The 126,247-nt window shown below is 34.9% G+C and overlaps 1 protein-coding gene, 1 long non-coding RNA gene and 1 other non-coding gene across 6 annotated transcripts; 2 read left to right on the top strand and 1 right to left on the bottom strand.

The window, feature by feature from the left end:
• The first annotated feature begins 16,139 nt into the window (after positions 1–16,139).
• LOC116423355 lies at positions 16,140–89,786 on the top strand. Of its 4 annotated transcripts, none has more exons than XR_004233940.1 (5): positions 16,140–16,382; positions 19,038–19,136; positions 31,936–32,064; positions 33,956–34,059; positions 88,788–89,786. It is a non-coding gene; the product is annotated as an uncharacterized LOC116423355 (long non-coding RNA). The 4 variants fall into 4 exon arrangements; XR_004233941.1 differs by lacking the exon at positions 88,788–89,786 and adding an exon at positions 17,104–17,243 and having other exon boundaries at positions 16,144–16,382; positions 33,956–35,308; XR_004233939.1 differs by lacking the exon at positions 88,788–89,786 and adding an exon at positions 17,093–17,243 and having other exon boundaries at positions 16,144–16,382; positions 33,956–35,308.
• TRNAR-UCU lies at positions 32,111–32,184 on the top strand. Its single transcript has one exon. It is a non-coding gene; the product is annotated as a tRNA-Arg (tRNA).
• On the bottom strand, positions 45,000–107,805 carry AIM2 (absent in melanoma 2). Its single transcript, XM_012548018.3, has 7 exons — positions 107,566–107,805; positions 77,764–78,038; positions 61,149–61,315; positions 59,719–59,787; positions 54,720–55,124; positions 50,221–50,409; positions 45,000–45,529 (listed from the first exon to the last, which is right to left on the bottom strand). Exons 1-7 carry the CDS (start codon positions 107,574–107,576, stop codon positions 45,440–45,442), a joined length of 1,206 nt encoding a protein of 401 aa, XP_012403472.1. The 5' UTR covers positions 107,577–107,805; the 3' UTR covers positions 45,000–45,439.
• Positions 107,806–126,247: the final 18,442 nt, after the last annotated feature.

The raw sequence follows: 126,247 nt of genomic DNA, 5'->3' as shown, positions 1-126,247 counted from the left end.
GGAAGATCATGATTTGCTAAAGATTACACAACTAGTTAGGTGATTTAACAATGTTCTTTCCCTTATAGTAAAGAATGTAATTTCTCTCTATGACAGTGACAACATTCAATGATTTTGTGAAGATGTGTGAATATCTCAGTAATCTTCTAGTATCTCTGATAGATTTTCTTTGTGTCTCTGTAATTAAGTGCTTTTGGCTCTTATTACCTGTTTTCTCAGGCTATCTGGTCCTTCACTGTCTCTGTGATGTTTATTCTTAAAGCACTGAAAGATATTAGATATTGAGAGGTACTTCCATTGTGTTTCTCTAACTTTGGCATAGTTATTTAATTTCTTATTATTCTTTGTATCTCTGTTCAATCTGTTCAAACTTGAAAGTCCCTTAAAAACCACCTTTGCATGGTTTGGCAGAACTTCCTCCATGGGATTTCTGAGCCACTGATCAGTCTCTAGGTTGATGAGGGTGGCAAGATACCTGGATATGTGTATATACTTACATTTCCATTGACATGGAAGTTCTTGGTGCTTCAAATCCCCCCCACCCCCATTTCTGCCTCTTTTTTTACGGGGATTCTTTGATGGTCAGACATTTCTAAAATTTCTGATATTTGGATGGGTGAGAGGATTCAGCTAAATGAAGGGGAGGGGCTTGTGAGATCAGGTGGGAGGGGCCAGATATGTGGCAGAGGAGGGATTGGACTGCAGTGGATACGGAGAAGAAAAAAGCCGACCTACGTGAAGAAGAATGGGCCAGGCTGGGGTGGAGTCAGCTATAAATTTAGAAGAAGAGTATAAGGAAAAGGGGGTTGTTCTTTCAGGGGGAAGGCATAGAGCTTCATGTGGGGTAGGAACATGACTGCCAAAAGGGGAGGGCCTACCTGGATGAGGAGGCATATTTTAAGTCTTCTAATTTTTGATCTGGCAAAATACTTGGGCACCATCTTTTCTGAACTATGAAAAGGAAAAGGAAGACCAGTCTGTACAAGGGAGGATGTGTAGAAACTGGGTTTGAGGGGGTGAGGGGTGGGGAAGGGGATGTATGTGTGGGGAAAGCATGTAACAACCATTTCCCAGACTCTTGTATTACTAATTAGTTCTTCCATTTGCTGTCGCACCCTTATCTCTGTCTGTCAATTCCCGTATAGTTTGTGCTGGGTCTGCCCTTCTCCAAATTCCTTCCTCCCCCATAATATTAACTGCATAAGAGATTAAGACCATAGGATTTAGAGCTGTAATGGACACTTGGGATCTCCTTTCTTCCCATTTTAAAGGTCAGAGATCTGGGAATTTTGGAGGATCAATAACTTGTAATGATATAGCGAGTGGAAATGCTGAGTTTTGAATTCAGGACTTTGGACTCAGGACTTTCTTTCCAAGTCCCGATGCTGCCTTGAGGGGTTGAGAGAATGAAATTCTGAAAAGGCATCATCCTATTTCCTGCTCTGTTTTCTCTGTCTTTTCCATACATACTCTACTGAAAGATAGATTCATTTAAAGAGCCAATAGAAATTTCTCATGGTACTGCTTATCCTTGGAGCTGAGGGGTAAGGGATAGGTATCTTTGATAGTTATCTTTCCATTGCCTATATTAGAACCAATAGGGAGTATTTCCTATCTGAAGAGGGCTTGTTTCCCATACTCTATTTGTTTATCTTTTTGTTCTCTAAGTTCTGAGATCATTAGAACTAAAAGCTAGAAGTTTCTTTCCTCATTTCCTTCAAGATCCTACCTATACTTTATCACCTTTGATTAGATATTTATGGATTGACCTAGACAAAGAAAGCCAGCTTTTTTTACTCTGCCCATAAAGGTGGCATCCATTTATGGATCTAGTGGATCTATAAGATCTAGTGGAAAGAATACTGAACTTGGAATCAGAAGTCCTGGGTCAGACACTAGTGAATGGGTCTTGGGTAAGTTTTTTATTTTCCTGAAGCTTCAGTTTTTTCATCTGTGAACTGGGGGGAAATAACATTTGTCCTCATCCCACAAGATTTTTGTGAAGGGAGCCTTCTGTTAACTGAAGTGCTATGTTTGATTATTGAATTATTATTCATGCTGAGTCAAATAATCTCTAAGGGCCTTTCCTAGCTCAAACAAACAAACAAACAAACCCTATAATCTGCATACTTTCCAGAGGGGAAATCTAGGGATGGGATCTAGATCAGGCTGTCCTGTGAGACTGCAATACATAGGATGTTACAGTAGGAGAAAGGAAAAGGTAGACTTTGGGCTCTTTGATCCCCCTTATCCACTGAGCACCAGCCAGGATAGCTGGGGGGGGGGTGGAATGTGGTATTGGTGCTGGTTCAATGCCAGTCACTGCTGTGTAGGCGCTGGGCATTCCTTCCCCACGCTGCCCAGCAGGGAGAGGGAGAGATCTTAGGTGGAGTGGGAAGGAATAATAATAATAGCTTTCATTTTTATAACATTTTATAGTTACCAAGTATTACATAAACGATCTCATTTAGTATACACAACAATTTTATGAGGCAGGTAACAAAAGTATTGTCACATTCATCTTAAAAATTGGGAAACGAAGTTCAGAGAGAATGAAATGACTTGCCAGAATATATCTGGAATGGGGTAGAAATAGAATTTGAATCCAGACCTTTTGACTTTAATCTGGCATTCATTGGATAGTGCCATACTAGGGATAATTGATACTTATATTTTGTTTACTTGACAGGGTTGTTGTAATGAAAGTGCTCTGCAAACTTTAAAGCATCATCTGACCATAAACTATTGTTATTATTAAACCCTTATGGTTAGGGGTAATGCCCTTTTCTTATTTATCTACCATCACTCCAATGACCTTTGTTAACTGACTCCCTCAAAGGATAGACATGGGCAGCTGTTCACACACAAAAGGCTTCTTCTGGACATCAAATTCAACTTGCATATTTTATAAGGGCAGAGAGCAAATAAATGCTCTCTTCCCTTACCATAGCCTAAAAGGTTGGTCAGGCCCCAGCTTAGTTCCAGGGGTGTAAGACTAGTCTAGGAGATCCTCAGAAGTTCAGTTCCCTTGACTGTTTATTTATTTATCCATTTGTTTGTTTGTTAATTCATTTCTTCATTTGTTCATTTACTTATTTACTTATTTATTCACCTGCTTGTTTATTTATTTGTTTAGCTATCTATTGATTGATTTATTCATTGATTTATTTTTACAGGAGAAGACCCTAAGGTCTAAAGTGTTGAAGTGTCCTGCTTCGGATCACATGGCTAATAATATTATGGATGGGATTTGATTCCATATTTTCTGAAGTACAGTTCTAGATAGCTTTTACCTAGTATTTTATGTCCACCCTTCTGCCTCTACAACTCCTAAATGAAACAGAATTGAAGTGGTAATGTAAGGACTTTAAGACAAAAAATTAATCCATATGGGACAGCTAGGTGATACAGTGGATAGAATACCAGACCTGAAATCATAAAGACTTACCTTCCAGAGTTCAAATCTGACCTCAGACATTAACTCTGTGATCCTGGGAAATCCTGTTTCCCCAGTTTTCTCACCTGTAAAATGAACTAGAGAAGCAAAAGACAAACTATTCTATCATCTTTGCCAAGAAAATCCCAAATGGGGTCACAAAGAGTGGGACGTGATTGAATAATGGGAACAATAATGGTACATATATACAAAATATAACATTTAGATGTGGGAAGGGACTCTAAGAATCCAGCTCCTTAATTTTACAAATAAGACTTACAAATGTGGTAGCTTACAGAAGATAATTTTCATTCAGAATCATAAGACAAATAAATCTTTTGATTAAAATCATTGGGGGTGGGATGGGGACTGGGCAGCTTTTTGGTGGAGTGGATAGAGCATCAGCCCTGAAGTCAGGAGGAACTGAGTTCAAATTTGACCTCAGACACTTAATACTTCCTAGCTGTGTGACCCTAGGGAAGTCATTTAACCCCAATTGCCTCAGTAAAAAAATAAAAACAACCAAGCAAACAAAATCACTGGGGAGGGGGAATTTGGCACAATAGCCCAGCTGCTTCTCACAGAACAGATATATTCAGATTGATAGTCTGGAATATGATAATGCACAAACATACATATAAATATGCATTCTTATCTGGCTAGAAAACCTACATAATTATTTCCATGCAGTTATAGAAATTGACAGTTACTTAATATACCTATATATGCATGTACACATATGTATGTATATGCGTTTAAATACATAGGCAAATTTATAAACACAAAACCCATGAAGATTTATAAACAGATGTGTATTTTGTTATGTGTTTGTATGTACATGTGTATATATATATATATATATATATATATATATATATATATATATATATATATATATATATATATATACCTCACACATCAACATAGGACACTTCCTACCCCCAAGATATACACATCTTGCATAGATATGATTAGAAAAATAGGGTGACTGATTTTTAAAAGGAATGTGATTTTAAAAAAAATACCTGAATTAACGTATCTTCCTGGGGGAAAGGAGTGTTGTCCTTTTCACAGTCATCATCTTGAAAAATTATATTCTTATTTCAAACATTTCTATTTCTCAGGGAGCATTTAGGAAACTGTTCTAAGAATTGACATTAAAATTTCCATACACTCCTTTAAAATACCCTCCCTGCAAGCAAATCTTCAATCTCTGAAAGTGCATTTCACTTTTTTTTGGAAACAGCCAAAAGAACCAAAAGACATGCCAGGGCATTTGATCTTAGATGTTAAAGGGAGAAAAATACCTAAAGCTTGACATCAGGATACCTATACTTAAATGCCTGATCTTTCATTTAGTATCTCTGAAAAGTCACACCAATCTAACAGAGCTTCTGTTTCCTTGGGCAAACCACAACAGGCCTCAGTTTCTGCATTTATAAAATAAGGATATTTGATTAGATAATCCATCCAGCTTTACATTCTGATTTTAAGTGCTAGTCCATTTTGTTAGGGCAACTAGGTGGCTCAGAGAATAGAGTTTTGGATCTGGCATAAAAAAAAAATTCAAATCTAGTTTCAGATTTTTTCTACCTGTATGACCATAGGCAAATCACTTAACATTGTTTTCCTCAATTTTCCCATCTGTAAAATAAGTTGGAGGAAGAAATGAAAACCACTCCAGTATTTTTGCCAAGAAAACCCCAAATGGAGTCATGAAAATTGGATGCACCTGAGCAGCAACATCATTTTGTGGAAAAGTACAAACACACTCCTGGCCTCACCTTGTGCACCCCAGCACACACATTTGTGAGACTGGATATGGACACATGCATACACATGACTGATGCATACAGGCAAAAACTCATCCTTATGTTATCTGCACATACAGACCACAATATTGAATGAGGGCCCAGAGAGTGCATGTATTGTCTCACATCCTATGGGGAATATAGAGATAACATTCAAAACATAGCTATAGAGCCCGGGCTTATGATACCAAACCCCACAGTAGAGATGAAAGAACACAATGCAGATGTTGCTATGGGATTCAGAAAGACCTCAAACCACATTTCTTGCTTATATCCCCAGCTGGGAATCACATACCTTCTTTTTAGGAGATAAGCCTGACCTTCTGAGAAAGGGATCTGAAGCTGTAGGCCCAAGAGTCAAGGTCCTTAATTTCCCACAACTATCCCCTTTCAGGGGGTTCATAAGGGGCAAGGCCTTTTCTTGTTAGAGCATCCTCCTGTCAGTGGCACCTGTTACCCAGAATATCTCTATGGCAACTGGCAGGGGGGTCAACTCCAGGGCAGGCAGAAGGGGGAAAGGAACAGGGATGTAAGTGAGCATATTTGGTGGGGAACAGACCGGTTGAGGCTTTGGAGGAGAGGGATGAGAAAAGAAAAGAGTGGCAGAGTTCAGAGCCTTGTTTTGGCTTGGGTCTATAGGTTTTGGGTGCTCTCTGCTGGTGCTAGGGAGCATTGTAGGCACAGACCCTGAAGCATCTCACAGTATTAGTGGTTCTCAAAACCAAGACATCTGGACAAGTAGTTCACCTTACCATTTCTTCTGTCCCTAGCTAGACCATATATCATGAAACTCAGAGAAACATGTTCATGAATGAAGCTGTGGTAAAGTGTAAGGAATACTGTCATCAAAAGATCTGGGTTAGAGTTCCTATTTTGACACTTTAAATTCCAAAGAATATTGAATATTAAGTCAGCAACATGAAATAACTATGTTGGATAATGAGAATAAAAAGTGAAAATGAAACAGTTCTTTGTATGAAACAGTTTACATTTTAGAGGACATGAAGAGTGTGATGGAAAGAAAGGTATCTGGTACGTGTGTATAGAGATGTAAATTTAAGATAATTTGAGGTCGAGACCAAGAAGAAGAGAATAAAAAGATTTCATGGAAAATCTTCATGGAAGATTTAAAAAAGATAAGAATTTTGAAGGGGCAATGATGTATAGGGAGTTGATTTGGGGGACAGCTTGGACAAATGTCTAAGAAATGGAATGTTGAGGTTTTTTGGATATTATTTTTGGATAGTATAATTTGTTAGAAAGGTTTTAACCAAAAAGCCTAAATCTGCCTTTACAACTCTTCTCTGGGGCCAAGAAGAACAAGTTCTATTTCTCTTTTTAATGACAAATCCTTTTGATTCAAGATGGTTTTCCTATTGTCACTCTCCATGCCAAAGCTTCTCTTCTTCAGGTTAAATTCACTCAGTTCCTTCACATATTCCTTATATGGCATGCATAACTATATTGCTCCCTCCACTTTGGGGACAGGCTGAAACCAGCTTGTGAGAGAAGGCATTGGAGAGGAGCTTATTGTTAATATTTCAGTGCAAGAATTTATATATTAGAAAATGGCAAAGGCTATTAAACATGGCTTGGCTTATCATTTAGTTGATTATTTAGATTTAATAAAGTGATGGAAAAAATGTCAATAATGCAGATTAAATTTAAACTTTTTTGGAGTTAATATTGTTATACCTTTATCAGCATATTCCTGTTCCAATTTGTCTCTTTGCAGTCACTTCTCAATTCTTTGCCATCTGTGCTTCTGACCTCATATTAAGGCAGCTAGATGGCACAGTGGATACAGTGCCAGGCCTGCAGTCAGGATGACTCATCTTCTGGAGTTCAGATCTGATCTCAGATGCTTACTAGTTATGTGATCCTAGACACTGAACCTTGTTTTCCTCATCTATAAAATGGGCTGGAGAAGAAAATGACAAACTTTTCCAGTATCTTTGCCAAATCTCAAATCGGATCGTAAAGAATCAAATTGAAGAATGATTGAACAGCAATATCAAAAGTCTGACCTCATTTTTTTAACTGAAAGTACTCCTTCCAGAGTTATCATTTAACAAAGCTGATGGCCCTTCTCTCTTATTTTTCTTTCCTTTCCCCCTCATACTTTATTACCACTCCATTTTATTTAATATGGTTGGTCCTTTCCTCCTAAATACTCTTTTTCTTTGTGTTTTTATTACACTGATCTTTATTATCATAGATTTCACCCTCCTTCCCCAACTGCCGATATTTCCAAGACTCTTTCCTGGGTTCTCTTTTCATTTCTTTTAAAAAAAATCTATTTTTGGTCATTTCATGTTCCTCTGTAACTCAGAGATTTATATATCATTCTATGGGTTCTCTCTTGAACTTCTATACTACAATATCCACAACCTATTGTAATTGCAAACTAAATGTCTTAGAGACATCTTAAACTTGACATGCCAAAACCAGAATTCATTGTCTCTATCCTCAAATCCAATCCTCCACCAGACTTCCCTATTTCTATTGCAGGAAGTATCATTCTTCCAATCTCCAAAGCTTATAAATCCAGAATTATCCTCACTCCTTCATTCTACTTAATCATTTGGTTTTCAAATCTTAATGTTTCTGTTGCCACAATATTTCTCTACTTGCAAAGCCACCACCTTGGTTCAAGTTTATAGCACTTCTTTCTCATCTAGACTATTCCAATGGCCTTCCAATTAGGTTCCCTGCCCCAAGGCTTTCCCTATATAGCTTCCCATAACACCCCCACTCAATAAATGTCAGTAGTTCTCTGTCACCTCTTAAGTAAAATATAAACTCCTCTAGTTGCACAGCCTGGCCCCAACCTTTCTTTCCCCTATCATTATGCATTATTCAGCTTCCTGTACTCTATAGATCATTTAAATAGATCTTCCCTCTATTCCCTAACATACAAAACCCCATCTCTTATCCCCATGTTGCTGCCTGACTCCTATGCCTGGAATGCAGGATACCACCCATGAAAACAGGAAATACTTTTAGCAAGCCCATTTAATAAATTATACAGCTTCCAGAGAAGGACAATCAAAAATGATGAAGGCTCTCAAGATTATCAATTAACCAATCAATCAACAAGAATTTTTTAAGCCTCTACTATATGTCAAGTACTGTGCTGGGTTCCAAGGATAGAAAAACAGAAAAAGAAACAATTACTCCTTTCATGAAGCTTATATTCTATTGGGGGGAGACATGATAAACAATCATTAGTGTGTATAGAATGAATATAAACAAAATAAAAATAAGATGGTTACTCTGAGGTAGTTATAGTGAGGATACTAGCAGTTGGTGGAAATCAGGAAAGGTTTTGTTTAGAAGATGGTGCTTGAATTGTGTCTTAAGGAAATAAAGGATTCCATAAGATGGAATTTTAGATGTAAGAAAAACATATAAGCCTTTACTAGGCCATATTCTGTTGGATGTGTAGAATTTGAAATGCCTATGGAAAACATAGTTGGAAATGTTATTGCTGTGCTCAAGAGTGAAAATGGAATAGAATCTGAAGTTCTGTGAATCTCTATTATGCACTGAGATGATAAAAGCACAGAAACTGATGAGTTCACTAAGACAGTATATAGAAGAGGGAGGGAAGAGAACCCAGAACAGGGACTTGGGGTATACCCATAGTTAGGGGAACAGTATATAGGAGTATAGAAGAGTCAGCATAACTTATATAAAGAGCACTTAGTTTGGATACAGGAAGACCATATCAGACAGTTACTATCTAACCCACTGTAAGTTATTTTGAATCTTTGTGGCTTAACATCATTTATAAAATTGGAGGGAGATTGGGCTCAATGGTTTCCAAGGTCCTTACCCAACTCTAAAGTTATGATCCCATGATCCTATGAAGCTAAAAAGAACCAGTGAGACAGGAGAGAAAAGAATTAAGAGAAAGTAGTTTCATGAAATTCAGAGAATATATAAGGCATTTAAGGAGAAAGGATGGTCAGTATAGTCAAAAGCTTTGGAGAAGTCAAGAAGGATGGGGACTGAAAAAAGGCCATAAAATTTGGCAATTAGAGATCATTTCCATCTTTGAGAATGGAAGTTTTATTTGAAAAATGAAATTAAATCCAGAATGAGAGGAGTTGAAAAAGGAAAAGAGACGAATTGGAAGCAATTCTACTTTTTGTAGAAGTTTTGCTTTGAGATGTAGGAATGATATAAAAGGTAGCTTGAGGATATAGGAGGGTAAAAACAAAGTTTTTTTTAAGGATATGTGAGACTTGGGAATGTTTGCCAGCAATAGGGAAAGAACCAGTATATGATATAGATTGTAGATTCAAAACATGGGAGATGATTGCAGGTAGTAGTGATCATTCAAAAGAGACTGGAAATGAGATTGAAGGAACAAGTAGAAATGTTGACCTTGGAGAGGAGAAGAATCATTTCTTCATCAGAGACTTGAGTAAAGGAGAAAAAAATAGAGGAGACATCACAAGTTTTTAAAGATATATAGTAAAGTGAAGGGAGAGCTTATAGAAAATTGCCTCTATTTTCTCAGTAAAGTGTGAGCTGACTTACTTTGCTGAGAGGGAAGGAAGTGGGGTTGGTGTGGGAAGTTTGAGAGAAGAGGTTTGGATTAGTTGATTGGGGAATATGATAGTGAGTCAATAATGTTTATAAAGTACTTCATAAACTTTAAAGTACTACATAAATGTCATATATTATTATTACCATTATAAATAGTAAATGTTTCAATATTTCAGTACTTCAGAGATTAGTAATCTTATTGATGTGGATATTTTCTTTAGTAAAATAGATGGAAATCCCCCCTACTTGAGCAGATCTTAATATTTTTGTGGATGGTTTTTGAGAGTTGCTGGAGCCAAAATATCCATTGCCCTTTGGCCAATCTGATGATGAGCCACTCTTAATTTAGCCAAGCAGGCTTTTGGACAATAAATACCATTTATTATCATCTGGTCTATCAGTTTCATCATTGGAAAATTCTTCCTTAAGTCTCAACAAAGCCACTTGATGCAGTTTAATGTTGTTTCCTCTTGTGCAGCCCTCAGTTGTAATAGAGGACAGCTATTTATCAGCCTCTGTGTAATAATCCTCTAGAGACTTGAAGACTGTCATTAAGTTGCCCCTCAATCTTCTGTTGTTCAGGCAAAACAATCGCAGTTCCTTAACCTTCCTCCAACCTTTTCACCATTTCTGTGGCTCTTCTCTGAACCTTTTCTCTTAGGTGGCTGAGCCCAGAATAGCTCACATTTTTATAGTCATTTACAGTCTATAGAGTACTATACTCACAACAAAACAACACTGAGAAATAGTTAACAGAGTGTTGTTATTTATGTTTATAGATGAGGAAGCCAAGTCTCAGAGAAGTTATGTGGCTTACCAAAGTTTAGTAGTGGATGGTATTAGAACTCAAAACCAGATCTGTTAACTTCAGAACTTTTTCAACCATGCTACTTTGAATCCAGAATAGACCCCGGGAACTAGACATACCAGGGCTCAAACCTGAAGACTATATGCCCAATACGAAGCTAGGTAGCAGACTGAATGGAATATTGGACTTGGAGTCAAGCGAGCCTTAGTTGAAACCAAACTTCATACACTTGGTAGCTGTGTGACTCTGAGCAGGTCACTTAATTTCCGTCTGCCTCACTTTCCTTTTGGATAAGATGGAGATAATAAAAGATTTACTTTCCAAGGTTATGCCGTGAAAATGAAATGAGATAATATTTGTAAAGTGCTTTGCAAATCTTAAAACAGACTCTATAAAAATGAGCTACTATTATTGTTATTGTCTCTTCATATCATTACACCATTATGCCCCATATATAATTTGCTTGTGATTGCTATGATCCTCAAATCCCACCCCCTCCTCCCCTTTCAGGCTTGTCATATCACAGCCTAATACCTTTTTAGAACTTTCTTCTTTTAAGAGTACCACCTGATGCTTGTCCCAAAAGAGCACGATAATTTTGTCAGACATTAAGCCAAAGCTGTGTCTAGACAAGAGTTTATGGTCCTCCCTTCCCCTACTGATGTTTGATGTTGCCTTCCCCATGGTCAAGTTATAGATAAGTTTTTAGGGCTTTTGATGATCCTTTTCTAAAGAACTATATCTAGCTTCAGTGCCTGACTATGAAGGTTTATTGATTATGTACCATGTCCTGAAGTGCACTTCCTGTGTCTATTTACAGCTTAAAAACAGTTCTGTACCTACATAAGGATTCTATCCCTGCTAATCTTCTGGATGGCTTGTGGAGCCTAGCTCTGTGCCCATTTATAAGATGTCAGGATATCTCTACAGACCAAGATTTTCTGTCCCATTGTTCCTTTTTGTCAATATCTACCACACTTCATACCTTCTCAGTTCTTTACTACCTGTGCCACCAGCAGGGGCAGAAACCGTTCTCTGCTGCCCCCATGTGGTCACTCTCAACCCATCCTCACTCCTGATGCTCTGCTCCCCCAATGTGGCCACTATATCGTAATGCAATCTATTTCCAGACTAGGTTGGTGGCAGTCCCCCCCACCCCCACCCCACCCCTCCCTGCTTCTTCATTCTTGGATTTTGTAGATTCACAGTAGGTATAAAGTCTGTGAGAAATCAGTAGTCCATCTCTTACCTTATCCCAAGCCTGATGATAGAAAAACCTATCCTTCTTTTCTTATGTTGCATTTTTCTCTGAAGGAGGACCAGATATTTAGAGCTGGGAGAGAGACCTTAGAGGTCATATAGCTCAAACCCTTCACTTTACAAATGAGGAAACTGAGGTTCTGCAAGTTAAGAAACCTGAATAGTATCATCCAGGTAGGAAGTAGCAGAGTTGGAATTTAAACCTACTATTCTCTAACTCCAAATTCAGCACTCTTTCCTATGTACCACTCAGTCTTTTTTCATCAAGATTAAATAATTCCAATATCTCTAACCTTTCTTCAAAGGTCTTATTTTCTTACATTCATCATCATCTGTCAGACTTGTTATTGAAGTGATTTCTCACTGAGTGGAAAGTTGTATTATCTAGATGACCTCTAAATTCCCATCTGACTCTAAATTCTATGCTTTCTGGGTCTTTCCCCAAATTCTTCCTGCCTCACTGAGGTTGGAAGGCCTAGCATTAGGTCCTCCCCCCCTTTTACCTAGACAAAGACAGACCTCCTCCTATAATGGGAACCATATCTCCATCAGTTTATAGGGCATGATTCTACATTGTGGCTTTAAATAATTCTTCCTCCTCCAGCGGACACTTGGCCTTGTGCCCAAGATATAATCACAGAACCATAGACTCTCAGAGTTGGAAGAGGCAAACTAGTCAGAAGAAGTCATCTAGCTCAATACATCTCTGAATGAGAAATCCCTTTGTCAGAGCTCCAACAGATGATCATTTATCTACCTTTTGCCTAAAGACCCCCTAGAAAAGGCAGAAACCGCTGCTTTTAGTGACATTCTTTTCCACTTTTGGATAGCTCCCAAAGGAAGATTGTGTGGCTTTTGCTCATGGACAAGGAATATTTTTTTCTTCCCTACTCAAACTCTGGCAGAAGAGGGAAAACTGGCATGAACTACAGTAGGAAAATGTAAAATTTATTTGTGGGTTATTTTGACTTCCTATCTGATGACAGACATAAAGAAAACAGATATACAAAGGAGAAGATAGCTGAAGGCAAGGTTAACTATCTATATACTTTATAATCATAAAGGCAATGATATTGTCATCATCATCATCATCATTATCATTATCATCATCAACAGCAGCAGCAGCAGCAGCAACAATAGCAATAGCAATACTATTTGAGCACTCACTGCAGTGAGTTCTAGTTTTATAGTGAGTATTAGGCACTGTTCTAAGCTCCAAGGATACAAAGATATGCAAGGCATGATCTCCTTCTGTAAGGACCTCATATTCTAATGGGGAAAACAATGTGCAAATAATCTTATAAATACAAGATGTATTTTAGAATATAAATAGGAAATAATATCAGAGTGAAGTCTTTTTTTAATTTCTTTTTTTCCTTGTCAAATAATTAGAGTTAATTGATTTTCCCACGATCACACAAACTGAGTTGGATTAAGTTCCTGGGATAGGATTTGAATTTAGGTCCTCCTGACTCCAAGGCATGAGCTTTATCCAAAGTGCCATTTAGCTGCCCTTGTGAAGTTGTTAGGAGTGGGAGAAAGCAAAGGGGAGATGGAAAGTTATCTTGTAGAATGGAAGATTTAGACTGATTCTTGAAGGAGGCTAAGGAAACCAGGAATCAGAAGTGAAGAGGGGAAAAATTCAAGGAATGGATGACAACCATTTAAAAGGCAGGAGTCGGAATGTCATGTGCAAGAAACAGTCCCTGGATCATAAGCTACGTGGAGGTGAGTGAAATAAAAACAAAACAAAACTAACAAAAAATCTGGAAAGGTTGGAAGGGTCCAGGCTGTGAAGGGATTTTATATTTGATAGTGGACATAACAGGGAGTCATTGAAGTTGAATGAGTAAGGGTAGGAAGATCACTTTGGTACCTGAGGGGAGATTGGACAGAAAAATGACTTAAGGTAAAAGACCAACTAGAAGGATATATATAAGAGGTTACTGAAGAAGGCCTCCACCAATGATGGCTGTACATGTAAAGAGAAGGGGACATAAGTAATGTTGTAAAGGTAGAAACAGTAAGGCATAGAAACAGATTGGCTGTCTGGTGAATATGAATGAAGAGTTAAGAATGACACTGATGATGCAAGCCTGAATGAAGGGAAGGATGGTGGTGCTGTGTGATTAAAAAAGATGAAAGTGGGGAAAGTTTGGGAGGAAGGAAAATTATTTCTATTTTATTCATGTTGAGTTTGAGATACGTATGGGACATCCTGTTTGTGATATCCAATAGGCAATCGGTGATAAGATAGTAGAAGTCAAAACAGAGTGCAGGATAGGTAGGAGTACATGGGACAGTGGGATTTAAGAAATGACAGTCAGTGAAGGTTTTGGCAAAAAGAAAGGGCAAGAAATATGCCATTTCTGGTGATGACTGGGGAATGCTTTATACAAGGTTTGGAGGCAAGAATGAGAAGGGTAGGCAACACAATAGGGTTTTGAGTATGGGAAAAATATCAATAAAAGAATAAGTCACTGAAGTTTAGACTTTAAGAAAGCTCATCCCTAATACTATAATTGCTGTTTTAAAAGTACTTATCCTTCTTTTGTCCTTTTGATAGACACAATGTCCCACTATCATGCTACTGTACACTGGCTCTACAGCTTGTGTCTCTTCACCTGACTCTCAGCTTCAGCTGTTTCCTCTAAAAGTGTGCCATCTTTAGGCCACTGCACTTCTGCTTTTTCTGCCTTTCTATTCTTCTATTCTGACCCCTCTTCAGGTTCTGAATATGTCCTTTAAGACAGATAGACTTTTGGGCAGTTGGACTAAACTTGTATATGGACAAATTATAGCACCAATAATAGTCATGTATATTTTTACAAGGGTTTTGTTTTTATTCTATTCATTGGGCCAGTAAGGGAGAAAACAAAGTGCTTGTTAAAGAGAAATAAGTAATAAAAATAAGAGCTAGCATTTGTATGGTTCTTTAAAGTTTACAAAATATTTTATTTTTAAAAAATATTTTATTTTAAATTTATGGAGTAAAACAAACATTTACATAAAACAATACAATAAGAAAGATGATGGCACATGAAACTGCAAATCTACTATGTACAAGTTGATATTCTTTTCAAACATACTTTTCTTCCCTATTCTCCCCCATCATGGCCACCATTAGTTGCAAATAGGTACACATGTACACCCAAATACACACATGTATATGTGTATATATTTATATCTGTATACATCTTTATATGTAAAATTATTATATATATATATCAGTTTTTTTCTGGATGCAAATAACATCTTTCTTCATAATGTCTTTTATATTTAATTTGGATACATATAATAATCAAAATAACTTATTTACTCAAAGTCATTTTTAAAACAACATCGCTGTTACTGTATACAATGTTCTCTTGGTTCTGCTCATTTTGTAGTAAGATCAGATATGAAACAAGGGTACTTATTGTTACCAATATAATTCAACATTGTTTTGGAAATCCTAGCAATAGTAAGAAGAAAATAGAAATAGAAAGAATCAGAATATGGATTAAGGTAACAAAACATTCTCTCTGTCTCTGTCTCTCTTGTCTTTATGTGTGTGTACCTCCCTATTTCTGTCTCTCTCTTCTTAACAAAGTACTTTAAGTAGGTTATTTTTTTGTCCTCACAAAAGCCTTGTGAGGGTGCTATTATTATCCCTACTTTACAGATGGTAAGACCGAGTTAAATGACTTGCCCTTAAACACAAGGTAAGTGTTTGGAATAGGATTTGAAGTCCGAGTTTCCTAACTCAGAGCCTAGTCCACTGTACCACCAAACTGCTTCTTCCCTTTCTAAAAGATTGACCCTTCCTTGGCTACAGATAGATTGTTCATCTCTAGGATTTATAGACTAATTCTATATAAAGACAGATTGACTCTGTTTAAAAACAAAGTGACGCTGGGTAGGGAAAACACAGCCTTTTGTTTGGAATGACTGACACTTGTGTAAGGGCAGATTGACCTTGCATAAAGACAGAGTGATCCCTTTCCCTGAGTGCCTCCTATAATGCTTGCTTTATTTACTCTTTTCAACCATCTCAGGACATCAGATAAAATAGAAACTTGGCTTAAGGTGATAAAGATGGTAAAGAAAGTCACATTTGCAGAATTGTCCATTTTAAGTAAGTTCCTAACTTTCCAACCCCATGGTTTCTGGCCCTTTAAGGCCTGGGGGTGGGGGTGAGGTGGGGGGAACCCACTGTGGATCAGTGAAGATTAAAGAGCCAGGTTACCAGCCTGTCCCCATGGTAACTTGATGCCATGGGGACTGCTTGGGCCCCATGTGGGGCCTCTTGTTCCTGCAGCCAGGGGAACACAAAGTCCCAGCTGAAGAAAAATACAAGGAAGTGAAGTGAGAAGTAAAGTTAGAAAAAGTATAGGCTGTCCAGTAGATGAGCTGAAGGAAGGACTAGACCAGAACCATGGAAATAAATGAAGCAAGGGAAAGAAGATTCTAGACAACAAGTGTTACAGGAACAGGGAAAAAAGGGGGGTCCAGAGAACAAGGGAAAATGGTGAGTGAAATAGACAAGGTGATGCTCTTAAAGCTTTTTTTTTCCCTTTTAGGTGGAGGCAAAAGGAAATCAACTGCCCTAAGGAATTGGAAATTAATGAGAAACTATATGAAGGATTGAAAGGGCCTAAGGGAGGAGAGGACTTTTAGGGTCTAGATTGCTTAGATATCCAAGGGGATGATGACTGAAGGGACAAGGACAGAAAAAATAGTAGGGGTTGGTAGTCTGTGGATATTGGGAACCAAGAAGGAAAATTGGATAGATTCCAATTTCCAAGGAATTGGGAATAGATAGGAATAGGGTCTAAGATCGTTGTAGACCAAGAAGGGTAGAAAATAGATGGGGAATTAGGGCTGAACAAGCTCCAGAATAGTTTGAAGAATATAAAGGAGAGAAAAAATGAAAGAAGATAAGAGCAGAAGAGAAAAGGACTTTGGGGGTATAATTATACTGATCAAGGGAGATGGAAATTTAGGAGGAAGCAAAGAAATAAAGAGACAGATAGAGGGAGAAAAAGTAACAAGATAGGACTGAAGATCTATAAATGAATGCATCAAAAGGGATGTGTGTTATATTTAGGAGCTGTAGTTTAGAGGGGCCCAGATCTCTGATGACAGAAAGAGAAGGACTGAGAGGAACAGGTATGAATTAGGAGATTGAAGATAGAATGTGATTTTGCTGTTTGTGGACCTGATGATACTGGGAAAAAGTTTTCTTCCAGATTACTTCATAGAACTGTGGGAATTGACAGTGAACTTCACTTTCCTTCTGGAGCCATTTTTAATTTTAGAAGGTCAGGTTCTCATTCTACAATTGAAGTTAATCCAGCCTACTCCTTAAGGAAATTCTCAGAGGACTGAGGTGAGAGCTGTTAGCAATCCACTGTGGGAAACTATGGGTAGCTTTTACAGGGAGAGAAATGATTTGAGTTGGAGATTGCATCCTTTCTTCTTCTTTCAAAGCTGGAGGGGTTATACCAAACTACCCCAAGGACAACAGACATTTTGGGCTCCATTGGGTTTATACTTGTCCCAGGAGGTTCAGTTCTTCAGCCCATGGCTGATGGATCTGGGTATGCTTGCAGGGAGGTTTGGGGACAGCTAAAAAGAATCAAGTAGGACTGAAATAAATCTAAAGTGACTTCTAGAGGAGAGGGAAGGTCAAGGTACCATTAACTATATATCAGTTGTAGGATAAAGTATATTCAGTTGATTTATCCTTTCCCATTCTGTCAGTTTCTTCTCAGCTCCTGCTCATTAATAAACCAATATATCTGGTGGAGCATGTCCTGAACATTGATGGGACTCATAGTCATGGTGTTCGTTGAGTAGTCAAATGAAGGCATTGTTTTGTTTTCTGTTTGCCTACAAAAAACTTATTGGGAATTAGGGTACATATTTGAAGCATTATTTTATGGAAGATCAATTAGTCATACCATGGTTGGTACCAGAGGGCAGATGTAAGCTCAATGCATAGGAATGTGCCTCAGAAGGGTTTCATACTTTGGGTAAGATTTGGTCTAGACAACATTTAATGTCCCTTCAAATCTAGAATTATATTATATCATTATATCTTTATAGAGAAAATTGAGATATGTCAAGTAGATAGTATATCAGTGAATTTGGAATTGATTATGTAACTAAACTCTCACAGATTGTTGTTAACCTGGAGTGGCTTGGTAATATTCTTGGTAATATACTATATAACATTTTACTTAAAAAGTTGAATGAAGGCAATGACATGCTAATTAGTAAACCAACAGACAGTTATTAAGCTCTTTCGATATATTGGACTCTATGTTAAATGCTAGAAATGCAAGCAAAGGTAAAAACATTGGCCATGTCCTGAAGAAGCTCACATTCTAATCAAATTTGCAGGTGATGTACAACTAAAGAGATCATTACTATTATGAATATTGTGAGGTTCAAATGAAATAATAGATGAAACTCATTTTGTAAACCTTAAAATGCAATATAAATGGCAGCTGCTATTATTATTATCCTATAGTAATGACTTCATTCCCTGAATTTTCTATGACCCTCATGTTCAAACAACATTTATAGAATAATAGAGGAGTATGCTGGTTAATTATGAACAGTCAGTCTTGGAGAAATAATGTAGACATACTTTTAAATTTAGCTTGTTTGATTAATATCTCTTAAGTCTATACAAAAAACAAAATAATAAATCAAGCACTGATTTATAGCAGCTATAAGTTTGGGGGTATAAATGCTTATATTCAGTATTTAACAATTGGCTTTTGCAAACTGGTTATAGCTGACTCTAGCATACCCCTTGTTAACATATTGTATGACACTGAAAAAGACCTTGAGAGGTTAGAATTGTGGGCCATATCTACTGTAATAAGATGAAATTTAAAAGAATAAATATAAAGGTTATAGCTGGATTCAGGAAAAAAATAGACAAACAACTTCGTAAGAAGAGGATGAGAGGAGGTCCAGCTAGATATATAGTTAAGGTAAAAAATGATATGGGAATTTCAGTGGACTACTGGCCCAATTTGAGCAGTATGACAACCAAAACAACAAAACTGACAGGAGTGTCTGAAATGAAAGAGGTGATAATTCTGCCAAAACACTTTCTTGACCAGACCCCTTCTTGGGTATTATGTCTGTTTTGGATGCCACACTTTAGGAGATACATTTACAGACTGGGACAAATCCAGTGAACAGAGAACAGAATGTTAAGAAGATTGAAGACCATCTGATATGGAGGTCATAGGAACCAAGAAAGGTAAGTCAGAAGTATAGGTTGGAGAGGACTGGGAGTATGAGAATTATCTTCATATATTTGAAGAACTGTCAGATTTATTTGTTGTGTCCTTAAAAAAAACCCCAACCCTTTCTTCTGGCTAAGTTTTATGACCAAGGGTTTCACAGGAGCCTTATACTCAACTTATAGTAATATATAAGTATTATATTATATACTTATATATTATATATTATATATGGAGCCTTATACTATATATATAGCCCTGGGATGAGAAAACTGGACATCATTTGGGAAAGGTAGACCATGGGACACTCCAACTACTGAGATTATTGACATCCCTGAGATATGGGGGGAGGGAGGGGTCTCTGTCAGAATATAATTCCTTTCTCCAGGCAACAACAAGGCAAAAATCAGCAAACAGAAGCTACAGAGAAGTCATTTTGTATTTGATATGTAAAAGTTTTCTAACAAATATGGCACTCTTAAAGTAAGAATGGAATGCCTTAGAATATTGTGATTTACTCTTTGCTGGACATCTTCCAATGGAAGCTAGATGACAACTTGTCAGAAATATACAGAATGTTTCTTTTTAGCATAGGCTGGATTAGATGACCCCAGAGTGGGAAGTTATTATATTGTCTCAGATATATGAAAGCTATATGGTATAATGGGAAAGGCACTGGATTGGTTGTCAATGGACCTGAATCCACATCCTGTCTTTGATACTCACTACTTTTCTGACATTTGGAAGAAAAAGAAGAAAAAAAAAGTACAGTTTATTAGGTACCTATTATGTGTCAGACCCTTTGTTAAGCAATTTACAAATATTTTATTTAATCCTGGAAGTAAGGTGTTATTACTTCCACTTTAGAGTTTAGGAAATTGAAACAGAGATTAAGTGACTTATTCTGGTAACATAGCAGTAAGCATCTAAAGCTGTATTTGAACTCAGGTCTTCCAGATCCAAGACTCAGTTTTCTATCTATTGTGTCATCTAGTTGCATTAAGTAAGTCATTTCACTTTTATGTTCATATTTTTTTAATTGAAGGTTTTTATTTTCAAAACATATGCAAGAATAATTTTTTGACACTAACTCTTGCAAAACCTTGTATTCTGATTTTTTCCCCTTCCCCTCACTCCCTGCCGTAGATGGCAAGTAATCCAATATATGTTAAATACAGTAAAATATATGTTAAATCCAATATAAGCACAGATTTATACATTGCACAAGAAAAATCAAATCAAAAAGGAAAAAAAAATGAGAAAGGAAAAAAGGAAGAAATGAGAAAGAAAATAAAATTCAAGCAAACCACAGGTGAAAATATGTTGTGATCCACCCTCAGTTCCCACAGTTTTCTCTTTGAGTGTAGATGACTCTCATCATCACAAGATCTTTGGAACTGACCTGAATCATCTCATTGTTGAAAAGAGCCACATCCATCAGGATTGATTATCACATAATCTTGTTGTTGCCATATACAATGATGTCCTGATTCTGCTCTTTTCACTTAGCATTAGTTCATGTAAGTTTCTCCAGGCCTCTCTGAAATCATCGTGCTGATCATTTCTTATAGAACAACAATATTCCATAACATTCATATACAATAACTTATTTAGCCATTCTTCAACTGATGGGCATCTACTCAGTTTCCAGTTTCTTGCTACTATAAAAAGGGTTGCCATAAACATTTTTGCACATGTGGGTCCCTGTCTCTCCTTTAAGATCTCTTTGGGATATAAATGCAGTAGAAACACTGGATCAAAAGGTATGCACAGTTTGATAACCCTTTGGGCCTAGTTCCAAATTGCTTTCCAGAATGGCTGGATCCATTCACAATTTCATCAACAATTTATTAGTGTCCTAGTTTTCCCATATCCCCTCCAACATTCATCATTATCTTTTCCTGTCATTTTATGCAATCTGAGAAATATGTAGTAATACCTCAGAGTTGTTCTAATTTGCATTTCTCTGATCAGTAATGATTTGGAGCACCTTTTCATATGACTACAAATAGTTTCAGTTTCTTTATCTGAAAATTGTCTTCATATGATTTGAATTGCAGAATGGCTTGAATTCTATTTTTTTAAATAGCTTTTTATTTATAAGTTATATGTATGGGTAATTTTACAGCATTAACAATTGCCAAACCTTTTGTTCCAATTTTTCCCCTCTTTCTCCCCACCCCTTCCCCTAGATGGCAGGATGACCAGTAGATGCTAAATATGTTAAAGTATAAATTAGATACACAATAAGTATACATGTTCAAACCGTTATTTTGCTGTACAAAAAGAATCGGACTCTGAAATATTGTACAATTAGCCTGTGAAGGAAATCCAAATTGCAGGCAGGCAAAAATATAGGGATTGGGAATTCAGTGTAATGGTTTTTAGTCATCTCCCAGAGTTCTTTTGCTGGGTATAGCTGGTTCAGTTCATTACTGCTCCATTAGAACTGATTTGGTTCATCTCATTGCTGAAGATGGCCAGGTCCATCAGAATTGATCATCATATAGTATTGTTGTTAAAGTATATAATGATCTCCTGGTCCTGCTCATTTCACTCAGCATCATTTCATGTAAGTCTCTCCAGGCCTTTCTGGAATCATCCTGCTGATCATTTCTTACAGAACAATAATATTCCATAATATTCATATACCACAATTTATTCAGCCATTCTCCAATTGATGGGCATCTACTCAGTTTCCAGTTTCTGGCCACTACAAAAAAGGCTGCCACAAACATTCGTGAACATACAGATCCCTTTCCCTTCTTTATGATCTCTTTGGGATATAAGCCCAGTAGTAACACTGTTGGATCAAAGGGTATGCACAGTTTGATAACTTTTTGAGCATAGTTCCAAATTGCTCTCCAGAATGGATGGATGTATTTACAATTCCACCAACGATGTATTAGTTTCCCAGTTTTCCCGCATCCCCTCCAACATTCTGCATTATCTTTCCCTGTCATTCTAGCCAGTCTGACAGGTGTGTAGTGGTATCTCAGAGTTGTCTTAATTTGCATTTCTCTGATTAATAATGACTTGGAGCATCTTTTCATATGGCTAGAAATAGTTTCAATTTCTTTGTCTGAGAATTGTCTGTTCATATCCTTTGGCCATTTTTCAATTAGAGAATGGCTTGATGTCTTATAAATTAAAGTCAATTCTCTATATATTTTGTAAATGAGTCCTTTATCAGAACCTTTGACTGTAAAAATATTTTCCCAGTTTATTGCTTCCCTTCTAATCTTGTCTGCATTAGTTTTGTTTGTATAAAAACTTTTCAACTTGATATAATCAAAATTTTCTATTTTGTGATCAGTAATGATCTCTAGTTCTTCTTTGGTCATAAATTCCTTCCTCTTCCACAGGTCTGAGAGGTAAACTATCCTGTGTTCCTCTAATTTATTTATAATCTCATTCTTTATGTCTAGGTCATGAACCCATTTTGACCTTATCTTGGTGTACAGTGTTAATGGCTTGAATTCTTATAAATTTGAGTCAATTATATATTTTAGAAATGAGGCCTTTATTAAAATCCTTGAATGTAAAAATGTTTTCCCAGTTTATTGCTTTCATTCTAGACTTGTCTGCATTAGTTTTATTTGTACAAAAACTTTTTAATTTAATATGATCAAAATTATCTTTTTTTTGTGTTCAGTAATGAACTCTAGTTCTTCTTTGGTCACAAATTCCTTCCTTTTCCACATATCTGAAAGGTAAGCTATCTTATGTTCTTCTGATTTGCTTATAATATCACTCTTTATGTATAAATCACAAAACTGTTTTGACCTTCTCTTGATTTATGGTGTTAGGTGAGGTTTAATGCCTAGTTTCTGCTTTACGAGTTTCCAATTTTCCCACAGTTTTTGTCAAATAGTGAGTTCTTGTCCTAAAGGTTGAGGTCATTGAATTTGTCAAACTCTAGATTGCTATAGTCATTGATTATTTTGTCCTGTAAACCTAACCTACTCCACTGATTGACTACTCTATTTCTCAGCCAGTACCAAATGGTTTTAATGCCTGCTGTTTTATAATATAGTTTTAGGTCTGGCACAGTTAGGGCATCTTCATTTGCATTTTTTCATTAATCCCCTTGAAATTCTTGACCTTTTATTCTTCCACGTGAACTTTGTTATTATTTTTTTCTAGATCTGTAAAGTTACTTCTTAGGAATTTGATTGGTATGGCACTAAATAAGTAGATTAATTTTGATAGTATTGTCATTTTTATTACATTTGCTCAGCCTACCCATGAGCACTTGACATTTTTTCCAACTGATTAGATCCAACTATTTGTGTGGAAAGTGTTTTGTAGTTGTGTTTATATAATCCTTGACTTTGCCTTGACAGATAGACTCCCAAATATTTTATATTGTCAATAGTTATTTTAAATGGAATTTCTCTTGATATATTTTGCTGCTGGACTTAGTTGGTAATATATAAAAATGCTGATGATTTTTGTGGATTTATTTTGTATTCTGCAACTTTGCTAAAATTGTGAATTGTTTCTAGTAGTTTTTTAGTTGATTCTCTAGGGTCCTCTAAGTATGCCATTATATTACCTTCAAAGAGTGATAATTTGGTTTCCTCATTACCTAGTCTAATTTCTTTAATCTCTTTTTCTTCTCTTATTGTCAAAGCTAACATTTCTAATACAATATTGAATAATAATGGTGATAGTGGACAACATTGTTTCATCCCTGATCTTCTTGGGAATAGTTTTAGTTTGTCCCCATAACATATGATGCTTGCTGATGGTTTTAAATAGATGCTACTGATCATTTTAAGGAAAATTCCATTGTTCTCTTACTCTTTAGTGTTTTTTTTAAATAGGAATGGGTGTTGGATTTTATCAAATCCTTTTTCTGTATCTATTGAGATAATCATAAGATTTTTGTCAGTTGGGTTACTTACATTTTCAATTACTCTAACAGTTTTCCTAATATTGAACTAGCCCTAAATTCCTGATATAAATCCTATTTGGTCATGATATACCTAATTTTCTTCAAGTATAAAGTGAGAGGATTGTATTACATTATCGAAGATACTTTCTAGTTCTGAATTTTTGATCTTATAATTTGGAGTGATCCAAAAATGTGCAACTATCACTTTTCTTTGTTTTTAGGGGACGGGAAAGGGAAGGGGATAGGCAACCCTATTCCCTGTTATGTAAAGGACCTTAGACAGAGGGAAAAAGAGAATTGAACAAGAAGAATTTATTAAATGCCAATTATGTGTCAGGTACTAGGTTACGTATTGGAGATATAAAAACAAAGAATGAACTATTCTCAAAAAACTTACATTCTAATGAGAGATGGTTAGAAAAAGGAATATAGATATGTGTTTATATATATATATATGTACACATATATATGTAGCCTATATATATATATATATATATATAGCCTCAATGACAAAATAACCTGTAAAATACTTTATACTTTTTGCCATTATGCTGGCAGATAGTTGCAGTGACTTAAGCAGCTAAAAATTATACCTTGTGTCCTGTCACTTTGGAGTTGGCACATTAGATACACAGTCCAACAATTAAAGGGCAGTAAGGTGGCACAGTGGATGCACTGATGGGCTTGGAATCAAGAAGACCAGAGTCCAAATCGTGTCTTAGACAATTACTAAGTTTATGATCCTGGGCACAAGTCACTTAATCGCTGCTTGTCTCTATTGTAAAATGGAGAAAGTAATAGCAACCACCTCATAGGGTTGTTGTAAGGATCAAATGAGATATATTTGTAAAGTCTTTATCATAGTGCTTGACACATAGTAAGTGCTTTGTATACAGCATTTATACACATATTTTTACATGTGTGTATGTAGATATATATGCATGTATATAAAACATATACTCACACATATATACATACATCCACATACATAGCATAAACTTATTCCTTCTTCTACTATATATAAGAGGAGAAACTGATGGAAAGGTCTCAGATGGAATGTTGAGTGGAACAGATTATAGCAGAAAGGGACTTTTATGTGTTAAAGAAAGGAACTGGGGAAGAAAATGGGTCATGCTATGAGGGGATGGGTAGCAGAATTCCATGCCAGGTGACACAGTTACATCCAAGAGAATAGGGAAGGTATTGTCAAGTCCAGTTATTGCTAACCTTGTCACACATAGCACTGTACCCAAGACCTCAGGGAGCTTATAGCACAGGAGAGCCCTCTAGGGATATGTGGAACAACTTCATGCTACACAATCCCTTGGTTGCATTACTTTGCTACAAAGCAATCTTACCTGAGTTATTCCATTTCTCTTTCCAAAACACATGCAGATCTACTACTGCAGCATGATAAACTGTCCTAAAAACAAACAAAAAAAAATCCTCAGGTTTTCTTTGCTTTTATATATTGCCTAAAGATAACCTTGGAGTGAATAGAAGATCTATGCCTTCTTGATTTTACAGATAAATTGTCCAGTCTCCTTTCTTGTATTAACTGTGAGATATGAAGAGGTAGACACTGAGAGCTAGTAGGATTGATTTTTCTCATTTAGAGGTACTATACGAGGTGCTGGGATTTTGGTTTCCTTATGATAGCAATAGGTTTTGTGAAGTTGTGGGACCTGGAAGTTACTGAGTATGGAAAGAAAGAAATGGGAGATGAGGGCTTGTTCCTTCCTTCTAGCTTATTGATATAACTCATGGGATAAATAAGATTTCTGAGAGTCATGAGATGGATTCTAATCTTGGCTGTGAATGTGGCTTTGGGCAAACCACTACATTTTTTGGCCTAAATTCCCTTATATGTAAGATGAGAAAAGTAGACTAGATAATCTTAAATGTCCCTTCTATTTCTGTGATTCTTTTTTTTTTCAATAGAAAAACACATCCTACTTTCTGTAAACAATCCTTGCCTCAGATACTGGGATTTTAAAAATTAACTTGAAGAGCTAGGTCATACGGACTTTGGATTTTTAATGAGACTAGAAATAAAGATGGATTCTAATTGTTTTTGTCTCTGTGACCAAACGCAGGTTTTGTTTTCACTTCTCAGATGTGGTCAGATGCACACCAAATTAAAGAATGAGTGACTCCCATCAGTTTGCTTATGAGTGAAATATACATATTATATTATGTCATGTTATAGTATATCACATTTACATCAGATTATATCATTTTTATGTTATTTCACATTTCTATCTGGGATAATGGCTGTTCAGAGGAGTATCTATTTAGTTTGCTTAGTTTCCCAAACATCATAATGCTATTGTAGGGAGAGATTTTTTGCATAGAGGCATTAGAAAGGCACCTCCTTGTGGAATATGGGCATGTCTACTGGTGTTTTACTAAACATAGGAAACTCAAGATAACTGATTGCCTGGACTTAGAGGTGTCAACTTTCATTGAAGGATCCTCCCCTTCCCTGTGGTATATAAATAAGCTTTGAGATCAAATTCTGTGTCTCACTATCTGTGTATATGTATTTCTTTCTTTCTCTCTGTCTATATGTCTATTCCTATCAGATGCAGCATAGTACATATGTATTATGATCGGAAAATAATCTAGGTCCCATGACTTTTAGAAGAAGCTTTTGTAATTTTTACATGAGCATTTTATTTTATATACGAGCAAATTAAAATAAAGAGAAGTTAAGTAATTTACTAGGATCTGATTCTATATAAATATGTAGTAGACCTGCATTTGCACATAACTTGAATAATAGTTCAGGGGCAGTCTTTGTGAATCTCAACTTCTTTGTGAAGGAGAGATTTTTAATTCCCTACATGTTATGATTTCAGAATTTTGCTTTTTTTTTTTTTTTTTAGCAAGAGAAAAACTTGTTTGAAAGTACCAATTTTAAGAGTTGTTTTATGTATAACCCCAAGTTTAAGAGTTTCCAAATTTGAGAATCTGGGAATCAGACCTTTGAGAAAGAAAAGGGATTTTTTGATTCTACTTGGCTTTTGGAAGAGGTAATTTCTGCCCAGTAGTCTATTTGACAAGTGTAGTTAGGGAGTTACATGGACAGGTGATAAGTGTGATGGGAAAGGAAATAGTTGTTCTTCCAAATGTATTTACTTTCTAGATATAATGTAAATTAAAGGTGTGAAACATGACACCCTCAGTGGCTCCTGGAGAGAATTTAAAATGTAGTTGGGAAATATTTAACAAACTAATAAAAATGCAATAAAATATAGATGACATTACATTTTAAAACTAAGTCAACATGCAGCCATAAGGATACTTATGTATGAATAAGTGACCTCTATTTCTATCTGAGTTAGAAGCCACTGATCTAAACCATAAAATGGTACTAGAAACCTTGAGAGATGTGGTAGGCTTTGGCCATGCTCTGTTTTAACCTCCAATAAGTGCTCACGTACAATTAGATCCAAGACAAGCCACAATTTCTTTCCAGAGTCTTGATGGTCTTTAAGGTCCCTTCCAAATTTAAATCTCTGCTTTCATGAAAACACCATTTTGGGGCATATTAGTTTGGGGCAACTATATCTCAAGTTTATTGAGATATATCAACTTTTCTGATTAGTTAATGTGATTAAAGACTCTTATTGTATTTTTTCCCTCAGAAGTCAAAATGAGAAACATTAAACGAGGGTTAACCCAATTTGGATTTTTTTAAGAGAGTAAGGGGAAGGTATAATTAATTTGCTAAAGATGACTTCTAGTTAACAGAAGCAATATTATTTTAGTAATATTAGTTATTTGTCAGTGGCATTTGTAAGACATTTAAAAGGGAAAACATTCCTGAAACTATGACTCTAGAAAGAACTGAGTTTGAATCTGGTCCATTCTGTTTCATAGCTCTGTGACTCTGGACAAGTCATTTAATTTTTCTGAGGTTTTTTTTTTCATATATAAATAGAAATAAAATATATCATCACTAACCTTACTTATTCTTACAAAAAAAGTATATCACATCTAAATGTAAACATGCCACAAGGTATCCTGTCCTCATCTAAGACTATGGCTTCACATAGACCAGGTACAATTCTCAGATCTAATTCTGAGAGAGTATTTTTTTTCTTTTCTTCTGCTTTTTGTCTGTACTCCAAAAATATTTCCTGTGACATTCATATAACTCACATTTATGTTATCTAAAATGTGGGTAAAAAGGAATCCCCATAATCTACATAAGAATGCAAGATACTAAATGTATATCAGGTATAGGAAAACTTTTATTTCACTACACAAAAATGAGTAGAAGACAAAAAGAACAGGTCCCATAAAAATAAAACATTCAGAAATATTATCAACTGCTCCTACAAGGCAATTGATTTTGAGATTGTCATCATAGACACCTAGTGATTCCTTCCCCTCCCCCATAGAATCTTACATAGTCTTTCTGAATTAAGCCTGAGATGAGATTTGAGTCAGTCTTTCTGATTCCAATTCTAGCAACTAATTCACTAAAGCAGGCTGCCTCTCTAATGTTATTCTAACCTAGAATACCACTAGCCTGAAAGAGGCTCCCAGATTACCAGTCACAAAGGACATAGGTCAGAATATAGGGAATCAGTATATATTAATGTTCAGTTATTTTGTTCAAATAGGACTCTTTGTGACCTCTTTTGGTGTTTACTTGACAAAGATACTGGATTGGTTTGCCATTTCCTTCTGTAGATCATTTGACAGATAAGGACATTGAGGCAAACAGGTCTTTTTGACTGACCAAGGTCTTATAGCTAGTATTAATATCTGAGGCCAGATTTGAACTCAGAAAGAGAATGTTCCTGCCTCAGGCTTATCTCTCTATCTAGTATACCACCTATATGTAGGCATATATTAAAAACAGAAAAACCAATTAGGATGTTACTATTATAGTCTTGGTGAGAAGAAATGAGCTGTCCAAGAGGAGCTGCAGAACATGGTGGAACATACAAAAATGTGATATTTAAAGGCTTGAGTTTTAATTTAATTTCTATTTATTACCTGTGTGATACTGGGAAAGGGAGAAAAAACATTTTTATAACAACTGCCCTGTGCCAAGCTACAGCAGCTAGATGATACAGGAAATAGAATGGGAAGCCTGGAGTCAGGAAGATTCTTCTTCCTCAGTTCAAATCTGACTTCAGACATTTACTTGCTATGTGACTCTGGGCAAATGATTTAACCCTATTTGCCTCAATTTCCTTATATGTAAAATAAGCTGGAGAAGGAAATGGCAAACCACTGAAATATCTTTGCCAAGAAAACTCTCCAAAAGGGGATCAGGAAGAGTCAGACATAACTGAAAAACTAAAGAATAAACAACAACAATGTGCCATCACTATGCTAAGTATTTATTTTTATTTAAATAAAAAAAATCTAAGTACTTTATAAATATCTCATGTGATCCTCACAAGTCTTCAAGTTAGGTGCTATGATTACCCCCATTTTAAGTGATTTGCTTAGCAACATATAGGGAGTAAATATCTGAGGCCAAATTCAAACTATTGTGGTCCTGATTTCAGACCCAACATTTTATCTATTTTACTCCATTGGGTAAATTGCTTAATTCCTTTAGGTCTCAGTTTTTTTTTTTCAACTGAAAAAAAAAAAAGGATTAGCTAGATTATCAATAAGGGCCATTTTTAGATTGACATTTATGATCTTATCACCACTCTTCACCCTGATTTTCTCATCTTTAAAGCTGTATTAATAATACTCATATTCTTAATAATCAATATGAAGCTGTCAAGAGGATCAAAGGAGATAACATACATAAAATGTTTTGTGAATGTTGTGCTATATAAATGTGTTCTCTTATTATTATCTCTATTGTAATAATCAACTACTTCAATGAATTAAGAAGTACTTATCAAATAGATGTTATTCAGGAATGCCCAATTCTTCAGGACCCTATTGGGGATTTTCTGTGCAAAGATATGAGAGTAGTTTACCATTTCCCTGTCTTACTCTTTTTACATAGGGGGAAATAGGCTTAAAAGAATCACCATAATCTTGCAGCCACTAAAAACCTGAGTCTGGATTTGAACTAAGGAAGAACAGGTTTTCTGATTATAAGTCAGGTACTCTATCCACTGAGCCACCTGGCTGACCTAGGTAATCTTCTCAGATATTATACTAAGCCCTAGGCATGCTAATATAAAAGAAGAGATATGTCTTGCTCTTTAAAGAATGTATGCTTTGATAGAAGAACAACACATAAAAGCAATGGGCAGTGAATAGAGATTCTTACAACTAGAGATAGAAGGATATGGATTGCATGTGAGTGGTGGTAAGGACATAGCAAGGTAGTTGAATGGAACACTGATAGGACATGAAGGTAATATTTTTTTTTTTTTTGCTGAGGCATTTGGGGTTAAGTGACTTGCCCAGGGTCACACAGCTAGGGAGTGTTAAGTGTCTGAGGTCAAATTTGAACTCAGGTCCTCCTGACTTCAGGACTGGTGCTCTATTGACACTTTTGAGTATGGCTTGAATCCATACCTAAGACTTGAAGGCCCCTAGCTTAGGGTGGTCTAAGCCGCAGTGAAGTACAAGGGCATAAAGAAACCTCAGCAAAACAGAAAATAGTCTCAATATAGTCTCTGCCCTTTTATTTCATCTAATTTGTGTGTAGTGGGTATAGGGAAGCTTGAATAAAAGCCTTTGCGTCAAATGCATCATTTTGGCAACTGGGTTTTTCTGATTAAGAGGAGATTGCCTGGCATAGTGGGAAGAACATTATATTTGGGAATCAGGAGGTCAGGATTAAAGTTTTGGCTTTGCGGCTAAGTTAGGAAAGTGATTTCATCTCCCTAGGCCTCAGTTTTCTTATCTATAGAGTGAGAAACTAACTTATCTCCAAAGATTTCTTCTGGCACACTCTCATTCCATAATTTTGTAATTCTGTGAAATCAGCTTAAAGTGAAGCAGTAGTGAATTAAATTTCATATAAGGAGGAACTTATCGAACACGAGGGTAACAGTATTGGAAATAATAACCAAGAAAAATTGTAAAATAGTATTTCTCGTGGAAACTTGAAATGTAGTAGAACTCTGTCTGATTGGATAAGGGAAGATTTCACCAAGAATTAAAAGATAATTCAAGATGATCTTTCAGCAAACCTTCTAGCCCTGGAAGTTTTCCTCAAGAAGAGGAAATATCCTATTCCCTGGATTTTGCTGTAATTTTTCTCTCTATTAGAAGGGAGCATGGTGCAAACCATGAGAGAATTTGCGGAAGGTAACGTAGGTACGGTTTAGGTTATGGCTGCCTAGGGAAGATAGGGGAAAATTGGCACAAATGTCGGAAATTTCCTACTCTCATCCCTAGCTGTGTCCCTAAGTGAGGGGTCTGGTTATCTTGTCCTCTCAGATCTTTTCCCTTCCTAGATTCTGAGAGGTCTCTCTAGCACCTCCCATCTGCATTTCATTAATCTGGCCCCCGCCTTTTCCGCTCCCACTGCTTAGCAAAAGGGGTGACTCGTTTCCCTGCTAGATAAATACAGGGTTTGAGATCAGCTCTGGACCAGTGACCTCTCTGTTGCTCAGAATACAGCTTTCTCTGCTGATTTTTGCTGCCCCTCACTCAGCATCTGTACTGAGGCAGCCTCTTTGTCTCTGGGATCAGTTCTTCAAAGCTTCCAAGCTTTGCTCAGCCTTTCTCTGAACAGAGCAAGATTGGGTTAAAGCGATACAGAGTGAGGATGGAGATAGACATGGCTTCTGTTTTCCCGCTTTCACTGTTAGGGCTGGAGTTATAATGCTTAATTTGCATGAGAATGGAGAGACCCTTTCTGTATCCTTCCTTGGGCACGGAGAGGAAAAGAGAGACTCCAGCTCTTTCTCCATTAGGGGTGCTGGGTCAAAGGAAAAAGATCACTCTCAGATCCTTTCCATCTCCTACAGACCCAGGGACCTGCTGTATTGAGAGAAGCTTTGATGGAGCCGGCTTGTGGATCCCTGCTCCGGATTTTCCAGCTGTCCCTGTCCCTTGCTCAGAGCGCAGGATGCTGAGATGGCTCGGTGATGCAGAAGGTATGTGCTTTTTCAGTTCTGGTGCTGATGCTGTATGTGTGGTGAGGTCTCTGTGGCGCAATGGACGAGCGCGCTGGACTTCTAATCCAGAGGTTCCGGGTTCGAGTCCCGGCAGAGATGGTCGCCCTACTGGTATTCCTTTTATTTTATGTGCTGTCACGCCAGGATGATAATTATATTTATCTCTCCCTGGAGGGTTTGGGGAGAGAGAAAAAGCCCCCTTCCCCCTTTGTTCTCCCCTCCATCTCCATCCTTCCTCTGCTCTCCAGCCTTCCCTCCTCCCCACCAACATGCATTGTTTGGGGGCTCATTCATAGGCTGCTTGGTCTGCTTGGCACTGCCTTTGAATCCTTTGTCTCAGGGTTGATTTCCAGCTGGGACGATCTCTACAAAGTGAGCTCTACAAATCCCCATGATACCAGACCACCAAGCAGTTTTTAGAGACTCTGGAGCCATTGCTGCTCCCTCCTCCTACCTTTGAAAGTGCAAAAGGGGGAAAAATGCAGATTGAGAGACAACTGGAAAAATGTTCAATGGTCTCAGTCTCGCTTTTTTGTCCAATTTCAGTGGATTCAAGATGGGGAGAGTGCAGTTTAGAAGATTATTTTCTCACTCCTTTTGTTAAGGTATTCTTTTCTGATCTTTGGGGCTCATAGCATTCTGCCAAAATTCCACTTCCTTGAAAGAACAAGATGAATAGGAATCACAGCTTTTGTATTAGTAGAATAAACCAGAGCAAAATAGTTCATCACTGACTGCAAATTAGGTGAGTGGATTAGCTGAGATTGCCTCTTGGTAACTAGAGGTCTTGGACCAATGCTTATGTATCTTTCCTCAAAAATAAGTTATGATCCTCCTTATTTATAATATAGGTCACAAGAGGCTAATCTTACATAAGGTTTACTGGGATTTCCCATTTTTAAAAAAAGACTCTTGTTTTCACCATTTCACCCATCTTACATTTTATTCTTCCCTTTTTCTTTTGCTTTCTTCTTCACCTTTCTCAGTGAGTGAGCTGCACTCAGGCATGTTTGGAGTGTGGTCAGATCAGGATATTTCTTGGGTTTCTATTTTGGGATGATTTGGCCCTTTCTCTGCCGCACTGCCTTGCATATCGCTACTTCTGACCAATTAGGTTGTAAAAGAGTCGATCCCACCAGGAACTGACCTCCACCTTGGTTGAACCCAGGAAATATGAGAAAACACAAGTTCTCCTTCGGCAGCTTGGGGAAAGTCAGCATCACTACCACAGAGAGCTCTGCATAGGCTGGATGGTGTCAAACAAAGTGTTCATATTGGTTCCATGGACTTGTCTCCGCGAAAACCTTGGGGGGTTTCTTTGTGTGTGTGGATAAGGACTAAAAATCATAGCATGGAGTCTGAACCCAGAGGCTGGGAGATCCCTGAAAGTGTATTGTGGGGTCCTTATCTTCAGGGGATTCCCAGTGACTCTAGAAATTAAAACTGAAATGGGATTCTTGAGTCTTTTTGGAATAACAGGACTCCCAGAGCTGTTCCAGAGTGGCTTAGAACTCCCTGGGGGAACTTAATCATGTTCTCTTGAAGCTTTTCTGAGATTTTTCTTTCTTTCTTGGAGTTTTACAAATGTTAACCATTTTCTTTCAGTCCAGTTCCACTGCATATAAGACTTTTGAGGTTCCTTGATTTGTACTAGAAGCATTCTTGGAGCCTGACAAGTCTGTCATATCATTGATTCAGCTCTTTCTTAAGGACACTGCTTCAAGGGAAAAATGATCTGGGTGTTTTTATTTTTTTTTTGAGGGGGGAAAGAAGAGGTGAAAAAGGGAAGGGATATGGAGAAATTTTATTCATCAATCAAGTCTAAATTTTGCTCCTTCTCCATGTAGCTAAGCATCATGTTCTGTTCCAGCTCTCTCAGGAAAATAACTGAATGAAAATGAGAAGACTGTCCCGGATCCCCCCACTCCAAATTGCTGAAGGTCAGAAAGATGTTATCTTCTAATCAGATCCTGGGTAAGCTTCAACCTGCTCAAGTACTGAAACAGCCTCTTAAATCTGAGAACTGGATTGGGGGCAAAATTTGTGCAGGAATTTGCTCAGCTGTTGCATCTGATTAATGTACTTCAATCAACTCCCCAGTTATCTGGGATCCTAAGTCAACCAGGGTTTAAATCCACAGATAATTCTCAAGCCGTATTTTATCCAATCATTTTCACCATTTTCTCAGCTTACTTTCTCCTCAGAATTTCAAAATGATTGATTTAATCTCTCCTAGTTTCCTGTGGCAGTATATGTGGACTAGGTGCTAAAGAATAATAGAATCATCAAAATGTGGGGAGCAGGAAGAAGAGAGAACCTGGAAAATTGGTTTTCAGATCCCTGAGAACTGTTCCTGATTAATTTTATATTGACTTGTACTGCCTAATAAAAATAATAATGACACATTTATTTACCCATTTCCTTAAGGTTTACCAAAAGCTTTCTCTTCTAGCTATTAGCTATTTCTTCTCTAGAAGTATGCTTAGATGTCACCTACTCCAGGAAGGTAGAAGTTTTTTGTGAGCTTTGCAAAAACAAATCAAAACAAAACAAAAAACCCAAATCTTCTAAAGAAATATTATCTTACTCTGGAATTCTCATAAGGATTTGAGAGAGGATATACCAAAAATATGAAGCAAGGCTATGAGACATATTTTCCATTTTGATTAAAATTCTTCATGGTTAGGTTTCTTTTATGTTCTGGATATAGGTAGGAAGAAGGGCAGGGGGAATGGGGATATAGTAGATTTTTTTGGAATAGGTGAAACAGGAGATACTTTGCCTCAATTGCTGCCTAGTCAATCACTGAATGGGTGCCACCTCAGTGAAACTGAGACCTATTGAAAAGCTTAGCCTAAAAAGACTGAGGCATCCCACTTCATCCAGGATCATTTCTAGTCATCCTGATCTATATCTGGTCACTGGATCCAGATGTTTTTGGAGGGGAAAGTGAGGCAGGTAACCTTGCACGGTCCTTCCTCACGTAAATCCAATTGATTTGCATGTTATGGCATCATCACCTCTCTGATGTCATGGTTTTCTTCAAGAACAAAGGGCAAAAGTAAACAATAAAACATACTTACTGGTATGGCTGGTTTACTTTCCTTGGGGAAAAAGTCCTCAGAAACTGAGATGCTTTATCAGCCTTCCATACCAATCACTGATTCTGGTATAATCCAATCTAGTTAGGAAATTCTTTTTTTTTTTAAATGTTATTATAGCTTTTTATTTACAAGTTATATGCATGGGTAATTTTACAGCAATGACAATTGCCAAACTTTTCTATGTAATGGTTCATAGTCATCTCCCAGAGCTCTTTCGCTGGGTGTAGCTGGTTGAATTCATTACTGCTCTATTGGAACTGATTTGGTTCATCTCATTGCTGGAAATGGCCATGTCCATCAGAATTGATCATCATATAGTATTGTTGTTGAAGTATATAATGATTTCCTGGTCCTGCTCATTTCACTCAGCATCATTTCATGTAAGTCTCTTCTGGCCTTTCGGAAATCATCCTGCTGGTCATTTCTTACCGAACAATAATATTCCATAATATTCATATACCACAATTTATTCAGCCATTTGATGAGCATCCACTCAGTTTGCAGTTTCTGTCTACTACAAAGAGGGTTGCCACAAGCCTTTGTGCACATACAGATCCCTTTCCCGTCTTTATGATCTCTTTGGGATATAAGCCCAGTAGAAACACTGCTGGATCAAAGGGTATGCACAGTTTGATAACTTTTTGAGCATAGTTAATTGTTCTCCAGAATGGATGGATGTATTTACAATTCCACTAACAATGTATTAGTGTCCCTGTTTTTCCCCTCCAACATTCCGCATTATCTTTCCCTGCATTCTAGCCAATCTGACAGGTGTGTAGTGGTATCTCAGAGTTGTCTTAATTTGCATTTCTCTGATTAATAATGACTTGGAGCATCTTTTCATATGGCTAGAAAATAGTTTCAATTTCTTTGTCTGTTCATATCCTTTGACCATTTATCAATTGGAGAATTGCTTGATTTCTTATCAATTAGAGTCAATTCTCTATATATTTTGGAAATGAGTCCTTTATCAGAACCTTTGATTGTAAAAAATGTTTTCCCAGTTTATTGCTTCCCTTCAAATCTTGTCTGCATTAGTTCTGTTTGTACAAAAACTTTTCAATTTGATATAATCAAATTTTTCTATTTTGTGATCAATAATGCTCTCTAGTTCTTCTTTGGTCATAAATTCCTTCCATTTCCACAGGTCTGAGAGGTAAACTATCCTATACTCATCCAATTTAGTGTTTTGTAGTTTTGCTCATAAAGTTTCTGATTTTCCCTTGGCAGATAGATTGCTAAATATTTTATACTATCAGTAGTTACTTTAAATGGAATTTCTCTTTGTAACTCTGTTGGATTTTGTTAGTGATATATAAGAATGCTGATGACTTATGTGGGTTTATTTTGTATCCTGCTAGTTAGGAAATTCTTAAAGACTATTCTAAATTCCTCCCACTTCATTTTGTTTGTTGGACTCAGTTGAATCTCTCTTCTTTTTATGGAAGGAAAAAGCTTTTGATGTCCTTTAAAAGTACCTACTATGTACCTCATTGGTTACTGGGAACACATTGGATGGCAGCCAAGTTTGTCCTGTGCATTACTATCCACTGGAGGCTGTGTATTCCCACTAAAACGCACAGAACTCAAAACTTGACTAGATCTTAGAGAGCACCCAACTTTCTTTTATTTGAAAGAAGATAATATGTATAAAATGCACAGAGTCGGGCAAATAGTAAGTAGTTAAATATTGAGTCATTTTACCTTCCTCCCTTTCTCCCATCCTTATTTCTTCCCATTCTCCCATTCTCCCTTCCTTCTTTCCTTGAATAGGAAGACAAAGACTCAGATTTACCCACTCAATATTGACTACAAAATAAATTCTTATGGGCCATCAAGAGTGAAATTTTCTGGCTTAAAAATAGCACCTCATTTTCTTTCCTAAACATTCCCTGAACCCCTCTCTCCACATTCATATGACCTTGTATTTTAAGCCTTTGCATAATCAGTAACATTAGAATCGACTATATAATATGGGAGACCACTGGCACAGGACTGCCCAATGAAGTGTGCCCTCATCAGAGAAGGTTCTGTGCTTTATGAGCAAAATAGAATTGAATTAGCCCAAAGCAAACACAAAATAAGAAAAAAATTCGAGAAGCTACCCCAAACGTGCATATAGACTAATTGTGTCCAACCTGTGGCAGAGCATTCTGAGTTCATATTGGTCTGAACAACCACAGTTGGATACACTGTAACTAGATTCTAACATAATGATGTCATTTTGGTCCTCTTTGAAAACAAAGAACAATTGTTTTTATCTTTGTTTCATGGAATTCTTAGTTTCTTTCAAAACACCTTAGGTGCCATGAGACTTTGATGATCACCTAAATTCCTAATGCTCTCTGCCTCTTGAGATTACTTTGTATTGCCCTATATATACTTTGTACTTAGATGTGTCCATGTTGTATTCTATTCTCCCCACCTCAGTATCCTTAAAGACAAGCATTGCCTCATTTTTACTTTTGTACTCCTAACCTTTAGCACTATGCTTTATGAATTGTAGGTCCTTAAAAATGATTATCAAATTAAATTGAGCACCTTTTTTTTAAAGTATTATTTAAGAGGGCCCTTTAGGTTCTGGCAGCTGCTTATCTTAATTCTCTCTAGTTCCATGTCTGCTATAGATTCATAGAGGATGGAATTAAGGAAAGAACTATGTATATGCCTAAATTTCTTCCCTTCCAACCCCAAATTTCCAAGTCTTATATGCTTAAATACTAACTCTGGAAACATTCAAGAAGTGACAGAGGCAACATGCCATTTATGATTTGCACTCTCATACCACAGGAGGCTCACTAGGACTCCTAACAACAATGGAGATACACATTATTTTACTTTCTCCTTTAGAGTCATCAATAGTAGTAAAGAGTTGGGAGTCCATTTGTCCTGCCATAATTTGATGTAGATGTCAAATAATTGGGTTTTTTTTGTTCTTTTGTTTTGTTTTTTTACTTAAGGTTTGGATAACTTCTTTGGGACTTATTTGGAAGCTAAGATGCAATGATCTGGGGATATTACCATAGTGGTCACATATCCTTGGGAAAGTGCCTAAAGGATAGTGGACTTCTGGGAGAAAAGTCAAATGTCTAAGACAGCTCACAGAGTGGTAATGACCAAGTGTTCTTACTTACTATGCTTGTGATCTTGAGAACCATGAATAGCAAATGAAGAATGAGGACAGATGGCTACTCTGCTGTTCCCTTTGGCTCAGAGCTGTGAACAAGGTTGTTTTCTCAGGCTTTGAGGCAAGGATCACTGAGCAGCCACTTCTTGACAAAGAAAGAGATGCAGGCTTCTTAGACAAGGAGACATTCTGGTTTAGGAAAGGAAGAGAGGAATCCTGGGAGGATTGAATTAGACAAAAGACCAAAGCCTTTGGAAGTGAGTGGAGGCAGGAGGCCAAGACTAGGTTGCTGGGGCTTTCTTGGCCAGGATTCTTCTAGAAGTACATCAGCTATGGCCCTAGCTCAGCCCCAAACCCAAGGTAGGCACACCATGGGAAATCACTAAATTAATTAATTCATACAAGCATGCATACATAACACAAATTAAATATCTACAGTGTTCAGAGCACTGTGTTAAGTGATAAGAAAGATGCAAAGTTTAGTTAAGACAGACCAGGTGATATTTTTTTGGAAAGGAACAGTATCAGGAATAAGATAAATAGCAGATAATCCCAAATCAGTTTTATTTGTTTTGAGAATGTGTTGTATGATTTCTTCCCCTCCCCTCAGAGATTTCTCTCTCTAATTATGTTTTGCTTAGGCTAATATTGAAATGAGTTTGCATTCCCTGAGTACACACACCCACGGATGGTGCAGAGAGGTGGCCTAGATACATACTTGGCAGCTGAGGGGGTAAATCAACCTGGGATCATGCATTTGCTATGGATAATCCAAATGGACTAGTGAGACTCATTGCAGAAAAGATAATAGTTTCCATTGTACTGACTACAGTATATGGAGTTCCCTTGAATGATAGTGGGTGTGCTCTCATCCTCCATAGCTTAAAGTTTACTTCATTTCCTATGACACATTCATATATAAACAATTCCCTTCTCAGCCTGCCTTCATCTTACCTCTTAATAGTCTCTGCCTCCATCCTCATATTATTCCTTATCTTAGCAACTCAGTGCCAGTTTTTTTTTAGCTCTTTATTTCTGAGAACTCATCCTCTTTTCATAATCCACTTCAGGGATTTCTTACCTGGGACTGGATGAACTTGATTTAAAAAAAAAGATACCTTGATAACCATATTTCAATATATTTCAATAATTATATTTCATTAGGTTTCCTTTATAATCCTTGATCTTTATTTTGTGCTTTTAAAAACACTATTCTGAGAAGAGGTTAATTCACCAGACAGCCAAAGAGGTAGATGATTCAGAATCTAGATCATGATGTAGCCCCTATCCAAACCTACATCTGCCACTATTTATTAGCCCTCTCTTAATCTCAGATCTGTCCTTACCATGGCCTGACCATAACTGTTCCTAGCAGTTAAGTCCTATGACACGCAGCCATGCATTCAGCAATATCTTCCTCCATTCCTGAAAATACTTTCTGCTTAGTGTCATCTTGGACTTTTAGAATGTCACAATCAAAAGCAAGTGTATCATCTAGATCCTGGCTTCTTAAATTTGTGACTCTCAACCCTATATGGGATCACATAACTGAATGTGGAGGTCATGAAATTACGATTTATTATCAGTAAGTCTTTGATTTGTATACCTATTTTATATACTTATATACCTGGAGTCACCTAAAAATTTTTCAGATGACAAGAGGTCATGAGTGAAAAAAGTATAAGAAGTCCTGATTTAGATCATCAACAATCCAATACCTTCTTTCTAGAGATGAGTACACTGAGGTACATTGAATAGAAGTGATTCACCCAAAGTAAAAGTTATACTGTTCTCACTTTAGTCTTCGAATTCTTAATGGTGTGTGTGTGTGTGTGTATTTGTGTGTGTGTGTGTGTGAGATGGATTTCTGGCATTCAAGTGAAGTTTGTGGACTTCTCAGAATAATGAAATAAAATGCAAAAGATTATTGTTTGAATTGTTGTAAACAATATGAATTAAAAAAACCACAAGCTCATGGTCCCCAAATCAAGAAACCTACTTTTGCCCATTTCATGCCAAGGTGAATTATCTTTTGGTTTATATTTTCTTCCTTCTTGTACTTGTAATTTCCATTTTGTCATACTCATATTCTACCTCATCTTTTTAGTCTAACATGACCATCTCCCAACTGAAGGAGCATATCTCTACATCCCTTTTTGGGCAGCTAGGTACACCAGGGCATAAAGAATCAGGAAGACTCACTTATTTTCCTGAGTTCAAATATGACCTCAAACACTTACTAGCATGTGGCCCTGAACAAGTCACAACTCTGTTTGCTTTAGTTTTCTCATCTTTAAAATGGACAGGAGAAGGAAATGACAAACCATCCCAGGTTTCTATAAGAAAACTTTCAAATGGCATCATGAAGAGTTGAACATGATTGCAACAACTGAGCAACAAAGTAAGATCCCTTTTCAGTGTCAATTTTGGGACTCTATGCCACCCCTCTAAGATCCAACAGTGCACTGATAAAGTCTTAATTCCTCGGGGCAGCTAGGTGGTGCAGTGGATAGAGCATCAGTTCTGAAGTCAGGAGGACCCGAGTTCAAATGTGGCTCTCAGACTCTTAACACTTTCTAGCTATGTGACCCTGGGCAAGTTACTTAATCCCAATTGCCTTGGGGGAAAAAGATCTTAATTCTTCTTTGCATGTTCTATTCCATAAAAACATTTATCACAGTGTGATATAATGACAAACATTTTGAATTTGGAGTTAGGAAGCTTGGGTTTGAATTCTGACTTTGATACCTACTGCTTGCTATGTGATTATGGGAACAAGACATTTAGGCTCTCTGAGCCTCAATTTCCTTATTTATAAATAGAAATAATTATACTTGTATTACATACATCATAGGATTGATATGCAGAAAGTGTTTCGTAAACCTAAAAGCATTATATAAATGAGTTATTTCCTCATGGTATAAGAAGCTGAAGCAAAAAAGAAAGACAAATAACTAAAAGGATACATTTTAGTCTTGACACTTTATGCTCATGGCAAACCATACCTCTATGTATAGGACCCCTTGGATATCTTAATCTGCTGTTTCCACATCTGACTAACTTTCAGTGAGAAATTCTTAACTTTAATATTTGCTAATGACAATTAGCAAATTTTTCTAGTAACAATGGCTAAAGAGATATATACAGGGTAGGCTCTGTTCTAATTTAGCTGACACGATAAACTAATATAGTCCATAGATTCCCACATGTAAATATCCACACAGACTCATACATTTCATGCTTTATTTCTATTTCTTGTTTTTCTGATCTTATTTTCCATTCTTCCATGTGATAGAATGATATGGCATGGGATGGCAAAAAGTGTTTTAGAAAATGGAGAGTAGAGTTCAGATCTTGACTCAGACATGTACTAGTATTATCTGAATCTAGGGGAAGGGTATGAAGGAAATTCACATTTATATAGTGCCTACTCTGTGCCAGATTTTTGCTAAATCTTTTACAAATATTTCATTTGAACCATATACATATCTGATATATTTATCAGGTAACATTGTGTATTATGGCTAAGTCACTTAAATTCTCAAACCCTTAATTTCTTTATGTATAAAATGAGAATAACATCTATATTTCTTGATTCTATGGGTTGTTGGGAAAGCACTTTGCAAATATTGAAGCACTATTTATCTATTTATCTCTTAGGGAAAAGTAATAGCCAAAGAGTGATTTGTGAGAAGTAAGAGGTTATATTCTACCCTTTTCCTAATCCTCTGTGGGGATTTGGAAGGCTTTCTGAATGAGAAATATGGAAGGAAGGTCTTGGCAGAATAGACAAAGAAATCTGAGGAGAGGTAGATTTCTTAACCATCCATTTCCCAAATAAAATCACATTCAATTACCTCTGTCTTTATTTCCCTGGTCAGTAATGGTCTCCATCTCCCCCCTACCCAACCCACCCCCACCTTAACTTGGACCTTGTGCAGTTCTTTATTTTGTACTCCTCTAAAGCATTTCTCACGCAGTGGTGTTTATGCTTATTTATATAGATATTGTACTTATGGTAGGCAGGACAGATGGGAAGAGGCCTTGGAACTCAGAGCATAGAGGATGGTAGCCAAAAATCAAATGTGCTTTTAAGCTGCATTAAAAGAGGCATGGTGCCCAGAACAAGGAAGGTAGTAGTCCGGTCATACTTTGTCCTCATCTGACCAAACATTTTATCTTGTGTTCAATTCTGGGAAGCACAGTTTCACGATACTGATAAACTAGAGAATTTAAAGACGAGGGTGATTAGGTTAGTGAGGGGATTGGAGATTGTGCAATATGAAGGCTGGTTTATAAAACTGCATATAGATAAGACTTAAAGAGGTCACAACAACTGTCTTCAAGAACTTGAAGGGATACACTGGGACAGAGGAATCAGACTTATTTTTGGTGCCAGATGAAGTAAGATTGATGGGTGGAAGCTGCACAAAGGTAAATTTCAGCTTGACATAACAGTGTAAAATGTTTCCTCAAACTGCTATCAATAACAACTCTTCCCTTGAAGTTTTTAAATGAAAAGTGGTGAATTACTTGTATGGGATGTAGCAAAGGAGATTTCCATTTAAGTACAGATCAGATATCTTTGTTTCCTACAGTTAATATTTTTGCTTCCTTCTTACTCTGAGTATCTGTGAACTCATGAATTTGGTATGATGGAAGTCCTAGGAGTCTGAGTTAGGAAAGGCAAAGATGAAAGAAATTTAATAGAGGCCAAGCACTTTGGACTAGTGCTCCAAAGGGACAACCTTCTCCTAGAGTTTAAAGAAATCAGTGGTTTTAAAAATGAGGTCTAAACACCTCTACCCAGTGTCCCCAATTTAATCTATAACATAGTGTCAATGTTTGTAGTTCTGATTTTGTTGATGTTATTAATTTTTTTGTAAAAGTTTATAAAAATCAGATGTCACTTTCTTATGTCCTGCTGAAAACAGTACCAGTCTTCCCATTACAGTGGAGGGTTTGTTTTTTACTTTTTAAAACAGTGTAGCTGAGAGGTGTTGGGGGTATTTCAAGGGGGAGAAGCAGTTGGCTTAGAATCAGTCATTTAATTCATAGGTTGTTGCTGTGTGTCCTTTGTTCTTGAAGATGAAATGACTTCAGGGAAGTGATATCATGACATGCAAATGAGTGGAATTTAAGTGAGAGTGGGGTGTGCAAAGTCACCAACCTCACTTTCTCCTTCAGTCATTTGCTTCCAGTTGTCAGATAGAGATAAGGGCAACTAGAGATGGTCCAGAATGCAGTGGGAAAAGTGGCCTTTTTAAGCTAAGGTCTTCAGTAGGTCTCAGTTTGACTGAGGCAACACCCATTCAATGACTAAGTTAGTTAAGAATTGAGGTAGAGAATGGCTTCTTTTATCTAATAAAAAAAAAATCCAGTCTAGAAACACTCAAGGATTTCTGATTAAACAGAAATATTTTCTATGTAAATTTATTCTGGATCCACCAGGGTCTAAATAATAAAATTGTCACAAGGAAGGCACCCTATAAAACTTAAAATACTATGTACATAGAAATTATGATTTTAGGTTGTCCACTAACCCAAACTGTTTTTAGTACTTTCTCTCTTCAAGTGAGAATCTCTATTTTATCTGAAAGCTTGCCTCCGATTCCCAAGTCTCTCTTGCATTCATTTCCAAATCCCATCCACCAAAGTTTAAGACATTAATTGATACATTTTAGTTGGGAAGCAAAACAAATATTAGAGTTTGGAGCAAGGCTCCAGGAATCTGAATCTTCCAGAAGGAGGTCATTATAGAAATCCTGATCCCACTCTAGTCATGTCCAAGCCTGAAATGCCAGGTTTGCTACTCTATGAGTTTGGACAGATCCTTATCTGTGAAGAAATGTCATTCTAAGTTTTTTGTTTGGTGCATTTTTCTCAAATGGATTGCTGTTCTTCTTGTGCCATCTAGTACGTGGGACTGCCTACGGGCATTCTCTTGGATTTCTGTACAGAATCTGAGACATGAAAACTGAAGGATGACTGTAGACAATGAGCAGCTCTTGGGACAAGGATGAAAGTTTCTATAGGTAACATATCCCTTTGACATTACAACTTATAAGATGGTTTCTTCACAACAACTTAATGATATGTGTCTGTTTCCTCATCTATAAAATGTGATACTGTAACAGTACCTTCCTCACTGGGTGATTGTGTGGCTCAAAAGAGATAATGTCTGTGAAGTGTTTTGCAAACCTCAAAGCATTATATAAACATCAACTATTATTGTTATTAAACTTAAATAAAGGGTGATCAGGTTGATGAGAGGAATGGACACCATGTAGCATGAGGATTGGTTAACAAAACTACAGGTGTTTAGCTTGCAGAAGACTTTCTCCTCCTTCATTTCAGAAAAGAAAAATGATATTTGAAAACTTGAAAATTTTTTGTGATGAAAAATTTTCATTTTATCTTCTGTTATCTTCTTTATTGTTTTGTTATTTGGTCACAATTCATAGATTCTGTAGATTTGAAAGGTAAATTCTTCTTTGCTTCTCAAGTTTGTTCATGATGTTACCTATTATATCTGTAATGTGTCCATCTGGAACTTACATTGACTATGCTATAATAAATGAAATATTTCCAAGAAACTTGGGAAGATTTATATGAACTGATACAGAAGAAAATGGAAAGAACTAAGAGGATTATTTATACAATAACAACATCGAGAGAATCAATAACTTTAAAAGATTTAATAGCTCTGCACAAGACAATGACCAACCACACTTCCATAATACTCATGTTGAAGGATGCCACCTACCTACTGAGACATGATAGACTTAAGATACAGAATGAGACATACATGTTTGGACATGACTAAAGGGTAAATTTATTTTGCTTGACTGCATATTTGTGACAAGGCATTACCTCTCCCCTGCTTTTTTCCCTTTTTAATGGGGAGGGTAGAGAAGATGGAAGGCAGAGAAAATAAATGTTTGTAAATTTTAAAAAATTAATTAAAAGAAAACTTGACATTAAAAGTGATGTAACTTATCCAAATCACAGAATTAAGTACTGGAGGCAGGATCACGCTGGAACCCTACCCCATGTTTTTCATTCAGATTGTTATTTTTAAAGTTTTGAATTCTTAGGTTTGTAGCTGTTGAATCTGATACCATCACAAAACTCCAGTTGACAGAGAGGAGACAATATCAGGACTATCAATTTGTTCTCCAGCTATCTTTCTAATTTTTTTAGCCTTGATGACCTAGAAGGAAAAAGAGAAAAATGTCCATCTGTTGAGTGTCAAAAGATTAACATTTTAAATCAGAAGATTGTGTTTCTAATCTGACTCTAATCCTTTATACCTGAAAGGTCTTTGGCAAGACACCTAATATCTCTGTACTTCTATCTCTCCATTTGTAAAATGATGGAGTTGGACCTCTAAGATTACTCCCAAATCTAAATCCATAGTTTGAGACACAGGTAGTGCTAAGCCCCCATCTTTCTTTTCTGGTGCTTTTTTTAAACATCTTTTTTGTGGTTGTTGTTGTTTTGCCTATTTGAATATCTCACTATCCTTTTATTTCTCTTCCCTGATTGGAGGCCTGGAATAATATATCATACTATTTAGTTTTGATATACATGAAGAGAGGTTCCCTTAAAAGGAACAAGGGGACATGAAGGGACAAACAGAGGAAATTGGTAGAACTAATGCTGAGATTTTGAAGAAAGAGTTCTTAATTGAATCATTAAAATTGAGAGAAAGGAAAGCAGGACCTCATCTGGTCATAAGCTTTGCAATGGATCTAACCATCCTAAGACTTACAGCTGGAAGAATGCTAAATGTTCTGTGGATCAAAGACAGAAAAAAAAAACCTCAGATGTCATTTTATTTAGCTCTCCCACTATAGGAGATGAAAAAACAGGCTCAAGGAAGTTCAATCTGTTAGTCAGTTACTGCTTATTAAATACTAGGCACAATGCCAATGTAGAAAGGCAAAGCATATTCTAACAGAGGACATGACTTGCATAAATTGTGTAACTAGCATATACAGTCTAAGTGGAAGGTAGTCTCGGAAGGAGGACTTAGTAGTATATATATGTGTGTATAAAGGAAAGGGTGGGGAAAGTTTCCTGTAGAAAATGGGATTTGTGATGAATCTCACAAAAAGCTAAGAAAGCCAAGAGAGAGAGAGAGAGAGAATAATCCAGGTATGGAAAATAGCCAGTAAGGGAACAGAATCAAGAGATGGAATATTCCACAAGAAAAAAACAGTAAGAAGGATCATGATGCTGGATTGTGGATGAAAATGTAAAAAGAATGGAAAGCTAGAACAAACTCAGGCTGTAAAGGAATTAAAAACAAAGCAGAGAATTCTATTAGATCTTGGAAGTAATAGAGAACCACTGAGACTTCTTAATGGGTTGGGGATACGACATTAACAAACTTACATTTTAGGAAAATTGCTTTGCCATTTGTGGAACAGATAGATTAGCTCACCCGGCAGGGGTCCTCAAACTTTTTAAATAGGGGGCCAGTTCACTGTCCCTCAGACTGTTGGAGGGTTGGACTATAGTAAAAACAAAAACTTTGTTTGTGGGCCTTTAAATAAAGAAACTTCATAGCCCTGGGTGAGGGGAATAATCGTCCTCAGCTGCCACATCTGGCCTGCGGGCCGTAGTTTGAGGACCCCTGGCAGAGGAAGGAGAGACAAAGTAGGGAAGCTGTTGAAATTGTTAGGCGGCTACTGAAATAATTTAGGTAAAAGGTGATGTGGGTCTATACAAGGAAAGTGTGAATGGAGAGAGGACATACACTAGATTTGCTGTAGAGCTAGATAGAAACAAGACTTGGCAAAAGATTAGATATGTAGGGTGAGTGCAAATGAAAAGTTAAGTATGATACTTAGGTTGCAAGGGAAGATGGTGGTGCCTTCAACAGTAATTGGAAAGATGCGAAGAAGGGAAAAGATGAGTTCTATTTTGGGACATGTTGTTTGAGATGTCTAAGGAATATCTAGTTTGAGGTACCAAAGAAGTGACTGGCAAATTATAACTTAAGCTAAGAAAAGAGAGTTGGATATCTAATTCTAAGAATTTTCTGCATAGAGACAAAGCTATTAGATTTAGCAGAAAGGTCACTTTTAACTAAAGAGAACAATTTCATGTGGTTTTTATTAAATGACTTTATATTTATTTCTTATTCAGTGCATGATAATTTCTAAAGTGAAATCATACTGGAGATTCTGCATTAGGATTTCAGGGAGTTTTTGTTAACTTTTTTGCTATTAACTAAAAATCCAGATTCCTGAATGCTTATTATTGAATGGGAAGAAAGGAAGTAGAGGCAGATAATATAGGTAGCTTCCTCAAAGAATTTAGTTATGAAGAAGATAAGAGATATAGGACAACTGTGGAATTAAGTGAAGGGTGTTTCTGTTTTTTTTTGTTGATGGGTACTATGGGATTAGGTAGTGAGAAATTTAAGGTTAGGGACAGAGTAGGATGATGAAGGAATAATCTTCTCTAGAAGTTGAGAGGGTGAGGTAGAGGGAAATGCCATGGGAAGCTTGAGAAAGGATGAAAAGTTTTAGCCTAGATGATAGGCTAGATAATAGATAGGATAGAAAAGTATAGCGATTGGGAAAGTTTAAAAGGAAATGCTGTAGTGAGTGCCCACTTGAGATCATTTAAAATGAATTTGCAATATGAACAATTTGTATGTTTTTATGATTTTCAGAAGCATATGAATATGACTAAAGGGGGCAGATAGTGGGGATAATCCAAGGTTTAGTTTTGGTAAGATATTACCATTAATAAAGCATAAAACAATGGATTTACATGTTAAGGATAGTATAGAGTTGGACTGATTCATCATGGGGCAAAAATAGGAAAGGGAAAAGTGCATAGCCAAAGAAGAGATGATGGCTTGAGATAGAACTGAAGGGCAGAGGGATTAGAGATCACAGTAAGAATAAAAATCAGGGTTGGGAGTCACAAGACAGAGGGAAAGATGAAATGAAAAAGATTGTGATCAGATAAAGGAATTTTAGAGTTCATGAATATTGAAGTAGCCAGATAGCTACATCAAGAGTATTACTATATGTGTATTATTGATGTAGAGTACAGAAAAGTCATGAAATTGAGTACATTGACAAAATGGAATCTTTCTATCTCTCTATCTCTTTATCTCTCTATCCCCCAGTTATCAGGGCAGATAAAGTAGGGAAATTAACCATGAGTTAGATAACTAGCTTTCACTAAGGGAAGAAAGAAAATATTCTGAGGGTTGATAGATAACAATAACTAGAATCATGCTTTCATGATAAATTTGTATTGCAGAAATGGAAAGGTTACTAAGTGTTGCTAGTAGGGGAAAAGTCTGGAAATGGCATTAGGAAGTGAAAGTATTTGTGATTCCTTTCTCATGACTACTGAGTCAGGGGATATGAGTGAAAGTGTAATTGGAAAAGGTAGCCAGGGATGCAACACCTACATGTTGGGAGATGGGAGGGAGACAGGTCTTAGAAAATAGATAGAAGGAGAAAGAAAAGTTTAAGATGAAAACTAGTTTCAAAGTTATAAAACATATTCCAGAGAGCACAGAGGAAGGAATAGATAAGTGGAGTAGAATTTAATGGGGTTAGGTTGAGGGATATGGGAATTAGGAAATTGGTTTTTGGGGTTAGTAAAAGAGGTTTATGCAACAACCAGAAATTCAAAAATTACTGGAATTGGGGAGAATATGAGGAAGTGAAGGCATGTTAACCAGCTAAGAATGAGTTTAAACACTGAATTGTAACAGGAGAGGGACTTGTTGAGGGAGGGAGGAGATTGTACTGTTTAATGTCCTTCCTTGAAGTCCCACATTGTGGCAAGTGGTGAGAGGCTTAGGAAGGTGGCCTCACAATAGGCAGGAGCAGAATAAATTATGATCTGGGTTTTCTGGTCAAGAACTGGTAGCTTAAAGTAGATCTGGTTTTGGAATGTCTTCTGGGGCCCTGGAAAAGCTAGATGTGGTAACTGACATAGAACTACTAGGAAATCTCTGAATCAGAGTCCAGAAATAAATGACATGGATGGGGGCTTAAGTAGGTTTTCCTGAGAAAGATGCTGTCAGAGTGATAATTTCAAGATTACATAAGTAATAAGTGTTAGAGGCAGGATTTGAACCCAGGTTTTCTATATTGTCAGTGCTCTTATCATTGTAATATCATACTTCCCATACTATCATTCTACAAATGAGGAAAACAGGACCCAGAGAAATCAAATCACTTTGCTAAAGGTCATAACATGCATTAAGTAACAGAGCTGGGATTTGAACCCAGATTTTCTCACTTCTGATCCTATACTATTTTTCTGAGTGTCCAGAATGCTTATGTATCTTATTAATGTTCATAGAGGTTTATAGCTTAGTTTCTTTAAATAGAGGAATAAGGACATACAGGAAGAACTCTCTCTCTCTCTCTCTCTCTCTCTCTCTCTCTCTCTCTCTCTGTGTGTGTGTGTGTGTGTGTGTGTGTGTGTGTGTGTGTAAGAGAGAGAGAGAGGTGGGATAGAAGGGAAGGGAAGGGGAAGGGGGAGGGGAGAACAAAATAGAAGGAAAAGAGAGGAAAGGAGGGAGAAAGAGAAGAGAAGGGAAATGGAGAGGAAGGAGGAGGGGAGGAGGAAGCAGAAGGGGTAGGGATAAGAGAGATGAAGGAGGGAGAAGAGAGAAGAAAGAGGAGAGAGAGATTGATTATATCACTGCCCACAACCTCTTTCAAGTATGGACAGAATTTCGCCAACACTCTACATCTTATTACAGTAGGATAGAAGACATTCCTAAGAGTCATTGCTTAGAACAGGACACCATCTGCTGGATAGATTGTCTAATAACACCAATTTAATTTTTTTCCAAAGCAAATACATTTCTAACCCTCTTGGAAAGTATATGTCCTCCCACATAGCTCCTACCTGGATGCAGCTATGAGTTACAGATTTCAGTTGCATTTCATCCCCAAAACTGTTATACTCAAAGCAGGTAAGCCGAAGTTTGTCTCCTTTCTCACTCTTTATTTTGGCCCATTTGCCAAATACCACCACTTTAATATTTCCTGTGTTGTCCTTCACTTCAAAGAATGTACAATTCTCTTTCTCGGTTTTCTGCAAAAGAAAATCAACATTCCATCTTGCTTAATATCATTTTTATATTACGGTCATCACATTGGGAGGGGGTAGGCATAGGAGGGGAAATTCGAAAGTGAATGTCTACTTACTTGAAAGGGTACAAAGTACATACAGATTGATGATTTCAGGTACAGAAAGTAAATACAGAATTCAGTTTTGTCTAGCTTAAAATACATTTTAGAGACACTTAGTTCCAAATTCTTCTGCTTGATCTGCCAAGTCCATATCTCACCCCCACCCCCCCCCCCCCCCAAAAAAAACTTCTTTTTCCCTGTCAACCTTCTCAGGTTTTTCTCTAGTTCCTTGACATTTTCCCAAGTCTTCTGGTCACAGGTCACCAATATCTGATATTATAAAAAAAATATAGGTCCTGTCCTGAGTCAAGCAGAATATCATTCTAAATCTGGTTCAAATAAGACTGATTCAGCAGAGTCTTTCTAACAAGTACTTAATAATAACTCCATTCTGTTTTATTCAATTACAAATATTTAATGTCTTGTTAAATATTTTTGAGCTTAAACTTTTTGAGCTTCAGTTTCTTCATCTGTAAAATGACAATAATAGTCCCAATTGTTATGAGTGTCAAATGAAATAATGTTTGTTAGATAACTAAAATTAATTAAAGACCCTTTAATTAATTTAAAAAAATGGGCCAGGCATAGCGCTAAGCACTGAGGACACAAGGAACACACAGTCTATTACAGGAAACAACATGCAAACATTTATATGGAAATAATATGTAGACAAGATAAATTGGAGATGATCAATAGAAGGAAGGCACTGGTATTAAGGGGGATTTGAGAAAGGCTTCTTGGAGAAGAAGGAATTTTAGTTGGACCCTGAAGAACCAGTCTAGACAGTAAGTAAAGAATAGGGGGGGAAGGTCCAGACACTGAGGTCAGCCAGTGAAAAATACCTAAAATAGGGAAATCTAGCATGGTGTCTTTGAGAAATAGCATTCTGTGTCATAGAAAGTATGTGAGTAGGGGTAGGTGGGATGGAAGGTGTAAGAAAATTGAATAGATAGAAGAGAGTCAGATTATAAAGTCTTTGAAAGTCAAATGAAAGTTGGTTGTTTGTTTTGGTGAGGCAGTTACCCAGAGTTACATAGTTACTAAGTATTAAGTGTCTCAGGTTGGATTTGAACTTAGATTCTCCTGACTCTTGTGCTCTATCTATCTATCTATCAAACCCCATTTGAACTGAGAAGAAGATACATTAGAGACAGGGAGACCAAACAGAAGGTATTTTAATACTCCAGGTAGGAGGTGATGAGGGTATGGACTAGGCCAGTGGCAGTGGCAGTGGCAGAGGAGAGAAGTAGGCAGTATATGAGAAATGTAATAAAGGTAGAATTGACAGGATTTAGTAACAGATTGAATATGGAGAGTGAATATGGTGGTGCTTTCAAAAAATGATAGGAAAATTAAGAATATAGGAGATAATGGGTTCAGCTTTGCCCATGTTGATTTTAAGATGTCTATGTGACATCCACTTTGAGATGTCTAGTGGGCAGTTGGAAGTATGAGACTGTACATTAGAAGAGAGGCTACAAAGCATTTTATGATCTTTTATAGCAGAGACCTCATACATATAGGACCCATAATACTCTTAGTGTAGCCTGAACCAGATTAAATATCACAGGGAAATATTTAACAAAAGAAATAAAAATATAATAGAATATAGATGATGTTAATATATAATCATCCCAAGTCAGTATAATCCAAGTCAAGGATTTTTATGTGTGATTTAGTAACACCTATTTCTATTTGAGATTGATACCATTGTTTTAAAGTGCTACAGAAGTGTTAATCAATATCGTTATTATTAATAGTAATTGTAGTTAATTCTGCTAAGTGACAGCTCCTTCTGTCACTCTCCTCCACAAGATCTCACCCTTTCTTCCTCTTCCTGTATTGGAGGGTTTTTTTTAAATTCTTTATTTATCTGGGCCATGTGCTTTTCAGTACAATCATCCTAGTTGTTTGCTTAATCCACCAACCATCAATATTTAACAATATCTATGAGCACAGTTATTTTACACACAAAGTTAGCATGCTGTCTATAGAGGTATCCTGGAAGACAAACATAATTGAGTATGGCTAAGTATATTGATGTGTGTGTGTGTGTGTGTGTGTGTGTGTGTGTGTGTGTGAATTTTCTTTATTACCTACTAGTATTTAAGAAAAAGAAATTTAAAAATTGAACTACTTCAAAAGTAACATGGGATGCTCCTACAAGTAGTGGATTTAACTTCACTAAAGGTCTTTAAGAAATTACCAGTAGTTGAGAAGGAAAAGTTTTAGATAGGGGTAGACTAGATACCCTTTGAGGTCCCTTCTAAATTTAAAATACTGTGATTCTATGACAGTTAGAAGTTGTTGGCAATTAGCAGTATGTAAGAGATGGAGTTGAGTGTGAAGACCAATCCAATAATTAGTCATGTGATTCTGAGAATGTATACTTTTTGTGTTTACTTTCTTTCTGTATTTATTGTCTGCAAGATGCAAGGCTTGGATTAAATGATTTTTTTTTTTTTTACAAAAAGACAAAAAAGGAAAATAAAACCCAAAACAAAACAAAACATTGTCACGTGCCCAGCAGAATATCAGGAAGGATTCAAAATATATATAACAATAAATTTCCATTTCAAGAAAACATATATTATATTATAGAAAGAAATTATATTCTTGAGTATCCATCTTTTCTTTCCTTCCTTGCAGGTTATTCTTTTTGTTCTCTGCTGCATACTTTTTACTTTCTTATTTTTTTCCCCTCTTTTACTTCGCTCACTGCTTCCCCCAAGTAGGCTACAGTTAAGTATAAATATATTTATATATACATATATATATACATATACATATATGTATACACAAACATACACACATATATAGACACACACACATTCATACCCACCCACAGACCCAGCTACATGTACATATATCTATATACACACATACACAGGCCTACACACATACATGCCCAGATATAATCAGATACATATACATAGAAACACACACATACATATATATATGATTTACATATAATGTCTTTGAGATCATTGATTACTAGACCTACATTTTTTCTAATTCCACTTCTGATTCTTGTTATAATAAATAGTTCTGTATATCTCTTATTTCCTATCTCTGCTAACTTTTCTATTGGATTAAATAATTTTTAAGGTCCTTTTCAGTTCAAAACTTATGCAGTTCCTAACCAATTTTAAGGTCTTCTATTAAATAAGTCCAAGGAGATCACAACTTTATATAGGTTTAGAACTATTGATGATTTGCCCAGCTAACTATTGAATCTAGTCTGATTCTGGGAAAGAGCCTTTTATCTGTTTCTTGTCCTAGCTTTTATAGTTAGTACATGCAGAGATATTGGCTTAGAGACCATTATTCAAAGTGAAATAAAAATCATTTGATATTGATAAGGCTGGGCACACAGATATAAAAATCATCTAAAAAGTGTGAACTTAGTGAGTGAAAGGTGAGTGTATTTACTCCTTTGCCAGCTAGATCACAGTGGGTAGAAATACTTCTCTCAAATCACAAGATGATGAGGTTTCCCAATGTATCTCTTTTGTAATAATTTGTATAGAAATTTCTTGGGATAGAAGAGATGCTTTTATATAATCTAGTAAAAATTGGCCTTCTCTATTCCTCACTTATAATGCTCTCTCTCCCCTCTACCTGCCTTTCTGCTGATTGTTTCGCATGCTAGGAATAAATTTCTTTCTCATTTCTGCCTTATAAGACACAAATGAAGTACTACCTTCTAAGTGAAAGGTTTCCTGATTCCCTTAAGTGTCAGTGTCCTCCCTACCAAACTATCTTTCATTTTATTGATTTTATAATTTTTTGAGTATTTATTTTCTTTATATTTATTTTATGTGCATTAATACTCAACTCTCTCAGTGTAAACTCCTGGTTAAAGTAAATGTTTCACTTGTTACATTTGTATCCCAGCACCCAATATAATACTTGGTAACAGCAGGCATTCAATAAATATTTGCTGATTCATTGATTGATTGATCCTAAACTATCTTAAGCAGACCTTCAAGTCTGTCCTTGCAGGTTTGCAGGGACTGCCACCAAAGGTTTACATAGGAATATGGGCTGACTATAATGGTATATCCAATTCATGCTTTATGTGTACCTGTGGGAGCACCACGACTTAAAGTTTACTCAGTTGGCAATGCATTTTTTTAAGGAGTCTTGTATTTTGGCTTGAAGTTTATAGAACAAATTTTTCCCCCTCTCTTTAAAACAGTGTGAACTTACCTTATGGATCTCATAAACACCATCCACATAGCTTCCTGGTTTTAGTGTTTTAAGCATTTGGAGCTTTGTGGTTTTAGCCGCTTTTCTGATGATGTTTTTGGGTACTATGATTTCTTTGTTAGTAGTCATATCTTCTACCCTGGAACATTTATTTATTTCTAGGAAACCTCTGTTCCAATAAGCTTTTGAGATTTCGATGACCTTATTTTTCTTGAATTGTTCCTTGACATTCATGTTGAGAACCTTTACCCGGATAAATTCATGCTCATTTGCCACAATGGCATGAAACATCTCTTTCTTTCCTTTTTGGGTATCATACTCAAATGTCTCCTTCACTTTGAGAACCATTACTACCATGGGCATTGTCTGGAGACCATCTTCTCTTTCAGCTTCTGGTTTTGTTTTCTGATTAGGGTGAAAGAAATCAGAGTAAAAAGATGAACAATCAAATATTTTGATTTCGTTAAATATTTAAAAAAAACCAGTATTCATATAACATGAGATAATTGGAATGAGATTATGTGAAATAGGAAAGATTAAGGGATCAGAATTATTTACCTTCAATGCCAAGATTGCTAGATGTGTGCATGTGTGTGTGTGTGCGTATGATAAATATGACATCACTGCCAAGTAGATGTCATAATCACTTGAAAATATGGACAGACAATGCTATATAGTTTATTATTCTCTTTAATCCTGAGTATGGAGGACAGAAAAAAAGTTTTCCTTCACTTATCTTCATCTCATCACTCCCCTTCATGTGAAAAATCATGTTTATTGAAAGAAATGGAGACAAGCTATCACCTGATGACGGAAATGACAAGAGGGGCTGAGGTTGTCTGTTTTTCTCCATCTTGTCTCATTGGGCATGACATGTCCTTTGGACTAGAATAGACTTAATTCAGCACTTTAAGGATCTGGGATTTCCTTGAGGTAATTATTCTCTTTGCTAACAGAGATCACTTTTTTTTTTTTTTTTTTTTTTTTTGCATTTCAGTAGATGGCCTTAGTTTTCTAAGAAGAAAAAAATATTATCATCTGTCATTGAATTTTTCTGAGCTGAATAGGCAATTCCTTGGAAAATAGATAATAATTTGTGGATCTGTGCTCCAAAATTTCTTTTTGGAAAGAACCTACTAGAATTCATTACTTTCTCAGGAGTGAGAAACCCCATAATTGAGCAGATATTAAAAGCAAATTGAGTAGCCAATTTCATATCAGAAGCACCTATGTTCAAATTCCTTCATTTCCTAGTTGTGTGGTCATGGGTAAGTAATTTAACCATTGTGAGCCTCAGTTTCCTTTCTGTAAAATGGATTAATATTTTTAGAATTTCTCCTATGGAGTTATGAAAATTCAATGAGACAATGTAAGTAAATAACTTGAACTTTAAATTGCCATATAAATATCCATCATTATTCATGGAGCTCTTTGAGATTTGTAAACGGTTTTAAGTTCATTATATTGTTTGAGGCATTGGTGTGGTATTGTTGGATGTGTTGAATATGGACAAAGCAACTCCTGTAGTGTGGCTGATTGATTATTGAACATATAGAGAGGTATAGGATTACCCTATTTACTATGAGAACCTCATCAAGAACTGAAATAGTTAGCCACCTTTGAAAAATTTAGAAGAAAGTAACATGTTAAACCCAGAAACCTGTATAAGAAATACAATATATGCAAATCTGCTTTTCAGAGCTCTCTCTAGGACATTGTGCATTGAGACTATTGTCCCAGAAGATCAGGATTTGATCCTCTTCCCTCTTCCAGTACTTCAAAAATTTGAGCAGTTTTGCAGGGAAGGGGCAGGTCAGATAAAACCATGATAGCAGTTCCATTCTCTTGTGCTGAGAAAAGACTGAGGCTCCCATGGGTGCAACCATTTTACATTAAGGTCCTGTCACTCAGGGGTTGTCTAATATGGGTCCTAAGACAGCTGTTTTCCTTTCAGAAGAATAAAAGTAAGCTTGCACCTCTTTCAGAGGCGGACCATCAAATAGAATGAGAAAGTAGGAATAACTCTGGCTTGCTCTTTAGCATAAAAGGCACTTGACTTCCTCTGAACTTTGCCTTTGATCTGCCTTTTCTTCTAGTGTTAACTATCTATTTTAACCTAGACCTGAAATAGATCTCTTGTCCTCAAGATAATTTGCTTATCTGAGTCCTTCCACCCATTGATTATTTTATAAGAACAAATTCTTTGAGGAGGGCTGGAGGATGAACTACTGAACTCCCAAAGCTTTCCTTTATAAGAAGGCTGGACATGGACTTTCCCTGCTACCTTTCCTTCTTAGCTTGTTTTGAATTTCAAGGGAAATGAAGGACTGAGACCAGATTCCCTAGATTTCTCCCTCTCTCCCCTCATTCCCCACTCCCTCAATCTCAGCTTCCTTTTGTCTGCTGCTATCTTCCCCCTTTAGATTCTAAGTTCCTTGAGGGCAGGATTTATCTTTTTCTTAATTTTTTCTCCAGCACTTAGTATAGGGTCTGGCCTATGATAAGTGTTTAATTTATGTCTATTGAGTTGAATTAAATTTTCTCCAATGTTTCATACTGTTTTATGTCTGGTAATTTGATATTAGCCTTTTATCTTACCTCGAGTAGAATAATGTAATTTTAGTAAAGCATTGAACAAGTTCTTTCATGCTGTTCTCAAGGAGAAGATAGAGATGAAGGCAAAAACTTCCTAATAAGTTATCCCTATGTGGAAACAGCTGTGCCAGTGAATTCTTTTTCATTAGAGGACTTTAAACAAAATTTGTATTTTTCCCACAGGCATGGGATCACAGATTTAGGTCACTTGGAAATTCCCACTATTTAAAAAATGATGAACCCGAGAACCATTTAGGTGACTTATTCAGGTCCTAAGAGTTGAGGGCAGGGATTGGGTAATATGGCCTCTAAGATCCATTCATTCAATCTCTGAACATCTTGTGGTTTTGTGAAGTTAAAATGAATGTGAGAGACAGGGAGCTGAAATAAGTATTTATTAAGTAGCTATTATGTTCCAGGTATTGTGCTAAATATTTTTTCAAAAAATTTCATTTGATTCTCACAAAAACTCAGATCTTTTTGACCCCAGGTCTGGCATGAAGGTCAACATAATGGGGCAATATTTCTTGAAAGAGAGAAAAATCTACCAAAAAAAATAACTTTGATTTGAGATACTGTGCTTAGAGAAATCTAGACCCTCAGGTCTCAGGGTCTTGGAAATCATTGATCTCTCAGTGAATCATACTCACCAAAGCATTTCCACCATTGTCAAGGCTTTTTACCTTCTGCACACATATGACCAATGTGTTGATTTGTTCTGTTAAACCATATTTATCTCTTATAAAGAAGGGTTCTATTTTGATGAAATGTTAGTGGAAAGATATAGAGATTAAAAAAAAAGATAAGAGTATCAACAAGAATCAAAGTCAAGTTCCCTAGCCTCTAGTTTACAGACTCTATTTTCTCTTCATAAGAACTTGGGAAATTTCCCTTTTCCAGTCCTGTAGTATCTTTCCATTTCTCCTTAAAATATCTTTGTAATCATATCTAGAAGTTTTTTTTTTTTTTCAGTAGCCTGAATACATAATTTTTCTGACTCTGGTAAGACCATCTCTTCAAAGGCAGCTATCTTCTGGTGTATTTTGATTTTCATCTCTCTTAGTCATTTCAGTTCAGGTATCTATACTGGTGTGTTTTGATTTTCATCTCATAGGATTGGGTTATGCTTTTTTACTTGCTTTTTTCCTTCATATACTTCTTTTGGAGAAAAAAATCTCTTGGTCAGTGAGTTGGCTATGTATGTATATTATTGTCTAGAAAAATTTCCCCTTTCCTTTTCAATTCAATTAAATTCAACATGTATTTTAAGTATCTAACATGGGCAAAGCATTGTGTTATATTTTAAACTTTTGCCAAAAAATCCAAATAATTTTGTTTATCAAATATTATCACTTTAACCAATTATTCATTTCCCAAATTTGCATTTGTCCTCTAAGGTCCTTACTTTTGGAGCTGAATGGGGAGGAATCAGGAGTGCAATGATCAAATTCCTTCCAACTATCACCTTCACTTGACAGCATTGATGATAGCAACATTTAAATGCTTCTGAGATCTAAAGTTTCTTGACCAGATTGAATTTCATTTGGAGATATACAGATTTTTGCAGTTGGTTGGTCATTTCAGATATGTCAGACTTTTCATGATCCCATTTGAGGTTTTCTTGGTAAAGAAACTAAAGTGGTTTGCCACTTCCTTTTTTAGCTCATTTTACAGATGAGGAAACTGAAGCAAGAAGGGTTAAATTGCCTAGGGCCATACATATAGTACATGTCTGAGGTGATATTCTTGACTCTAGACTTGCTGCTCTATCCACTGTGTCACCTCATAGCTATATATATATATATATTTACACATGTACTCATATTTTGTATGTATGTTTATATATGCAGATATGCAGATACACATATGCATTTCTATATACACAAACATAGGAATATTTAAATTTTTATTGCATACATACATGTGTATATATTTATGTTTATGATGTTCATGTATATTCATGCATGTTTGTATATGTGTGACGGTACATGTGATTCCTAAGCTTTTTTGGATTTCATACCATCTTTAAGATTGTCCTCACTGTATTATAGTCAGAAAATAGGTAAATTAAAAGAAAGGATTGGCTCACATATGTTGTATGTAACTTGAAGAGGCCTTTGAAAACACAAACCTGTTTAAGAATACTTGTTTGTTTTATTCAAAGGTCGTAGTCAGAGCAATGGATGAGATGATCTCTTGAAGTTTCAATAGAGTGTTATGAAAGGAAGGTGGATATAAAGAAAATGTAGGAAGTTCAAGCCTTGGTTAAGGATGGATTGTTGAGATGAGGTAAATATGATGGAAAATGGAAAGTGATGCAATCTCTGCTTCAGTTTTGTGCCTCTAATAGACTCTGAAATAGACTCACTAAAGGGGAAAAAAAAACCCAAAACATTTATTATACCTGGAGGGATTGCTGGGATGTCTTTACTTTTTTGATCTCTTGTCCATCTTCAGTTTGTGCTTTTCTTTTCTGGAAAAAAATATTTGTAGTGACTGGTAGTGGTGTGGTATGGGATAACCATAAAATCTTAGACTTAGAGGCCATCAAGTCCAATTATAGTCATTGAGGAAAGAGAGATGGTCAGGATGCCAGAAAATGATTGCCCATAGATCATCAGTTTAAGAGGTCATATAGTCCATCTCTCTGATTTCAGGAGGTTACAATATAGGAAATATTATCATTAGTGAAAAGAAGTAGCTTTGAGTTGATGAGTGATAGAATTAGTAGTAATACTCTATTATCTCTTCCTCTCCTCCACTCAACATTCTTGTTTCTCAATCCTTCTATTGTCTCTTATTTCCACATTGAGAGGTTAATGAAGGAAAAAACTCCACTATGTATTAATTAGAGAAATACAAATTAAAATAACTTAAGTGCCATATCATGCCTATCATATCAGCTAAAATGATAGGAAAAGATAATGATAAATGTTGGGGGGGGATGTGGGAAAACTGGAACACTAATGAATTGTTGGTGAAGTTGTGAACTGATCCAATAATTCTGAGGAACAGTTTGGAAATATGCCCAAAGGGCTATAAAATTGTGTGTATACACCCTTTGATCCAGCAGTGCCACTCTACACTACAGTAGTTGTGTATTCGAAAGAGATCATAAAAGAAGGAAAAGGATTCATCTGTGCAAAAATGTTTGTAGTGGTTCTTTTTGTGGCAAGTAGAAATTGAGGGAATGCCCATCAATTGCGGAATGGCTGAATCAGTTGTAATATATAACGTAAAGGAATACTATTGTTCTCTAAGAAATGATGAGTGAACTTATTTCAGAAAAGCCTAAAAAGACTTACATGAACTAATGCTGAAGGAAGTGAGAAGAACTAGGAGAACATTATACACAGTAACAGCAAGATTGTGTGATGATCAGATATGATAGATTCTCAGCTCTTCTCAACTATAAAGTCATTCAAGACAATTCCAATTAATTTGAGATGGAAAATGCCATCCACTTCCAGAGAAAAGAACTAGGGAGATGAAATGCTGATCAAAAGCATAGTATTTATTTTTTACTTTTGTTCTTATTTTTTTCACAACATGATTAATAGGGAACTTTTTAAATGAATGTGTAATGTATAATCTATATCAGACTGTTTGCTGCATTGGTAAGAGAGAAAGTAAGGGAGAGAGAGGGCAGATTTGGGACACAAAATCTTACAAAAAAGGAATGTTGAAAACAATCTTTACATGTAATTAGAAAAATACTATCAAGTGGGAAAAAAAGAAAAGAACTTAATGTGGACAGTGAAAGGAGAATCATAACAGAGATGACTGCCTTGTCTATTGATTGAAGACCTCCTTTTGGTCTGATATCCCACCTACCTTAACAACTTGGTCCTTTGTCTCACTGGTGGATTTCAGGTTACTTTTCTTGGTTAGCTGAAGTTTACCAATGTTATCATTGCCGTTAGAAGCTGTTTTTCTCATTTGAGTCTGATCGTCTCTTGTCACTGGTTTCTTCTCTTTTTTCTTATTGTATTCCTTCTCAACTGATTTGAGGAAAATGATAGGTTAACTGAAAGGAATCCTTCTTGGATGGGTGAATAATTTTCAAAATCTCTTTCTTTCAAAAATATTTTCTTGTATAGTGCCTTCTAGGTACATATTGGTCTATAAGCACTATCTCATTTGATTCTAATGACAATTTGATTCTATTAGACAAGAAAGACATTATTATCTCCATTTTACAGAGGAGAATACTGAGGCTAAATGGGGCTGACTTACTCAAGGTCATATAGTAAGTAGCAAAACTGAGTACCTGGTATTCTGATGTCCTGGTTGAGCGCTCTTTCCAATACATTATTCTGTCATGTATATACAAAAATGTCACATATATACATACATATGACATTTTGTATATATACATATATATGTATAATACATAATATATTATTATATACAAATAATTCACAGTAATACTGCTTTATGATGTGCAAAGCACTTTACATCGATAATCTCATTTAATCCTTACAAAAATCAATTGATGGTCATGGCATTGCTCCCATACTCTTTGATCCAGCAGTGCCACTACTGGGTTTATATCTAAAAAGATCATAAAAGAGAAAAAAAGGACCTGCATGTACAAACATGTTTGTAGCAATTCTTTTTGTGGTAAGGAATTAGATATTGAGTGGATTCCATCATTTGGGGAATGGCTGAATAAGCTGGGATACATGATGTAAAGAAATGTGATTGTAGTGTAAGAAATGATGAGTAAGCTGATATCAGAAAAACCTGGAGTTATATGAATTGATGTTGAGTGAAATGAGCAGAATCAAGAGAATATTGTACAAAGTAACAACAAGATTATGTGATGATCAACTATGATAGACTTAGCTCTTCTCAGCAATGTGGTCATCTAAGACAATTCCAATAAATTTGGAATGGAAAATGTCATCCACATCCAGAAAATGAAACAGGATGAGGGATGTTGAGTGATTTATTCAAAATCAGAGAGCTCATAAGCATAAATATTTCAATTTGAAATCAGGTCTTTCTAACTTCATGAAAACAACACTATCCACTATACCATTTAGTTCTACCATGTGCACTGACCTTCAAATATAGACTCACTATACAACATGACTGTATGGTAGATTTATAGTTTAGCCTTCAGAAATTCCTGCCTATGGTTTTGACTGTCTGTCCCCAAGAGTGGTGTAACTCAACTGCTTCCCATTCAGGAAAATGAAGTGAGCTCTTGAAATTCAATAATAATAGCTAGCTATTGTATAGATAGGTACTTTGCTAAGTAGTTTCTATTATTTGATTTGCAGAACAACCCTGGAAGTTAACAGTTATAAAGACTGACGCAAACAGGTTAACTGCCCAAGGACTTTGGTCTTCCTGATCCCAGGCTCAGTGATCTCTTCAGTGCATCATCTCACTGCCAGTCACAATAGCAATCAGTCAAGGAGGTCATCATGTGGGATGAGCTTTGCCTATTGACAATCCTTTGGGTTACCTAATTCACTCTCTTCACTGACTTGTATCAGATGCATTCAAAAAAAGAAGCAACAGTTCTTGGCTCTTGAAGCCTATAGCTTTTTGATGTCTTTCAAGGGAATGGTTTTCCTAGATGTATTTCAATTTTATATTTTGTCATATTTCATATAAATACAATTTTTAATGTTTGTTTTAAAAAATTTTGAGTTCCAAATTGTCTCCCTCCTTTCTCCTTCCTTCTCTTCTCATTGAGAAGAAAAGCAATTTGATATTTATACACATTATAGCTGCCATGCTAAACATATTTCTATGTTACTCATGTTGTGGGAGAAAACAGACAAAAAATCACAAGAAAAAGTATGCTTTAATCTACATTTAGACTCCATCAATTCTTTCACTGGAGATGAATAGTACTTTTCATGAGTAAGTCCTTCAGAATTGTCTTACATCACTGTATTATTCAGAATAGCTATGTTAGTCACAATTGATCATCTTACCATATTGGTGTTACTTTATGTAATGTTCGTTTTCCTGGTTCTACTCATTTCATTTTGAACATCAGTTCATGTAAATCTTTTCAAGTTTTTTGAGAGCATTCTGTTATCTTTTATAGCACAATGACATTCTATGACAATTATATATAATAACTTGTTCACCCATTCCTAATTGATGGACAGCCATTCACTTTGCAATTCTTTACCATTACAAAAAGAGTTGCTATAAATATTTTTGTACATACAAGTCCTTTTCCTTTTTTCTCTCTCTCTTTGGAAAACAGATCTAACAGTGGTATTGCTAGGGCAAAGGGTATGCATGGTTTTATAGCGTTTAGGACATAGTTCCAGATTACTCCACAGAATGTTTAAATCAATATACCACTTTACCAATAGTGCATTAGTGTCTCAATTTTCCCACATCCTCTTAAACATTTGTATTTTTCCTTTTCTGTCATATTAGCCAATCTAGTAGGTATGAGTTTGTAGCTCAGAGTTCATTTAATTTGCATTTCTATAATCAATAGTGACTTAGAGCATTTTTAAAAATAATTATAACTTTTTATCGACAGAACCCATGCCTGGGTAATTTTTTACAACAATTATCCCTTGTACTCACTTCTGTTCCGACTTGTCTCCTCCCTCCCTCCACCCCCTCCCCCAGATGGCAAGCAGTCTTATACATGTTAAATATGTCACAGTATATCTTAGATACAATATATGCGTGCAGAACCAAACAATTCTCTTGTTGCACAAGAAGAATTGGATTCAGAAGGTAAAAATAACCCATGAAGAAAAACAAAAATACAAACAGTTTACATTCATTTCCCAATGTTCTTTCTTTGGGTGTAGCTGCTTCTGTCCATCTTTGATCAATTGAAACTGAGTTAGATATTCTCTTTGTCAAAGAAATCCAGTTCCATCAGAATACATCCTCACAGATTATCATTGTTGAAGTATATAATGATCTCCTGGTTCTGCTCATTTCACTTAGCATCAGTTCATGTAAGTCTCTCCAAGCCTCTCTGTATTCATCCTGCTGGTCATTTCTTACAGAATAATACTATTCCATAACATTCATATACCACAATTTACCCAACCATTCTCCAATTGATGGGCATGCATTCATTTTCCAGTTTCTAGCTACTACAAACAGGGCCACCACAAACATTTTGGTATATAGAGGTCCCTTTCCCTTCTTTAGTATCTCTTTGGGGTATAAGCCCAATAGTAGCACTGCTGGATCAAAGGGTATGCACAGTTTGATAACTTTTGGGGCATAATTCCAGATTGCTCTCCAGAATGTTTGGATTTGTTCACAACTCCACGAATAATGCATCAGTGTCCCAGTTTTCCCACATCCCCTCCAACATTCATCATTATTTTTTTCTTTTCATCTTAGCCAATCTGACAGGTGTGTAGTGGTATCTCACAGTTGTGTTAATTTGCATTTCTCTGATCAATGGTGATTTGGAACACTCTTTCATATGAGTGGAAATAGTTTCAATTTAATTATCTGAAAACTGTCTGTTCATATACTTTGACCATTTACCAATTGGAAAATGGCTTGATTTCTTATAAATTAGAGTGAATTCTCTATATATTTTGGAAATGAGGCCTTTATCAGAACCTTTAACTGTGAAAATGTTTTCCCAGTTTGTTGCTTCCCTTCTAATCTTGTTTGCATTAGTTTTGTTTGTACAAAGGCTTTCCAAATTTGATATAATCAAAATTTTCTATTTTGTGATCAATAATGATCTCTACTTCTTCTTTGGTCACAAATTCCTTCCTCCTCCACAAGACTGAGAAGTAAACTATCCCATGTTCCTTTAATTTATTAATAATCTTGTTCTTTATGCCTAAATCATGGACCCATTTTGATCTTATTTTGGTATACGTTGTTAAGTGTGGGTCCATGCCTAATTTCTGCCATACTAAATTCCAGTTTTCCCAGCAGTTTTTGTCAAATAATGAATTCTTATCCCAAAAGTTAGAATCTTTGGGTTTGTCAAACACTAGATTGCTATAGTTTGACTATTTTGTCTTGTGAACCTAACCTATTCCACTGACCAACTAATCTATTTCTTAGACAATACCAAATGGCTTAGGTGACTGCTGCTTTATAATATAGTTTTAGATCAGGTACAGCTAGGCCACCTCCATGTGATTTTTTTTCATTAATTCCTTGATTCTCGACCTTTTGTTCTTCCATATGAATTTTGTTATTTTTTCTAGCTCATTAAAATATTTTCTTGGGAGTGTGATTGGTATAACACTAAATGAATAAGTTAGTTTAGGGAGTATTGTCATCTTTATTATATTCACTTGGCCTATCCAAGAGCACTCAATATTTTTTCCAATTATTTAAATCTCACTTTATTTGTGTGGAAAGTTTTTTTTTGTAATTTTGCTCATATAATTCCTGACTTTCCTTTGGTAGATAGATTCTCAAATATTTTATGCTATCAACAGTTATTTGGAATGGAATTTCTCTTTGTATCTCTTGCTGTTGGATTTTGTTGGTGATGTATAAAATGCTGAGAATTTATGTGGATTTATTTTGTATCCTGCAACTTTGCTAAAGTTATGAATTATTTCTAATAGCTTCTTAGTAGAATCTCTGGGATTCTCTAAGTATACCATCATCTCATCTGTAAAGAGTGATAGTTTGAATATGGCAGAAACTAGGCATTGATCCACACTTAACACCGTACACCAAGATAAGGTCAAAATGGGTTAATGACCTAGGCATAAAGAATGAAATTATTTAAAAATTGAACCGGGATATTTTCTCAACCTTGGAAGGAAGGACTTTTGACCAAGAAAGAACTAGAAATCATTACGTCACAAAATAGAAAATTCGATTATAAAACTGAAAAATTTTTTACAAACAAAACTAATCGACATGATTGAAGGAAAAAAACTGGAAAATATTTTTACCTCAAGGTTTGATAAACCCCTCATTTCAAAAAAGAGGTTTTTAATTTAAAAAAAAATCAACCATTCTCCAATTGAAAAAAGGTCAAAGGATAGAACAGACAATTCTCAGATGAAAAATTGAAACTATTTCTAGTCATAAAAGATTAATTCATTTTAAACAAATCAAAATGGGCAACTCTAATACCACCACCTTGAAACAAGTGAAAAAAAAATGATGATTGGGGGGATTTGGGAAAACTGGGACTGTCATTGTGGGAGTTGTAATAACAACCATTCTGGAGGAAGTTGGAACTTGCTCAAAAAGGGTTTCAAACTTGCCCATCCGCAATATACGGGCTTTTCCCAAAAGATACTAAAAAAGGGAAAGGATTATGTGCACGAATGTTTGTGGCCCCTGGTTTAGAAACGGGAATGGTGCCCCATTAAGAATGGGGTAATAGGGGGTTTTATTTGAATATTCTGTTCTGTGAAAATGACCAACGGATGATTTCGAAAGGCCTGGAGAACACACAAACATGCTGGTGAAATGGCAGGAAGAATCTTATCCCCCAATCTTATGATGACCGTTCATGGACCTGGCCATCCTCCCGAGATCAACCTCATTTTCCAATGGAGCAGTAATGAACTAACCACTCGAGAAAGCTCTGGGTGATGACTAAAAACCTTACATTGAACTCCCAATTCCTATTTTACCCCAACTCATTTTGATTTCCTTCACAAGCTAATTGCACAATATTTCAGAGTCTGGTTCTTTTTGTACAGCAAAATAACGGTTTGGTCATGTAATTTATTTTGTATCTAATTTATATTTTAATATATTTAACACTCTGGTCTCCCCATCTGGGGAAGGGTGGGGGTAAGGTGAAAAATTGGAACAAGAGGTTTGGAATTTTTGCTGTAAAGTCACCCCTTATAACCTGTAAATAAAGGCTATTAAATAAAAAAAAAAAAAGGATAATTTGGTTTTCATTTCTCTAATTCCTTTAATCTCTTTCTAGTCTTATTGAAAACTGGCGTTTCTAAACAATATTGAATAAATTAAGGTGATATGGGCCCTTTTTCCTTCTGATCTTATTGGGAAAGGTTCCAGTTTTCCCCCATTGATTATGATGCTTACTGATGGTTTTAAATATATGCTCCTGACTATTTTAAGGAAAACTCCATTTATTCCTATACTCTCAAGTGTTTTTTATTAGGAATGGATGCTGCATTTTATCAAATGCTTTTTCTGTTAATTTGGTTATTGATATAGTCAATTATCCTAGTAGTTTTCCTAATATTGAACCACCCCATTTGGTATAAATCCTTGGGTTGTGTATTATCCTGGGAATGATTTTCTTAATCTTTGCTAATATTTATTTCTAAAATTGGACTTTTAAAAATTTATTTTTCCTCTTTAATCTCAAACATTTTTGATTTCTTCCATTTCATTTAAGTTATCAAATTTATTGGCATAAAGTTGGAAAGTAATTCCCTAATATTGCTCTAATTTTCTCCTCATTAGTGGTGAGTTCTCCCTTTTCATTTTAAGACTAACAATTTGATTTTCCTCTTTCCTTTTTAAATCAGTTTACTAAGGGTTTGTCTATTTTTTGTTTTCATAGAACCAACTCTTAGTTTTATTAATTAATTCAATATATATTTTTTACCAATTTTATTGATCTCTCCTTTTATTTTTTAAATTTTAAAGTTTAGTGTTTGACTGGGGGGTTTAATTTGTTCCTTTTTCTAACATTTTTAGTTATCTCACTTATTGACCCTCTTTCTCTATTTTATCAAGTAGGCCCTAGAGTATGAATTTCCCCTTATTACTGCTTTGGCTGCATCCCACATATTTTGGTATGACATCTCATTATTGTCATTTTCTTGGGTGAAGTTATTAATTATATATATGATTTGCTGTTTCACCCAATCATTCTTTAGTATGAGATTATTTAGTTTCTAATTATTTTTGGTCTATTTTCCCTGGCTTTTTTTGAATTTTTTATTTTGCATTGTGGTCTGAAAAGGATGCATTTACTATTTCTGCCTTTCTGATTGGGTTTGAGGTTTTTGTTAATACATGGTGGGATTTTTTTATGGGTTCATGAACTGCTAAGAAAGGTTTCCTTTCTGTCTCCATTTAGTTTCTCCAGAAATCTATCATACTAACTTTCTAGTATTCTTTCCTCTTTGACCTTTTCTTATTTATTTTGTGGTTTGATTTTCTAATTCTGAGGTACAAGGTTGAGATCTCCATTATTATAGTTTGCTGTCATTTCTTCTTAGTTTTCTTAATTTCTCTTTTAAAATTTAGATGCTACACCATTTGGTGCATATATTTTTAATTTTATGTTGGTTCATTTCTATGCTCCCTTTAGCAAGATTAGTCCCTTCCTTATCTCTTTTAATTAGATCTATTTTGTTTTGCTTGATCTGAGATCAGGATGGCTACTCTGCTTTTGATTTCACCTGAAGCATAGTAGTTTTCCCTTTTACCTTTCTCTGTATTTTATCTCCCTGCTTCAGGTATGTTTTCCTGAAACAACATATTATAGGATTCTGGCTTTTTTATTCATTCTCTAACTGCTTCCTCTTTATGGGGGTTTCCCCATTCCATTTAGGTTTGACCAATTCTTATTACTTGCCATTTTAAACCCCTTTTTCTTTTTCCCTTCCTCCCTCCATCCCTCCCAATTTAAACTTATGAGCACTGCTTGTTTCTCACAGCCCTCCCTTTTTAGTATTCCTCCCTCCACCTTAGAGTTCCTCCCCCTATCTTACTCCTTTTCTTCACAATTTCTGTATTCCCTTCAGCTTAGCTTATTCGTTCCCTTTTCACTTTTCTCTTCCACTTTTCAATGAGGTGGGAGAAGTTTCACCATAAATTAAATGTGTCTAAAATTTTTCTCTTTAAGCCAATTCAGGCATTTATCCTTTCCCTGATAAGGGTTTTCCTTTGCCCTTTGGGATGTGGTACCTCCACTTTCCCCTTTTTGTGGTACAATTTCCTTTCCACTTCTAATTTCTAGAACAATTAATGTATCCTTTATATATCTTTTAGAAAAAGTTCCCAAGATTTCTTTTTCTTTTGGTTTCTCTTAGTTTATATTTGTAGAACAAACTTTTTGTTAACTTCTGTTTTCATCAAAATAGGTGCAATTCACATTTTTGTTGAATTCCATCTTCTTCCCTGAAAAAAATGCTCATTTGGCTGGGTAAGTTATTTTTGGCTGCATACCAAGTTCCTTAGCCTTCAGATATCATATTCAGGCCCCTTTGATCCTTTAATGTGGACACTGCTAGATCCTGGGTAATTCTTATTGTGGCTCCCTCTTATTTGAATTGATTTTTCTAGCCACTTGCAGTTTTTTTCCTTTGTCTGATGTTCTGGCATTTTGGCCACTATATTTCTTGGTGTTTTGATTTTGGATCCTTTGTGGGTGATCAATGAATTCTTTCAATGTTTATTTTACCCTCTTTTCTATGACTTCTGGGGTCCTCTTTGATAATTTTTCTGGAAAATTGTAGGTTCTTTTTTTCATTTTTTTCAGGGGTAATAATTCTCTGATTGTCTCTCCTAGATCTATTTTTCCAGGTCTGCTGTTTTCCCAAGAAGGTTTTGACATTTTCCATTGTTTCATTTTTTTGGTTTTGTTGACTGATTCTTTTCTCTTTGGGTCATTCAATTTTTTTTATTCTGATTTTCAATAAGGTATTTTTCTTCATTCACTTTTTAAATATATTTTTCTAATTTTCCAATTGAGTTTTAAGTGGTTTTTTTTTGGTTTATTTTTCCATTTGGCCAATTTTATTTTTTAGAGAGCTATTTTCTTTTTCCAGTTCACTAATTCTATTTTTCAAGGATTTGATTTTTTATCCATTCTGTCTTTAAATGGGTGGGATGACTTATCCAGACTCTCTTTCCAAGTCTCCCTTTCCTTTTCCCATTTTTCTTCTAGCTCTCTTGTAAGAGCCTTTTTAATTTCTTCTATGAGAGTCATCTGTATTGAGGACCAGATGATCTCCTCCTTTGGGGATTCATCTGGAGACAGTGTGTTTTTAGTCTCCTCAGGGTTTAAAGTCTGCTCTCTTTCCATATAGAAACTATCAATGGTTAAGGTCCATTTAAATTTTTGCACATTTTGTCAGAGAAAAATCAAAGAAGACAAACTAGCAAAAAAAACAAAACCAAAACCAAATGGAATCTGCTTTTTTTTGGGGGGGTGTGACTGGGTGGTGTTACCAAGCTTCCTCTACAGACTGTGGGGGGTGGGGAGTGAGGGGGAGCAGCAGCAAGGCACTAGCAGGACAGCAATAGCTGTGCTGCGTTTGCCCTCTGAGATTCTGAGAACATGCTGAGACATTGGGGTGGGGGTGGGGGTGGCCAGGGCCTGAGAGACCCTAGGTGTTCGGGGTTGTATTCTTCACCCCTTGTGTTTTTAGCTTCTCTGCTTGTCTAGTGGCTTGCTGCCAGGGCAAAGTATCCAATACTGTAGTAAAGCTCTCCCCAAAGAGAAGGCTGAGTTCACCCCCACCCCGCTCTAGTCTGCTCAGCTGATTGCTGCCTGCTGTGCTCTTGCTGCCACTACCTGCCCTCAGCCTGCACCTGATCTAAAACCAGACCCACCCTTGAGCAAAAACAGACCTTTCCTGGAGAATTTCAAGGATGTCTTTTCTTGGTAATTATTTGAGGGTTTTTTTTTCAGTGAAGCACTAATTCTGAGGCTTGTCATGAATCAAATTCTGAGAGAAAACTAAGCAAATGTGTCCCTCCTCTCCGCCATCTTGGCCAGAAGTCTGAGTTAGAACATTTTTATATGACTATAGAGATCTTAGATTATTTAACCTGAAAAGAATTTGTTCTTATCCTCTATCAGTTGAGGAATGGCTCTTATGTCCATAAAGTTGACTCTGTTTCCTTAGATATTTGAGAAATGAAGCTATTAGAGAAACTTTATCAGAGAAATTTTTCACAATAATGATTGCTTTGCATTTTTCTGCATCCTATTTTCACCTTTTCTTTCACTCTAGTTCATTCTCAAAAATGTTTTGCCTATGATTTTTACCTCCTCCAATCTTCCCTCCTTTCTTTCAGCACTTCCCTACACACTCACACCTTTTATCATTTTCTTTCTTTCCCTTCTACTTTCCCAACTAAGTGTGTATGTTATTCTCTCTTGAGCCAATTTCAATGAAGGTTCATGTGCTCTTTTCTATCTCCCTATCTTCCCCTCCACTGTAAAAACTCTTTTGCTTTTCTCTTATATCACAAAATTTAGCATATTCTACTCCTTTTCTCCTCCTACTCCATTCCTCTTTCTTATCTCTTAATTTTATTTTATTTTTAAGATAACCATCCTATCTTATTCAACTCACCCATTCTTTCTGGTTATGTATATGTCTTCTGACTTATCCTAATAATGAAATTTTTTTTAGGAGTTACAAGTATCATTTTCTCATTTTCACATGTAAGAATATAAACAGTTAACCTTATTGAATTACTTACAATTTCTCTTTCTTGTTTACTACTCTATGCTTCTCTTGAGTCTTGTATTGGAAAATAAATTTTCTATTCAGCACTGATCTTTTTTTTTTTTTTTTTAATTAGGAATGCTTGAGAATCTTCTATTTTATTGAACATCCTCTTCCCCCTCCCCCTAGGCAATTAGATTATATTCAGTTGTACTGGGTAAGTGATTCTTGGTTGTAATCATAACTTGTTTGCCATCTGGAATATTATATTTCAAGCCCTCCAGTTATTTAATGTAGACACTGCTAAATTTTGTGTTATCCTATGGCTCCATGATATTTGAATTACTTCTTATTGGCTGCTTGAAATAATTTCTCCTTGATCTGGAAGTTCTGGAATTTGGCCCTAATATTTCTAGGAGTTTTCTTTCAGGAAGTTATAGGTAGATCCCTTCCACTTCTGTAGCTTTACCCTGTAGTTCCAGAATATCAGAATATCAAGTTTTTCTTTGTAATTTTTTGAACTATGATGTCTAGACTTTTTTTTTAAATCATTGCTTTCAGGTAGTCTAATAATTCTTACTTTATGTCTTCTGGGTCTATTTTCCAGGTCAATTATGTTTTCCAGTGAGATATTTTGCATTTTATTCTATTTTTTATTGTTTTGGTTTTGTTTTATGATTTCTTGATATGTATCATAAAATTATTAGCTTCTATTTGCCCATTTTTAATTTTTAAGGAATTACTTTCCTTGGTGCTTTTGTGTCTCTTTTTCCATTTGACCAATTCTGCTTTTCAAGACTTGTTTTTCCTCATTGGATTTTTGTGCTTTTTTATTATTTGCCCTATTCTGTTCTTAAAGTGGTGTTTTCTTCAGTGTTTTTGTATCTTTTTTTAACCGAACTCTCTATTATTTTTTCATGATTTTTTTGCATCACTTTCATTTCTCTTCTTATTTTTTTCTCTATCTTTCTTACCTGATTTTAAAAATTCTTTTTGAGCTCTTCTATGGCCTAAGACCTGTGGTGTTATTCTAGTTTTTTAAAATATATGATCGTTCTCTGTGGGAGCAGGTTTCTTGGAGAGGTTTTCTGGAGACAGCCTTATTTTCAGTTCAGAGTAATAATCACTCCAAATGCAGCCAGTAGTTAAAATCCAATCTTTTATTGTCTCTTCCAAAATAGCCCGGTTAGTTTTCTTAGAGTTCTATCTCTCTGCTTGGTTCCAAGACCTCTTGCAGCTTGTCTTTTTGCTCTTCCAGCTTCTGCCTCTAGCTCAACTCCAACTCCTGGCAATGTTCCGAACTGACTGACTACCTGAAGCTCTAAGAGCTTCTTATATATGATCTCTTAAAGGTGAGAACACAAAGATTGACTCCTCCTCTGAGAGAGTGGGATTGTGGGTTTCTGACTTGTAAATCTCCCAAACTTGTGAACTCCAATGTGTGAGCCAATGTGTCAACTCTCAAAGGTACAAACACAAGCATTGTTTCTATCACTACTAGTGACTTAACACCTTGTAAGGATTTGCTCTAATGTGTGAACCAATAAGCATTGTATCAATTCCATTGAGTTAAGACTAGGATTCTAAGAAAGACCACTTTACATTTTTCTTTTAGCTTTTGGATGTAGGAATTTTAACTTTGTTGTTGTTGTTGTTTTGAGTTTCTGATTTGATCTTTCCTCTCACCATAGTAACTTTCTAAAGTTAAAATATTTTTCTTCTATTTGCTTATTTTTCCACTCTTAAATTTAACACTATGCTAAAGTGAGACTCTGTTTCCTCAGTGTAGGGAAAATTGTTTTAAGCTTATGGTTTTTAATTTTGTTCTTTGGGGATTTTGTGCAGCTGTTTTTAGAGATGATACTGTGGACCTATAAGTTTTAAATTTTCAGTTTTTCTAAGTTGTATGATCTAGGGAGAGATGTGTTCACTACTCTACTGGCCTGTGCTCAGGTCTATGAGCAAAAACATGGACATTTTTTCTGCTTTAGAATTCACAGGGGAAAGAGGTCCCAGCTTTCTTGCAGTCACAAGCTCTAGTATACTAATGCCCCTTCACTCCAGGACTGATATTCGGAATTTGATCCAGATCCAAGAATGGGCAATGCAAGTTTCCTCCCTTGATCTTGCAAAGGGATCCTGGTGATTTTCTTCAAACAATTGTCTAACTCCCTTATCATCTGTGGGCTAAAAAGTTTGGAAACTGTCACTGTAGCTATTGATTTAGTCATCCATATGATCTGCTGCTAGTTAGGATGCAGTCTGCATGAACCATGTTCCATTCTCACATGGGTGCAACAGACCTTTCTTGCTGACCTTCTAAGTAGTTTGTGATTAGAAACTTGTTTGACTTCATCCTTTTGTAAGTTCTGCCATCCCAGAATTTGTTTTGAGGCATTATTTAAAGTTCTTTGCAGAAGTTTTGGGGAGAGCTCAGACAAGTCATTATGTTTTCTTCATCAGTTTGTCTTTCCCTCCACCTTACACTCCAGTGTTTTAGGGGGAAAAGAAGGAGCTATAATTCTTAGACTCTAGATAAGTAGAATTATCTTCCTAGGTCAGAACAGTGGTTCATTTAGTCCAGGATTTGTCTGTGGCAGTATAAATAATGACATTTTGTAGTTTTCCTCCATAATGCCAGCTAATTTTTCTTAAGCCATGTATAGCTAGGTGGTGCTGTGGATAGAATTCTGAACCTAGTCAGAAGGATCTGAATTCAGTTCCTGCCTCAGATATTTATTTACTTACTATACAATTCTGGGAAAGTCTTCATAACCTCAGTTTTCTTATTTGTAAAATAGTTATAATAATAATAATACATATCTTTCTGGGTTGTGAAGATCAAGGACAATATATGTAACGTGATTTACTAAAGCAATATATAAATGTTAGTTATAATTATTTTTGATGATGACCAGTTCTGATGGATCAGGCCATCCTCAGCAACGAGATCAACCAAATCATTTCTAATGGAGCAGTAATGAACTGAACTAGCTATGCCCAGAAAAAGAACTCTGGGAGATGACTAAAAACCATTACATTGAATTCCCAATCCATATATTTATGCACACATGCATTTTTTATTTCCTTCACAAGCTAATTGTACAATAATTCAGAGTCTGATTCTTTTTGTACAGCAAAATAATGTTTTGGTCATGTATACTTATTATGTATCTAAGTTATATTTTAATATATTTAACATTTACTGGTCATCCTGCCATCTAGGGGAGGGGGTGGGGGGGTAAGAGGTGAAAAATTGGAACAAGAGGTTTGGCAATTGTTAATGCTGTAAAGTTACCCATGTATATATCCTGTAAATAAAAGGCTATTAAATTTAAAAAAAATATTTTATGAAAGAATACTGAATTTGGAGTCAGAGGGTCTTTATTCTTACCCTGGCTCTGCTATTTACTACTATGGAATTTTGGGCAGATCATGTTCTCTCTCTGGGTTTCTTTCTTTTTAAAATTGTTTATTGTTTTCATCTGTAAAATAAGTAGATTGACTAGATGATTTCTAAGGCTGTTTTAAATCTTAATTCCAGGGTACAAATCACCCATGTTTTCCTTAATGGCATAATAGGGATCTGTCATCCATTAATTAAACCTATTCAAATGAGTCATAGGTTTTTTGCCTTTTATAAAAGTGAAAATTCCTTTGATTTGTTATTTAGTGAATTATTTCAACTTTAAGCTTGGTCTATTACTTAGGATTTAGAGAACAAGTCTATAATTACCTTATCTACACTATTATTTCATAATCTTTGATCATATCTTTCAAATTTCCTCAATTGAGATTGAGGAGCCTTGATTTATTTTAGTCTATATCAAGCATATAGACTCACTTGATCATTTCTATTATACCTAAGATAATTTATAGTGCTAAGAAAACCATGAAAAAAACTTAATAAAGTATGGGTATTTAGGTGGCGCAATAGATAAAATATCAGGCATGGAGTAAAAAAGACGTGAATGCAAATCCAATATCAGACTTATTTGCTGTGTGACCCTGGGCAAGTTACTTTTGCTTCATTTTCTCATCTGTAAAGTGAACTAGAGAAGGAAATGGCAAACCATTCTTAGCCAAGTGTCTTAGCCAAGAAAACCCCAAATGGGGCCACAAAGAGTCAGAGACAGCTGAAAACAACTGAACAACAAAATGGACAGAAAATTGTATTGAGTCTAGAGACTCTATGATGTTAACCAAGCAATCTTTATTTAATAATTGAGGGAATTTGGCTCAATCTTTAAGGTCTCTTATAGAGATGATTTTGTCACCTCTATAAGGATCTCTAGTCTGGCTATGTTTTGTGAGATTTGGTAACCAAAACAATATGCAGTCTTGTGATAGCATGACCTTATTGAAGGAGACTATCTGTTTAGTGATATCAGGGAAGACTCAGATGAAAAGAAAGGGAACTTCAATTTCCAAGATTTAGTGATAGAAATTCATTAAAAAAAATTATGCTAGAGATGGAATAGTAGTGACTGCATTGATATTGTAATCAATCAACATATTAAGTGACCTGCTCAAGGTAGAAGCTGGATTTGAACTTCTGATTCTAAATCCAGTATTCTATCTACTGCAACACCTCACTGCTTATCACAATGGCAGTTAATCAAGGAGGTCATGTGGGAGGAGGGTCATTACTTAGTTGACCACCCTTAAGATTTATCCATTTCCCACTTTTAGCTATATCTTGGATCAGATGCATTAGGAGTTACACTTCTTGACTGTTGAAGTCTTTCCCCTCAGATTTTTTTTGCTACTTAGAGTCTAAAGAATATATTACCTACTATTTGTCTACAATTTGCATTCATAGTCCAGTTTCTGGTAAGGATAATTTCCCACATTCATAGATCAGAGATAATACTCCTAGAAGGGTCTGGTACATGGATTAATGTGTTAGTTTTGGAATTAGGAAGAGCTCATTTCAAATCTTCCTCCCTATACTTCCTATCTATCTGACCCTTCATATGTTACTTAACTTTAATCAGCCTCAGTTTCTTCATCTATAAAATGGGGATAATAATAGCACCTATATGTAAAGTAGCAACTTTAAAGTGCTTTATAAATGCTAGTTATAATAATTCATTGAACATGTAGCCAAACACTATTTTAGATTATATATTACATTAACATAATTACATGTGTTATATATCACATAATAACCTATACATTATATAATATAATATATTAGCATATACTATAATATATACTATAATATATAATATGATAGTATCTATAATTGTGTGCTATAATTATTTAATGCAATCAAATACAACATATATGTATATATATATGCTATTATATAATATGTGATATCATGCACAATCATATTAATATCATTATCATCATTATCTTCATCATCATAATGGGACTAGAAGGAACTTAATGTGGGTTGTTTTTGAATTTGATGCATACTAGCACTATTTTGAGGTCTACATGGAACTTGGGAAAACCAGGATATCGTTTTATTAGAGTAAAGAGTGCATCAGTATTTTATTTCATTCCTAAGTGACTCTGCCTAATCTTGCCAATTCTTTTTTTTTTTTTTTTTTTTTTTTTGCCAGCACACTGTTATTGAATGAGTCAAAAAACTTGAACTTGAATCTACCACTGCTGTTCACTTGTAGTGCCACTTTAAGCAAGTCATTGTCTACCTACAGTCCTGTGGAGGCCAGACTAAGTAACTTCTAATATTTAATTCAGATCCAGCCCTCCAGAATATTTGGTTTTTCCTAGGTTTTGAGAAAAGTGTGCCAGACTCTCAGGATGTTCCCATCTCCCGGACTTCTGTGTGTAGTTACTGCCATCTTGTGGTCATGTGTGAGATCGTGACCCTTCTAGTGAGGATTTGGCAATTGCTGAGTGAGGCTTCAGAAAAGAAGAATCATAGAATACTGAAACGGAAAGAAACTTTAAAGAGTCATCAAGCACTGGTCTTACATTTTATAAATGAGGTGGAAATAACTCAATCATGATCTTAGTAAGTAACACAAAGGGGAATCAGAAGAAGATCTTCTGCCTTTCAGTTCAATATTCTTTCCACAGAACTATGCTGCCTCTTTGTTGGAAGAGCAGCGCTATTTGAGATGAATTACCTTGGGCTTTTTTTGCTTGAAGATTCTCAACAATTTCATTAAGATTCATTTTCTTAAATACGTTAGTGATATGCTTCAGAGCAGAGACAGCGCCAAACTTTGCTTTCATAGATTCAGCTATGTCAGTTCGATCGCCTTTTCCTTCCATCCTGATGATCAAACCTCTGTTCTTTAGATGGTATTTACATATTTTAAATTCTTCTTCATCCAGTTCTGTCAATGACTCTAGTAAAATTTCCCCCAATTTACTCATCATCTCATCAGTTGGATTCAGTCTGTAAAAGATCACAAAACATACAGAGTCATATGATCAAACTTTCTTATTTCCATTCAAACATCCCACAGGACTCCTTCTTTTACCCTCTCAGTTAAGGAGCCATCCTTATTAACATTATTATTAACATCATAATTCATGAAAAAAGACAACTTTCAGAGTACTCTCTCCCTCTCTCTTCATATCACTCAAATACCTTACATGCAATATCTTCTTTTAAGTCTCTGATAATGAGGTAGTACCTATCTTTGACAAGACCAATCCCTCTCCATGAAACCTTGATTCAATCCCCTCCTATAGTGTTTGGCAGATTGTTCTGCTGGACAATTTCCTCTCTCTCCTCCTCCTTTCTTTCCCTTCTTTTTGCTCTTGTCCCTTTTCTTCTCCTCTCTGTCTCTCTCTCTCTTCAATCTGTCCCCCTCCACAAGCTTTTTCATAAGTGTTTACAAGCACAATTATGTTTCCTCCAACCTTGAAAATTTACTTATTGTGAATGTCCTTTAAAGATCTGCTTGGAAGCTTTGTACCTTTCACTCTATATTACTTCATTTGATGAGATCATCAGATCTCATGGGTTAAATTATCATCTCTATAAAGACAATGCCTGGGTTTAGATATCCAGCCCCAGTCTTTCTACTCAGTTTCAATCTCATATCATCAGCTGCTTCTTGGACATCTTGGACTACATGTCTCTTAGGAATCTCAGATTCAACATGTCCAACAGAGAAATCTTTATCTTTATCCTAAATCCTTCCCTCGATCAAACTTTTTTATTACTATCAAGAGTATGCCATCTTCTTTATTACCCAAGTTTTCAACTTCAATGTTATTCTTAGTGGCTATATCTTACCCCATGTAAGTTGTTGGGCAGTTGTTGCCCAATCTTATTTAATTTTTCCTCATTTATTTATTTTTAATACACGTTGCTTTATGAATCATGTTGGGAGAGAACAATTAAAACAAAAGGGAAAAGCCATCGGAGAGAAAAAAACAGAAAAAAAGAAGTGAACATAGCATGCTTTAGATTGATTTATAATCACTCTTCACAGTCCTTTTTCTGGATGAAGAAGGAAATTTCTATCAAAGTCTGTTGGGATTTCTTTGGATCACTGAACTACTGAGAAGAACAAAAGTCTTTCATAGTTGATTATCACATATTCTTGTTATTACTGTGTACCATGTATTCCTTGTTCTCCTTGTTTCACTCAGCATCAGTTCATGTAAATCTTTCCAGGCCTTTCTAAAATCAGCTTGTTCATTTTTTTTCATATAACAATAATATTGCATTATCTTCATATATTTCTTAGCCATTCCCAAATTGATGGGCATCCACTCCTTTGTATATTGAGAGAGCATCCAGCTGTCTGTATATCTTGTATATAATCAATTATTTTTATGTTATTTTTCTCATTAGAAAGTGTGAACTCCTTGAGAGTAGGAATTCTTTTTTTTTTTAACTTTCTTTGTAGTGCCAACATTTAGCACAATGCTTGTTACACAGTAAGTACTTCATGAATGCTTGTTGATCAAAAAAAGAGAAACATGCAGAAATGGAATACAGAAAGGGAAAAAGATGTTACTAATAATCAGTTGAATGCAAAAGCCAAAGATTAAGATATTGTGAAAAGTGAAAGCAGCACAAAAAAGAAAATAAAAATTCAATATCTATCAAAATTTTAAATAAAGAGACTTAAGAAGTAAAGAGAGAACCTCAATGAAAAATGATAGATAATTTTTGGATGTCTATATGGTTGCAAGAATTCAAAAAACAAACAACAATTCAAGCTGGATTAAACAAAGACAGACTACACCCTGTTATTATAATGAATGACAGAATACAATGGAGGTGTCTGAAACTCTAGATACTGAGCAAAACTTGGAGGAAGAGGGGTTCATATTGGTTATGATTTATACTTTTTGACTTAAAAAGTAGAACACTAATTATTAGCAAAGCATTTTTCTAGTTTCCTTTCAGAATTAACTGATCCAATATTTCCTTTTAATTTTATTTTTACTCTAAACTTAAATCACCAAACTATTTTTTATACATAGAAGGGAAAAAAGGTTCTTTATGAAACCACAGATCTGTTTCTTACTACTTGATTTTTATTAAAACTTTTTTATTTTCAAAACATATGCATGGATAATTTTTCAATACTGAGCCTTGCAAAACCTTGTGTTCCATATTTTCTCCTCTTTCCCCCCTTCCCCGACGGCAAGTGATCCATATGTTAAACATGTTAAAATATATGTTAAATCCAATATATGTATACATATTATACAATTATCTTGCTCCACAAGAAAAATCAGATCAAAAAGGAAAAAAAAAACATGAGAAAGAAATTAAAATGCAAGCAAATAACAAAAAGAGTGAAAATGCTATGTTGTGATCCACAGTCAGTTCCCACAGCCTTCTCTCTAGGTATGGATGGCTGTCTTCATCACTGTTGAAAAGAGTCATGTCCATCAGAATTGTTCATCATACACTCTTGTTGTTACCATGTTTAATGATCTCTTGATTCTGCTCATTTCACTTAGTACCAGTTCATGTAAGTCTCTCCAGGACTCTGAAATCATCATACTGATTATTTTTTTATAAAACAATAATATTCCATAGAACTCATAAGCCTTAATTTTAGCCATTCTCCAATTGAAGGGAGTCCATTCAGTTTCCAGTTTATTACCACTATGAGAAGGGCTGTCACAAACATTTTTGCACATGTAAAATTTTCTCTCCTTTAAGATTTCTTTGGGATATAAGCCCAACAGAAACATTGCTGGGTCAAAGGACATGTAAAAATTGATAGTGCTTCTTTGGTCACAAATTCCTTTCTTCTCTACAGATCATACAACTTGATTTTTAACAGAGTATACAATAAATAGTGCACCTTACACCTAGTCATGATTGTCTGAAGAAATGATCATGTCTTTTGTAATGTCTTAAGGCATAATAATATTTTAATAATCCATATACCACAATTTGTTCAAGTACTTTCAAATTGTCTAAGAAGCAAAACATTCTCCTTATATTTTAATTCTTCTTTTCCTCCTCTCATATATATGCATTGAAAAGGAATAGAAAGCTATACATAATGGGCATGAAGTTTTATGTGCGATCATTTCAGTTTTGTTTTGTTTTTTTAATTCTACTATATTAGGGGAATGTTCATTGATGCCTCCTTCTGCATCTTGAATGCATTATTTCTCTCTTAATAAATGAAAGGACAGAAATTGATTGGAAAAAAAATTCCTTAAAATACAATTAGTCAAATTGGAAAAAAAAAAAGAATTCAGTGAAGAAAACAAGTCCTTAAAAATAGAATTGGCCAAGTAGAAAATGAGGTACAAAAACTAACTTAAGAAAATAATTATTTAAAATTTAGAAGTTAAAGCTAATGACTCTTAGTCATGTCTTATTAAATGGGTAGCATGCTTCATCAACAATCTTTTAGTATTGTGGTTGGCCAATGTACTGATCTGAAATCCTGTGTTTTTTTTTTCCCAAAGTCATTTGTCTTTATGTTTTAAATTGTTTTCCTTGTTCTTTTCATTTCATTATATATATGTTCATGTAAATCTTATGTTTCTCTGGAGCCATCCCATGGGTTATTTCATATTATACAACAATATGAGACATCAAGAATCGATCAAACAAAACAAAAGGAATTTAAAAAATAGAAAAAACTGCAAAATACCTCATTGGAAAAACAAATGACTTTTAAGTAGATCCAAGAGAGATAATTTAAGAATTATTGGACTATCTGAAAGCCGTGACATAAAAAAACCCTGGACAGCATCATTTAAAAGAAAATTTAAGAGTATATTATTTTCCCAATTATATATAAAGATGGCTTTCAACTTTCATTTTTGTAAGATTTTTAGTTCCATTTTTTTCCTTTTCTCCTTCCCTTAATTTCTCCATTTCCAAACTAGCAAGCAATCTGATATAGGTTACACATGTACATTCATTTTTAATATATCTCTATATATGTCTCATTGGGAAAGAAAAATAAAAATAAAAAGAAATAGCCACAAGAAAGAAAAATTAAAACTAAAACAAAGCAAAAGAAATAAAAAAATTTTACAATAGTATTTTTCTATCTACATTCAATCTCCTGAGTTTTCTCTCTCTCTGGATGCAGATAGCATTTCCCATTCAAAGTTTATTAAAAGTGGATTGGATCACTGAAATGCTGAGAAGAGCTAAGTCTATCATGGTTGATCACCCAATTTGCTATTGTTATATACAATGTTTTCCTAGTTTTGGTCACTTTACTCAGCATCAGTTCATGTAAGTTTTTTCAGGCTTTTCTAAAATCAGCCTATCATTTGTTATAGAACAATAGTATTCCATTACATTCATACACCATAAATTATTCAACCATTCCCTAATTTATAGGCACCCACTCAATTTCCAACTCTGTGCCTACAAAAAGAACTACTGCAAACATTTTTGCATGTGAGTCCTTTCCCCTCTTTTATGATATCTTTTGGATACAGACCCAATAGTAGTACTGTTGGATCAAAGAGTGTGAACAGTTTTATAGCCCTTTGAGGATAGTTCCAAATTGGTCTTTAGAATGCCTAGATCAATTCACAAATACACCAAAAATGCACTAGTGTTTCAGTTTTCCCAAATCCCTTCCAATATTTGCCATTTTCTTTTCCTGTCATTTTAGCCAATCTGAGGGGTGTAAGGTGGTACCTCAGAGTTGTCTTAATATGCATTCTTTAATCAATAATTATTTAGAGCATGTTTTTATATGAGTATAAATTGACTTCCTGCTTCTCTTCTAATCTTGGCTGCATTGGTTTTGTTTGAGCTAAACCTTTTTAATTTAATGTAATCAAAATTATTCATTTTTCATTTAATAATGTTCTCAAATATTTTTGGGTTTGGTTATAAATTCCTTCCTTTTCCAAGATCCTGATAGTTAAACTACCCCTTGCTCTCCTATCATGCCTCAATCATGCACTCATTTTGACCTTATATTGGTATAGAGTTTGAGATATTGGTCTATGTTTAGTTTCTTACATATTGTTTTCCAGTATTCCCAGAAATTTTTGTCAAGTAGTTAGTTCTTATCCCAGAAGCTCGAGTCTTTGGGTTTATCAAAGAGTAAATTAGTATAATCATTTATTATTGTGTCTTATGTACCTAAATCTATTTCACTGATGCATTCTATTTCTTAGCCAGTACCAAGTTGTTTTGATGATTTCACTTTATAATACATTTTTAGGTCTGGTATAATTAGGCCACCATCCTTTGAATTTTTTTCTTTATTCCCTTTGATATTCTTGACTTTTTTCCATATGAATTTTATAATTATTTTTTCTAGCTCTGTAAAACAATTTTTGAAAGTTTGATTGATATGGCATTGAATAAGTAAATTAATTTAGGCAACATTGTCATTTTTATTATATTAGCATAGTCTACCCATGAGCAATTGATTTTTTCCCCATTTGTTTAGATCTGACTTTGTGTAAAAATTGTTTTCTAATTGTTTTCACATAGTTGGGTAACTCTTGCTGATGTGTTTAGATAGATTCTGGTTATCATTTTAAGGAAAACTCCATTTATTTGGGCAACATCTTTCAAAATATTATCAAGTAAAATAAACCTAATATCCTAGAACCAAAGGATAAATTGGTCATTGAAAAAATTCACCAATCACCTCCTGAAAGAGATCCCCAAATGGAAAATCCAAGAAATAGTGTAGTCAAATTCCAGAATTATTAGTCAAAGAAGAAAATACTGCAAACAGCCAGAAACAATTCAAATATTGTAGAGCCACAGTTAGAATTACATAGGACTTAATAGTTTCTACATTAAAGGATCAGAGGTTTGGAATATCATATTCTGGAAGGCAAAGAAGCTCAGATTACAACCAAGAATCCCCACTTAACAAAACTGAGAAAAATCTTCCTGGGAAAAAAATAGATATTCATTGAAATGGAAGACTTTCAATCATTCCTGATGAAAACACTAGAGCTAAACAGAAAATTCAGTTTTCAAATACAATACTCAAGAGAAGCATAAACAAGAAAGAAAAATGTTATTTATTAAAATTAAATTAAATTATTTCTATTACTACATGGGAAGACAATATTTGTAACTTTTAAAAACTATATTAGGGTAGTTTGAAGCAGTATACACAGAGGGTATGAGTATAAATTGATTCTGATATGATGATATAAAAATTAAAAAGTCAAAAAAGGATTGGACTGAAGAAAGGGAAGAGAAAGATTACAGGGAGGCAAAATAGGGTAAATTATATCACATGAAGAAGCTTAAAGGATGTATTGCAATAGACAAAAAGAAAGGGGCAGTGAGCATTGTAGAACCATACTTTCAGAGTATTTGACTCAAAGAAGGATAGAAATAACATACACACTCAGTTGCATATAGAAATTTTCTTATCCTATAGGAAAGTAGGGGCAGAGATGTAAAAGAAAAGAGAGTGGATGCTTAGAAGGGAGGGCACATTGAGGGAGATTATGTTCAGAAACAAAACACTGGTGAGAAAGTAAAGGATGAAGAGAGAGAGAAAAAAATATACCTTGGGAAAAATAGAATGGCAGGAAACACAGAATTAGTATTATTAACTGTTAATCTGAATGAGATGAACTCTCATAAAATGGAAGTGGACAGCAGACTGTATTAAAAGTCAGAATTCTGATCTTAGACAAACAAAAGCACAAAATAGACCTAATTAAAAGATATAAGGAAGGAAACTACATCTTGTTGAAGATTACCATTGACAATGAAATAATACCAATACTAAATATATATGCACCAAGTGGTAAAGCATCTAGATTCTTAGAGGAGACAGTGAGTTACAGAAGAAATAGACAGCAAAACTATAATAGTAAGGAATCTTCACCTCCCCTCTCAGCACTAGATAAATCTAATCACAAAATAAACAAAAAATAAGTTAAGAAGGTGAATAGAATTTTGGAAAAAAATATATATGATAGACTTCTGGAGAAAATTGAATGGCAATAAAAAGGAACAAATATTTTCTTTTTTAAAATAGTGTTTAATTTTTTTCCAAATACATCCAAAGATAGTTTTCAACATTCAACATCTTTACAAAACTTTGTATTCCATTTTTTTTTCTTTTTCTAGATAACAAAAAAATAAATAAATATATATATATATATATATATATATATATATATATATATATAATTTATAATAGTTCTTTCAATGGTGGCAAAGAATGGGAAATGGAAGCAATGTCCATTAATTGGGGAATAGCTGGACAAGTTGTAGATTATGAATGTTATGGAATACTATTATGCTATAAGAAATGATGAGCAAAATGCTCTCAGAAAACTATGGAAAGATCTCATGGACTGATGCCAAGTGAAGTAAGGATCATGAGAACATTGTACACAGTAATAGCAATATTGAACAATGATCAACTATGAATAACTTTGTCATTCTCAGTAATATAATGACTGAAGATAATTTCAAAGGATTTATGAAGAAAAATGTCACCCACCTCCAGAGAAAGAGCCAAGGGATTCTGAGACTAGATCAAAGTAAACTTCTTCTTCTTCTTTCTTTCTTTCTTTTTTTTTTTTTTTTTTTTTTTTTTTTTTTTTTTTTTTTTTTTTTTTTTTTTTTTTTTTTTTTGCCTTTTGGTGAGGCAATTTGAATTAAGTGACTTGCTGAGAATCATACAGCTAGATTGTAATTGAACTCAGGTCCTCCTGATTTCAGGGATAGTGTAACATTTAATGGCCCCAAGTATACTTTTTAAAAGCTTTATTTTTCTTATTTGGGGGAGTGAAGGAATTATGATCCCTTTCACAACACAAGTAATATGGAAATATGTTTTGAATGATGGCACATCTATAACTTATATCAAAATACTTACCTTCTCAATGACACGGCCAGGGAAGAAGTGAAAAAATATGGAACTCAAAATTTTAAATAATTTTAGAAATTATTTTCACATGTTATTGGGAAAATAAAATGTTAAATACATTCTGAATAAAATGAGTGGATAGAAGAAATCATAGAAAGAATAATTTCATCAAAGAGAATGAGAATGAGACAGTATACCAAAACTTATGGGAGGCAGCTAAACCCAGTTCTTAGGGGAAATTTTATATCTTTAAATGCTTACATGAATAAAATAGAAAAAAGAGCATTTCAATAATTGGGAATATATCTAATTAAAAAAATAAATTAAAAATCTGCAATTACAACAAATGAGAAATTCTGAAAATCAAAGGAGAACTAATGGAATAAAAACTGAATTTTTTTTTTTTAGAAAATAGATAAACCTTTGATTAATTTGATTAGGAAAAAGAAAAAAGAAAACCAAATTAGCAATGCCAAAAATGAATAGGCTAAACTCACCACCAATGAAGAGGGAATTAAATCAATGATTAGCATCTATTTTGCTTAACTGTAGGCCAATAAATCTGACAATCTAATTGAAATGGATGAATATTAAAAAATATAACTTTCCAGATTAACAGATGAAAAATAAAAATAATTGACCTTATTTTAGAAAAAAAAAAGTTGAACAAGCCATCAATGAACTCCCCAAGAACATTTCTCCAGGATCAGATGGATTGACAAGTGTTATTTCCCCAAACATTTAAAGAACAATTAATTCCAATACTATATAAACTATTTGGAAAAGTAGGCCAAGAAGGAATCCTGCCAATTATTTTTAAGGACACAAATATGGTGCTAATACCTAAACTAAGAAGAACTAAAACTGAGAAAGAAAATTATAGGCATGTTTCCCTAGTAAGTATTGATATAAAAATTTAAATAAATTACCATAAAAGAGAATACAGAAATTTATCATCAGGATAATACACAATGACTCAGTGGGATTTATACCAAGAATACAGGACTGGTTCCTACAAATATAATTGACTATATCAAAACGAACAGAAATCATATGATTATCTCAATAGATGCAGAAAAATCTTTTAAGAAAATACAGCATCCATTCCTATTAAAAACACCAGAGAACACAAGAATAGTTTTCCTTAAATGATAAGTAGTATCCTTCTATAATCATCAATATGCATTATATACAACATTATATATAACAGGGGTAAGCTAGAAGTATTACCAATAAGATCAGGGTTTAAACAAGAATGTCCACTTTATCATTATTATTCAATATCGTACTAGAAATGATAGCTTTAGCAACAAGAGAAGAAAAAGAAATTGAAGAAATTATAAAAGGCAGTGAGGAAACAAATAAATAAATCTAAAGACTCCAGCTTCTGGCATAATCTAACTATTTGACAAAAAGTGCCGGGAAAACTAGAAAATAGTATGACAGAAACTGTGAATAGACCAGCTTCTTACACCATACAGCAAGATAAGGTCAAAATGGGTACATGATTTAGATACAAAATGTGCTACTATAAGCAAGCTAGGAGAGCACAAAATAGTTTATGGAGAAAGGAAGACTTTATGATTAAACAAGAGATAGTGAACATTCTAAAATGCAAAACGAATAATTTTGATTATATTAAATTAAAAAAGCTTTTGCACAAAAAGTCAATTCAATCAAGATTAAAAGGAATGCAGAAATCTGGGAAATATTATTATTATTTTTTTACTGCAGTGTTTCTGATAAAGGCCGAATATCTAAAATAACAATCTGAGTCAAATTTTTTTTTTAAAAAATTAGAAGCTATTTCCCAAATGATAAATGGTCAAAGAATATAAACAGGCAGTTTTCAGGTGAAAAAATTAAATCTATTTCTATTAGAACATTTCTGAGATACCACCTTACAGTTATCAGATAGGCTAATGATGACAGAAATGGGAAATGCTTAATGTTAAAGAAGATGTGAAAAAAATTGAATACTAGTACATCAATAGTAGAATTGTGAACTGACCTAACTATCCTGGAGAGTAATTTGGAATTATAAAGTTGAGAATTGGCTGAACAAGTTGTGGTAAATGAATGAATGATATACTATTGTCATATGATAAATGATGAGCAGGTGAATTTCAGAAAAAAACCTGGAAAGACTGAGTAAAGTGAGCAAAACCAGAACACTGAACACAGTAACAGCAATATTGTGTGCTAATCAACTTTGATAAATTTAGCCATTCTCAGCAATACAATGCTCAAAGAGAATTCCAATAGATTTCTAATGGAAAATGGTGACCATATCCAGGGAACTATGTTGTGTGAATACAAATCTAAGCATACTATTTTTACTTTTTTGTTTGTTTTTTTCTTTCTCATAGTTTTTCTTTCTTATTCGAATTCTTTCACAACATGACTAATGTGAAACATTATTTAATATAATTGTACATGTATAACCTATATGAGATATCCTATCTTGGGAAGAGAAAGGAAAGGGAATAATGGGGAAAAAATTATAGCTCAATAATCTTATAAAAATGAATGTTTAAAACTATCTTTACATATAATTGAAAAAAATATTACTACTAGGTAGAAAAAAAAATAAAACTGTAACTAAGTTTGAAATTGATGGGAACTTGTATGCTATTACATACATTTGCCATTAGCTGCACTCCTTGGATTTGATTTCACTATCATGCTCCCATTCCAGATCTTTTCTTCCCATCTTCTTACTTTCAGCCTCTTTTTGTGTGTCATTTTCTCCTGTTAGTCTACAAGTTACTTGAGACAAAGACTATTTTTCCTTTTTCTTATTTGTATCCCTGTTGCATAACACAGTGCTTAGTATAGAGTAGGCAATTAATATTTATTCTATTTAACTGCAGGGTTCTATATCCAAGATTCTACTGCAGGATCCCACTGGAGACTTGCAACAAGTCTGCTCCTGTTTGAAGATGACAAATCTTCCTTTTTTGAATAGTAATAAAGTTTTGTTAATTACTATCTAGGTGCAGTTTTGTTGTTCTTCATCCAAACTGTCTTGCATTACCGTTACATTCATATATGATTTGTTTAGTCATTCCTCAATTGATGGATACTTCCTAAATATACATTTTTTTGCCACTGTAAAACAAGATGTACACGTTTTTTGTTTTCCTCTTTATTTGATCTCTTTGGTGTCATAGCTTGTTCACGTGCTGTAAATATACCAATTGCCAAAGCATAGTGAGATGTTTGCTAAAATAATTGGTATTCATACAGGAACATTTTCTATTTTGAAAAGTGACACCCCAAAATAATGTCAGAAAGAATATGTGTAAAATGTGGTATCTTTCAGGGAGACAATTTAAATCCTACTATGGTCCTGTGTACCCTTAAATACATTATCTTCTTTCCTAAATAAAACTAAGTATGACTTCTAAGAGGGAAATCAAACAAAGCATTATATTTATTACTTGTTGTATATGGATAACATCACCCTAGATAGCTCCCCCCAAAAAACAAACAAACAAACAAACAAACAAGCCTAAAATATCTCCTTCATTTCACTGGATACCTTCCAATATCAAATTGTCATCTGAACTCAATTAATAGACAAATCTTTATTCATGTGAAGGAAGACAACGATGAAAAATTTTGAGATTTAGTTCTGGAGCCACATTGAAATAATGGAGGAATTGATATTTAGAAACTCATTGGTCCCCTCTAGGCAAGGTTCATCAAGTAGAAAGCCAATACGTAAATGATTTAGATGCATATGTTGGAAGACTTATTGGTTTTCTGATATAGAAACTTAATATTTAATACCTGTGCCAAGGGTTCTTAGCTTAGGTTCCCTGGATTTTTAAAACTATTTTGATAACTGTATCTCAACAAAACTTATTTTCTTCATGATCTTATATAATTTTATGAATTTAAAAATATTATTCTTAGAAGAAATCCATAGCTTTCATCAAACTGTTTAAGTGGTCTGTCTGTCTGTCTGTCTGTCTCGCTCTCTCTCACATACATGCACACACACACACACACAGAGTTTACAATCCTTTATCTGGGCAATACCCATTTTTACATATACATTTTAAACTGCAAAAATGGACAACAATGCAGTTGGATGAGTGTCATGACAACATAAATGATAAGACATTGGTTTCATTAAGGCAGTTGTATAAAGGATGATACTTCACAAGAAATGTAGAAAGATGTTTGATAAAAACAAATGCATGATTAATAGGCCACAAACTTACAAAAATCTTTTGAAATTAGAAGATATCACTTCAGTAACTAATAATAAATATTGACAAGTACACAAATTGGGTTTGTGGAATGTTTGGGTTTTTTTCCTCTCAAAGGAACCTATGAAACACGAGGGTCCAGTAGTGAAATCAAAATGGCCTTCATAGGCAACACCCATATGAACTCAGTCAATAATATGCCAATCAAAAAGCAGTTGGAGGGGGGGTGCTAAGAAAAACTATACATATAAAGATTTATTTTTGAATGGAGAGACTTATGATGGAAATTTATCTCCAGAAAGTGTAGAAGGGTTCAGAAATCTAGAATCAGTGATCAGTGCAGAATATGCTAGGAATCAGTAGAAACTATAACATATATAGGCCACTAACATTTAGTAACTACCAAATATCTAACAACATATGAACTACTGACTAGACATATATTAAAAGCTTGATATCTATCATGTACTGACATGATAAATTGTCATACTATAAATACAAATCTCAAAATATCCCAATAGACTACATTGGTACTGAAATAGCATCCCAAATTGAATTATTATTCCCAATTCCCAAAAAGAATATTGATTCTTTATAATTAAAGAAAAGCATTTTTATGTATCATAATCATCAGAATGAAAAGAAATTCAAATTGTGACAGAACAGGCTAAATCAGGATAAATGTCATTTTATCTGCTACTGGAAGCATCCTAATTATGCTTTCTATGCAAACACGAAAATTGCCGCACTATATCTTACACTTTGAGCAGGTGAGATTTATAACAAATACAGGGCTGGTTTAATATTAGGAAAATTATCAATATAACTGACTATATCAATAACAAAAGCAACAAAAATCATATGATTTTCTGAATAGATGAAAAAAGTCTTTGACAGATCGACTTCTGGCCAAGATGAAAGAGAGGACACACATCTATCTAAGCTCCTTCTTGCTCTTAGAATATTTTATTTCATGAAAAGGCGTTCGAATTAGGGCTTGACTGAAAAAACCCACAAACACATTACCAACAGAAGATATCCTCGAAATTCACCAGAAAAGGTCTGTTATTGCTCATTGGTGGGGAAGGTTAAATGGAGCGCAGACTGAAGGCAGGCAGCAAGAGCATGGCAGGCAGTGAGAGTATGGAAGGCAGCTCACACTAAGCAGACCTGAGGGAGGTGGGGTGTGATTTCAGACATTTCTGTGGGGAGAACTTTACCACAGTGTGGCTACTTCGTCCTAGCAGCAAGCCAGTGGATCATCAGAGAAGCTATAATCATGGGGGTAAAGACTCTAACCCAAAAAGCTAGGGTCTCTTGGGAGCTGGCCACACCCACCCAGAGTGACTTGTGACTCAGCACTCTCTCAGAGTCTCAGAGTGCAGATGAAGTGCAACCATTGCTGTCCTGATAGTGCCTCACTGCTTCCCCTGCAGTCTGTAGAGGAAGCTTGGTAATATCATCCAACCCCCCTTTCCCCCCCCCAAAAAAAAAAAAGAAAAGAAAAAGAGTAGACTGCATTTGCTTTTTTTGTTAGTTTGTTTTCTTTGATTCTTCTTTGACAAAATGAGCAAAAAATTAAAGCACACTCTAACAATAGATAGCTTCTATATGGATAGAGAGCAGACTTCAAATCCAGGAGACTAAAACCAGATTGTCTCCAAATCAATCTCCAAATGGGGATATGATTTGGTCCTCAACACACAAGACTCTCATAGAAGAAATTAAAAAGGCTCTTACAAGAGAGCTGGAAGAAAAATGGGCAAAGGAAAGGGAAGCTTGGCAAGAGGGTCTGGATAAGTCATCCCATTCATTTAAAGATAGAGTAGATAAAGAAATCAAATCCTTGAAAAACAGACTTAGTGAATTACAAAAGGTAAACAATTCCAAGGAAAACAGAATTAGTGAATTGGAAAAAGAAAATAGTTCTATAAAAAATAAAATTGGTGAAATGAAAAAAAATTCTATAGAACAAAACAACTCACTTAAAAACTGAATCGGACAATTAGAAAAAGAAATAAAAAAGTGAGTGAAGAAAATAATTCATTAAAAATCAGAATTGAAGAAATGGAATTGAATGACTCAAGGAGACACCAAAAATCAGTCAAGCCAAACCAAAAAAAAAAAAAAAAAAAAGAACCAATGGAAAAAAAATGAAATACCTTCTTGGGAAAACAACTATATCTAGGAGAGAGATAATATGAGAATTATTGGACTCCCTGAAAAATATGATGAAAAAAAGAGCCTGGACACTATTTTTCCAGGAAATTAACAGAGAACTGCCCAGATGTTATAGAAACACGGTAAAATAGACATTGAAAGAATTCATTGATTACCTACTGAAAGGGACCCTAAAATCAAAACTCCAAGAAATATTGTGACTAAATTCCAGAACTAGCAGACCAAGGAAAAATATTACAAGCTGCTAGAAAAAAATTCAAATATAGAGGAGCCACAATAACGATTACTTAGGATCTAGCAGTATCCACATTAAAGGATCAAAGGCCTGGAATCTGATACTCTGAAAGGCTAAAGAACTTGGTATGCAGCCAAGAATAACTTACCCAGCCAAAATGAACATTTTTTTCCAGGGAAGAAGATGTACATTCAATGAAATAGGTGAATTTCATCTATTTCTGATGAAAAAACCAGAACTAAACAAAAAATTTGATCTTCAAATATAGGACTCAAGAGAAACATAAAAAGGTAAAAAGAAATCTTGGGAACTATATTTCTGTTATAAAGATACATAAAGAACATATGTATAATTTGTTCTAGAAACTAGAGGTGGAAAGGAAATTGTACCAGAAAAAGGCTAAATTGGGGGTACTACATCTCATGAAGAGGCAAAGGAAACCTATTGTATCTGAGGTAAAGAAGGGAGGGGATGAACACAGTGTGTATCTTACTTTCATTGGAATTGTCTTAAAGAGAAAAATATTAGACATACTTGATTTATGGAGAACCTCCCCCCAACTCATTGAAAAGTGGGAGGGAAAAAGTGAAAAGGGAAGGAATAAGCTAAGCAGAAGGGAATACAGAAATTGCGAGAAAAGGGGGTAAGAAAGGGGGGAAGAACTCTTAGGTGGGGAGAGAGATCCTAAAAAGGGATGGCTGTGAGAAGCAAGTAGTGCTCACAAGTTTAATACTGGGGAAGGGAGTAAGAGGGAAGGAAAAGAGAAAAGCATAAGCAGGGGTTATCAAAATGGCAAGTAATACAGAATTATTAATTTTAACCATAAATGTGAATGGGGTAAATGTCCCCATAAAGAGGAAGCTGATAGCAGACTGGATTAAAAGCCAGAATCCTACAATATGTTGTTTACAGAAAACACACTTGAAGCAGGATGACACATGTAGAGTAAAGGTAAAAGGTTGGAATAGAATCTAATAGGCTTCAGGTGAAATCAAAAAAGCAGCAGTAGCCATCCTGATCTCAGATCAAGCAAAAGCAAAAATGGATCTAATTAAAAGAGATAAGGAAGGGCACTATATCTTGCTAAAGGGTAGCATAGATAATGAAGCAATATCAATATTAAAAATATATGCACCAAGTGGTGTAGCATCTAAATTCTTAAAAGAGAAATTAAGAGAGCTACAAGAAGAAACAGACACCAAAACTATAATAGTGGGAGATCTCAATCTTGCACTCTCAGAATTAGATAAATCAAACCACAAAATAAATAAGAAAGAAGTCAAAGAGGTAAATAGAATACTAGAAAAGTTAGGTATGATAGATCTTTGGAGAAAACTGAATGGAGACAGAAAGGAGTACACTTTCTTCTCAGCAGTTTACGGAACCTATACAAAAACTGACCATATATAAGGACATAAAAACCTCAAATTCAAATGCAGAAAGGCAGAAATAGTAAATGAATCCTTTTCAGATAATGATACAATGAAAATTACATTCAATAAAACATCACCTTTTTATTCCATGGTATTTCTTTCACACAACACTTTTTCTGTAAAGTGTTTTCTGTACAGATTACAGAAATATAAAAGCCTTTGTTTGGAGTTCAAAGTTTATGTACAATAGCCAATGAAAATGCCCCGATTCAGGAGATGAAGCATTGTGTGAAAGAAATACCAAGGAAGCCAAAGTTAATGGATCTGAGTATATATTGGAGGAATAAGGTACAATAAAACTGAAAAGTTAAGAGGGTTGAAAGTGTAAAGAGTTTTGAACTCCAAACAAAGGCTTTTATATTTCATCCTAGAGAGAGGGGCAAAGAAAGAGAGAGAGAGTGGGAGAATGGGGAAAGGGAGAGAGGGAGAGGAAAGAGAGGGAGGGAGAGATAAAAAGAGGAGAGAGTGAGGGAGGGAAAGAAGGATGGAGAGAGAAAGACAGAAGGACAGAGAGACAGAAATGGAGACAGATATATAGAGAGAGACAGAGACAGTGATAGAGAAAATAGCGAGACAGACAGAAAGAGAGAGAAGGTAAAAATGGCACATAAAAGTTCTATGCTTCATGACAAAGAATGGTGGTGCTTTGGATAGTAATAAAAATTATGTGAATCAGTATACACAACCAGTTTTTGATAAATCTTTGTTGACTGAATACATTTGTTAAGGTTATTAGACACTAAAACCAGTAGTTAAAATTATGAAATATTTTTTTATGAGATCTCTAAAACAAATGTACATTACTTATGAAATTACATATTTATTGAGTTCCTGTTATGTGCACTGAGAGGGAGATACCCCCCACACACAATGTATAAGAAATCATAATTTCCATCAAGGAGAGAATTTTTGTGAGATAAAGATCCATCATCCTGAAGAAAAGCTATTTTTTTTGGTAGAAGGGAAGGGGGTAATAAAAAATTAGATCTTGGAAATACCATAAAATTGACTTATTACTGGAAGGAATTTTGAGAAATTATATTTTTCCTCTATCTCAAAGTAGGGTTGCAATGTTTGAGCTGGGCGAAATTAATAAGCATCTTTGTTATGATTTTAAGCATCTCTGAAAGGATGACTTCTCAAGTTCACTCCATGACCCTTTACTGATATGTGGAATCAAGAGGATGTGGGTTCTAGTATCTACTAGGAATGCCATCCCCTAGATAAGTCATGTTCTTTCTCTGGGCCTTAGTTTTGTTATCTATTAAAAATTTTTTTAATGTTTCTGCTAGCAGTATTACAGGACCATTGTATGAAAATATCTTACAAATTGCAGAAATGAAAATTGTTGTTAACTATCATCTTCATCTAGAAATTGAGGACAGGAAAAATAGGAAGATGTGATAACAAGATTTAATTCAAAAGGAATACAGAAAAGAGGAATTCTTATTCCATAGCCAGTGAAGAAACCCAAGCTATTGTATAATGGGGAGTTATTTACTCAAAACTTGATAGCCTCAGTGACTAACCCAGTATCTTATTTCTCTGAAAGTCATTTAGATAGGGGCTGACTGAGATAAATGTAAAAATGCAAGGGAATTCATAGGTCATCTAGCCCAATCTACCTCATATCCTAGTGAAAGAATAATCCAGAGAGATTAGGAAACCTAGTTGCTCCCTTACTTTGAGTTTTGTTTATTTCAGTTTGAATATGGGAAGGGAACCTTTTCTGAAATATGAAATCTGAGGCTATAAAGCAGGGGGAGAGGCAGGAATTTCTTCCTCTTTTTTTCAAAATTTTAATTTTAAATTAGCAAGCATTTATTTCTCTCTCCCCTCCTTAAAAAAGAGAGAGAAACAAAATTCTTATGGCAAACATTTGCAGTCAGGCAAAGCAAATTCCCACATTGTCCATGTTCAAATAAATGTAGGTTTAATTCTGCACCTTGAAAACATTGTCTCATTGTGATGAACTAGGTCATGCTTCATCTTTAGTCCTCTGAAATCATGGTTGATAATTGCTTTGATCAGAGGTAATAATTACTTGAAAGTTTTTGCTCATTAGATTGACAAAGAAGACAAAAAAGAAAAATGGCAAGTGTCGGAAAAGGTGCTAGAAAACCTAGGACATTTAATGCACTTTTTGGAAGAACAGGAATTTGGTCAAGTGATTCTGGAAAGCAATTTGAAACTGTGCTCAAAAAGTCACTCAACATGCCTTTTGACACATCAATACATTTACTAAGCTAATGCCTTAAAGAGGTCAAAAAGAAAAAGGACCCATCAGAACAAAAATACTTATAACAGCTCTTTTTGTAGTCTCACAGAAGTAGGAGCCAAGTGGTTGCCCTTCTAGTGGGAAACTTGAATAAATTATTGTATAAGTGTAGAAAAAAAGGCCATTATCTGCAAAAATTACAAAAGGGATGGGTTCTGAGAAATCTGGGAAATATCAATATGAACTAACACAATGAAATTAGGTGAACTTAGAGAACAATATATACAATAACTGACACTGTAAAGACAAACAGGAAAGCTAACTTGATAACATTTTTAAAATAATTAATTTTACTTTTAATTTATGGTATAAAACAAGCATTTTCATAACATAATACTGTAACAACAACAAAAAGAGATGATTGCATTTAAAACTGTGAATCCATTATGTATAACTTGCTATTTTGTTTAAATATGTAATAAAGTTATTAGGTAAATTTCTTTTGTCTTTCCTTCCTACCTCTCCTACTTAGATAGCTACCATTAGGCACAAATAGGTGTATATATATATATATATATATATATATATATATATATGTAAAAATCATTCTACATACTTCTATTTATCAATTCTTTCTTAGGATTCTTTCTCAATGCCTTTCTTCATGTGTCCCCATGCAGTTCATAACAGTCAAAGTGACCTACTCAAAGTTGTTCTTAAACTAGTTTTGGTGTTATTGTATACCATGTTCTCTTGGTCCTATTTATTATGCTCTGTTATTTCATTCAAGTGAAAAAAGTTTCTTAGAAACATTAATAATCTTAGAAAACAAATGAGAAAATATTTCTTAGAAACAAAGTTCACGGTGAAGCCAAGATGGCAGAGACAACACATGCTCTTTCTGAGCTCTCCTGTTACCTTCACACTAATTACGAAATTCAGCCCCTGAATTAGTGCTAGGCTGACAGAATCCACAAATATTGGGAGTGCAGCAAATTATCAGCAGAAGATAATTCCAAAGATTGCCAGAAAAGGTCTGTTTTGATCAGGGTGGGCCCAGGAGGAGGTGGCTAAGCGCAGGCAGAGAGGCAGAGCACAGAGGCCAGTGCATGCTGAGCAGACCAGGAGCGGGTGCAGTCTCCACAAGGCAAAGAATCTATGGAGAGGACTCTATGACAGTGTTGGCTACTCTGCCCTGGTTGCAAGCCAGTAGATCAGCAGAGAATTTATAAAATATTCAACACAAATTCAGAAGGTACCCCAAAGTTCCAGAGTCTCATGGGGCCTGGCCACACGCAGCCAGTACCAGAGTGACTCACATGATCTCAGTGCAGCCCTTGTTGCTTCCAGGAGTCTATGGAGGAAGCTTGGAACCTCCTTGCCCAAAAAACAGATCCCAATATATATATATTTTTAAATAAGTAAAAAGGCAAAGTGAGTTCTAACTATAAACAACTTCCATAGTGAAAGAGAAGAGATTTCAAACCCTGAGGAGACTAAAAGCAGATAGTCTCCAGATGAAGCCCCAAATGGGAATATAAGCTGATCCTCACCACACAAGGCTCATCTAGATGAAATTTTAAAAGATGAAAGGAAAACTCTTCAAGAGAGTTTGAAAAAGGCATATAAGTCACTAAAAGAAAGATTTGATAAAGTGGAAAAAGAAAACCACTCCCTGAAATGTGGAATGGAAAAGGTAAAGAACTCCCAGGAAAACATAATTTGTGAATTCTAAAAAGAAAATAACTCCTTTAAAAATTTGTGAAATAGAAAAAAATTTCCATAGAACAAAACAACTCATTTAAAAACTCAATTGGATAAATATAGAAAGAAATAAAAAAGTAAATGAAGAAAATAATTCACTAAAATCAGAACTGAACAAATGGAAGTGAATGACTTCATGAGACATCAAGAATCAGTCAAGCAAAACCAAAAAAAAAAAAAAAAAAAAGGAAAAAAATGTTAAATATGTAGTTGGGAAAACAACAGCCCTGGAAAATAGATCTAGGAGAAATAATCTAAGGATTATTGGACTCCTTGAAAATCATGATGAAAAAAGAGCCTTGACGCTATTTTTTAAGAAATTATCAAAGAGGACACTGCCCAGATGTCGTAGAATCAGAAGGTAAAATATCCATTGAAAGAATTCATCAAATACCTCCTGAAAGAGACCCCAAAATTAAAACTCCAAGGAATATAGTGGCTAAATTTCAGAACTATTAGACCAAGGAAAAAATATTACAAGCAGCCAGAAAAAAACAATTCAAATACAGAGGAACCACAATAAGGATTACTCAGAATCTAGCAGCTTCCACATTAAAGGAGCCAAGGAACTAGAATCTGATATTACAAAAGGCAAAGGAATTTGGAATGGAGCCAAGAATAAACTACCCAGCTAAACTGAACATTTTCTTCCAGGGAAGAAGATGACATTCAATGAAACAGTTGAATTCCATTTATTTCTGATGAAAAAAACAGAGTTAAACAAAAAATCTCACCTCAAAATATAGGACTCAAGAGAAACATAAAAAAGTAAAAAGAACTCTTGGGAACTGTGTTTATGTTTATGGGTATACATAGATAGTGCATGCATAATTTGATTTTACTTTATAATATGAAAAAGGAACTAGAAGTGGAAAGGGGATTGCACCAAAAAAAGGAAAAAGTGGAGGTAAAGAGAGGGAAACTACATCTCACAAAGAGGCAAAGGAAACCTATTGTATCTAAGGGAAACAAAGAAGGGGTATGAACATTGTGTGACTCTTACTCTCATCAGATTTGGCTCAAAGATAAAATATTATACATATTTGGTTTACAGAGAAACTTCTCTCACCTCATTGAAAATGGGAAGGGGAAAAGCAAAAAGGGAAAGGGCAGGCTAGATAGAAGGGAATACAGAAATAGAAGGGGAAAGGTATAAGAAAGGAGGAGGGACTCTAAGAGGGAGGGACTCCAAAGGCAGAGGGCTGTTCGAGTCAAGTGGTGCCCATAAATTAAATACTGGGAAGGGGAGTAAGGGAAAAGGAAAGAGAAAAGTATAATCTGGGAATAATAAGATGGTAGGAAATACAGAATTAGTAGTTTTAACCATAATTGTGAATGAAGTATACTGTCCCATAAAGCAAAGATGGATAGCAGACTAGATTAAAAGCCAGAATCCTACAATATATTGTTTACAGGAAACACATTTAAAGCAGGGTGATACATACAGAATAAAGATAAAAGGCTTGAGCAGAATCTATCATGCTTCAGGTAAAGTAAAAAAAAAAAAGCAGGTGTAGCCATCCTGAGCTCAGATCAAACAAAAGCAAAAAATTGATCTAATTAAAAGAGATAAGGAAGGAAACTCTATCTTGCTAAAGGGTATCATAGATAATGAAGCAATATCAGTACTAAACATATATGCACCAAGGGGTATAGCATCTAAATTGTTAAAGGAGAAGTTAAGAGAGCTGCATGAAGAAAGAGAAAGCAAAATTATAATAGTGGGAACTCTCAACCACCCACTCTCAGAATTAGATAAATCAAACCACAAAATAAATAAGAAAGAAGTTAAAGAGGTAAATAGAATACTATAAAAATTAAGTATGATATCTCTTTGGAGAAAACTGAATGGAGACAGAAAAGAGTACAATTTTTTCTCGGCAGTTCATGGAACCTATACAAAAATTGACCACATATTAAGACATTAATTAAGACATATTAAGAACTCAAAATCAAATACAGAAAGGCGGGAATAGTAAATGCATTCTTTTCAGATCATGAGGCAATAAAAAATTACATTCAATAAAAAGCCAGGGGAAAATAGAGTAAAAGTAATTGGAAACTAAATAATCCCATCCTAAAGAATGAATGGGTGAAACAGCAAATCATAGACACAATTAATAATTTCATCCAGGAGAATGACAATAATGAGACAACATATCAAAATTTGTGGGATGCAGCCAAAGCAGTAATAAAGGGAAATCTTATATCACTAGAGGCTTACTTGCATAATATAGAAAAAGAGAAGATCAATGAATTGGGCTTGCAACTAAAAAAAACTAGAAAAAGAACAAATTAAAAAACCCCAATCAAATACTAAATTTGAAATTCTAAAAATAAAAGGAGCTATCAATAAAACTGAAAGTAAAAAAACACTATTGAATTAATAAATAAAACTAAAAGTTAGTTTTATGGAAAAACCAACAAAATAGATAAACCATTGGGAAATCTGATTAGGAAAAGGAAAGAGGAAAATCAAATTGTTAGTCTTAAAAATGAAAAGGGAGAATTCTTCACTAATGAAGAGGAAATTAGTTCAATAATTAGGAGTTATTTTGCCCAACTTTATGCCAATAAATTTGATAAGTTAAGTGAAATGGATGACTACCTTCAAAAATATAGGATGCCCAGATTAACAGAGGAAGAAGTAAATTGGTTAAATAGTCCCATCTTAGAAAAAGAAATAGAACAAGCTATTAACCCACTCCCTAAAATAACCCCCAGGACCAGATGGATTTACATGTGAATTCTACCTAACAATTAAAGGACAATTAACCCCAATGATTAATTATATAAACTATTTGAAAAAAATATGGAATGAAGGAGTTCTACCAAATTTCTTTTAAGACACAGACATGGTACTGATACCTAAATCAGGTAGAAAGAAAACAAAGAAAGAAAATTATAAACCAATCTCCCTAATGAATATCGATGCAAAAATCTTAAATAAAATATTAGCAAAGAGATTACAGAAAATCATTCCCAGGATAATACACCATGACCAAGTAGGATTTATAGCAGAAATGCAGAGCTGGTTCAATATTAGGAAAATTAATAGCACAATTGATTATATCAATAATCGAATTCACAAAAACCACAAAATCATTTCAATAGATGTAGAAAAAGCATTTGATAAAATCCAATACCCATCTAAACACTAGAGAGTATAGGAATAAATGGACTTTTCCTTAAAATAGTCAGTAGCATTTATTTAAAACCATCAGTAAACATCATTTGTAATGGGGATAAGCTAAAACTATTTCCAATAAGATCAGGAGTGAAACAAAGTTGCCCACTATCACCATTATTATTCAATATTATATTAGAAATGCTAACTTTGACAATAAGAGATGAAAAGAGATTAAAAGAATTAGAGTAGGTAATGAGGAAACCAAATTATCACTCTTTGCAGATGATATGATGGTATACTTAGAGAACCCCAGAGAATCTACTAAAAAGCTATTAGAAATAATCCACAACTTTAGCAAAGTTGCAGGATACAAAAATAAATTGACATAAATCATCAGGGTTTTTATATGTTACTAACAAAATCCAACAGCAAAAGATACAAAGAGAAATTCCATTTAAAATAACTCTCAATAGTATAAAATATTTGGGAATCTATCTTCCAAGGGGAAGTCAGGAACTATATGAGCAAAACTACAAAACACTTTCCACACAAATAAAGTCAGATCTAAACAACTGGAAAAATATAAGTGCTCCTGGATAGGCTAAGCAAATATAATAAAGAAGACAATATTACTTGAACTAAGCTATTTAGTGCTATACTGTTCTCTCTCCCAAGAAACTATTTTACTGACCCAGAAAAAATAACAAAATTCATCTGGAAGAAGAAAAGATCAAGAATTTCAAGTGAACTAATGAAAAAAAATCAAATGAAGGTGGCCTAGATGTACCAGATCTAAAACTATATTATAAAGCAGCAGTCATCAAAACCATTTGACACTGGCTAAGAAATAGACTAGTTGATCAATGGAATAGGTTAGGTTCACAGGACAAAATAGTCAATAACTATAGCAATCTAGAGTTTGACAAACCCCAAGACCTCAGTTTTTGTGATAAGAATTCATTATTTGACAAAAAAAACTGGAAATTAGTATGGCAGAAATTTGGCACTGACCCACACAGCACTATATACCAAGATAAGATCAAAATGGGTTCATAATCTAGACATAAAGAATGAGATTATAAATAAATTAGAAGAACATAGGATAGTTTGCCTCTCAGAGCTGTGGGGGAGGAAAGAATTTGTGATCAAAGAAGAACTAAAGATCAATATTGATCACAAAATAAATAATTTTGATTATATTAAGTTAAAAAGTTTTTTGTACAAACAAAACTAATGCAAAAGATAAGAAGGGAAGCAATAAACTGGGAAAACATTTTTACAGTCAAAGGTTCTGATAATGGCCTTATATCCAAAATATATAGAGAATTGACTCTAATTTATAAGAAATTAAGCCATTCTCCATTGGTAAATGGTCAAGGGATATGAACAGACAATTTTCAAATGAAGAAATTGAAGCTATTTCCAGTCATGTGAAAAGATGCTCCAAATCATTATTGATCAGGAAAATGAAAATTAAGACAACTCTGAGATACCACTACACAGCTCTCAGATTGGCTAAAATGACAGGAAAAGAAAATAACAAATGTTGGAGGGCATGTGGGGAAACTGAGACACTCATACATTGTTGGTGGAATTTTGAATACATCCAGCCATTCTGGAGAGCAATTTGGAACTATGCTCAAAAAGTTATCAAGCTGTGCATACTTTTTGATCCAGCAGAGATCTTAAAAAAGAAAAAGGGACCCATATATGCAAAAATGTTTGTGGCAGCCATTTTTGTAGTGGCTAGAAACTGAAAATTGAATGGATACTCATCAATTAAAGAATGACTGAATAAATTGTGGTATATGAATGTTATGGGATATTATTTTTCTGTAAGATATGACCAGCAGAATGGTTTCAGAGTGGCTTGGAGAGACTTGCATGAATTGATGCCAAGTGAAGTGAGCAGAAACAAGAGATCATTATACATGGCAACAAAAAGATTATATGATGATCAACTCTGATGAATATGACTCTCTTCAACAATGAGATGATTCAAACCTGTTCTAATTGTTCAGTAATCAAGACAATCAGCTTCACCCAAAGAGAGAACTGTGGGAAATGAGTGTAAATCACAACATAGCATTCACACTCTTTCTATTATTGTTTGCTTACATTCTTGTTTTCCTTCTCAGATTTTTTTTTCTTTCTAGATCTGATTTTTCTTGTGTAGCAAGATAACTGTATAAATATGTATGCAAATATTGAATTTAACATACATTTTAACATATTTAACATATATTGGACTGCCTGCTATCTAGAGGAGGGACTAGAGGGAAGGTGGGGAAAAGTTGGAACAGAAGATTTTGCAAGGGTCAATGTTGAAAAATTGTCCATGCATATATTTGGAAATAAAAAGCTATAATAATAATAATAATAATAATAATAATAATAAACACTAATGTTCTTAGAAAACATGTTCCATGTTCTACAAATTGTCTTGTAATATCTCTTTTATATTCAAGTCATGTATCCATTTTGACTATATTTTGGTAAATGCTGTAAGCTGTTGGTTTATATTCATTTTCTTCCAGATTGTTTTCTAGCTTTCCCAACAATTTTTTTTTCAATAATGCATCCTCATCTCCAAAAGTTCATTCTTTATATCTGCTAATCACAAAGTTAACTATGTTCATTTGCTGCTATAAATTCTACTGTTCTATCCTGTTCTACTGTTCTACATTTCTATTTCTTAGCTAGCTCAAGATATTATTGACATAATATAGTTTAAGATCTAGTACCTGCTAAACCTCCTTCCTTAAAATTTTCTTCATTAATTGCTTTGTTATTCTTGACTTTTTATTCTTTCAAATGAATTTATTATTTTTTTCTAGCTCAATAATTTTTGATAATTTAATTGAAATGTCATTGAATATATAGGCTATTTTAGGTAAAATTGTCAATTTTATTATGCTGGCCCCAACTAAACCCATACCCAATTAATATTTCTCCAATGATTTAAGCTGATTTTATTTGTATAAAATTTAAAAAATATATATTTTTGTCCCCTTGGTTCCTGGGTTTGTTTTTGGTAAGTATTTTAATACTCTCTAGAGTTATTTTAAATGAAGTATCTCTTATTATCCCTTCTTACAGTGTTCTATTTTTGATACATAAGAATGTTGATGATTTAAGGGGATTCATTTTATATATTGCTACTTTGCTAAAAATTATGAATTGTTTCAACTAACTTTTTAATCATCTTTGCTATTTTCTAAATATATCATTATATTATCTGCAAAAAGAGAGTTTGATTACCTTATTCCCTATTCTGATTCCTTTTATTATTTTTTCTTTTATTGCTATTTCTAGGATTTCCAATACAGTATTGAATTATATTGCGGACAGTGTGTATCTTTCTTTCACATCTGATCTTCCTGAGAAGGTTTCTAACTTATTCCCTTTACAGAAAATGTTTGCTGATGTTCTTAAATAATTTTTATCAACTTAAAGAAAAAATCTATTTATATTTATAATTTAAAAAAAATATATTGAATTAAAAACAAAATAAGAAAAAAAAAAACAGAATAGAAAAAGAAACACCAAAAAGGAAAATAAAAAACAAAACAGAACATTGTCTTGTGTCCAGCAGAACATTAGGAGGGATTAATATCTATCTATCTATCTATGTATATATATAACAATAAATTTCCATTTCAAGAAAGGGTATATAATAATAAAAGAAATTATTTTTTATGAGTGTCCATATTTCCTTTGCTTCCTTGTAGGTAATTCTTTTGTACTTTGTTGTGCATTTTTTATTCGTTTTTCCTCTTTCAGCCCAAACACACACACATATATATTCACATCCACCCACCCACACATATACATGTATATACATATGCACTTATATACATACAAATATACCCTCTATACATATGTATATACAGATATATTTACCCATGTTTAAACATGTATCTAAAACAATGTTAAAATTAATTAAAACAATAATAAAACACCTTTCTATACCCCATTTTATCCATTATCGCTTGCCCATTAATCTATATACCTTGTTCAATTGCCATCGATCTACACATACTTCTATACCTCACCTTATCTTATTCCTTTCCCCCATCCTTCCACCTTATTTCTTTATAGATTTTTTTTGGGGGGCGCTATATCCTTCATGGTATATATGTAATATTTACTACTTAACCAATTCCCAATGTGAGTAGGTTTTCAAAACTACAAGCCTTTCACCTCCCTCTAATGCTTCTGTGTCTATTCTTCTGTATCTTATTTGAATAACATAATTACAAGTTTTACCTTTTCCTAAATAGTTTTGCTTTTTAGAGTCAGATCATACTCAACTCTGCTCCAATTTTTCTTGTGAGATACTTATTTACTGATGTCAATCTTAAACATATGGTATACATTTCCATGTAAAACATATAAATTATTTGTCCATATTGCATTTCTTATAATTAATCTTTAATATTGGCTCTCATATGTGAAATTTTCTATTAAGTTCCGGTTTGGTTGATTCAAAATTCTGCAAGTTCATTTAATATCCTTTTTTTCATTCTATATTATGGATAATTTTGCTGCACATGATATTTTTGGTCCCAGGCCTAGTTCTTTTGATTACCAGCATATATGATTCCATGCCCTATGACCTTTTATTGTGGCTACTCATAAATCCTATATAATTCTAATTGTAACTCCAGTATATTTGAATTGATTTTTTCTTCTTTCTTGCAAAATTTTCTCTTTAATCTGGGATTTCAAAATTTATCAATTACTATGTATTTTCCACAAAGGATCTCTTTGAGATGGTGGTTGGCAGATTTTTTCTATTTCTATTTTCCCCTCATGTTGTCACTCCGGTACAATTTTTTTGGATTATTTCTTGCATTATTGTATCAACATTCTTTTTTGGTCACAGCTTTCTGGTAGTACAATTATTCTTATTTCTTTTCTTGGTTTGTTCTCCAGATTTGTTGCTTTTCTCATAAGATGTTTCACATCTTGTTCTATTTTTTCATTCTTTATATTTTGTTTTGTTATTTCTTAGTCTAATAGTGTCACTGGCTTTCCCTTGCTTAATCCTAATTTTCAAAGAATTATTTTCTTATTTAAGACTTTTTATCTCCTTTTCTAGTTGGTTAACTTCTCCCCCCTCCATAATCTTCTTGTTTTTCTTGAATTTGTTTTTTTTTTTTTGTTTTTTTTCTCAATCTTTCTCACTTTTTTAAAAGTCTTTTTTCAGTTCTTTTATAAATTCTGCCTGGGCAGGTAACCATTAAATGTTACTCTTTGGGATAGAAGAAGCTTTTTATTTTACTTCATTGTCCTCCTCAGAAGATGAATCCTATTCTTCCCTATTCTTAACATAAGTTTTTTTTGGTAGGGCTCTTTCTTTTTTGCCTGCTCATTTAAAAAAAAAAAAACAAAACTATTAGTATAAGCACGTCTAATCCTATATTGGAAGGATGGTTACACTAGTTCACGTCAGTTATCCTTTTTGACATGGAAACCTAATCCAGAGGCTTCACCTTCCTACAAGTGCTCCTAGCCAGCAGCTTCCCTACTCCATCGCTTATGCACTCACCAGTGTGTTGGTACCTTCTCTCCCAGGGCCTTGTCTCAGCAGCAAAACTGGGCTTGATATTCCTAATCAGCAGAAGTTCCTCAATCTTCTCAGTTCTGAGTCTCACATTGTTGCGGTGGTGGATGTTCCTATAGTTCAGGCTGAAGCTCTAGCCTAACCCAGGTAGCCTCAGAGCTCCTGCTGCCAGTTTCTGAGGAGTTATCTTGGAGGTATTTGCACCTCACACAGGTTAACTACCATACTGTTGTTTTTCTTTTCAAGAAAGGTTGTCCCAAGAGGACCTCATATCTGCCCCAAGTCTTCCTTGTTTTTCACTATTCTATGTTCAACCTTAGGCATAAATTTGTTCTGTGTGGGAAGTGGGAAAGAATATAGAGAGCTTGAAATTTACTGAGCTATTTTGTCATCTTCCTATAATCCTCCCCTATACCTATAATTTCAAGTGTTTTTTTTTTAATATAAATGAATGTTGTACTTTTGTCATCTTTCTGTATCTATTAATTAATAGTCGTATGATTTTTATTATTTTTATTATCAGAATACTCAGTCATTTTAATAATGTATTCCCATAATAAATACCATTTAATCATAACGTATAATCTTTTTAATGCAGATAATGTTTTTAGGAAAAACCAGGAGAGAGGAAAAAGTTCAAATAGTACCATGTTCAGGTGCAGAGACGATGGAGAAAATGGAGAAATAGTCACGGGAAAAAGTCAAAACCCAAACAAAGAATAATAAAATCATATGTGTGTGTCTGTGTGTGTGTATCCCGCCATATTAAGCGACTCGGAGAGATTCGATGCATTCCCAAATGTCTCTTTTCTGGGAAAAAACCCTTTCTCTGTGTCCCAAACCTTGCCAGGCTTCCATATAAGCTTTCTTTGTGACTATTAAGGATAGAAAAAAGTCTTACCTTGTTGACATCTCTGTAGATTCAGACTTTTATCGGTGGGTTGCCTCTTACTTCTAAAGTAAACAGTGCAATGTCGCTGTGAAAGAAACAGCTACCAACACTCAAACCAGGGCGGGAAATGATGTCAGAGGCTAGGCAGGAAATATTAAATCTTTTTTAATGCGGGAGGAGTCTCCCAGGCAACAAGAATATTATGGGAACTGAGAAAGTTTGGAAGTAGGGGCTAGAAAGACACTTTGTGGAAAGAGGTATGTATTGGGCGGGAGAGAGAGCCGTGTGTGTGTGTGTGTGTGTGTGTTAGAGGGAGAGAGATGGCTTGATCAGAGCAGAAAGTCCTAAGCCTAAATATACTTGGTTAAGAAGAGAGACAGATCGCTAAAATAGACGAGGAAAGAACTGAATAAACTAGGGGCTGGAGAAGTAAACAAGATTAAATTTTTTAAAAAGAATAAAAAGGAACTGATAACTGTAACAGCTTCCCCTCAGCTCCTAATTATTTCAATCAGCTGCAAACTCTTCAGAGCTGTCTGCTAGGCTCTGGATCTAAGCGGGTTCGGAGGGAGCTAGAAGAAACTTCGTAAATACAACACTTTCAGTTTCATTTCTTGAATCACCTTATTTTTTTTTTTTTTTTTTTACTGTGATGTTACTCCATTGGTCTCCCCACTGTTGTGTCAGAGCTCTTCCTCAGCCTTTACTAAATTTTAAAGTAACAAGTAAAAACAGAATTTAAAGCTCAGAACTAAGTTACTTGCCTAACCATTCAGATCCTGTGCAGAAAGAGAGGAGCAATGAGTTTTGCTATTTGCTCAGGGTGGGCACAATATTCCTGAGTTGACTTGGTTCTTGTGGAGGGCACAAAGTATAAAACTCTGCATCAGAAATTAGGAAAACTAGTTCAATTCTGGTTCTGCCACATTGAAGGGGGAAGGGAACTGTTTTAAGATTATCACTCTGATATTGTCAGATTAGTCCCTCCTTCTCTCCTCTCCTCTCCTCTCCTCTCCTCTCCTCTCCTCTCCTCTCCTCTCCTCTCCTCTCCTCTCCTCTCCTCTCCCCCTCTTTTCTTTGTAATTGGGGTTATGTGACTTTCCCAGCTTCAGTAAGTGTTAAGTTTCTGAGGTCCCATTTAACCTACAGTCCTCCTGACTTCATAGCTGCTGCTCTATCCACTGAGCCTTGCTTTTCTTTTCAAAGAAAAGAAGCACCTATATTAATTAATAACTTACATAAGCAAATATGTGGCAGAATCAGAGTTAAACTACATTCCCTAACTCCTGGTGCAGTGTTTTATATTTTTCCTTTTTGAAATTACATGCCTGACATTTTTTCATGTAATATTCTTCTATAAAAGAATTTTAAGTGCTTTTCTCCAATTTAAAAATTTAATAACTTTAACAAGGACTCAATATTGGAAAAAACACAGATTTACAAAAGGGATGTATTAAATCTCTATTCGAACATTACATAAATGAAAAATATAAAGAGGATAAAATAATAACACCCCTTTTTACTTTATATGATTTATGTCTTCCAATAAACATAGGAAGTATGTACTATTATTATCTCCATTTTATAAATGAGGAAACTGAGAGAGAACCTAAATGATTTCTCCAGAATTGAGGCCAGATTTGAACTTGGTTCTTATTAACTCCAGGTTCTGTAAAATTTGTGACAGCTCTTTTCTTTTCCCTGAGTAATCACACAAGAACATACTAGGGGCAACAGGCTCTTGTAATCAGGTCAAATTTATATAGCTACAAATCATTTCCCAGTTGATATATGGTCAAAGGATATGAACAATCAGTTTTCAGATGAAGAAATTAAAGCTATGTATAGTCATATGAAAAAGTGCTTTAAATCATTATTGATTAGAAAAATGCAAATTAAAACATCTGAGGTACTACCTCACACCTATCAGATTGGCTGTTTGCTGTTATTTAGAGGTGATGCCCTGACATGCAAGTGAATTAGGCTGTGCAAGGTCACCTGCTTCATTCCCCCTCCAGATCAAGACAAGTAGAGATGACCATGGCTGAAATGGAAGACCTTGGCCTTTTTAAGCTAAGGTCTTCAACAGGTCTCAATTTGACTAAGGCTTTATCCATTCAGTGATTAAAATTAGGTAACAATTGAGGAAAAGAATCTCTTCTTTAGCTTAGTCCAAAAAAAAAATCTGAATGAATAAATGAATGAATTTAGGAGGGGACCCTCAGGGTTTCTTGACAAGCATAATTGACCACTATTTACATTCAATTTGAGTCAGTCAGAACCCAAACAATGACCAAATGGGACTTGACCCAGGACCTATTGGTGGCAGTCAGAATCAGATTGCTTTTGGTTTAAGGACTGGTTCTTAAGAAAGAAATCTAGCCATTAAACCCCAAAATATCTTGGGAGGATTCAGAAGTGCAAAAAGGAAAAAAATGATAAGATGACAAGGAAAATGATGTGTTGGAGGGGATGTGGGAAAATTGGGATACTAATACATTTTTAATGGAATTGTAAATTGATCCAAACATTCTGGAGAACAATATGGAACTATGTCCAAAGGGATATAAATCTGTCCATTGTGCTTTGATCCAATAGTGCTACTCTTGGATCTGTATCCCATAGAGATCATAAAAAAGGAGAAAGGACTCACATACAAAAATGTAACAGCTCTTTTTGTGGTGACAGGAAATTGGGAATCAGTGGACTGCCCATCAATTAGAGAATAGCTGAATAAGCTGTGGTATATGAATATAATAGAATACTATTGTTCTATAAGAAATGATAAGCAAGTAGGCTTCAGAAAACCTGGAAAGATATTGAGTGAAAATGAGAAGACCCAGGAGAACATTGTACCACGGTAACGGCAACCTTCTGTGATGATCAACTATGATTGACTTCGTTTTCCTCAGGGATACAGTAATCCAATAGAATTCCAATAGACTGTTGATGGAAAAATGCAGACCATATCTACAGGAAAAATTATGGAATCTGAATGCAGATTGAAGTATATTATTTTCACTTTGTTTTTTTTCTCATGGTTTTTCTGTTTTGTTCTGATTTTTCTTTCACAACATGACTAATAGGGAAGTATGTTAAAATGACTGTATATGTATAATCTATATCAGATTGCTTGCTATCTTGGGAAGGGGGAGAGAAGAAGAGAGAGAAAAAATTTTGGAACTCAACATTTTATAAAAATTAATCTTGAAAACTATTTTTACATGTACTTGTTAAAAATAAAATACTATTAAGTGAAAAAAAGAAGCCATAGGTCTAGTCCTTGTACTCTATTATCTTATATATGTCACATATTTATAGAGAGATAGGACTAGATATAGGTCCTGGACCAGGGCTTTAGAATAAGTATATAAAAAGCCAGAGCTTTTGATAAAAAAGCTCCAACTTATTTTTTTTTAAGGTGAGGCTCTCTCAAAACTGATTATATAGTTCTAGGGCTGAAAAAGACTGATTAGTAGAGTCATGAGATGTTGAGTACCCCTAAATACCAGTTCAGAGCCAATTGTAAAACATTTACTAATACATAATTGATGTTCTATATGAAATTAATCACAAAAATTATTGCAGTTATATCATACCCTACCTTCACTCTAAAATGAAATTTTAATAAGAAACATTTAGAAAACTATTTTTTCTGTGTTGGGCTATGAATGATAGACTACCATGTTGCATCTGTCACAAAATAGAAAGCTTGAACATAGATGAACAGTTTAGTGCTATAGTCAAATTAAACTCCCCACAAAGTTAATCTGGCATATATTTGATGATATGCCTAATTGCTATTGTTCTACATGGTAATTAGGCATAAATGAGAAGCAGTTCATGTAAATGACTGTAATTAGTACGACTTTTATGCAGCCAAAGCAAATGGTTACAATTTTTTTCTTTTCAGTTTTTCAGTGTCTAAAAATGGCATCTATACAGATTGTTTGCTTTAATACCATGTAGTTTCTTTTTTTTTTTTCAATCTGCATTATATGGACACTACATTCAGTAAACAAGAAAACTTTTGGATCTTCTCCCTTCCCCATCACCACACTAATTCTTTTTCCTTTCCAACAATCAGATGTATCTTTTGGAGGTTTTATTTCATATCTTTGCAATGCATCCCTCATATAGAAAGACCAGCCCTTTATGATTTGAAATTATAGGTGTAGTCTAACACTAGTATCTTCTTAGTTCTGGTCTAGTCTGTTTTTGTTATGAGATGAGTCATTCACAAGTCATTGAATATTTAACAGAAGGGGAAATTTATTTTGCCCTGGTAGTAAGAATATAAAACAGAGATATAGACATACTTAGCTTCTCTGGAGTGCCCTGTCTTCTTGTTTCTATCTTGAAATATATCTGATCAATATTATGTGATCTCAAGCACTCATCAAGTCTGAGAGTCCTTTATGTCAGGTTAAGTTTCATAGGAGGAGAAAGCTGCTTCACAAATGTCAGGGAATCTGCATCAGGAGATCTGTAAACTTTGTGTTATGCAGATAGCTCTGCTGGTATGTGTTGGAGTGAGATCCTGAAAAAAAGGGAGATGTAATGTAGAGTAGTGAAAGGTAGAGAAGCAACCAGGAAGATAGGTCTGTGATATGATAGTATAGGTTCCAAAGTCCAGAATTGTGACTGGGAAAATTGGATTACTTTAAACTCCCAACAAAATTAATCTAGCATATTCAATTCAATTCAACTCAATTGGTCAAACGGTTATAAGTGCACAGAATTCTATGGTTAAAAATGGCAGTTTCTTCTCTCTAGGAGCTTAATGTTAAATAGAACATATGCAGTTGAAAACACCTAACTACTACTTTGTCCTTACAAGATTCTGGTTATAGACCTGGGAAAGTAACTTCATAGATAATTGGATCATCACCCAATAAATGCAGTGTTTAGTTTTCCTGGCCTGGAAGTGGCTCAGTAACTTCAATTTAGAAGCAAATACTGGACAGGTAAGAAAACTCACAGAAGCATTTTTCCAATACATCAATATGTTCATTTTGTGAGACTCCATTGGAAAAGTATTACCATGACAACTTTCTGTTAAACTAGTTCCTCAATTCCAATAATATAGCCTCATGACCTAAGTATAAATAGCATGTCCATAATACTTTCTTCTGAACATTGTTATTCTACTCATATTTCTTCCCATTTCAGTGGTAATGCAATTTATTCACTGTTTCTCCCTGTTGGGAAATTCCTTACTGTGGGCTCTTTGAGAACTCAGGAAGAATCTTACCTGCTAGACCAAATAAAGATAGCAGTTGGAGTAAAAGAAAAATGAATGTATTAGTTTGTAAAGGAAGATTGGGGCACGTAGGTGACATAGTCAATAGAGTGCCAGTCCTGGAGTCAGGAAAACCTGAGTTCAAATCTTGCCTCAGATACATATTAGTTTTATGACTTTGGACAAATCACTCAAACCAGTTAGTTTACTTTCCTTAACTGAAAAATGAGCTGGAGAAGGAAATGGCAAACTGCTCCAGTATCTATGCCAAGAAAACTATAAAATGGGTTCCACAAGAGCCAGACATGACTGAATTACAGTATTTTACTTCTCTCCTTCACTCTAGTTACAAGACAAGAAAATTTTTAGCATTAATTTTTTTCACTTTTTTTTATTTAATAATTTTTTATTGACAGAAGCCATGCCAGGATAATTTTTTTACATTATCCCTTCCACTCACTTCTGTTCCGATTTTTCCCCACTCTCTCTCCACCCCCTCCCCTCGATGGCAAGCAGTCCTATACATGTTAAATAGGTTACAGTATATCCTAGATACAATATATGTGTGCAGAACCGAACAGTTCTCTTGTTGCACAGGGACAATTGGATTCAGAAGGTATAAATAACCTGGGAAGAAAAACAAAAAATGCAAGCAGTTTACATTCATTTCTCAGTGTTCTTTCTTTGGGTGTAGCTGCTTCTGTCCATCCTTGATCAATTGAAACTGAGTTAGATCTCTTTGTCGAAGAAATCCACTTCCATCAGAATACATCCTCATATAGTATTGTTGTTGAGGTTTCCATTAGAAATGATTTGGTTGATCTCGTTGCTGAGGATGGCCTGATCCATCAGAATACATCCTCATATAGTATCGTTGTTGAGGTATATAATGATCTCCTGGTTCTGCTCATTTCACTTAGCATCAGTTCATGTAAGTCTTGCCAATCCTCTCTGTGTTCATCCTGCTGGTGATTTCTTACAGAACAATAATATTCCATAACATTCATATACCACAATTTACTCAACCATTGGTGATTTCTTACAGAACAATAATATTCCATAACATTCATATACCACAATTTACTCAACCATTCTCCAATTGATGGGCATCCATTCATTTTCAAGCTTCTAGCCACTACAAACAGGGCTGCCACAAACATTTTGGCACATACAGGTCCCTTTCTCAACTCTTATTGCCAAAGCTAGCATTTCTAATACAATATTAAATAGTAACAGTGATAGTGGGCAACCTTGTTTCACTACTGATCTTATTGGGAATGGTTGCAGTTTGTCCCCATTATATATGATGCTTACTGCTGGTTTTAAATAGATGCTACTGATTATTTTAAGGAAAAGTCAATTTATTCTTATACTCTCAAGTGTTTTCAATAGGAATGGATGTTGAATTTTATCAAATGCTTTTTCTGCATCTATTGAGATGATCATTTGGTTTTTGTTACTTTGGTTATTAATATGGCCAGTTATACTGATAGTTTTCCTAATATTGAATCAGCCCTGCATTCCTGGTATAAATCCTACTTGATTGTGATATATTATCCTGGGGATGATTTTCTGTAATCTTTTTGCTAATGTCTTATTTAAGATTTTAGCATCACTATTCATTAGGGAGATTGGTCTATAATTTTCTTTCTCTGTTTTCAACCTACCTGGTTTAGGTATCAGTATCATGTCTTTGTCATAAAAGGAATTTGGTCGGACTCCTTTATTCCCTATTTTTTCAAATAGTTTATAAAGCATTGGAGCTAATTGTTCTTTGAATGTTTGGTAGAATTCACATGTAAATCCATCTGGTCCTGGGGATTTTTTTTTTGAGAGAGTTGCTTAATAGCTTGTTCTATTTCTTTTTCTGAAATGGGACTATTTAAACAACTTACTTCCTTCTCTGTTAATCTTGGAAGCCTATATTTTTGGAGGTAGTCATCCATTTTGCTTAGGCTATCAAATTTATTGGCATAAAGTTGGGCAAAGTAACCCCTTATTATTTCTTTAATTTTCTCTTCATTGGTGGAAAGTTCTCCCTTTTCATTTTTAAGACTACTAATTTGATTTTCCTCTCTTCTTTTTCTAATCAGATTTACCAAAGGTTTATCAATTGTATTGGTTTTTTCATAAAACCACCTCTTAGTTTTATTTATTAGTTCAATAGTTTTTTTTTTACTTTCAATATTATTAATTTCTCCTTTTAATATTAGATTTTCAAGTTTAGTAATTGATTGGGGGGGTTTTAATTTGGTCTCTTTCTAGCTTTTTAAGTTGCAAGCCCAATTCATTGATCTTCTCTTTCTCTATTTTATTCAAGTAAGCCTCTAAGGATATAAAATTTCCCCTTATTACCACTTTGGCTGCATCCCACAAATTTTGGTATGCTGTCTCACCATTTGTCATTATCTTGAGTGAAATTATTAATTGTGTCTATAATTCGCTGTTTCACCCAATCATTCTTTAAGATGAGATTATTTAGTTTCCAATTACTTTTGGTCTATTTACACCTAACTTTTTGTTGAATGTAGTTTTTATTGCATTGTGATCTGAAAAAAAAAAAAGCATTTACTATTTCTGCCGTCCTGCATTTAATTTTGAGGTCTTTATGTCCTGATATATAGTCAATTTTTGTGTAGGTTCCATGAACTGCTGAGAAGAAAGTATACTCCTTTCTGTCACCATTCAGTTTTCTCTAGAGATCTATCATACCTATTTTTTCTAATATTCTATTTACCTCTTTGATTTCTTTCTTATTTGTTTTGTGATTTGATTTATCTAAATCTGAGAGTGCAAGATTGAGATCTCCCACTATTATAGTTTTGCTGTCTATTTCTTCTTGCAATTCTCTTAACTTCTCCTTTAGGAAATTAGATGCTATACCACATGATGCATATATGTTTAATACTGATATTGCTTCATTGTCTATAGTACTCTTTAGCAAGATATAGTTTCCTTCTTTATCTCTTTTAATCAGATCAATTTTTGCTTTTGCTTGATCTGAGATAAGGATGGCTACCCCTGCTTTTTTGACTTCACCTGAAGCATAATAGATTCTGCTCCAACCTTTTACCTTTACTCTGTACGTGTCTCCCTGTTTTAAATGTGTTTCCTGTAAACAACATAATATAGGATTCTGACTTTTGATATAGTCTGCTATCTGCCTCCTCTTTATGGGAGAGTTCATCCCATTCACATTTACAGTTAAAATTACTAATTCTGTATTTCCTTCCATCCTAATATCCCCCAGATTAGGCTTTTCTTTTTCTTGCCCTCCTTCCCCCCTTCCCTAGTATTAAATTTATTGGTTCCACTTGGGTCATGCAGCTCTCCCTCTTTAGGATCCCCCCCTCCTTCCTTTGAATCCCTTCCCCTTTCTTGTACCCTTCCCTTATTACTCTTTTTCCTTTTTCCTTTTTCTCTCCCACTTTTTAATGAGGTGAGAGAAGATTCTCTGTAAAATAAATATGTCAATTATTTCCTCTTTGAGCCAATTCTGATGAGAGTAGGATTCACACAATGTTCCTTCCCCTTTCTAAGTTCCCTCAGATATGATAGGTTTCCTTTGCCTCATCGTCACATGTAGTTTCCCTCTTTTTATCTCCCCTTTTCCCTTTTTCTGACACTATCCCCTTTCCATTTCTATTTCCCTTTTTTATGTGATATCAGTAAAATCAAATTATACATGGTTTCTATCCACAACAGAAATACAGTTCTCAAGAGTTCCTTTTACCTTTTTCCAATTCTCAAGTCCTGTTGTTGGAGATCAAATTTGTTGTTTAAGTCTGGTTTTTTCCTTAGAAACAAATGGAATTCCTCTGTTTCATTAAATGTCCATCTTCTTCCATGGAAAAAAAGGCTCAGTTTAGCTGGGTAGTATATTCTTGGCTGCATTCTAAGTTCTTTTGCCTTTTGGAATATCAGATTCCAGGCCCTTCGATTCTTCAATGTTGAGGCAGCCAGATCTTGTGTGACTCTTATTGTGGCACCTCGGTATTTGAACTGTTTTTTCCTGGCTGCTTGTAAAATTTTTTCTTTAGTCTGAAAATTCTGAAATTTGGCCACAATATTCTGCAGAGTCTTTATTTTAGGGTCTTTTTCAGAAGGTGCTCGATGAATTCTTTCAATGCCTATTTTACCTTCCGGTTTTATTACTTCTGGGAAGTTCTCTTTGATGATTTCCTGTAAAATAATATGTAGACTCTTTTTTTCATCATAATTTTCGGGTAGTCCAATGATCCTCAGGTTATCTCTCCTAGATCTATTTTCCAGGTCTGTTGTTTTCCTAGTAAATATTTGATATTTTTTCCAATCTTTCAATTTTTTGTTTTGCTTGACTGATTCTCGATGTCTCAATGAATAAGTCATTTCTGTTTGTTCAGTTCTGATTTTTAGTGAGCTATTTTCTTCATTAGCTTTTTTTTTTTTTTTTTACTTCTTTTAGTATATGTTCAATTGAATTTCTTAATGAGTTGTTTTGCTTTATGGAATTTTTTTCCATTTCACTATTTTTTTTAGTGAGTTATTTTCTTTTTCCAATTCACAAATTCTGTTTCCCTGCACTTTTTGGGAGTTTTTTACCTTTTCCAATTCACATTTCAAGAAGTTGTTACTCTCCTGCATAGCTTCTCTTTCCTTTCCCCATTTTTCTTCTAGTTCTCTTTTAAGGTTTTTAGTAGTCTCTTCTAGGAGAGCCTTTTGTATTGGAGACCAATAATTGTCTGGAGACTGTCTGCTATTAGTCTCTTCAGGGTTGAAAAGCTGCTCTCTTTCTATATAGAAATTATCAATCGTCCTTTTGATTTTTTTACTCATTTTGTTAAAGCCTGTAGGGTCTGCCTTCAGAGCCAGGAGGTTACCAGCTTCCTCTGCAGAGCAGTGATAGGTGTATGGATGGGTAGCTGTCCTGCCAGTTGGCTACAAAAAGCAGCAAGATACTGGAATGCTCTGGGAAAGAGTTCCCCACCCAGAACTAATTCAGGCCAGCAAAGCAGAGATGGGAAAGTGCCCTGCAAAGAACCCTGTAGTGTGAGATAACGACTGCCCTGAGGCTAGAGGCTAAGCAGTGAGAGTTTCACTACCCCAAGGCAAATCCCTCCCTGGGGCTGTGGGTATTAGCAGCTAAGCAGTGAATGGCCCTGCAGGGACCAGAAGTGTATCTGCCCTGGGAAGCACAGTCCTGCTGGGGAAGTTCTATTGCCCCAGGTCGAGACCCCATTGTGCAGATTAGAGGCTCAGTGGTTACAGTCAGATCTTGTTAGGTTCTGGCATTTTTTTAGAGTACCCTCTGTTTTAGGCCTTAATTTTTCTGCCAGTTTATTGCTTTGTAATCAAGGCAGAGCAGTTAACCTATAGCAGAGTCTGCTCTATAATTTCTCTAGCCACAGAGATCACCCCGCTTCTGGGCCGCTCAGGATGCTAGTCTCTTGCTGTCTGCACTAGTCTGTTCCTGGCCCCTCAGGACAAACCTTTCCTGGAGATCTTCCAGATTATCTTCAGCTGATAAATTGTAGTGCTTCTAATCTTCATGAATTTATGCAGTGAAGAGCTATTTTTGAGGCTGAATTAAATAGTTGGTTATGAGGGGAATGAGAGGAGCTTAAAAAGTCTCATGTGCCTTCTCCAACATCTTGGTTCCGCCCCCTTTAGCATTAATATTTACAAAATTTTAAGCTACCAAATTTTTCTCCATTTCTCCTGTCTCTTCCCTCTTTCAAAGATTGTAGGCCATATAGGTTATATATATGCTATTGAAGTGGGTTGTGAAAGAGGCAATAGATCAAAAAGAAGAAAGAAAATGAAAAAAAAATTCTTCAATCTGCATTCAAAGTCCATTGATTTTTTTTAAATTTTTTTTCCTCAGTTGCATTCAAAACAATTTTTTTGTACATTTGTTTTTAAAAATTTGGGGGTTCTAGGTTCTCTTCTTTATCCCCACTTACAATTAAGAAACCATATGTGAAGTTAAGCAAAACATTTCCAAAAAAGTCAATCGAATGAATTGACTGAATGAATTGACTGAAAATGAAAATAAAAACCCTGAAGAAAAATTAATTTAGAGAGAGAGAGAGAGAATGCTTTAATCTGTATTCAGACAATTAATTATTTCTTTGGGTATGGATAAGAGTTTTTATCATAAGTCCTTAAGAGTAGTCATGAATGATTTTACTACTCAGAATAGCAAAGTCATTCACAGTTGGTCATCCCAGAATATTGCTATTACTTTGGACAATATACAATACATTTCATTTTTCTTGAGTTCATGGAGGACTTTCCAGGTTGTTGCATTTCTTTTCTGAGAGCATCCTGCTCATCATTTCCCATAGAACAATAACATTCCATCTCAAACATATACCACAATTTTTTAAGCCATTCCCTACTTGATGGGCATCTCCTCAATTTCCAATTTTTTTCCTTGAGAAGAGAGCTGCTATGAATATATTTTTAAACATATAAGTCATTTTTTGTTTTGTCTTTTCCTAATCTCTTTTGGTATTCATGGCTAGTATTGGTATTGTTAGGTCAAAGAATGTGCATGATTTTAGCTCTTTGGGTATAGATCATATCTTTTGATCATTTATCAATTGGGGCATGGGTTTTTTATTTTAATTTTTATTTTAAAAAATTTCTTTGCAATTACTACTGCTAACTGAATTTCCTCCCCATTTATTTTCTCTCTCCTGTCACCCAGTCACTCCTCAAAAGTGTATTGGTACTAACCATTCACTCCCCCAGAAATCCTTCTTATTACCCTTCTTCCTTTCCCATATCTCATTCCTCTCCCATCTTCCTGAAGATAAAAATAGATTTCTATAACCTATTGATCATGTGTGTTATTTCCTCTTTGAGCCAATTTTGATAAGAATAAGGTTCTCCCACTCATCCTTTTTTTTTTCATCCCCTTCCCCTCTACTGTAAAAGCTTTTTCTTGCCTCTTTTTTATGGCAGATAATTTGTACCATTCCACTTCTCTTTCCCCTTTTCCCCAATACATTTCTCTCTCACCCCTTAATTTTATCATTTAAAAAAAACATTATCTTTTTTATTCGACTTACACCTGTGCTCTTTGTCTATATATACTACTTCTAACTTCAATAATAATGAGAAAGTTCTAATGAGTTGCAAGTAACATCCTTCCATGTAGGAACATAAACAGATAAACTTATTAAATCTCTTATGACATCACTTTCCTGGAGTCCATATATTATTTATTAGATAATAGATAGCATCTTCCTTTGTGAGTATTTTGTACTTGTCTTGGATTATTGCGTTCCAATGGTGGCCCTGAGAAGAGTAAAGTTGATTATAGTTGATCATCATACAATGTTGCTGATGTTGAGTACAATGTTTTCCTCATTTTGCTCATTTCGCTTTGTATAATTCATACAAATCTCTTCAGGTTTTTCCCAAAATCTGCTGTCTCATCTCTTCTCCCACCCCCAAGTTAGGATATAGTTAAAAAATGATACATTTATGTATGAAAATTTATACATATACATACACCATCCCCTTTCACCCACTCATAAACCTACATCTTTCCTATCCCTTCTGCCTCTATGATTAAATTCTGCTCCTTAACTTGCTTTACTATTACTTAATCTTCCTCTACCTATGGATCCCTCCCTTGTCTTCTTTCTGAACCCTTTGATTTGTCCTCTGACCATCCCTCCCCACTTATTTCTTTATACATTTTGAGGATACTATTTCCTTAATGACATATAGGTAGTTGCCTATTTAACCCATTCCTGATGTGAATAGATTTCAAAACTATGAGCCTTTCTCCTCCTTTTAATATTTGTGTCTATTGTTCCTCTGCATTTCATTGTTTAACATAATTACTATTTTATCTTAACTCTGTCCAATTTTCTTTAGAGCTATTCTATTGTTGATACCAATCTTAAACATATGCTGTATATTTTCTACATAAAAAACAAACAATTTGTCCATGTTGAATCCTTTGAATTTGATTTTTACATTGGCTCTTATAGATTAAATTTTTCTATTAAATTGGTCTTGAAAACCTACAAGTTGTTGAATGTCCATTTTTCCAATATTATAGATAATTTTGCTGGATGTGATGTTTTTGGCCTCAGGCTTAGTTCTTTCTATTGCTGATAGATATGACTCCAGGATCTTTTATTGTGGCTGCTGAAAAGTCCTGTGCAATTCTAATTGTAACTCCAGTATATTTGAATTTTTTTTTTGTTTCTTGCAAAAATTTCTCTTTGTTCTGAGGGTTTTGAAATTTGACAATAATATTCCTATGTATTTTCTACAAAGGGTCTTATTGATGTGGTGATTGATGGAATTTATTCTATTTTCCTCTCATGTTTTATCACTCCAGAACAACTTTCTTAGATTATTTCTTGCATTATTGTGTCAAGGCTTTTTTTTTGTGGTTACAACTTCTAGACATTTAAAAAAAATATTTTCTCTTCTTGATCTGTTCTCCAGATCTGTCATCTTCCTCTCTTTACTTTCACCCTTATCTTATTCATCAGTGTTTTGCTTCTATGTGCCACTTCTTCTGATCTGCTCTCCTTTCTATCAGTGTCCACCTTATTCCCTTTTACTTATTCTCTTCTACTACTTACTTGTCAGTTAAGACATTTATATATTAAACTCATTGTGTATATCATTCCCTCTTTAGATCAATACTAATGAGAGTAAGGTTCAAGTGATGCTCATCAACCTCCTTCCCATCTTCCTTTCCATAAATTAGGTTTTTGAACTTCATGTAAGATAAGTTATGCCATTCTACTTCTCTCCTCCTCCTATACCTCATACTCTTTTTTTAAAAGGATTTTTTAAATCCTTTATTTTTTATGTCACTCCCTCAAATTCATTTTATGTCCATATCCTGTGCTTGTGTATTCCTCTAGCTGTAAATGATATAGTTTTAAAGAATTACAGATATAATCTTCTCACATATAGATTTAAACCATTTGCCTCTATGAAATCCTCTTTGTTCCCCATCCCCTCTTACCTATTTATGCTTCTCTTGGGTCTTGATATAGATTAAATTTTTGATTTAATTCTGGTCTTCTTATGAAAGCTTTGAATCCTTCTATTTTATTAAATGACCATTTTTCCCCTTGGTGTATCATGCTTAATTTTGTTGGGTAAGTGATTCTTGGTTGTAGTCCTAGCTCCTTTGCCTTATGGAATATCATTCTCTATATCTGTGATCCTTTAATGTGTCAGCTGACAAGTCCTTTGTAATTCTGATTGTGACCCCCTGGTATCTGAATTGTTTCTTTCTTATTTGAAGTATTTTTTCCTTGACCTGATAGTTCTGAAATTTGACTATAATGGTCCTTGGAGTTTTATTTGGGGATTTTTTTTTTCCTTGTAGTAATCAGTATTGTGGTAATTATTGAGGTAATCAAGATAACTATTTTGTTACTGTTTTGGTTCCAGGACATCAGGGCAGATTTCTTTGGTAATTTCTTGAAATATGTTGTCCAGGTCCTTTTGAAAAGAAAAAAAAAATTATGACTTTTAGGTATTCCAGTAATTCTGAAATTGTCTTTCCTGAATCTATTTTCTAGGTCACTTATATTTTATAATTTCTTCCATTCCTCCCTCCCCCCCACTTTTTGATTGAATCTTAATGTCTCAAAGTCATTAGCTTCTAATTGCCAAATTCTAACTTTTAAGGTACTTTTCCCCTCAGTTAGCTTTTGAACTTTCTTTTCCACTTGGCCAATTCTATTTTTAAGCAATTTTCTAAGCTGCAAACTTTTCTACCCATAATTTCTCTTGCATCATTCCCATTTCATTTCCCATTTTTCTTCTATGTCTCTTTTTTGATTTTAAAGTTCCTTTTTTAGTTTTTCCATGAATTCTTTCTGACCTTGAGACCACTTTTTTACTTTGTGGTTTTTCTTATAGATGTATTGTCTTCCAAGTTTGTATCTTAGTCTAAACCACAATTTTATCTGTTTAGTTTTTTATTGTGTTTTTTTTCCCCCTCATCTTTTTTGGGAGGGATGATGGTGGAGCTTTTTCTTTTCTCCTAAATTTGAGCTCTGATCCCAGGGTAGAAGAAATACTTTCTCAGGTTTCTATTGCCTGGAGCTACAAGTAGGTAGAGTTCAGGTTGAAGAGGGGCAGTGGGGATTTGGAACTTACCTGATGCTGAACTAGGGTCCTAGTTGTGGCACTGGCATGTACTGAGGCCTGATGGGATTTTTCTGTACAGAGAAATATGTGGTAGTCTGGCAATACAGGATGCCTGCCTATCATGAACTATACAGAAGCATGTGGAAGTCTGGCTACTGGAGAATGCCTGTTTGCCAAAGTCCATGGTAATCCAGTCTCTGGAGAATACCTGCCTACCTGGGCTACATTAAAGTACCTGTTGATTCCCAGAGCTGAAGTCCACTGACTTTGAAAGCATGTGGATGGTCCTGAGGTTGGTGTTTGCCCACTTCACTATACTGAAGCTCAGGATTTCCTGTTGATTTGTAGAGGTGGAGCTTGTTACTGGTTCATGGGGAAGCTTACTATCAGAATTGTGTTTCCCCTCCCTTATTTGGTTGATGGACCCTTTCTGTTAACTTTCTAAGTTCAGGGTTAATATGGGATCTGTTTTGTGTTTCTGTTTAATGGTTTTCAGAAGGTGAACATGGAAGTGACTTTATAACAACAGATGTCATATAAGCTGCAAATTTTGTTCTTTCAGGACAGGCAGATGGTAGATGCCAGGCCTAAAATCTGGAAGAATCATCTTCCAGAGTTCATATCTGATCTCAGATACTCACTAGTTGTATGACCCTGGGCAAATTACTTAACCCCGTTTGCCTCAGTTTCTTTATTTATAAAATAAACTAGAGGAAAAAAAAAAATAAACCACTCCAGTATCTTTGCCAACACACACACACACACACACACACACCAGAAACCCTCTAAATGTGTTCAGAGTCAGACAAAACCGAGACTACTGAATAACAAGACTGGCTAGTCAATGGAGTTTTCAGCTTCTCAGGGAAGAGATTGGGTTTTCATAAGTTTTTCAGAATAATAGAATACACAGCAAGTCAATGAAATTTCATAAAAGAAAGGAAAGACAGGGGCAAAGGCTTCATTTAAGCCTTGGATTTATGAGTTGCAAAATTTACATTTAAAAAAAAAAATCAAACTTTGACCAAAAAACGATGTTTTCTGGTCAATCTGAATAGAAATTCTTATATTGGGATAATTGAGATATTATTTGGGCAAATATTTGAGATAGTATAGACAGGTTTCTTTCGGCAAATATTTTTTTCTGTGATTAGTTACATAAGAATACCTTGTGTTGTCAGAAAATCTCCAAGATGGTAGAGGCTTCTTTAAAACTGGTTTAGTCTTGCCTTTCCTTCTTTTCCACAGCCTATTCTACTCTGTCCTTTGTTAACTTTGTCAGCAAACTCTTTTACAATATTAAAACTTTTCAACTGGCATTTTGCCAATTTCCTTGGCAAAGCAAATTTTTAATGAAAGTTTAGATATTAACTACAGACAAGATATTCCTTTTGATTATCAAGAAAAAGAACATTTTGTTTCTCATACTTCCAAGCCATTCTTGCTCTACCATCTTTCATTTACCTTTTTCCTTCTGAAATTCATGTATTCTACTTGTGGCACTCTTCACACCTTTTTCCATAATCAGTACTAATCTAGAATTTTAAAGTTCTATTGTCAGGTGTCAAGCATTGATCTTTCAGTGTCTTACACTGAATTTACTTTAAAAAAAAAAATTAATGTACCTTGGTTTTTTGACATAGCCAGATATTCCGGAATATCTGGCTTTCTTATCGACTTCCTTTTAAAAAAAAAAAAAAAAAAAAAAAAAAAAAAAAAAAAAAAAAAAAAAAAAAAAACCACACACACATCAAGTCATGTCCTACTACCTACCATCCTAGAATCTCTTGGTCCTTTAAAATCTACCCACCAAAATCTATAATAGATCTTTTAAACTTTTCTCTTTTCTTCCATTGTTCCCATAGTTTCCCTTTAACCTCATGTCATTCAAGCCTTAAATCTTATGGAGAAGACTGAGGTCATATCACATGAATTGACTTAGCTCCCCTCTTCTATTCCTTAATTTTTTTCAACATCATTAATCTAGCTCTCCCCTCAGTCAAAAATTGATCTTTATTCATTATTAAGAGTAATCCTTCAAACTACTCTCTTATCCCATTTCTTGTGGCCAAGGTCAAGGTCTTATTTGGGCTATCAGTCCTTTATTTTTCCTAAAGCTTCTTTAAATTTTCTATCATGACCAGTTCCCTCTCTGTCTACAAAAAAAAGTTTCAATCTTCCTAATTTCAAATCCACTAAATAAACGTCCCAAGTGATCAGTAGTTGAAAAGCATAGACAATTTATAAAGGAAGAAATATTAGCTGTTTAAAAAGAGGGGGGAAAATCCTCAAATCTCTTAATAATCAGAAAAATTAAAAAATGACAATAATCTTCAGATATTACCACATATATCCTGGAATAACAGAAGACATCATCCTAGTAATAAACTATAATATTGATAGGTCTATGAGGAATGAGGCACCCTAATATATTTGGTGTGTCTACAGATTGATGTAAACATTTTGGAAATCAATAATACCAAATGAAATGATTTATTCATGCCTTTTGACCTAGTGGTTCAAATGTAGAATTCTATCCCAAAATTGTAATAAGAAGGAGGAAAAACTTATCAATATAAAAATATTCATAGCTGTTCCATTTTTTTTTTCCAAATCTGTGTCCCGTAAGTTAGAAAGTGACTGAATAGATTATGGCTTGTCCATATAATGGAATATTATATAACTCTAAAGTGATAAATACTCAGTGTTCAAAAAAATAAGGGAAGACTTAGATTAGTGAATTCAGCTGTAAGGAATTTATAAAAATTGACTAAAATATTGCAGAAGAATAAGGAGGAGGAAGGAAAGAAAGAAAAACATAAAAGAGAAGAAAAGTGTAGGAAAGAGCAAAGGAAGAAAGGGAGAGAAGAAGAAGGAAAAGGAGGAAGAAAGGAAAGAAGGTAGAAAGAAAAGAGAGAGGATGAAGGGAAGAAGGAAGGAAGAAAAGAAGGCAAAAGGAAGGAACAAGGAAAGAAGAAAAGAGAAAGGAGAAAAGAAAAAAGAAAGAAAGAAATAGAAATGTCTTGGAATATATGGGAGAACTGTTGAAATACCCACCCAACAGTGGCTGCTGGAGATTCAGCTCAGAAGGGATCTTCTCTTGTGAGAAGATGATATAAGGAGACCGAGGCAGTTGTTGTTCTCTGACCTCTCTCCTCTTCCCTCTGCCTTTAATTTATCTCATTCCCAGTCTGCAAAACCTGTGTCAGCAAAGGCTGCCTTGCAACTCCTTCAGATGTTATTATCCACAGTTGTTCAGGCTCTTGGAGAATTGACCAGTCTCCATTTTTTTTTTTTGTTTTTGTTTTTTTGCTGTTATTTTCT

The sequence above is a fragment of the Sarcophilus harrisii genome, chromosome 4 (genome assembly GCF_902635505.1).
Source record: "Sarcophilus harrisii chromosome 4, mSarHar1.11, whole genome shotgun sequence".
NCBI lineage: Eukaryota > Metazoa > Chordata > Mammalia > Dasyuromorphia > Dasyuridae > Sarcophilus > Sarcophilus harrisii.
This window is presented reverse-complemented; position numbering and strand designations above follow the sequence as displayed.

Bases quoted from the DNA above. Each gene is read 5' to 3' on its own strand.
- AIM2 (XM_012548018.3), bottom strand. The intron at 61,316-77,763 runs GTAATTCATCTC...TCCTCAAATCAG, and splicing joins TCAAGCAAAAAAAGCCCAAG to TTGAGAAGGAATACAATAAG. The intron at 50,410-54,719 runs GTAAGTTCACAC...TTTCTTTTGCAG, and splicing joins GTGTTTATGAGATCCATAAG to AAAACCGAGAAAGAGAATTG.